We start from the raw sequence: 144,179 nt of genomic DNA on the forward strand, positions 1-144,179 counted from the left end.
TATCTATCAGATCACTCACACAGGCTCTAGTGAGCGGGTTGAGTTTACTCCAAATATAGTGGTCATTAGTGAGATGAATAATGGGTCTACAATTCTAGTAGAAAAGGTGGATCATCAGTGTGGACTGCATCACTTCTCTCACTTTGTTCCTAATTCTCCTTCACTTGTATTACTCACTCACTCAAATGAAGTGACTCTTTTGTAGCATCAATGGTTTGGCAAGTTGAGCTATCGCTATTTACAACAGCTCAGTCAACATGTTAGGGAGGATACAACCATGAAAGAATCTCAGAGTTTTGATGTTAGTGAGGTTGGTATGGAAGTTAATCTTGATACCATTGGTGATAAGAACGAGGAAGAGCATCACCTGGATATTGATCTTTGCATCAATAATGGCATGGATATCTTCAAATAGGTTCTCCTTAGGATGCATAAGGAAATTGCAGGCATTAAAACCAAGCAAGCTGAAGAAGTAGGGAAAATCAAAACCTTACAAGATTTAGGCTTGAGAAAGTTCAATTCCCTCCTTGATTTTCTCAACAAGCTCACAAAAGATATTGGTAATGCAAAGGAGATTATCAATGCTAATCACAACAACTTTCTTATCTTGGAAAGCAGAGCAGATGCCACTAAAAAGAGACTTGATGGAGTTGATTACACACTCCAAAAAATAGGTGAGCAAAGCCACAAGATTCTTAAGGTTGCCTCAGCTAGCATGAAAGCCCTCATCAGTAAGATGGAGAACTACCAAGGGGATAAGGTAGCAATGAACATTATTAATGTTAAGGATGACACCCCAAATGATAAGCATATAGGGCTCCAGAGAAGAATGAGAGAGAGCACTAAAAAGATGCAAAGATGCAGAAAGGAAATTGAGGATATAAAATGGGAAACAAACAATATGGAATAACTGGAGCTGGAAGCAGTGGAAATGCTTCAGGATTAACCAAAGCTTGGGATTCTGATAGTCTTTTTTGGTCTTTGATCTGTTGTATCTTGTTGGCTGGCATTTTTTTCATCAGCTGTCTTTCCTTAGTTTTCTATCTTTTTGTTTTGTTGTGCTTTAATGTATATCTTTTGATCTTCTAGCTATAATGGGTTTCAAGGGCCCATCAAAACTTGTTTTCCCATATTCAAAAATAGCTCAGTCAACATGACATGGTTACAAGATTCCCTTCTATTCAATTTTCTAATGGATTTTTTCAAGGATGCATTCTTGGCAAGCATCTTGAGGAAAAAATTGATAAAGGCAAAGCATGGAGAGCCACACAACTTTTGGAGCTAGTACATAGTGATTTAGTAGGACCATTTCCACATACTTCTTTCAATAAAGCCAAATATTTCTTAGCATTCATTGATGATCTTGCCCAATATACTTTTATATATTTTCTCAAACAAAAGTTTGAAGTCTTTGAGTATTTTCAAGAATTCAAATCTTTTGTAGAGAAACAAACAAGGAAACGCATCAATGTTTTGCACAGTGATAATGGATGAGAATATGTCAACCAAAGGTTTGAGCAATTTTGCATCTTAGAAGGCATTTATCTTCAACATACAATTCACTACACTCCACAAAAAAATGGAGCGGCAAAATGTAAGAATCATTCCTTAAAGGAAATGGCCAACTATATGATCCACTCCAAATCATTGGCACCTCAGTATTGGGCAAAGGCCATCAATTGTGCATGTTATATCTAAAATCGGGTTCCTCATTTAGTTGTGAAGGGCGTAACTCCTTTCCAAGCTTGGACCAGTCATAAACCCATAGTCAAACACTTTCGAGTGTTTGGGTCTCCTACATGGGGCCATATTCCAGCAGAGAAATACAAGGCTATGGGTATGCATAATAGGGCTTTTATATTTGTTGGGTATCCAAATGGTGTCAAAGGTTACAAGATTCTCCATCCTACAGCACATGAGATTTTCATCAAGAGGAGTATTCATTTGGAGGAGGATACCTCTAGTTCCTCTTCCGTCACTTCTCCATCATTTATTTCTATGGAGATATTGTGATTGCATGATGATAGTTCTTCTAATGATTTTAATCCTCCTGATACAGATCAGGATTCTTCTTCTTGTACTTCAAATGATGATGATGAGGATCCATGTTCTTGCTCTCTTAGCCATCGTTCAGAGGAGGATGATTCTCATCCAGATTCTCCACATGCTCCAACTACTAGACCTCTTTGGGCTTGTTAGACATTGGAGTTAGTGGGTGATTGAATTGGTGATCCTTCATATGAGAAAAGAACAAGGTAATAGTTTGAGCAAGCTCCACATCTCTTCATTGCTACAACTTTTGATCCACAATCCTTTTGGGAAGCTTTTGGTATTCCTGAGTGGGATGCTGCTATGCAAGAGGAGTTTAGTTCCTTAGAGAGGAACCATACTTGGGATTTAGTCCCTCGTCCTAAGGGAAGGAATCTTGTTCAGTGCAAGTGTATATATTAAACAATTTTTTTGCAGATGGGTCGATTGATAAGCATATGGCTCACCTAGTTGCAAAAGGATTCTCCTAGGTTCCTAGAATTGACTACTCTGAGACATTTGGGCCAATTGCCAAGATGAATTCCATCCGACCTATCCTTGCCATGAAAGTAACTCATAGATGGGAAGTTCATCAGATGGATGTAAAGAGTGCTTTTCTTCATGGTTCTCTTCAGGAGGAGATATATATGGAGCAACCACAAGGGTTCATTCAAGATCCTTTACTTATTTGTCACCTTTGAAAGACCCTCTATGACCTTAAATAGGCTCCTCAAGCTTGGTATGCCAAGATGGAAGCCTTCCTTTAATTGGTTGGGTTCACTCGATGCCATTCTAATCCAAACATCTACATTTTGTTGTAGGATGATTCTCTCACTTTCTTTGTCCTCTGTGTTGATGACTTGTTGATCACAAGGAGTCACTCATCCCACATCATGATAGTCAAAACTACCCTTCATGATCGATTCTGGATGTCTGACTTAGGTCTTCTCCACTTCTTCTTAGGGATTGAGATCTTTTAGTCACCTTCTAGTATATTCATAGCACAACCTAAGTATGCTCGTGATATGCTCTCCAAATTTTGTATGGCTGACTGCAAGTCTGCAATGACTACATTTTTGTCTAGGGTCAAGCTTGAGGCTTCTTGTTCTTCACCCTTGGTTGATGCCACCTTGTATCATCAATTGGTTGGAAACCTCATATATTTGACTCACACGAGGCTTGATATTTTATATGTTGTGGGCATGGTCTCTTAGTTTATGCAGAAGCCACATGAATCACATTGGAAAGCAACTAAGTGGATACTTTGTTATATCCAGGGTGCTCATAGTTAAGGGATTTATTATGCTCCAGATATGGATATTGATTTGGTAGGATATACAAATTTAGAATAGGTAGGCATCTCTCAAGATCGAAAGTCTACTTACGAGTATTGCTTCTCTCCTAGTTCAAGTCTCATTTCTTGTTCGAGCAACAAGGAGTCAACTATTGTTCTTTAATCCACTAAGGCTGAGTATCAAGGAGCAATTAATGTAGCTACTGAGGCTATTTGGATCCAAAATATCCTCATTGAGTTCGAAATTCCTTTCCAAAAGTCAAAAATCCTATTTTGCGATAATCAGAGTGCCATTCAGATTTCTAGTAATACGGTCCATCACCATTGGACCAAGCACATTTAAATATACATGCACTACATTCATGAGTTAATTCATGAGTAGTTCCTTGACCTTCAATACTATTAGACATCCGATCAGACTGCAGAGATCTTCACCAAACACTTCACTGTGAGCAAGATCATTCATTTATGTTCTTTTCTTGGGGTGCAAGAGGTGTCTTATTGTACTAGAGTTTTTTAGCTTCTTATTTACTCTCTTTTGGAGAGGAGTTTTGTCCCACTGGGTTTTCTCCTTTTTCTCCACCTTGTGAGAGGTTGCATTTTAGATGTACATGGGTACCTCACATGGCTTTTGTTGCCAAGACCCATAAGCTATTTATTGCATTATTGTACTCCCTAAGTTGCACTTAAGGGAGGGTATTAGAGTAAATGGTTCTTTTCCATTCCACTCTTGACTTAAGTTTACCTAGGTGAAGTTATTTATTAGGAGGATATTATTTATTTAGATATTATTTTTGGAGGATATTGTTGAGTCCTACTTTCACTCTAACTCCTCCTAGGATATAGTTGAGTCCTACTTGAACTCTAACTCCTCATATAATATGGTTGAGTCCAATTCAGACTCTCACTCTTCTAGAGGATTTTGTTAAGTTCTATAAAGACTCTACTTCCTTCAGGTTGAGACACTTGTCTCAACCTTGTCCATGCTTCCTATCAACTCTTGCCTATATAAATAGGCTAGATTGCATGTATTTTGTATATTGTAAATATTGGATAGTGCATATTGACATTTTCCATAATGCTATTATGCCTCTAAGCATTTACATCAAGTTTTTCTAATATTGTTATTTTCTCAATTTTATTTCCAATTGTTTGATCTAACTCTTTCATTAGATTCTGGTTTTATATTTGCTTTTCAGATCATAATAATATCATGTATATCATTGTATTTGTCTGGTGGTCGATCTTTGTATCATGTGATGTAATTTTGGAATTGTGAGTTGAGGGTTTGACCAACCTTGTTGTCAAGGTTGATGAATTGTATAAATAGGTGATATAGTCATGAAATTTAGGTATCAATGTTTTTTCTCCATTATTAGAGAGTTGTATATGTGGTGCTTAAGAAAATTTATGCTTTAGTGTGGTGTATTGAGTTGAGGTGTTCTAGGGAAAACAAATGTGCTTAACCAAAGCTATCATCAGGCACTAGCAGATGTTATTATTGTAGTTCATTCCTTTCAGCTTGTAGCCCAAATCTTGTTGTAATTCACTGAGACTTCCTTGAGGGTTGTAGCCTTTTGGGTTATTATATCTTGAGTTGTGAGCTCTAGGTAGTGTGCCTGAATACTGGTGCATTCCCCAATGTAATTATTTTCACATACTACTATAGAGTATCATCTTATTGTAGGTAGGTTACCACTGTTGTTTTCTCTTAATTAGATTTTCTATGTCAAAATCTTGGTGTTGTGTGTCATGCTATCAATTTTCTTATCTTTGTTGTTGCTACAGTTTATCAGATTTATAATTGTGTTTGAGTTTGTAGATCCAGTGAAAACTGATTCACCCCGCTTTTTAGTTTTCTTTCATTGTTGTTGCCAACAATTGGTGGCAGAGCTAGATCCTCTGAAAGAAGCTTAACTGCTTGAGGAGATCCAGGATGGTAACTAGAGGTGTTATCTTTAAGAAGGAGAGTCCAGGATTTGATGGGAGTAATTATGGTATATGGAAGAACCAGATGGAGGTGCATTTGAGATATCTTTTAGAAGATTACTGGAAGATTACAAGGGATGCCTAGTCTATTCCTCATAATGGATCGATTACTATTAATTCTTGTTCATTTCATTCACAATGAGATATCATGGTAAATGCTTTGCATGATTTATCTATGTGGTCTAATATTCAAATAAATTCAATATGAAAATAGTATCTCAATTCAATCATTAAAAGTTTATTTACATTCATGAAATAATCTATATAAATATTTCAATTTGAAGAAATGAAATAGAACATAGATTTGCATTTACATGCTTGTACATTTAAATGAGTAAACAGACTTGTATTCAATTATTTCCTTTATCATAAAGTTGTCCATTAAACTAAGGGATTTAAGCTAGGAGGATAAAACCATTATAATTTAGGAATCTTCCTTGATGTATTTCTGAAGTACTAATAGTACTTAATAGTCAATGTAGAGTACAAATTTGTTCTTTGGAGATTGGATTCGATCTCGTATGTCTTCAAACATATAAAGGATAATTTATAGGGGATGAGCATTCATTGCTTTGGCGATGCTAAATAATGGTGTGGAGCGGGTTTTCCGTAGGCGTAAATCTCATAATGATCTATCTTTGCTATTTCTTCTCAAGAAAGTCCCCAAAGTAGGGTCTAGAGGGAACCATACATGTAAAGGGCATCACATTGGATGACAAGACGCGTGAAGATTAAGAGATGATCAAACAGATTTCTTGGTTTATTGTTAAATCTCTCTTTCCATTGCTTATGCCCTTAGGCTTGGAACGTTTTAGCTGTCTTGATCAAATTTTGGGTTCTTGGGATCATTCTAGTTGGGATAGCCAGATTTTTTGTTATCTTTTCCAGCTATGCTAGGGCGAGTAGTCCTATTTTAGCTCTGTCTACTTGGGGTTTATTTTCATTTTATCTTTATTTTGTTACTCACCTTGGACTTTGTCAAAACAAATTATTTTTATTCTAATACAAAGGGTGTTGGCCCTTCTAACTATTTGATTCTTAAAAAAGAAAAGTAAAGAATTTGGTAATTTAAAATTTAGAATTGTGCAATTGTCCAAATTATAGTTATGGGTAATAGGATAATTTTTCATATGTTGGCATGACTTAGATCTACAATATTGACACACAAAAGTATTGACAAATTATCTAATTCCAAGATAAATTATTGATGGAGATTTTGTTTTAGTAATAATAAAAGAGGATTTTAGTGTGATTTCAAATTTATTTTTTATAGCTATTTCTATTGAAATGTATATTTTTTATTTGACTAGCCTAGATAAAGCTTATTGAATGGTTTATATATTGTGATTGTTAAGGATATTACACCAAATATTTCTAAACATTCTTTGTTATAAATTGCAATTTGCTAATGCATTATATTACTAGCTATAATGACATTCTTCCTATATACAATGAGTAATATATTAGGTCTAATAAATTTGTTCAGTTTACCCTACCCTATGCAAAAATTCTATTTGACATTTAATGTGCTTTTAAAATTGCATAGAAGTTCATATTAAAAGACGATTTTAGTGTGATATCAAATTTATTTTTTATAGCTATTTCTATTGAAATGTATATTTTTTATTTGACTAGCCTAGATAAAGCTTATTGAATGGTGTATATACTACGATTGTTAAGGATATTACACCAAATATTTCTAAACATTCTTTGTTAAAAATTGCAATTTGCTAAGGCATTATATTACTAGCTATAATGATATTCTTCTTATATACGATGAGTAATATATGAGGTCTTATAAAATTGTTTAGTTTTACCCTACCCTAAGCAAAAATTATATTTGACATTTGATGTGCTTTTAAAATTACATAGAAGTTCATATTAAAAGAGGTCTTCACACGAAACATTTTAAGGTTTCAAATACTATTCTCAAATCCATGAGTACACCAACCTAAGATTTGTATCTTAGTAGCAATTTCACCAAACAAATGTTTTAACTAATGCATTACATGGGTCACCTCATATTTTATCTAACATTACTTCCAATGAATTAATTTAAATATTTGAGCTTATTCTTAGAAGAAAAAAGTTATATCTCCCATATTTTTATGTATTAATAGCTTGACACACAATTATGGTATATGTATCGCTATACATTCTACTTGCATAATTTTGACAACAAAGAGTGTTTTTAAAAAAAAATTAAATCAGGTTAAAACTTGTATCTAAGGTTTTAGAAAATAATCCAAAGTAAATTATTTTTTTATTTATTTTAATAATATTTTCTAAATATTGAAATCATTTTTTAATAATCAAACATGATACAAATTAGAAATTTAAAAAATCAAAACATATTTAAAATTTTGAAAAGTATTTGTTACACTAGAGTATAGAATCCTCTTCAATAGACATAATATTTTTTTTAGAATATTAAAAATTAGATAAACTTTGATATTATATGAAAACTATGATATTACTTTACCTATCAATCAACTCTCATTTCAATTACAATTTTTTTAATTTGATTCCTTCAATTTTAATATGTAACATTGTCTTATAGAATCTATGGATTATAGAATTGGTTATGCTCCATTAGTACAATTTATCACAGCACACAAATAACAAGAAGATGTATACTGCAATTAGCGACAATCAAGGTACAAAATTTTCCAAATAACTAGAAAGAATAGCACTTAAATATTTGTAACTTTATTTAAAAATATAATAATTAAGCATTCAATAACCTCTCTTGGTCTACCTATAACACTAATCAAGAGGACGATTGGGTTTTGGTAAATTTTGAGTCATCTTTTCATTGTGAATAGAAAGAAAAATGTGAATGTGAAACCTCTCCACGATTCAGCATAGTTTATGGTATATGTACATGATGAACCACCTATAAACTTTCAAATGAATTGTCATACTAGTGGTGGTATTGCTCCTTATGATTGTAAGACCAACTTTACTTCTAAATATTGCTTACATGCATAAAAATTGCGAAAAAAGATATAGTTTTCTAAAATTGTTGGTTATAATTGTAGTTTATTAAGTTTAAAATAATAAGACATAATGAGAGCTATTAAAATAATTCAAATGAATTATATTAATAATATTATATTCTTATTTTAGTAATGATCATGAATGTTTGCCATTAGTTTATGGTTAAAAGTAGTTTTAACCATTTTATATATATAGAAATACTAATATTCTAGTCTTAAGAGATAATATAATTAAAATATTATGTTTCTAATCTTGAATTGTCATTAACTTTAAAATTTAATTTATATTGAAATAAAATTATTTATTATGTTTGTTTATGTAGTTACCATTTAAAAAGCAACAATCACTCAAAACTTATCATATAGATGATAGTTTAGATTAATTATACTTAAATACACACTATTGAACTAGTTCCAAATCAATCATTCATACTCTTAAACAAAATATTCATTTAAACCTTTTTTCATTATTTAAGTTGAATATATATTTATATAAATAGATTATATAATAGTAAATAAATATTTAAAATTATAATGAAAGTTTTCATAATACAATTTAATTATATTTTTCAAATGTAATGCTAACGAAAGTTCTACAAAATTAATGGCCTTCCACTCTAATTGCTAATTTGTTTAGGTCCATGAACTACATTTCCATTGAATAATACCAGCTTGACCATCCAAGTTCAACAAACTTAGATTAAATGTGAGCCTGTTTTTCTCCCACAATTGCTTTAGAACAGTTGGTAACCTATGAATGAAGAGCTAGTTTACAATCTTAAAATTACAGGAAAAGCAAATTTACCAAATATACATCAGATGTAATCACAGCATCTTTGAAGGCCATAATTCCGATAAATGACTCTTAATTAAATGTAATCGCATACTTGTCATCTCAACAACATTTCAACTCGTTACATGTAATTTTTTGTACAGAGATATTTTAAAGCGAAAATTAATGTATTGCTTATGTTCATAATTCCTATCCATTTTCTAAACAAAACTGTACTTTCAAATGTACTGACAGACTAAGCTCCGCGTGGTCCAAGAGATGACATCTTCTGCATCCTAAAAGTTGAAGAGATCAACCAAATCTCACCTAAAATAATCTCTTCAGGGGAAGCCATCATGCAGATCTCCTATCATGCAAAATATCCACAGTTGGTCAGTGTTATTCTGTTATCATGTATTTTTCCTAATGCAGCGCAAATTATCTGCTCCAGCAATAATACTAGCGCTGAATTCGAGAATAATTTCAACATAGTTCTTAAAAATCTTGTAAACAATACATCATCATCCAATGGTTTCAATACCTCATCCTATGGCAAAACTCCAGACAAAGTTTATGGCTTCCTGCAATGTAGAGGAGACACTACTGTGAAGGAATGCTTCAGTTGTTCACAAGATGCAAGTACCACCATTCGCGATGTTTGTAAAAAATCCTCTGGGAAGGGTTGATTGATCTGTTGACTAGTGACTAGGTTTCATGTTCTTTTGTGTTTAATAAATGGGATAGTTTTTTATTCTTTCTGTTGTTAACAGCGAGTGCAGTCTCTCTGGTTTTGAGTTTGCTGGTAATTAGAAATCTGATGCGTTGGTGGCGTACAGCCTAATTTTGTTTCAGATGGGAATCTCCTGTCTCAATTCTCTGTTGTGAGTTTCCGCTTGTGGGATTATTTACTTAGCAGCTTGTCCTGTTTCTGTTTCAGTGTTTATTGCTAACTAGAAATTTACATACGTATATTTCTACCCTGTTTGTTAGAGCCTTCCCATTGAAAATCATATTTCCTAAACTAATTAGGAGGAGAATTTTTCCCATAATTCATTCGACAGTGGAGAGCTCAGCGTTTTACAAAATATATTTTCATTAATTTCCAAATTATCTTCCTCAAGTCTCAGAAAAAGAGCAATGTCATTAGCAAATTGAAAATATTTATCGCCTTTAGAAGTCTCACCCCTCAAACACTAGGGAACATGATTGATTTTTTTGAGAATGTCAAATGTGGCATTGGATTTTATCACAAAGAGTGCAGAGCAAAAATACAACACTGCCTAATAGATCATTCAAATGCACTTGAACTACAGCTTCATTAAACAATCTTTTTATCATCTTGCAATACATTTGAGGGATCCCACAAGCCTTTATGACCATTAGAATAAATGGCCATTCAACCCTATCATAAGGTTTTTCAAAATGGAGAAAAAGCATCCCAATTCTCCGATTTGACAATCTAGCCAACTCCATTGCTTTTCAACTTGTAAGAAAATTTCCTTACATGTATCTACCATGCATGAATTCTGTCTAAATACCGCTAATAAAGGTAGGAAGAATCTCCACTAGTCTCAAGACAAGAATTTTTGCTCAAATCTTATATGAAACATCCCCCTATTTGTAACTTAAGGTTTTATCGTTAGGCAGTAATTTGATGATGCCCTTGCTAATATTACTTCGCAATGAACCCTTGGAGATAGCTTCAAAGTATATTTGCAAACTATCATCGCTGATCCAATCAATGTTTTCTTGTAGAATTCAGCAGGCAACCCATCAATTCTAGGTAAGTCGTAAGAGCTTGAATAGTAGAAATTATTGCATCCTTAGAAACTTCTTTTGCTAACCAATCAAAGTTTTCACTGGTAATTTTTCTTGGGATGGTTATTTTTACGGAAGTTCCTAGCAGTATCACATTCTTGACTATCTCCCTCAGTAGAAAACATATTCTATGTTTTCGAGTTTTCTCGTTACTTGAATTCTGGTGCCTTGGTGGCCTACACCACCTTTCTGTTTCAGATGAGAGTCTCCACGTTCGATTCTCTGTAGTTATTCTATGCTTCTACCTGTCATAATTGGCCTTTGTAGTTATTCTATGCGTTCCTGCTATGCTTCCAATCATGCTGCTTTTTGGCGGTCGGTATACATGGATAAAATCTTGACCCAAATAGAAAATGTGAACAAATTACAGGTATCCCATTGTGTTCTCTTACCTACAGATGATGATGTGTTTGTACATATGTTTATAATGTCACATGTATATATACTATGTGCATGCAAATAGGACAGATGTGCATGCATTGTGGTGGACAGCCATTATGTGTGTATGCTTCTGATGATCTATACATCCTATGCATTTATGTACATAAGTTTATTAATGCTAATAGCTGGAGAGATTAATATCCATAATGTATGTACACATAGATTTGTAAATGGCTTAAAGGGCATTTATGCATCACTTTGTCGATACAAAGATGGTTGTATATGCTTCTATATATATCTAGCTCAATTGTGTTGTTCTCGTAGGCAACAAAACCACAATTAGAACTGACTTCACATACCATCCAATCTATCAATGGTGGTGATGATGTTCCAAGTCCAGTGCTTCATCTTTTGCCATTTCAGAAACTAAAAGAAGAAGAAAATGAAACGGACCGGTATAGAATCATCTTGTCTGATGGAACGCACATGCAATTGGCCATGCAGTCACCTAAGTGCAATGATCTCTTGCATATAGAGACAATGAAGATAGAAGTTATCATCTTGTTGAGAAGTTACGTATGTAGAAATGTTTCGAACTCAAGGTAGAGTATACAGTATATTCTACTAGTTGTTGTTTAAGTTATTTTTTGGTTGCTCCTTTAAACCAAATGTAAATTATTGAATAGCTTATGTTGTTCCTGTTAGAGGACTATAATTATATTCAGCTTCGATGTCAAAATTACAGATTGTGTTTTGATTAGAAAACATAGGTACCTCTTTAGAGAGCAGGATAAACAAATGTTGGGGCGAGAACCACCAGCCCATCGAAACGTGCCCTTAACTTTGGGTTGCATTTGCCGTCTGTTGAGAAAAACACATGCCACTATTAGCCCTATTAAAGGGTTGAACTCATATCAGAGTAAATGGACAATACAAGGGCGAGTTACAAGAAAGAGGAAAATGCATCTGTACAGTTCAGCAAAATCTTGAGGACAAGTTTTTAGTTTTGACATTATATATGATGAAGGAACTAAAATTAGAATCACTTGTTTGAATGATATAGAAGAGTTGCATTATGGTAGGGTTCAAGTTGGAGCATATGACTATGTGTCGAAAGGTTCTGTTAGGGAAGGTGATACATAATATAACAAGTTGAACAATCAGCTTGAGATTATTTTTGATGGAGCTTCAATATAGAAGTGTGGTGACCCTGATGGTCTTGCAGCAGACAATGCTTCTTGGTTCACCCCCATTGATGAAATAAACATTATAGTAACAATACTTTGATTAATGTTATTAGTGTTGTGATCAAAGTTGGAGAAATGTTAAAAATTCGTAGAAAAGATGCAAGTCAGGTGAAAAAGAGAATAGTGAAAAATAAATGATATGTCATCTATGAGTATTGGTGTTAACTTGTTGGGTGTAACATGGGAGGGGCTAGGCGAGGATTTGAAAAATTTCCAACCCTCATGGTTCTTGCTATTATAGGTGGTCATGTTGGTTATTTCAATGGAAAGATGATTAACAAAATGACTATGACAACCCTAAATATCAATCCTACTATCCAAGAGACAACTATTAATAACAAGAGGACAAATGATAGTGGAGGACACTGGCATACCAATGGAGGGTATCAAGTTTTATAGAGATGGAAAAATCTCCGATGTTGCTGTGAAGAAGTTCCCGAAGAATGAGAAGGAAAGGGCTAGGCTGGTGAAGGGCAGCCACACCTACTTCTCGCCTAAGGTAATCAAACTAATTTGGCGAAGGGTTTTGCTAGCTATTATGGAGTTTATTATGCTTGATGGTAGATATACTAGGGTGTATAGCTACCACTTTGTAATGTCAAATCATTTTAGGCACAAAGATAAGATTTATCTTCTCTACTATCATTTTTGCTCCCTTAATGCGGGGATTAAGGATGCCATTTCCAATCCCCACATTAACCCTGATATGCATGAAGGCTTGATGGTGATTCTATATAATCACATCAAGAACATAACCGTCTAGATGAATATTGCAGAGATTTCTGACTTGGATGAAGATTTTGATGAATCGAAAGAGGAAAACAATGATGGTTATGATACAGAAGGAGATATTGAAGATGACCCCCAAATGGCTGAACAAAGTATACGAAAGAAAAAAATAGAACAAGGGAGACAAAATAGACGGTGTGCTAAAAATAAACAGAGAGGAGAGGATGATGGCTACAATGAGGAGGAGGAAGGGATTGACAATGATACAGACATGGGAAGCAAGGAGGCTCAAACCTAGGAGAGCTTGATCAGAAAAAGAAGAATTCAAAAGGCAGGGAGGTGGAAGAAAGGTTGCCTCTTAAGTTTGATTAGAAGCAAAAGGGTGTCATAGGATAGGAAATGACAATGAAAGAGGATCAAAATGCTGAGCACAGAGAGGTTGCTCTAGGGGTTAATCTTAATACCATGGATGTCAAGAGCCAGGAAGAGAATCAATTGGACATAGGCCTTTACATCAATAATGGGATGGAGAACTTCAAACAAGCGCTCAACTAGATGCAAAAGGAAATCGAGGGCATAAAAGTCAAGCAGGCCCATGAAGCAGGGAAAATCAAAACTTTATAGGCCCTAAGTTTGGGAAAATTCAATTCCCTTCTTGACTATCTTAGTGAGCTAACCAAGGCAATTGGTAATGCAAAGGAGATTATAAATACCAACCGCAATAGTTTTACTTGCCTCAAAAATAGAGAAGATGTTACTAATCATAGACTAGATGGTATTGAGAACACACTAAAAAAAATTAGGGAGAAAAGCCAAAAGATTTTGAAGGCCTCCTTGGCGAACATGAAAACCCTTATCCGTAATTTGGAGGAAAAGGCTGTGGAGGGTATTATTGAGATAAAAAATGACACTCTCGAGGATAAGGAAACTAGAATTGGGAGAAGAACTAGAGCTAGTACTAAAAGGATGCAGAGCCATAGAAAAGAAATAGTGGACATCAAGCAGGCTATGGATACTATGGATTAGTTGGAGCTGGAAGCTACGGAAATGCTTCAAAATTTGACCTAAGTTGGGCTTCTATCGGTCCTTTTTTGTTTTTAGTTTGTTCTACTCTTTTGCTTGCTAGCGTGTTGTTTGCCTATTGTCTTGCCTTTTATTGTTGTCTTTTGTTTAGCTATGCATTATTGCTTATCTTTTGAACTTCCTTTTTTATTGGGTTTCAGGGATCCATCAAAACATGTTTTCCCTTAATCAAAAACAAGAGGACAAATATCATTAGAACTCCCCCCCTTCTTGGCTTCTTACTAAGTTACTTTTTAGTAGAGTAGAATTACAACTAAATCTATTCTTGAACATGCCAGTGTTCACTAAGAAAATTGTCTAGAGCACAATAAGAGCTTTTGTGAGATTTATTAAGCCTAATCACTTTTTATCCATCCTATCCTTTGCAAATCAATGGAAAAGTGTAAAAATAAATGTGTGCAATAGAAGGAAGGTGGTTGGTACTATCCTAGATGCCAAGCACATGTTGCAGATTGTAACTATAAATACTTATTTTAGATAAAGTTGTCAGACCATATAGGTGAGCTTTGGGCAATTGCCTTCGATCGGGTCAGGACACAATTGTTAGGGATGAGTGCTAAGGACTTGTACATGCTATAGTATGATATGACCATACAAAGAAATCCTCATACTATTGTTGATAATGTTACATGTGTGTACAATGTCTTTACTATCAAGGTCGACATTGATATTTACAATTCTAAATCAAGAATGAAAGGAACTATCATTGAGGCTACGAAAATAGATTACAAAATCCAGTGTAATGTCCTTCTTGTAGAGATTGGTCGCATGAGTGCAACTGTACAATCCAATAGAAAATAGATCATTTTATTTTCCCATAGAGTGGTTATTTTTCCTATCATAGATCTATAGTAGGTGCTGGTGATAAACCTATGTTTGAGAAAATAGCCTTTTGAAACAAACTTAAATTATCATAGTTATGAGTTTTTGTCTATACCACTACTCAAACTCAATTTCCTATTGTAGGCTTTCTGAGGAGGTTTTCTATGTTTATCTTTTTTTATACACATGTTTAAACAATACCCAGTTATGTTCCATCTTTATCATTATATTTTACCATTGCTATTATTTTGGTTGTCTATGGAGGCAAAAACATCAAAATAGGGGTCTGACTAAGGCAAAATCCAAAACATAGCCCCCAACATTTTCCTTCTTTCTTGTGTGTAAGTTTATAGTGCATGAAAAGTAGTCATCTTGCGGGAGGCTTTAATCACGGACTAGTTGTGAGTTTCCCTCACTCTTATTTCTCACTTCTTTCTAGTATTTTCGTATTTTGTGTTGTTAGTTTAGTTTATCATTTTTTCAGTGTTTATTTAGTAATATAGTCACATTTTTTATTTTCATACAACCTCTATACCTCATTCATATAGGATGATAGTGTTTCGCCCTGGTGTCTAAGTTTTGCACGATTGTCCTTGGGATAGAGGCTTAGTAGGGTCATTCGAGAACTCTGTTTATTAGTCACTTATCTTATTCTTTACTTTGTTGGCTCACCCTTAGTGCCAGTTTAAGTAAGGTAGAGTGAAGGTAGATTTGTTCCTCGAGGTCCATCACCATGAGGGTAATAAATCCCATCCTCTACAAATATAATATAATATAATATAATTATCTACTAACTATCATGATTATTTTAATAATATATTATCTTAATTATACTATTATCATGAGAAAAGGAACTCACATTCTCTTGAAATATAAGAACAGTTTTGGATAAAGATAAATGGGTTTAACATGGACCCAAAACCAAGAGTTTTACAAAACCTGGCCATTAGCCAACCAAATAGAAACCAACAATAAAACATGGGAGCACCCCAGACTAAACACAAAACAAAAAAGAAACAACAAGCAACAAAACAAAAAAACTCAATTAAGTGAGTGCACCAGCTCCTTGTTCTTTTGAATGGTAATCTTGTTGATTTCCTCCAATTCCTCCATAATGAACCTGGAGGTACCCTTATTGCTGCTGCAACTTCTAGTCTTGGAACTAGGGCCTGTAGTTTTATTTCTGCCTACAACAGAGTCATTACCACCAAGGTATTTCTTTATGTTACTATCATCAGGGTCACTATCAATGGGATTGGATCTCTACTCCGCCACCATGACACTGATCTTTTTCAGCCCTTCCATACTATTATTCATGGCCTCCTTTCTTATGTCAACTAGATTCTTAAGGTTTTTCTTGATCTCCTCCATACACTGCTCAACCTTCTTAATTATTTGTTCATGTTTACATTTCATAACCTCGACATCATGGGAAAGCTTTTGGGTCATGATCATGAACTTGTCTATTTTTCTAGGCTCAGGGAAATCAGTGAAGATATCAATTATCTCCTTCATCCCCTCTTTGTGGGTATCAATCTCCTTCCCCACCCACTTCCAATAGTTCTCTTGGCTTCTAGTCGCTTCATCAAATAAATTTCCTTCTATAAAGCACTATCCACATCCTAAGGCAAAGTCCCCTTCTTCTCCTTTAGGACATTAAGAGGAACATCCAATTTTATTTGTTGGTCAAAGGTCTTGGGACCATAGTCTTTAGCAACAAACTTCTTTTTAGAATAAGGCTCAGTTTTAGAAATCATCTTGCTAGCCGATTTATATTTACTTGCATCTCATCTGGGGGGTTCTTACTGCTATGGGTTCCATGGGTGACTAAAATCTCACCCTCTTTAATCAACTTATAATCAAGGTCAATAAGAGGTTTGGCTCTCCCACTATCCTCCATCTCCATATCTGAATTAGAGACATCTTGAATATTAGTATTAGGGATTTGGCCTTTCTCAGAGAGAGATGGCACAACTTCATGAGCTTTGGTGTACTCCATAATGAGCACAATAAGCCCTTCATGGAGGAAAAAATTATTCATATTTTCAACATGTTTTTCAAGACTATTCTCCAAAGAAGAAACCAAATAGAAAGGAATCAAAATAACTTTGCCATGCCTAAAGTGATTCAAGATGGTAAAATGATAAGAAAAGATACTAGCATATCTGCCATCAACTGCAATGTATCTCATGATGAATTTGGCCATATCCACCCAGGGAGCCATTAGATCCTTTCTATTGTAGCCACCATCAGCCATTTTATTAACTCTTGAAAGCTCCTTATCTTTATTAAAAAAAATCACCATCTCTTCCTCTCCTATTTTTCTGTTTCTATGAAACCTTCTTCCATTCATAGCCAAGCACGTAACCATAGCCACCAGGGTTTGATCCAATTGAAATTCAACACCATAAGCCCTCAAAACCCCTTTCTTCCACCAATTGACAAATGTTTCCGTGAGCCAAGGAGAAGGGCCATGGATTCTTTCCAATAAGGGAATCATTCCCTCATCAACAATTTCCTGCCACACCTCCTTATTTTTCTTCCATTTATCAAAAGTGGGTGGTTCTTGCCAATTCTTGTCCCCAGTCATAATTGTTCGGGTCACCAAACAGAAGTAGGAAATGGAACACACTAGACAAGTCTCCAAACCGAAGCAGGATAGGGGCTACACAACAAGATTGAAAATACAGGCACAAGAGAAGTTTCTAGATCTTAAAATAGGGAAATCGAAAGGCAACCATTTCCCAACAACTTAATCAAATCATGATTGTTCTTCATTTATTACCGCAAGTGGATGGTATCATCATATGTCAGTTTGCACAAGTTTTTTTGGAAAGAGTCCTGATTGCTCCACCATTTTGCCGCCACGTAGCCCACTCCCATATTGGCCAATAAATCTTCCGCTTTATTACGTTCCTCAAATACGTGAGAAATTTTGGATTCATCCAACTCTTTAATGATATCAAAACAATCTTTGATCAAGTTGGCAATAGTCCACCTAGGATTTGTACGCCCATTCAAACAACTGATAATATTGAGTGAGTCAAATTCCAGCCAAACCTTTCTAAATCCTTCCCTTTTAGTCATGTGTAATCCAAAATGGGCAGCGTTGGCCTCCGCAAAATTGATAAGAATAATTTTTTTTTTTGGAGAGAAAAATTTAATAAATAAATTAATATACGTGTCATTAGAAATAGACATATTATGCCTCTACATTTTGTAAAATTTTAAATATGACAAATCCTAATAAAAATAAAAAATATTAGCTTTATTATTTAAAAAAAATTAATTTCAATCCACAAATATTTAAGAACTTTGAGAAAATAAAAAAATCTCAACATAAATTTTTAAAATTTTTCATTAATTGCAATCACCATTTTTATTCAATGGTTAATACAATAGCCTCACCTATAATTCCAAGAGGCACTAATAAGTTTTTAATGATACAATTTAATTACAAGATTTAAATGTTACTATACACCTAACGAATTCCAATATCCCGTGGAAGACAGGGCCCCAAATAGAGTAAAGAGTTTCTTCCATACTAAAGGGCTTCTTTCAGACATGCTAACCCATAATGAAAGTCTTCCACTGTAACTATATTCCATTCAATAATGCTGTCAGGTTTGAGTGTTCCACAAGCTCAGATTACCGTGTTCCATAGGGTTGAATTAAATCTAAACCCGTTTTTCTCCTGTAGTTCCTGTTGAACCAAAGGCCTTCTCTGTTTAAAAAGTGGTGATTGTTTTAGTTTCTTGCTGCTGCTCTATATCAGAGCATTCTTTGTGGTTTCGTGTTTATTGGTAACTTGAAATCTGCTCCCTTGCTGGCCTACACTCTCCACTCTCATCTTAAGTTCTGGCTATTTTTAATTTCTATCATTTGATTTTTTGTTCTCTAGTTGTCTCTACCTAATTTATCAAAAGCAAGTTTGAAGCAACTTATTTTCCTCAATTAAAAGTCCTAGACTTTGTTATATTTTTATAGTGTGACAATTAGATCAATATTTATGTGTTTTCTTTTATGTTAAGGCACCAGCCAAATGGAGTACAAATAGCAGTAATGAGTCTTTCTGTAGAGTCGTCGGGAGGGATAAAGCAGTTTCTAAACGACGTTAAGCTTGAAAGAAGAGATAAAAACAAAAATAACAGAATCTGAGGCAGATAAGCGTATGCTACAGCATACAAAACTAATTCTTTTTTAATTAAAAAATGCATTACAACTCCTCTCTTACGAAGTTCTGCATGAATAAATATGCAAACTACTTCTAAACAACTTGTCTCAATTTATAACTAAAGATGATTTTTTTGCACAACAATGCATGGTCTGTGCATGTTAGTTGGTGGTTTCCGGAACATTCTTTACATGCATGCAGGTAAACAGTGGCACTGGAAGTGACGGTGGAGACTGAAGTTTTGCGGGAGAAATTACTTTCCAACAAATCTGGTGGCCAAAATTCAACATCATAATCTGCTTGGGTATTGTGCAGAGGGATCAGAATGTTTGCCTGTTTATGAATTCTCGCCTAAGAAGAACCTTGACAAAATACTATTTCGTATGTTTAGAATCTAAATTTTAAGTAAGGGTCATATAGTGTTCTTTTTTTACAGTTATTTATTTGGGATTATGGATATAGGTCCACAGTGGAGCACAGAACTTGACTGGTCAAAGCGTTTGAACATCATTCTTGGAGTAGTCCATGGGTCACCACGATTCACAGTTGCGGATCATTCATCGTGGTATGAAAGCAAACAATATTTTGCTTGATGAAAAAATGCAACCAAAAATATCAGATTTTGGTTTAGCTAGGGTGTTTCAGCTAGAAGAGACTCGTGTCAATAAAATGATTACAGGGACACTCTAGGAATTTAATAAATTTTTACACAATTATTTTTCCTTTCCAAATTATTTATAATTTTTAATTATCTTCTACTCTCTAAGTTTGTTTTCTTAGGATTACTAGTTAAGTTGCATTCTACTCTAATTATTCTTACCAATTATGCAGTGGGTATGTGGCACTGGAGTATTTTCAAGGTGGTCAACTATCTGTTAAATCTGATGTTTATACTTTTGGTGGTGTCATTTTAGAAATTATGTGTCGAACAACAAACGACAATAGTAGATTGCTAATTGATTTTCAAAGCCTCTTGGAATGGGTAAGACAAAAGAAAGATACCCTGATATACTTTGTCTTTCAAAGTTGGATATCTTATGAAAACAATTATGTATCATTATTATGCAGGCATGGAGCATCTTTTGTGTACACAAAAAAATCCATCACTTCGACCACCAATGGTAAACGTATATGTAATGATTTCCAATACTTCTACGACCAACTTGCCAATGATACATCAATAACAAACTTTGGTTCTAGATAATCTTGCTTCCTGTCTAAACTAGTTTAGTAATCAAATTTCCATATTGAATTATATATGAATTGTTTTTATTAATATAATAAACTGTAATAATTTATTTTTAGTCTAAAAAATATTTAATATTAAAGTAAGAATTATTTTATACATGTTGATGAATATATCTTTTTTATTTCATAATAATAAACAAAATTTATCTTATTATTATGTTGATTGTGATGAGATTAAATTTACTTCCATTTAATTATTATGTGTAAGATGTTTTAGAAGAAAAAGATAATTTCTATCTTTACATTTGTACAATTTAATAGAAGAATGAATAATATTATCTTTTTAGGAGAGAAAGAATGAGAAATATTGACATAAATTTTATATCCATTTAAATGTGTGTTATAATCAATAAATAATTTTAATTTTTTAGTTGAGAAGATTATATAGTAAAATAAAATCTAAGGATTCCTATTTACATATTGATTTTAAAAAATTATATGTTGTCAAAATTTTTCATAAAGTGTTGTTTAATTTATTATATAACGAGGATGTGAGTTCTTGCATAATGTAAGTAAAAAAATTTCACACATTAATAGTACTATTTGTTTATTCAAAGACTATTTGAACATGCCAATTTTCATTTAGTTTTGAAATCATTTTAATTGAATAGTTTATTATAATTAAATATTAATAAATAATTTAGTTATTTTTTGATAAAATAAAAGAGTGTCTATATATATTACTATAATAGAATATAGGATTACAATAGATATAGAAACCAAAAACATAAATTACTCCCACTCTTAGACTCCACCCCTAGAATATATGCATTTACAAGTAGAAGAGAACAATAAGACATCCAATGCAAAACCCCTGAATGACAAAATAGTAGACAAAATTATAATTTACAGCTATAGGGAATTTACACACTAGAAATATAATAAAATCATATAATTATCACCCAAAAGTTTTAACAAAAAGCTTGGGAAGAGGTCCCATAAGCCTCAATTATTCATGATGCCTTTAGTTTTCTTTGCATGTGTTTCAATATTCACAAAATCCTCGACCTGAACCTTATTGAAGTCTTCATTTTTTTGTGAACCCAACTGACAATTATACTAAAGGATCCTCGGATGAGGAAATACGAACCAAGAATGACCATTTCCCATTCATTTCAGCCAAAATTAAACCCCACATACTATGCAACATATTAAAGTTTAGAAATGCTAGTCAATTTTGAATATTTAACATTTTTAAATCTACAAGTGTAAGCTTAATATGTGCGATTTAAGCCATTCATTTCTCTTATAAAACTGAGAATTTTGATTACCTTCATGATTAATGAGAGGTAATGCCCTATACCTATTCTAAATAGCTTCAATCCTCAATGGATCAATGCAATCTACAAAGGAAAACAACATCTTACCTAGAGTTTCATCATAATTAGCTTCGATTGCAATATTGAAATAATCATATACAAATACAATTTTAGGCTTCTTTTAAAGGTTTTCTCTTTGAAATAGTCTGCCAATATCTGTCTGACCTTCAAAAAATTTGTATCCCTCACAACAACCTCAAAAGCATGGTTAGCAATGAATTTATCACAAACAAATTCATATGCAATACGACATACAATAGTGTAATCTTGGCATAGGTCATAGTTGTTTGAAAGAAAAATGGAGATGAGTTGACATGCAAACAAGCCATGAGGAGATGCAACCATGGCATGAGGAGATTGAGGAGAAGGGATGTGGTCTCCTATCAATTCCCTTATGGCATCTTCTACATGAATGAGGACTTGAAATAAAAAACACTTGAAAGATGTAAGGAAGAGAATGAACTTCAAACTAGGGACTCCCAGCATCTCATAGGGAATTTGATCTTGTAAGTGTATTTTTCATACATTCTATTTGCCTTATTTACTAAAGTTTCCATGTCACAAGTAGAAGACAAAAAAACTTGAGCTTCCGCTGCAAACATGAAATGAAGTTGAAATTAGGAAAATAACCAAAAAAAAACTTAAAGATGGAGTCACATGAGCCAGAGTATCTAATCTATTTGAGGATCCCACAGAATATGAAATTTCTTCTTTATATTGCAAAGAAGAAAATCAAAGAAGAATCTGAGATGAGTAATCATACGCCTTGAAGCCTGCAAATCTTATCAGTAATGCCTATCCTTATCATTTGTTCTAATTTATTTTACCTCTGAAGAATAAACCATTTTAATTTTTATAAATGAACGAATAGTTCACTTTTTAGTGTAGAAAATACCTAGCTCAAAATAGATATGAGCATTCAAATCTAGCTATTAAAGAAAATTCAAAAAGTATTAAAAATATTCACTTACGTTATGATTAAACATGGTAAATATCCAATTTAAGAAAGGCAACTTGCTATGACTATGAATTATCAGAAAAATAATTTTGACTAGACATATATTTAAAAATAAATAATTTGATATATCATTGCATAAGTAGCCTAGTCTAATTGGGTCTCACGATAATATTCTTTCAGGCTGGACAATGTTATGTTCTCTCCTCTTCATGCCTGAATGTTTGCCAGAACCCTATTGAAAGATATCTAAATAATGGTTTGCCAAGGTTATAACAACAATAATAATGTAGAACAAAGTCATTACAAGATAAGAAATGCACAAATACAGTCATGTGATCACAGTCCTATACAGTCATAGAAATCTCCAAATCAATATCAAAAGAACCAAAATAGAATAATACAACCCATATCTATAGGTGAGATCATTTACAATGATAAAATTTCAAGACACAAAGCACTATCATCAAGACAATGCAACCAATAAAGACACTGACCTTAAGGACACAAATATAATAACAAACTATACCTTGCAGTCTTCACAACATACAACAAAGGGACGATAAAAAAATATTGGTAAATGAGTGTATCACTGTCAAGAAAGATAGACCTAAACATAAAGCACACAACACATAGCACAATGACAATTTTTGCTTGAAGATCGACCAACAACAAATAATAGAGACAAAGAACAATCTAATAGAAAGGTTGAAGGATTATATCTACAGAAGGAACATTACAACAAAGAGAGTCTTTAAGGACATGCAAAGACAATAAAGTAAAAGACCTATATGAGATGGTGCATAGGAGCCTCAAAACACAAAAAACTTTCATTGCAATAATAACATGCATTCCAAAGGCTAGAAGCAGTCTCATAAAGGTTTTCATATAGCATTAAGTTATGACCTAATGAAGATACCCTTGTTAAGTATAAACCCTTGTTCGTAAGTTGCTAAAATGATGAATGTCAATTTTATTTATAGTCTAAGGTTGTAATAGTGAAGGCATAAAGGGAGCTACAACTAGGTATGTAATTCAAGTGACAAGCATATAATGTAAGAGAAAACATAGTCATAAAGAAAATAAGAATCAATCATTATCATGAGAAGGAAAACATTCACATTTATTTGCCATCTGTAAAAATTAAGGAACAATGATAGCACAAAAGTCAAAATTAGAGAAAGTGTATTCCAAGGCTTCAAGACAATGACATAAATCTATGTCAAGACAACCATTCTCAGTCATAAAGATGCTATATAATCCCTTAAAGAAAACAATCTTTCAGAAGATAATCATCACAAAGGATTAAAGTTTGTGTTCTTCAATATCGAGTGGTTTCAATCTAATGACCAAAAAAATAATTAAAATTACATTAATCATCAAGATTACCTAAAACCATGCATGAACAATGTCTAGATAAACTTCCTATAATCCCTAATATGAGGGTTCTATAATTTGTAAGAATTAAAACCCTTGAAAAACTTTTCTTTCTTAAACAATCAAAAAATGAGCTAAGAGAAAATGCATGCCTGCTTGCTTGGTTCACAACATAGTTATCAAATTTATAAAAAAACATGTCATTGCATTCCATATAAAAATACTTCCCAACAGTTTTGAACTGCCAGCCTTTAAATGAGTTTGTAAAAAACCTTTGAGGTTCGATTGGCATAAATAGTTACAATGGAGTTTTCATTCAAATCATTTTACAATTTAAACATAAAACTGAAATATTGCCCTATTTTCAAGATTTAAAAATAAGCAAAGAGAGACTTCAAATGTATACCTCTTGACCTAGTATATGATGAAGATCTTACTCAAAATTAATTTAATTGTTGGGTTTCTAGGTGAGCAAACCCTTGAATGAGTTGGGCATCAAGGTAAAAAGAGTGGTTTGTTCAAATAGATCTTGTAGAGAAGAAATGGGTTTTTTTGTTTTTGTTAAGACAATGTAGCTACTTTGTTGTAAATCTTCTAGCAGCATCTAAAAGATATTTTTATTTTTTACTCCTTTGCTAATTGAAACATTTTACAACAAAATTATCAAAAGGAGTTGGAAAAGTTGAAGTAAAAATGTGTGAAAGGATAATTTTGTGAATGTGCTCAATTATTTTTTAGGCAGGAACCTCATTGAAAATAACAAATTTTTATTTTGATTATCCAAGAGATCTCGTTATATGACCTTTTTACTAAAGTTACCAAGTAGAGTGACTATCTAATGTCAATTTAAGGGCATTTTTTTAATTGGAGGATTGATTTATTGCCATCCTCAGTTCACTGCATTGTTGTATTGTGCAAAGGATTTATCAGTATTTCTCTCATGGACATTAAAAAAAAAATTCTTTCCTTATTTCCAAGTAAGATAAGAAGCAATTGTTTGTAATAAGATTTGGTTTTTATAGATATTTTTATGAGACATTTTGTTGGCAGCAACAATGAAGGAAAACTGAGATAGGGGGGGGGGGGGGTGAATTAATTTTCACCAGATTCAATAAATTAAGCACAATATTTTATTCCAATTAATTGTAGCAATAATAAAGATAAAAACAATAACAACAACACACATAACACAAAGAATTTGATGAGGAAAACCTGGTTAAGGGAAAAAGCACGGTGGGAACATACCCACAATAAAATAATACTTTATAGTAGTATGTGTAAATATTACAATGAGGAATGCACATGTATTCAAACACACTAGGTAGAGATGACCCAAAAGGCTCCAACCCTTAAGAAAGGTTCACTACCTTACAATTAGATTCAAACTACAATACGGACTACCTGAAATACAAATATAGCATCTACTAATGCCTGATGATAGTTCTGATTAAGCACATTTGTCTGCCCTTCACCAAACTCTGTTCAATACACCACATAAAAGGATTAATTTATTTATGCACACATACACAACTCTCTGATAACATAGATACAACATCAACACCCAAATTACATGACTATACCACCTATTTATACAATTCATCAACCTTGACTACAAGCTCCGCCAAACCCTCAAACCTCAATTATAAAATTACATCATATGATACATAAATAAACCACCAGACCAATATAAGGTCATAGATGATATATAATAGACCTAAATCAAATCTCCAAACATGCATCACCATCAAAAATCTCACCAAGATCAACCGCAACATGTTACACTACCAAGATATTGGCATTGTGTTGTTAGTGATGTCAACCAGTATGGGATGACTACTGGTAAAAGAGATGTGTGTGCAATACTGCTATGGAAGAATATAGGATGTGATATCTTGGATATCACCTTTTGTTGAAAAACAACGGTAAGGTAAGGAAGAGGAAGTCAAGAGTGACAAGTACATGAGCTAGTGCCTGACTTGTGTGATGAGATAGCAAGGTGTTTGTGTGGTTGTTTGTGATGAAGAGGCAAAATGTTACCTAAATCACATCAAAACTAGATGAAAAGAATGAGAAGATCACGGGTATACTGTGAATATGTAGAACAACAGGACTTCCACCTGATGAAGATGCAGTTATCATGAGAAGCAATGACTGACAGTGAAATTGACATCACCGAATCATATGTGACTATTCAAAGAAATTTTGCACAAATAGGAAAGTCACATGAGTACACTACAAGATGTAGAAGACAAGATGCCACTCCACCGGTAAGAGGAAATTATCTCCAAGTATACATGGTGTGAATCAAGACTCTTTGAGATAAGAGAGAAGAGGAAAAGGCGTGTTGAGATATCAGTACAGATGAAGTGTGATGTGTTTGTCACTTTGACAAACCAGTAGAGATATGATCAAAGCTGATCAAGGAAAAGGTATAACTGGGTAGATGCAGAAACAAGAAGAATGGCCTAATTGAAGAAGGAGTCTAGTGAAGTTTGATGACTTGTGTCATCAAAAGTGCTTACCGGTATGTATGTTTATTGGTAGACAAGGTGCGGATGCAAAATTCTTCCCACTTGATGGGAATGTGCATGCTTGGGTTAGTCATGCCTGAAGACCAGTTTAGGTGTTCTACTGACGGTTTACGAAAGGGAAGATGTGAGGAGGTAACTGGTAGAATGTGAGAGACCAACAGGGTTAGTAATTGGCAAGAAAGAGGAATTGGTAGAGTGGTTGGTGAGTGATCCTATCTGGACTAACTCGAAGGGCCAAGTTAATAGTTGGTTGATTTGGATGTCACATGGAGTCAAGGTGGCAAGCTCATAAAGGTTGGTGAAGTATCATGTAGAGTTAGCTATCTCTACTTGTGTGCATTTAATATGAATCCCATGATTTGTGGATCAGGTCAGAAGTGTGTGGCTCAAGGAAGAATGAACAATAGAGAAGAATCAGGGAGTTTTTGGCAACTAGATCAAAGAAAGAAGATCAAATTCTTAGAAGACCTTGAGAAAGAAACAATAGAGGTATTAATGATGCTTTGACAGATGCAGGTCGAGGTAAAGGTTTGTGTTTCCTATATTGGGAAAACATGTATTGGAAGGCATGACAAGGGCGTAAATGATCAATTGGCTACAAGGGAGATCAGATCAAAAAAGATCTATTTGGATTTAGTTTGTGTCAAGGATGGTGTGGAAACCCTAACTGCCTAGATTTTGAATTGGGCTTTAGCTGGAAAACCTGGCAATAAATATGAAGGCCAAAGACATAGTTAGTTTGATGTTGAAGAGAAGAAAGATATTGTGCTATTACAAAGTGATTAAGTGTTGCTTCTAAATGTGAGAACAAATCAGCCAGGTACTTAGAGAGTATCTAAGACAAGAGGGAGAGTGAAGAGAAGAACAGATAGTGGTTATACCGATAGAGTAAGAGGGAAGAGAGTTGCAAAGAAGGCAGATAGTGGACTGATAGAGTTTAGCATTGGTACAGTGCAGAGTAGTGAGGAGGATGTCCTACAAAGAAGAAGAGTTGAAGAGGTGTACTAGTAGAGTTTACTGGCAGTTATACAGCACAAGAGAGCAGCAGAAGAGTGAGTAGGTCTAGTAGAGAAGGGATCTCACCGATAGAGTGAGATACATGAAATGGTTGTAAGATTCACTTGTAACAAGATAACTACTTTTGTATGATTATTTTATGAACATTGAGTTGTAGCTCAGTGCAGGGGTTGATGCTACTTGGGTAGGTTCCCTAAATTTAGGGGTTGTAGCTCCTTTGGGTTGTATCCTATAAAGTTAGAGGTTGGTGCCCTAAATTAGGGGTTGGTGCTCCTAGGGTTGGCTCCCTAAATATTGTAGCAGTTTTTATTATGAGGCTGGATTGGAGCAGTAGACTCTAGCAGCATTGCTCATCGAGGTTTTTCCCGTATTATGTTTTCCTCATACATGCTAGTGTTATGTGATGCCTCTCGTGTGTGATTGCATCTGTGTTGATCTCCCCAATAACCAGTGTCTATATTGAGTTAGAACCACAAATCGATATGCTCACATAGGATAGCTAAAGGGAAAAATTTCAAAACCACTGATTCACCCCCTCCCCCTCTTAGTGGTGCATTGTGTCTAACAATTGGTATTAGAGTGTAGGTTCCTAGTTAGAAGAGTGTTCGCCAACATGGGTAGATTTAGGCCTAAGGACACAATTCTTTGTCTAGTGTCAATCTATACTCATGTATTTCATTGTTCAAACTTTCCTATTTGGAATTTCAGAATGGAAGTCTTCCTATCCTCTTTACGGTTTGATTTATGGATTTTAGTAGTTTATGGTCTCCCTAGAAAGGTTAGTCTTCCTATCGGATCTGTAGAAGAAAGAAGAAACCAATGCAATAAAGAAGCCATGAAGGTTATATTTAGCAGACTCACCAGTGATGTCTCCTCACAGGTGGATAGATGCACAATAGAAAAGAGCATATCAAATAGATTGAAGAGTCTATGGAAATGAGTCCACTACTACAGAATCAACATGTGAAGAAAATGTGAGAAATACATCTCATGTTTGTGAGGATAATGAAGATAGAACTATTTGGAGCAGCAATAGTGATGAAGAAGGAACCCACCTCTTCATGGCTCAAGAATCTAAAGAAGAGGAGCACACATCTGAAAGTGTCAGGGCAAATAGATCCCACCGGCAAGATGTTTTTGGAAGTGATTAGGAAAGCAAAGAAGAGGATGAAGTAGAAGTTGATCTTGACAGAGAGCTTGTGAATGCACTTGACAAACTCAATAGACTTAGAAGGGAATACAAGCTATTCAAGAATGTTTCTATTCTAGAGAAGATCCAGCTAACAAAATGCCTTGAAGATACTGAGAAATGCTTCTTAGAGTTGAAGTCTTAGGTATAAAACACAAAGATGTGCTGTGGTGAAGATCTTGCCTCTTAGATAGAGATAAAAGACAAAGAACACCAGAAGCTGCTCAGAGAAATGAAAGTTCTCCAAAATGACCTTGAGAAATGTAAGGAGGAGCTCAAGGTGAGAATTTGGGTTGATGGTAGCAATGATGTCTTGGAAAAAATGTTGAAGAAGATAAGGTATGCCAAGGACACTGAAGAATTGGGAAGTGGTGTTGGTAGATGCTCCACTAGCAAGAATGTCCCCCTCAATGACATTTTGTTTATCTCCTCAAATAGAGAAAATAAAGGCAAGACCTTCCTAGTTAGAAATGGTCCTCAAAGGAAGGTTGACCTAACTAGAACTGGTGAGGACTTGCAGTCTAGAGTGAGGACCAGTGCTACAATAAGGAAGAATCATGCAAATCCCAAAGGTAAGGGGAAGATGGGAGAAGATAGCTTCATCGGAAGCAGGAAGATGAGGAAGCAGCAAAGAAGACCCTCCACCGGTAGATGACAAAGAAATGCTACCACCCATAGGGAAAAGAAAGTGTGGGAGAAGAAGAGATCAGATGGGAGAGATGCATAGAATAAACAACAAAGGATCCCTTCTTAAGAAGAAGAAATGGAGATGAAAAACTGGTAAGTTCTCCCCATGCATGGGAAAATAAATTTTTAAGTCATATGCCATCTTTTACTGGTTACTGCTTTGTGTTTAATGCTTATGGCCATAGGGAAGGGGAATGTAGGAAGAGATCTAGAAAGGATAATGTAGGATCTCATAGAAATCATGCATATGAGAAAAATGTATGTGGGAGTAGACACATGCATGTCCCCTCTCCCGGTTATGCAAATGTTGTTTGTCATAACTACAATGTTTTTGGCCATAGAAAGTTTGAGTGTAGGAAAAGGAATCTGCAGTCACATGAAGGTTGATATAACAACTATGCTCTACAGAAAAGTGGATATAGAGCATTTGGAAGTTAGGGACCTACACAAAACCAAAGGAAAATTGTCCCTACATGAGAAAGAGGCCCACCGGTTTTGGTTGCCAGTCACAACAATATGACTGGAAGAAGATGGTCAAACCGGTATGTCAAGAGTTTCCCCAAACATGAAGTTGGGATGGATGTTGTGTGCTACTACAACACTACTTCTGGCTATAATGGAGAATCAGAAAATAGAAGGACCCATCAGTTGAAGAAGGAAAGACCTACTCCCAAGCTTGAAAATAGGAAGATGAATGAGATCAAGCAAGTATGGAGTAAGAAGACCATGGAACAATACTATGCACCCATTACACAAGTGATATCTCCTAAGGCCTAAAGGAGATGTAGGATCTTATGGGGAGTACCACATTAAATTTATCATTCATCCTCTTGGTGAAGAAGGCAACATGGAAGAACATGTTGTTGCCAGTATGAAGGATGGAAATGTGATGATATGTGTGTGTAGAGGCTGCCTCAACTACACATCTATAGATTATTGTTGAATCACTACTCCTTATGTCAATGTATGAAAGTTAACAATTAGTATTAGATGTTAGTCGGTATGTTCAAAATGTTACCATCATGAATGGTAAATAGGTACTTGGAAGTTATGTAAGACAATGAAGTTGGAAATCATTGCAATAGCCCTAGTATCATGGATTATTGAGTTATGTCTCAAATGGTGTTGATGAAGACCTGAATGACATATGTTGGCCTAGTAGCTAATCATACAAGCATGCATGGTTATGGGCTAACTAGTTAGAAGTATGACTTGATGATGACATTGTATGGCATTGTGTTCATCCAGGATCATATCATAAGCCATGGTGAAATAATAAAAGTAAAAGGTCATTAGATTATCACATAGATATATCTCAACTAGTACATGGAGATGATTGGAACCCCTGGTATTAGACCTCCTTAGAGTTGAGGACCTGAGATGTATGACTCATGGGAAGTTCAAGTGCTCATAATAAAAAGCCTCATAATGATGAGTTGGCATTCTTTAACTTGTAAGGATACTGATTGCCCAAGCTGCAGGAGATGGAGATTCTAATAAGCATACCCAAGATGGTTATGGGTATCTACCTATCTTCTAGTTGACTATATTCATGGTATAATTACAATTGATTAACTTGGAATCAAATAGGAGATGTTGCATGTTGACCAATAGGTAAGTAGTATTTGCTAACACATTAACAATTGGTATCAGTCCTTTTGAAACTAAGTTCTTTGTCAAATAGGACTAGACCTGCATACTCAATTGGTGTCAGTTAATGGTTAAGACCCTCATCTCAAGTGCTATGACTTGAGAGGATGTAAAATTTGGTAACTAGATAACAAGTGGTATCAAAGGAGGAGCTGTATAAAAAAAAGACAAAGGGGGAGAAGATATTTTGTCACTAATCGATACATACAAAGAGAAATAATATCCTAATAGTGCCCTTTGCCATTGTTGTCAAAGGGGGAGAAGGATTCTTTAGTATACTGCATATTACATGTGTATGAATCCATGGATCACAGTAAGGGGGAGAAAGACTATGTAGTATGTCGAATACTACATCTATTCACATCAATACCAAAGGGGGAGATTGTTGGCATTATGTTGTCATTGATGTCAACCGGTATGGGATGACTACTAGCAGAAGAGATGTATGCACAACAATGCTATGGAGGAATATAGGATGTGATATCTTGGATATCACATTATGTTGTAGAACATTGGTAAGGTAAAGAAGATGACTTCAGGAGTCACCAATACATGAGTTAGTGTCTAACTTGTGTGATGAGATAGAAAGGTGTTTGTGCAGTTGTTTGTGATGAAAAGGCAGAGTGTTACCTGAATAACATCAACAATAGATGAGAAGAATGAGAAGATCACAGGTATATCATGAGCATGCAGAACAACACGACTTCCACCTGATGAAGATGTAGTCATCATCAGAAGAAATGACTGACAATGAAAGTGCCATCACCGGATCACATGTGCATGTTTGAAGAAATGTTTTACAAATAGGAAAGTCACATGAGTACACTATAGGATGCAGAAGGAAAGATGCCACTCCACCGGTAAGGGGAACTTATCTCTACATATGCATGGTGTGAATTAGATACCAGTATAGATGAAGTGTGATATGTTTATCACTTTGACAAACCAAGGAAGATATCATCAGAGCTGATCAAGGAAAAGGCATAACTGAGCAGATGCAAAAAGAGGAAGAATGGCCTGACTGATGAAGGAGTCTAGTGAAGGTTGATGACTTGTGTCATCAAAAGTTCTTACCGTTATGTATGTTTACTAGTATTTTAGACAAGGTGTGGATGCAGAAGTCTTCCCACTTGAAGGGAATGTGCATGCTTAGGTTAGTCATGTCTGAAGACCAATTTAGGTTTTCCACCGGTAGTATAGAAAAGGATAGACGTGAGGAGGTAACTAGTAGAGTTTGATAGACCGACAAGGTTAGTAAACTGGCAGGAAAGAGGAACCGATAGAATTATTGGTCAGTGATCCTATCCATACCAACTCAAAGGGCCAAGTTAATAGTTGGTTGATGTGGATGCCACATGGAGGAAATGTGGCAAGCTTGCAGAGGTTGGTGAAGTGTCGTTTAGAGTTAGGTATCTCTATATGTGTGCATTGAATAGAGATCCTATGATTTGTGGATCGGGTCAGAAGTGTGTGGCTCAAGGAAGAAGGAACAACAGAGAAGCATTAGGTTATTGTTGGCACCTAGATCAAAGAAAGAAGATTAGATTGTTAGAAGACCTTGAGAAGGAAACTGTTAGGATTCCCAAAGATACTGAGAGGGAGGGTGAATTAGTATCTAACTGGTTAATAAATTTACTTGATTTAAAACATGAAAAGCATGTTAAAACTGCATACCGGTAAATAAGAAATAATGCAGTAAAGAAGAATAACAATAACCACATGAGAAGCACACCATAACATCGTATTTTAACAAGGAAACCTGGTGTGGGAAAAACCTCAGTGAGATTTGTGACCCACAATATTCTCTTACTGGCCAATAAGGGAATATTACTCTTACAATAGGGACTTGCACATGCAAGAAGGCCAAGTGCCTAGAGCTCACTGCCCAATTATAGTAGAAGTCACACTGACTTACAAAAATGGATTATATTAATCCAATATCTTCTACTACTTCAAATTAGCATCTGCTATGCCAGATCCAGTACTGGTTTAAGCTCTAATACATACATAAACCCTTAACCTATAATTTGCATATTAGGTATGCATATCTCGCATCCTATCACACACCTTTCCTATTAAAAAATGATCTCATACATATATGAGTCATATCACAACTTGCCATGTCGGCTTACAATGATTTTACAATTAATTATAAAATACTTTATAAATAAAATTCTTGTCAGCCAGGATGCCGATATCTTTCCTTTCACTGCCAGTGTTTTGTGTGCCAGTGTAGAGTTTGTCCTTGCCAGTGCCGGTATTCTATTTTGCCAGTATCATATGATTGCAAGGTTGCCATCAATGACAAAACCTTTAATCACCTACAATTTCTCATTGGAGTGTGCATTTGCCAACATAAACAATAGAGGCATTAATGATGGTTTGACAAATGCAGGTTGAGGTAAAGGATGATAAATCCTATATTTAGAAAATGTGTATTGGAAGGCACAAAAAGGGCGGAAATGATCAATTGGCTACCAAGGAGATCAGATCAAGCAAGATCTGATTGGATTTAGTTAATCTCAAGGATGGTGAGGAAACCCTAACCACCTAGATTTTGAATTGGGGTTTGGTGGGAAAACCTGGCAATAAATATGAAGGCCAAAGACATAGTTAGTTTGCTGCTGAAGAGAAGAAAGAGTTTTTTCTATTACGAAGTGATTAAGTGTTACTTATGCATGTGAGAGAAAATCAGCTAAGTACTCAAAGAGTATCTGAGACAAGAGGGAGAGTGAAGAGAAGAACTGGTAGTAGTTATATTGCCAAAGCAAGAGGGAAGAGAGCTACAGAGAAGGAAGATAGTGTATCGGTAGAGTTTAGCATTGGTAAAGTGCAGAGTAGTGAGGAGGAGATCCTGTAGAGAAGGAGATCAAATTAGGTGTGCTAGTAGAGTTTACCAGCAGGTCTGCAGTAGAGAAGGGTTCTCACCAGTAGAGTAAGATACATGAACTCATTGCAAGATTCACTTCTAACAAGATAACTACTTTTGTATTTGATGATTATTTTGTGAACACTAAGTTATAGCTGAGTGCAGGGGTTGGTTGTTCTTGGGCTATGTGCCCTAAAGTTAAGGGTTGTAGCTCCTTTGGGTTGTAGCTTATAAAGTCAGGGGTTGGTGCTCCTTGGCTTGGTGCCCTAAATCAGGGGTTGGTACTCCCTGGGTTGGTGCCCTAAAAATTGTAATAGGTTTTATTGTGAGGCTAGATTGGAGAAGTAGACTCTAGCAGCATTGCTCACCGAGGTTTTTCCCATATTGGGTTTTCCTTGTACATGCTAGTGTGATGTGATGCCTCTTGTGTGTGATTGCATCTCTGTTGATCTCTCCACTAACCTATAAGTCTTCATTGAGATAGAACCATAAACTAGTATGCTCACATAGGATAGCTAAACGGAAAAGTTTGAGAACCACTAATTCACCCTTCCCCTTGTTAGTGGTGCATTGTATCTAACACAAGAATGCATAAAAGGGTCAATCTAGATAACCAAAAAAAAAATGATACAATCAAGAAACACCAACAAGCACATTAGAACCATCCGCAATAGCTGCACCAACACCACTTATTCAAATCTTCATCAATAAACACAATAACTCTTAAAATCACTTAATAGCAGCAATTCAGACTAGAAATATAACTTGTGGAGCACCAAATCATGAACCATGTAAAATAATGATATACATGAACATCCGAAACATTCTCCCAAATCTAAAACCAAAGATATGTTCATATCAGAGCACAATGGATCAAACACCAAAATATGCTAACCATGCAATTACCAGAACACCAAACAACTCTCTACAACACCAAAACATGGGAATATATTGACATCAATTACAACAACATATCCTACTAGCAAGAATATATAACAACCTCCCCCTTTGACATTGATGACAACATATGAATGAGAAAAATAATCATTACAAAGCAATAGATCAACATCAACAAACTCCCCCTAAAATCATGCAAAAAATCTCCAAAGATAAAGCATCTTTTCACAGGCCTCTCTCTCCCTTTGATAGTAATACAAAAGACTAAATACAGATTATACTTCTCTCCCCAAAGATGATCCTCTAAGAAGGCCAAACTCCCCCTTAGGATAAACTCACAACTCAATCCACTAATCATCTAAACAACACATCGACTACTCTGACTGAGTAGCAGAACAAACTCATCAAACTAGATAAGAGGATAAGGCTCTAAAATCCACCATATTGATGCACCTCCATGCATCTAGTTCTCATAAGGAGGGGCACAGACCCTCAACTTGTCTCTCAAATAGAAAAATGTATCTTCAAGCAAAGTCTTAGTGAAAATATCTACAATATGATCCTTTGTACATACATATTCCATTCTGACTTCTTCATCACTGACTTTCTACCTCAAGAAATAATACTTTATAGACACATGCTTTGTTTAAGAATGTAGCAACAGGTTCTTTGAAATATTTATAGCACTTGAATTATAACAATAAATAACAGTAGGCTCATCATAGACAACTCTAATATCCTTCAATGTCTACTTCATCCAAACTACTTGAGTATAATTACTAGCAATAGAAATGTATTAAGCTTCAGTAGTAGATAAAGATACAACATTTTTCTTCTTACTAGACCATGAAATAAACTTATTTCCCAAAAATAATTCCTTGCAAGTAGTTCTCTTTCAGTCATCAACATCACCAGCCTAATCAACATCAGTATAGGCACATAGCAGGAAATTAACATTCTTCGAATACCACAAACCATAGTCAATAGTCCCTTTGAATTATCTGAAAAATGCTCTTCATAGTAGTAACATGAGTCTCTTTAGGATCTATTGGAAATATAGCACAATGAAAAACAACATGCATAATATCCGGTCTACTCTAAGTTAAGTACAACAATCTACCAACCATAGATCTATACAAAGTTTGATTAACTTTCTGTGATTCATCATTCTGAGAAAACTTGCATCCAATCACCATAGGAGTTCCAACAGGTTTAGAATCAGCTAATCCAACCTTCCTAAACAATTCCTTCACATACTTAGATTGAGAAATAAAAACACCTTTACTGGTTTGAGTAATCTATAATCGTAAGAAGAATTTATCTCTCCTATCATTGATATCTCAAATTCCTTTTTGAATATCATCATCAAACTTCATATTCAAATCATCATCTCCTCCAAAAACAATGTCATCAACAAAGAGTTCAACAATCAAAATGTTATCATTCTCAACTTTAAAGTATAAATAACTATCAATAATATCTTTATGGAATCTCATCTTTAATAAATACTTATCCAATCTAGCGTACTAGACTCTAGAGGCTTGCTTAAGTCCATGCAGATCTTTCTTCAATTTTCATACCATATCTGCTTCATCTAATAAAGAAAATCCATCTGGTTGCTCAATGTAGGCTTCCTTTTCAAGAACACCATTCAAAAAGGCTGACTTGATATCCATCTAATATACCTTGAAATTCTTATAGGCAACATATGCAAGTATTAATCTAATAGCTTCAACTCTAGATACAGGAGCCAAAATCTCCTGATAATCAATACCTTCCATTTGAGAACACCCTTTACATACTAATCTTGATTTGTTTTAGACAACTTGACTGGCTTCATTTAGGTTATTTCGGAACACCCATTTAGTACCAGTTACATTATTGTCTTTAGGTGTTGGAAAAAGCTCCCAAATATTATTTTTTTCAATGTGATTCAACTCTTTTTCCATTGCCTTTATCCAATTCTCATCCTTACATGCTTCTGCTACATTTTGAGTCTCAATGTTTGAAATTAAATATATCTCTTCAGCAACAATCCTTCTCCTAGTCATCACACCTTTATTCTTGTCACCAATAATCTGATTTTCTAAATGATTCAATCTTACATACCTCAAACTCTTCTGATTATTTTGATTCTCAAGATCTTGTACTTCTTCACTGACAGAAACAATATGTATATTAACTGTCTCCACAGGATCATGTTGCTTCAAGATCTCAGTCTGCACAGGCTTAGGAAGAACATATTCATCATAAAAATCATAAGTGCATGCTCTGATCCAATTATCAAGACATTCATCCACCTTCACATTTGTGTTGGAAACAAAATTGAAGGAAAACTAAGAGCAAGGGGATCAATCAGTATTCACCAAATTATCAAACTTAACCTCACATACAAATTTGATTAACTGCAGCAACAACAAAGATAGGCAAATTCATACCACAACACACAATACCAATATTTTGATGAGGAAAACCTTGTTAAGGGAAAAACCATAGTGGGAACCTACCCACAATAAGATGACACTCTACATTAGTATGTAAAAATAATTACAATGAGGAATGCGCATGCATTCAATCTCATTGCCTAGATCTTACTACTCAAAATACAATAACTCGGAAGGCTACAACCCTCGGGGAAGGTTCACTACCTTACAAGGAAGTCTCACTGAGTTAAAAAATATTTGGACAACAATCCAAAATCAATTGAACTAAGAATAACATCTGCAAATGCCAGATGAGAGTTCCAGGTAAGAAAATATGTCTTCTCTGCAACACTGCAATCTCTACTCAATCACAATGCCGAAGGATGTATTCATTTTTTTGCACCTTTACCATTCTTTGATAATATAGAAACAATACCTATCACCAATTTACATGACTATATCACCTATTTGTACAATTCACCAACCTTCACTATAAGGTCAACCAAACCCTCAACTCACAACCACAAAATTACATGACATAATACAAAGATCGACCACCAGACCAATATTATTATATATATGACATAACATGGACCTAAACCTAATGCCCAAACATGCAACACCACTATAAATCACTACAAAATCAACTACAATATGATACACCAGCAAAATATTGCATAACACGAAGAACATCACTGGATCATGAAAAGCACTAAAAAATTGCACAATAATCAATGTAGATCATAAAAAAATAGAAAATAATTAGGAAACATCAACAAGAACATTCAAATGATCTGTAATAGATACACCAACACCACTTATCAAATCTTCATCTATCAACATCTGAAACTCAAGAATGCTCAAACAATAGAAATAATGATACTAGAAATACATGATATATAGAACCATGATATAATGATACTAGAAATACATGATATATAGAACCATGATCACAATAAACTAATCTGCAACCATCGAAACAATAAATCAAAGGAATATGTTGACATCAATGATAACAACATATCCCAGAAGCAGAAATGTCCAACAATTTCCCCCTTTGGCATTGATGGTAATATATGGATGTGAAAAATAATCAATGCAAAGAAAAAAAACATCTCCAACAAACTCACCCTAAGATCAAGCAGATAAAACATTTTTTCACATGCTTTCTCTTCCCCTTTGACATCAATGACAAAGATTCTCAAAATACAAAACCAAACTTACTCTCCCCTTTAGAATTAACAAATCATGATTATAACTAACTCGACTAGACCACAAACAGGCTACTCCATCAATAGAGCAACATAGGCTCATGAATCTAAACAAGAATATAAGATTGTGAAGTCCACCCCCAAGGAAATACTAAACTCTACAAATTACTTATCAAAAGAACCAAACTGCAAATCAGATCATATGATATGATCAATTAAGCTCCTGAATCATTGGAACCAATACATAAAGATATAATGATACTATAAATACATGATATATAGAACCATGATCCCAATAAACTAATTTGCAACCATTGAAACAATAAATCAAAAGGATATGTTGACATCAATGACAACAACATATCCTAGAAGTAGAAATATCCAATAATTTCCCTCTTTGGCATTGATGGTAATATATGGATGTGAAAAAAAATCAATGCAATGAAAAAAAACATCTTCAACAAACTCACCCTAAGATCAAGCAGATAAATTTTTTTTCACATGCTTTCTCTCCCCCTTTGACATCAATGACAAATATTCTAAAAATAGAAAACCAAACTTACTGTCCCCTTTAGAATTAAAAAATCATGATTATAACTAGCTCAACTAGACCACAAATAGACTACTCCATCAACAGAGCAGCATAATCTCATCAATTTGAACAAGAATATAAGACTATGAAGTCCACTGGATTGATACAACTCAATGCATCTAGTCCCCATTAGGAGGAGTAGATACCCCTAACTCTAACTTCACTTCCTCTTGAAAATATAAAAAATTTGATCTTTTGTAGACACATACTCTAACTTCAATTCCTATTCACTAAAGTTTTCTCTCAGGAAATAATACTTGATTGAAACATGTTTAGTCTTTGAATGTTGCACTGGGTTCTTTGGCATATTAATAGCACTATAATTATCACAATATATGATTGTAGGCTTATCATAGATACCTCTAATATCCTTCAACGTTTGTTTTATCCAAACTACCTTAGTGAAGTTATTAGCAGCAACAATGTATTCATCTTTAGCTATAGATAGGGAAACTGAATCTTGTTTCTTACTAGCCCATCAAACCAATTTCTTACCCAAAATGAATGCATTATCAGACGTACTCTTCCAATCATCAATATCACCAACCCAATCAACATCGGTGTAAGAACATAATATAAAATCATCATTCCTCAAATACCATAAACTATAATCCATAGTTCCTTATAGATATTTGAATATCCTCTTTAAAGCAGTGACATGACTATCTTTCAGATCAGTTCGATATCTAGTAACCATGCACATAACATAAATAATGTCAGGTCTAGTTTGAGTTAGGTATAGTAGTCCACCAACCATAGATATGTATAAGGTTTGGTTAGCTTTTAGAGATTCATTATTCTTAGATAATTTGCAGCCAGTCATCATAGGAGTTTTGACTGGTTTATAATCTTCTAATCCAAAATTCTTCAAAAATTCTTTCACATATTTAGTTTGAGATATAAAAATAACTTTTCCAGTCTATGAAATCTTTAAACCTAAGAAAAGTTTCATTTCTCCTATCATAGACATCTCAATTTTTTTTTCATATTACCAAGAAACTTCATACTCAAGTCATTGTCTCCACCAAAAATAATGTCATAAAAAAAAATGCAACAATCAAGAAGTTATTATTCTCAATCTTGAAATATAGATTACTATTAGTAGTACATTTATTAAATCCTAATTGTATCAAATACATATATATTCTATCATACTAGGCTCTAGGGGCTTTTTTCAATCCATAAAGAGTTTTCTTCAATTTGTGTACTATGTCTCCATCATCTCATAATGAGAATCCATCAGATTGCTCAATGTAGACTTCTTCCTCAAGATCACCATTAAAAAAGGTTGACTTGACATCCATCTAATATACCTTCAAATGTTTATAAGCAACATATGCAGCCAATAGTCGAATAGCTTCAAGTCTAGCTACCAGAGAAAAAGTCTTCTCATAATCAATTTCTTCCTTTTGTGAATATCCTTTGCATACCAATCTTGCTTTATATCTAACAACTTCATCGACTTCAATCAATTTATTCTTGAACATCCATTTAGTACCAATCACATTATTGTCTTTAGGTCTAGGCACAAGTTCCCATGTGTTATTCTTTCCAATCTAATTTAATTCTTCTTCCATATCCTTTATCCAATTTTCATCTTTGATAGCCTCAACAACATCCTTAGGTTCAATTTGAGAAATCAAACATACCTCTTCAACAACTAGACTTCTTCTAGTTATTACACCTTTATTTTTATCACCAATGATCTGATTTTCAGAATGATTCAATCTTACATACCTCCGAGTCTTTTGATTATTCTGATTTTTAGGTTCTTGCACCTCTTCACCAGCAACAACAATATCTAGATTAACTGTCTCTACCAAATCATTTTTCTTCAGTTCTTCCATCTGAATTTGTGTTAAAACAACATTTTGATCATCATCATATCTGCATGCTCTAATTTCTTTTACACAATTCATATTAACCTTCACATTTGCACTTTCCACTATGCTTCTCAGTCTCTTATTGTAGCACCAATAGAATTTTCTCTTTGTTGAATATCCCAAGAAAATTCCTTCATCACTTCTGATGAATACTAAGAGGGGGGGTGAATTAGTATTCCCAAACACTTTGAAAAACTCTTCAATAGTTTAGCAGTTAACCAGTATAGTAGATTCAACAATAAACCTGTTAAGATATATATAAACCAAATAACAAATAAATAATTTAACCACAAAAGAACAATCACCATAACACAAGATGTTTGACATGGAAACTCAAATGGGAAAAACCACAGTGAGCAGAAACTCAACAAGTTAACTATCTGTAGAATAGTAACTAGACTGGTTAAGGTCAGACTGGCTAGAGTCTTATAATGTTCTTCATCAAAATAGATCCTATTAGGAATCTACATCTTTGTTAGGAGATAAGTCCTATTAAAGACTACCTATTACAGGATTTCAGATCCACAATTGTGAACCACCTTGTTAGAGGATTTTACAAAGGCTTTGCTGAGCCTACCTAGTTAAGGGCTTCAGAATTGTCGAAGATATGAGTAATCAACAAGTGAAAGATCTATACAATAGCACAATATGCCTAATTAAATCCTTGAAAGCTTCTTGTTAATTCATTTCAGCATTACTTCAATCTTCTATAACTGCACTCTCTATTTCTTTATGTCGCACATGTATCTCACTTCTCTTTCATATACATCTCACACATTTCACACTTCTAAAACTTTAGACATGATGTCCTTATAAAGGAATCTGATTTCATGTCGGCGTAAGGAAATTAGATTACAATTTCCTAGGTGTAGTGCATCTGGACACATTTGGTAACATGACACAAAAACACCACCAAAGTGTTGGTTGATGATAACTCATCACGGATATATACCATTTGGTAACACATCACATACCAGTTGATAACTCATCATATACTGGTTAGTACAATATATTGTTTACCGGTTGGCAAATGAAGACTGGTAAATTTGGAACATAGTGTTCCAGTTAAAAGTAACTTCCACTTGTGATCCTTGTTCCACTTGATGTCCTTGTTTCACTTGATGTCACTATACTGCTTGGGTCTTTAGTCATACTGTTTGGTAAAACATTATCTGCAAGACATCGATAGTCTAAAGACTACATATTTAATAACATACAATACCGGTTTGAACAACTACCAGTTTGAGCATAAATCATACATCAAATAAGTGTATGTCCATCAATGACAATCACAAGTAAACATCATCAAAATACCAACAATCTCCCCCTTTCGCATTGATGGCAACACTTAGGAAAAATTTTGACATCTAAGTGCTCTACAAAAAGAATGTCATAATCAAAATTACTCCCCCTAAGTATATATACTACTCCATTTGCAAAATTTACAAGTAAGTGCAGAAAATGAGAACATTCATCATCATATATCAAAATTTTATATACACTACTCCTTTTTTGCCAACAATGACAAAATAATGCAAAGTATCCCTTTTTACATAAAATAAAATAGAGTAACTGTTCATGACAATAAGGAGTAAAATTTCTCAAAAAAATAATTAAAGTTTTGAGTAGACATGTTCATGTCTATTAACCAAGTCTCAATTAGTAAGGCAGCAATCTTACTTTCAGTCTTCATCTGGAATACAAGTTATTCCATTGCATCAATAGTACTCATCTCTTGAGTCTCTATGATGGATTCTACTTTGAGAAAACATCTTTGAAGTACCTACAGATCTTCAGTTCAGTTGCTGAGCTCTAAGTCCAACCTAGCAGTCTAATGCTAGAGATTATGAACAGTTTGTCCATATGCAGTGAATAGATCATAGGGTAGTTTGAAGCTAGTGATATACCACTATAACTCGGATTGGAGTTCAGCCTTCTATTTAAGCACATCTTAATAAAACAAATGGGGTTGACAGATTTCCCCCAAAAGTAGATTACCCTCTCCCATAGAAACACTAATATCATCTGTCTGCCTCAGTAGCTTGGCCCTGACTTCATCTAATTGCCTGACTAAGGCAATGTTCAACTCCTATTCATGGTTCTTCCTAGCATATACTTGACCCACATCCTCCAAGCATTGTACATGTTCCTCTACTTTGGTACAAAGGATTTTGAGCTTAGACAAAGAGGAGTCGGTACTAGGGAGGTTAGTACCGGGGACTAGACCAGTATGGGTGTCAATAGAAAATTGTATGACATCGTGTTCTTTCTTCTTTTGGATCTCTTCTAGTCTCACTTGGGCAAGTTGTATACTCTAGAGCAGCTTAGTTTCATCATTTGATTGGGTCATCCAAGCAAGAGATAGATCAAGGGATTTAGTTCATTGGTTGCCTTTGGTGTCTATCCTCCTTTCTTGGCTTTGATCTCTACTTTCTTTCTCTTCTCTGCTTCCTTCTCCTCTTCTACTTTTTTATTTTCCTCTTCTTTTAATTTCTCCTCTTCCTTCTTCTTCTTCTCCTCTTCCTTCTTCCTATTTTCCTCTTCCTGCTTCTTCTTCTCCTCTTCCTTCTTCCTATTTTCCTCTTCCTTTTTCTTCTTCTCCTCTTCCTTCTTCCTATTCTCTTCTTCCTTCTCCCTCTTTTCATCTTCCTTGTCCACTTTCTCTTTCTCTTATTTAATGTCCAAGGCATCAACATCAATCAGGTCAATTTTTTCTACTAGTCTTTCACCTTAGCTGTTGAATACCTCATCTGATTTGGCTTTGGATAGGTCAAGTTGTGCTTCGGCTTGCTCAGTGGCTTCAGATATTTGTTGCATCTTGACAACATTTTTGACTTGTATGTGAGTATCCTTTTCCACTTCTAAGGTGTTACCTTCTAGTAACACGAGTCACCTTCTCCTCATAAATAAAATGCCCTTATGTTTATCAATGTTTTCAAATAACTCAGAATTGGAGGCATCGGGAAAGTATTGGGCAAATACTTTCTCCCTTATCTCTTGTTCTCTCTCAATGGAAATGCACCATTTATTGTTTAAAGAATCATACAAAGAATTTTGTGTAACAGATTTAATCTCTGAAGTTGACCTGTCATTAACACATAGATATTTAATGACCTCTTGTTCTACATCCTCTTTTTCACTATCATTAAAATCATCAAAATATTCTTTCAAATCACCAAGAACTTTTCTCCTAATATTCTTTATTGTTCTCTAATAATGTGACATTGGTTTAGAAGAGGTAAAAACAATATTTACCAGTGTAGAGGTTGTTGGTACATTACCGGTGGACTTTGTCTTTTTGCTTTGTGGCTTGGTCTTCTTTGTTTCTACCTCTGGTTTAGTGTCTTCTGAATTTGGTGAGCGAGTCCTGGACTTCCACTTTCACTCAAATAGTTTTATCGGTATGATTTCTGGTTTCTTCTTAGCTGGTGACCGCTTGGTCACTTTAGGACCAGCAGATGTGACTAGTGTCGATACCGATGGTACTACCTTAGGCTTCTTCCGACTAGGTTCCACAACCAGTGTAATCCTCTCCAAATAGGTTTTGGTCCTTTTCTTCTTAGCATCAAGTGGTGAGCTGAATAGAGTAGAAGCATATCCGGTCAATATGTCATTCACCACCTCATATCCCATCAGATCAACTACATCTTTTCTTGGCTCCACTACTTCCATTATGCAGTAATCTATTCTTAATGTAAAACAAATTTCTTCTTCATACTTCTTCACTAAGTCTCCAGATATCCTGACTCTCTAGTTCATCTCCAATATAAATTCATCAAAATACTTATTCAAAATTTTAGGATAAGCGGTTCCAACTATCTGTAGGCTCTCCTTAATCTATCTAGATACCTGTAGGTCATTAGACCATTCTACATCACCGACACTAGGGAAATAACCTTGAAAGTAAAAGAATAAACCGAATTAAATTTGGCCAAACTTAAATATCAGGGACTTGTCCTATTTGATGGATTTCATGTTCTCCATCAATTGCTTTTGTAAACAGGTGCAAAGGTCATATTCTACATTCTCCTTTATCATCCGGTAAGAGGCATGAACCACAACAGTAGGATCAAAATTCATTCTAATGACATTGAATATCCGGTAGTCAATTACCATTCAATCATACTTAACTAGGTCATCTTTTGTGGTATTGACAGTCATTGCCCGCTTGTCACTCTCAGAACTGATGAGTTCTGTCACTTGGGTTTTGGTTATTTTACGCAGAACTAGTACCTCACCAATATTGCTGAATCCAGTTATGGCATGGATTGCCTCCGGTGTGATATCATGTGTCCTTCTTTAAGACAATTAAAGAAAATAGGTTTAAAATTTTGTTTACCTTTACCCTTAGATGTCGATTGCTTATTGGTGCATCACTTTTAGTTTCATAGGTCTCACCTTCCTCATATCCAGAGAAACCAAGTCTGGTAGTATCCTTTGAAGGCTTCACCGATTCCAGCTTTTGCTCTAGCTTAGTAGTACTCTGGTTGAATTTAGCAAGTATCTCCTTTTTCTTAGCAAGTTCCTTGGAAATAACAACATTGGTCTCGATCAAGGTTTCATTCTAAGAAATGGCCATGTTTAGTTCAGCTTGTATCTCTTCTTTTTCCACTTTACCTTCCTTGAGATGAGCAGTAATGGTGTTGATTTCTTGTTTCAACTTGGAGATCTCATGATCCTTGTCTTTTACCAGATATTTAGCTTTTCTCCTATTCTCTAGCTCCTAACTCATTCTGATAGTCAGTCCTTCCAACTCCCTCGTTAGGTTGGTTTTGGATTCATTCAATTTTTTAACTTCTTCAACTAGGGCTTCCATGCCTTCTTTATCGGAAGAACTATTTTCAGTGAGTTCCATCAATTTCTCAACATGCTCTCTTCTCTTGGCTAAAGAGGCTTTATACTTGATTTTTAGTTCAACATAGGCTCTCTCAGCCTGAGCAAGGCGATGACTGAGTTCCTTCACATTGTATTCCCCCATATCTCTTTCCAAGTAGTTAGACTTATAAAAAGGTTTTCTCTGATACCAATTGATGAATACTAAGAGGGGGGCCAAATTAGTATGCCCAAACACTTTGACAAACTCTTCAACAATTTAGCAGTTAATCAGTATAGTAGATTCAACAATAAACTAGTTAAGATATATATAAACCAAATAGAAAATAAAGAATTCACGCACAAAAGCACAATCACCATAACAAAAGATGTTTGACATGGAAACCCACTTGGGAAACACCACGGTGAGAAGAAAATCACAAGTTAACAATCTACAGAATAGTAACTAAACTGGTTAAGGTCAGATTGATTAGAGTCTTATAGTGTTCTTCACCAGAACAGATCTTGTTAGGAATCTAGATCTTTATTAGGAGATAAGTCTTGTTAAAGACTACCCATTATAGGATTTCAGATCCATAGTTGTGAACCACCTTGTTAGAGGATTTAATAAAGGCTTTGTTGAGCCTACCCGGTTAAGGGATTCAGACTTGTCAAAGATATGACTAATCAACAAGTGAAAGATCTATACAGCAATACAGTATGCCTAATTAGATCCTTGAAAGCTTCTTGTTAATGCATTTCAACATTACTTCAGTCTTCTATAAATGCACTCTCTATTTCTTCATGTCGCACATATATCTCACTTCTCTTTCATATACATCTCACACATTTTACACTTCTAAAACTCTAGACATGATGTCCTTATAAAGGAGTTTGATTTCATGTCGGCCTAAAGATATTAGATTACGATTTCCTAGGTGTAGTGGATCTGGACACATTTGGTAACAAGGCACAAAAACACCTCCAAAGCGTTAGTTGATGATAACTCATCATAGATATATACCATTTGGCAACACATCACATACTTGTTGGTAACTCATTGCATACCAGTTAGTGCAATATCTTGTTTACCAGTTGACAAATGAAGACTGGTAAATTTGGAACATAGTGTTCTAGTTAAAAGTAAGTTCTTCTTGCGATCGTCATTCCACTTTATTTCCTTGATCCCCTTGATGTCTCCATACCGCTTGGGTCTTCATTCATGCTATGATCGATAAAACATTATCTACAAGACACTGATAGTCTAAACACTACATATTTAATAACATACAATACTAGTTGGAACAACTACCAGTTTGAGCATAACTCTGCTGGCATATGCACACTCCAATGAGACATTGAAGGTGATTGAAGGTTTTGTCATTGATGGAAACCTTAAAATCCTATGACATTGGAAAGGAATTACACCAGCATCAATAGATCACACTCTACACCGACACTCAGACCACTGGCACCGAGAAAGAAAGGAAGCATATCGGCACAGAGGCCGATAGGATTTTTGATATATTATATTTTCTTTATTATTGTAAAAACTGTGTAAGCTGACTTGGCAAGTTGTAAAATGACTCTTATATATAAGGGAGATCATTGTAGACATTTGGTAATGACATAGGAAAAATTATTAGGCAGACCTATTATGTGAAATATAGGTTAAGGGGATATGTAAAGAATAGAGCAGAAACCAGTACTGAATTTGGCATTGAAGATGCTATTGTAAAGTAGTACAAGTTATTGGATTTGTATAATCCACATTATAACTCAGCGAGACTTCCCATTTGAGTAGTGAGCTCTAGGCACTTGGCCTTCCTGCATATGCAGGCCTCCTATTGTAAGTAATATTCTCTTATTGGCTAGTAAGTGAATATTGTGGGTCACAAATCCCATCGAGGTTTTTCCCACATCAGGTCTCCTCGTTAAATCATTATGTTATGGTGTGATTTTCTTGTGGTTTCTTTCATTTCTATTTATTACTTTATTTCTTGCATACCAGTACACTGTTATAATATGTTTTGCATGTTTTAAGTTGAGAAATTCTAATTACTGGTTAGATATTGATTCACCCCCCCCTCTTAGTATTTGTGGGAATTCTAACAATTGGTATCAAATCTTGGTCCTCTATTTTCAGAAGCCTAATAGCTTGAGGAAGATCTTGACACTAGTAGACATGGAAAATCTGATGAAGCAACTAGAAGCAGCTCTCACAGACTATGATGCAGAAAAATTGAAAAACATCAAACTTGAAGATGATCTAAAGGCAGCTCAGGATATCATTTAGGCACTTCAAGAGAATTTTACCATTACAAGAAACAAGAGAAGAGAATTATGTGAAAAGTTGAAAGATGAGAATGATGAAAAGAAATTACTTAATGATGAGATAGGCAAGTTGAAACTGGAGAACATAACAATGAACAATGAGATGCAAGATATGACCATGAGATTCTGCAAAGTAACTGAACATAGGAAAAAGACTGAAGAAGAATTGACCAAAAGACTAAGTGATGTAGCAAATGAGAACACAAGACTTAGCTATGAAAATGACCTATTGAAGACAGATCTGATGCATACATAGAATGACTCCAATGAACTGATGAGATAGAAACAGATCTTACAAAGAGAATTGGATATTACAAATCAACACAAAGACAAACTCAAGAAAAGCTTAGAATAACTTGGTGACTTATTGAAGATTCAGAAACCTAATGGCGATACTTGCGAAATTGGCTTTGAAGCAAGAGAAAGCTCTGGTACTACAAACACTTAGGATCACAACAAACCGGTAAGACAACCTAATGCTTATAAATTCAATGGAAAATGCTTTAGCTGTAATAAGTATGGGCATAGAGAAAATCAATGTAGATCTAGAAATTATCAGAACATCAACACACCCACCGGTCAATGCTCAAAATGTAACAAAGTTGGTCACAACTCTGAAAATTATAGAATGAATGTAAGATGTTATGTTTGTGGAAGATTTGGACACTTATCTAATCAATGTAGAACACAAATCGGCATAGGTTATGGAAAATCTATTCAGAAAAACAATGTGACTTTTTATGCATGTAACAAGATTGGGCATATTGCAAAATTCTATAGGAGTAAAGGATCACTAGCAGACAACAAAAGTTCTAGCTTGAAAGGGAAAGAAAAAGTTGAAGAGGTTAAGCAAGAATTCTCAAAACAATGGATTAGAAAAGCTGATCTAAATGTTGGGAATACTCCTCCACCAATAGGACCAATCAATGCTTCACTGGTAGGATAGAGTAATGCTTCATCGACAGGATAGAGTAGTGCTTCACCAATAGAAAAAAGTAGTACTCCATCAGCAAGAAGCTCTTCATCAAACTGAAGGAAATCTTCTTTGAGGGTTTGGCAATAAATGAGACATATGCTACTATTCCCTTAGTTAGAGATGAGAAGTTGGAAAATACTTCATTACTAGCAGACAATGTTAAGTGACTACTTAACTGGCATGCATTAAATGTGGTAGATGGCAAATAAACATTATAAAATTGTGGTTTTGGCTCCATTTCACTTCACCAAGATTTCAAACATTCGAAGAGAGCGATATTTGCAAAGCTAAGGGATTTCAAGAAAAGAGGTGAAGCACTTCAAGCAATCAATCCATCCAAAGTTAGAAAAAGGTATTTATCAACATAGCATCCACCTCTGCACTTGAACATATAGAAAACCCTACTATAGTCGAGGTTATAAAATGCCCTAGGCCCGTGTTTCAATTAGTTCTTCAAGTAGCAAAGAAATATGATACTGTAGGTGCTTTTTCTCAAATTCCAAAAGGAGTTGTCTATGTTGAAGACCCCAGACTTTACATCCACTGCAACATAGAGGAACTAAGAAATGAAGAAATCAAAATAATGTATAAATCTATCATATGTGATGAATCTAGAAATGTAAAACTGGAACACAAAGTCATTAAAACCCTAGGATTTACTAAAATCCTCTGCATTCCTCCCAAGGATGTGATTAGGATAGTCTTAAGCAAGGTACATGGTGAATTTTTCTGGTTAGATGCAATTCACAAAATTACCAAGGAAGTTGTCAAAGCAGTGACAGGGTTACCCTCAACCAATAAAAGGCCCAACAAGACTAAAAAGGTCTCAAATGAGCTAGTAACTAATCTAATTGGTGCAACATCTAACAAAAGGTCCTTGACAGTCAATGATGTAACCAACACAAATGTGAGATTTATTAGAATGATATTAGGGTATAAGGCAACTCATGCAAATAGACTCAATTTAGTTTCAAGTTTATGCATTAAGAGTGCTTATGACATGATCACAGATAATGTAAAGATTGATATATGTGAGTCATTGAAGGATGAGTTAATTGACAACCTAGGCAAGAATAAGAAGGATAAGAAGGATAAGAATGAAACTTTTAGGTTTGGAAATCTACTTGTATGCTTGATGCTACACATAACCAAATAGGTTCCTGGTATAGGCTATAAAGAAATTGGATTTGATATACCGGTAGGTAAACAACTAACAGAACTATTCAACAATATGGGAGAAGATAAGGAAAACAATATCCATGAACACTTTCAAGCATTAAAGGCCAAAATGAAGAAGAGAATTACATTGTCATAGAAAATTGTTGACAAGTATAAGGATAACATATGCTTTATAATAGAAAAGGATGAGATATGGATAGAAGTAGTCATCCTAAGGATAATTTGGGTAACAGAAATGGGTTATGAGAGTAATGACCTTATCATTGAAACTTATGCTAAAGCACTTCTGAAAGCACCAAATGAACCAAAGGAAGAAGTATTTGGTAGTACTAAGACCATAGAAAAACAAATTCAATCTAAGAAAAGAGTGAAAAAGGTTGAAGCAGTTGTGAGAAGAGGTTCTAGACAGGCAAAGGCCATTAAAGAAGATGTGATGAAACAAACCGGTATCACTGAGGATGAGTTAGCAGCCCCATAGCCTGAAACTCACCTATCACCAGTAGGTACTTCTTTAGAAAATGACATGCCTGCAAATTTCAAGAGAGTTGTAAGGAAAAGAAATCCCTCACTGGAAACCACACCCTCATCTAGGAGGACAAGACAAAAACAACAAGCAGTAAGATCTCTGGTTAGGAAGACTACGCCAAAGAAGAAATTGACACCTAAGAAGAAGAAGAGGAAAAATCAGGACATGGCCCCTCTTGACATACTGTTGAATGAAATTACAGAGGAAGGGAAACTAAAGAATATAGAAAAATTGTATGACACTCTGACAGCAGATGAAAAAGAACAAGTAGAAAATAGTGTTATTTTGCACATGGACATGTATAAAATTTTTTTTATGGAAGTGGCAGATGAAGTACCAAATGAATTATTTCAAAGATTGGAAGCAAGAAAACAAGTTGTTGTAGAGCTTGACAAGAAAATCAAGATAGAAAAGCTACTTGTTGTGTACCCAGTGAACTCACCTAAAGAAATTAATGATTTAATTACTGAAGCCAACTGATCAGTATTCTCTACTACACACTGGCACATTGAATTAATGGTTGGAAGAGTTAATGAGGTGACTAAAGAAATAGAAAATGGATGGGATATATTCCTAGTTGAAAAAAAAGAATAGGAAGAATACATGAGCCACAAACCTATAAAGGTATATCAAAAGGATAAGGACAAAGGTAAAGGAAAAGTTGGTGGACCTCCTAGTATCAAAGTAAAAGACAACTTACCCCCACCTCCTTTGATCACTCCATTGGTAACAACAACAACTACAGAAGATCAATTGACAGTTGAAAGTATGAATGAATAGGATATAAATCCTAATCCTGAAGTCTATACACAGTGGATGTTGATACACAAAAGATCAACATTGTGGTAGATAAAGATACAACTGGTAAGATAAACATGGATAGTAAGCCACCGGTAGCTAAGCAAATTGATAACACACAAGAGAAACCGACAGATGACAAAGAGCAACAGGTAGAAACTCATACTCAAGTTGAGACAGAGCAACAAACAGAGAGACAAGTAGAGCAACAAGCTCCGAAACAGGGATAGGTTCATATGGAAACAACTCCACCGTCAATAGGAGAAGATCAAAAACCATTTCTTAAAGAAATGGAAACATAGACTGACCTACCAGAGGTCACAAAAAGCTTGGTTACTTCCACCACCGGCGGTATTCAGAATGTAGGTTCCTCATCAACAGGCTATAAATCAACCAATGTAATAGAAGTACTCTTAGATTCAATTAAGAGGATAACAGATTTCAACTCACAAGCTTATAAGGCTATAGATGACACCATACCAATTTTGAAGAGGCTAGCTCCTAACTGTAACATAGACAATAAGGATTCATTAAATCAAACGGAAATTTTATCAAAATACATCAATGAAAACACAGTGACAATTGAACAAGTAAAGGAAGAGGCATTGAAGGATAAAATGGAAATTGAAAAACAAAGATTCTTTGAAGATCACATAAAGAAGTGTACAAGAGAATTTGACACACTTTTACCGAAACTATGTAATTTACTAAAAGAGTTCAAGACTTTGTACAAAGACATATGCAGGACAAACCTACTAACAATTGAAATAGATAAGCAAATAAGCAAGGTACAAGATGAAATAAATAAACTTGAAGATAATTTTTTTAACTCACCAGATACACTATCATTTTTTGAACAACAAATAACAAATTTTGAGGATGAATTACTAAAGCTGGGAAGAGAAAAGGAGAAAATAGAGAATAAGACAAAAAGTTTAAGGTTAAGACTGAGTCAAAGATTGGAATATCTAGCATTCGTGCAGAAAGAGATATCTGAGGCACTTGTATAGGGAAAGAGGACACCGGCAGAGCACATGCAGCATCTCACCAGTATAGTTCAAAGGATAGAGATAGCTATCAGAGACAGTAAAAACTTTATGTAGAGTATAAACTTAATTTTGGCAGATCTATTTCAAATTGTAACTACCCAGTTACAAGGTTGAAACTACAAACTCTACTAACATCTTGACAACCTTTGTCATTGATGCTAAAGGGGGAGTAGTGGTATGAGAAAATCCAATATCACAGGAATCATATGCTTAGGAGGAGCAACCATTTTTTGCTAACACATTTTTGGATTACAATTTTGGATACACTTTTAAATTTTCTCATGAGTGTTGCCATCAATGCCAAAGGGCGAGATTGTTGGCATATGCACACTCCAATGAGACATTGAAGGTGATTGAAGGTTTTTTCATTGATGGAAACCTTACAATCCTATGGCACTGGCAAGGCATTACACCGACATCAACAGATCACACTCTACACCGACACTCAGACCACTAGCACCAGCAGAGAAAGGAAGCATACTGGCACAGAGGCCGACGGGATTTTTGATATATTATATGTTGTTTATTATTGTAAAAACTTTGTAAGCCGACTTGGTAGGTTGTAAAATGACTTATATATAAGGGAGATCATTGTAGACAATTGGTAATGACATAGGAAAAATTGTTAGGCAGACCTATTATGCGAAATATAGGTTAAGGGGTATATGTAAAGAATAGAGTAGAAACTGGTACTGAATCTGGCATTGAAGATGCTATTGTAAAGTAGTACAAGTTATTGGATTTGTTTAATCCACATTGTAAGTCAGTGAGACTTCCCATTTGAGCAGTGAGCTCTAGGCACTTGGCCTTCCTGCATGTACAGGCCCCCTATTGTAAGTAATATTCTCTTATTGGCCAGTAAGTGAATATTGTGGGTCACAAATCCCATCGAGGTTTTTCCCACACCAGGTTTCTTCGTTAAATCATTGTGTTATGGTGTGATTTTCATGTGGTTTTTTTCATTTCTATTTATTGCATTATGTCTTGCATATCGATACATTATTATAATATGTTCTACATGTTTTAAGTTGAGAAATTCTAATTACCGGTTAGATACTGATTCACCCGCCCGCCTCTTAGTATCTATGGGAATCCTAACAAACTCATACATCAAATAAGTGTGTGTCCATCAATGACACTCACAACTAAACATCATAAAAAAACCAACAACTTCTTGCATCAAACTTTCCTATATTCTCATCTCAATTGATATAACACTAGCTTCCAAAAACTCAAAAATATCTTGCAGTAGGAACATGACCATACCATAGCTCATAAAGGAGTCTTTCCTGTATCATCTTTTACATTTACTTGGTTGAATGCATAAACAATAGTGCTAACAAATTCTCTCCAATATATCTTTGGAAAATTCCCTTAAATCTGCATAGTCCTTGCAGCATTCAATTGTTATGTTCTTCGTTTCAACAACTCCATTCTGCTATGGGGTTTTAGGAGCAGATAATTGTCTTCTAATTCATCCTTCTCACAAAATGAGTCAAACTCACTAAAAATAAATTCTCCTCCTCTATTAGATGTCAAACATTTCACCTTCAATCATGTCTCAATCACAACTTTCTCTTTGAATATCTTGAATTTGTCCAATGGTTTTGATTTTTCCCTAAAAAAGGTAACCCACATCATCCTCGAGTAATCATCAATCAATAACATGAAATATCTATCACCCTGCACACTTCTTATACTTGTAGGTCAGCATACGTCAGTATGAATAAGATCTAGCAATCCATTAGATATATACTTCTTACTCTTGAAAGAAATTCTTGTTTTCTTTTCCATTTGACTTTCCTTACATATCAGATTAACAAGCTTCACAATTTTAGGCAAATCTCTAACAAATTGTATAGAATAGATCTTAATCATTGACTCAAAACTAACATGAACCATTCTCATATGTCACAACCAACTTTCATCAATCTAAACAATCAAGCAACTTTTCTCAACAATATTCAGATGAAAGATATTACCTCCAGTCTTAGTTCCTAATGCAATCTCTACTCTGGAGGCATTTAGGATCTTGCATTTTCCACTTTTGAATTGCAATTCATAACCTTTGTCAATCATCTATCCAACACTCAAAAGATTATGCTTCAAACCTTCAGCATACAGGACATCATCAATGCTATTCTTATCATCACCATCAAAGGGAATATAACCTCTACCATGGTTGACACAGGCTTTGTCATCTCCAACTCTTACTATTCCACCATCATACCTCTCCATATTCACAAATTTTCTTTTATCATCATTCATACGATATGTACAATCGTTGTCAATCACCCATTTATCTTTCTCAACAAGTTTAGAAGAAAAATATTTCTCCCTAATGGTGCAACTTGTAGAATCAACAGGAACCGATCCATCTTATTTAATAGCAATAAACATAATTTCATCTCCTTCTTATTCTTCATCTGTAACACCTTCATAAGAGGCATAGTGATATTTTTTCTGATGTTTATACTTATGATTAGAATTTTAAGATTTATCATACTTCTCATGCTTCTCATATCTATCATTTCTATCATGCTTATCAAATTTATCATGCCTATCATACCTAGAAAGTATTTCCAAGCACCTAGAAGCAAAATGTCCTATCTTACTGCAAGAGAAACATTTCAAAGGCAAATTTCCATCATACTTACCATCTCCTTTAGGCAATCTTCGAGAAATCAATGCTTCAAGCTCATCTAGTTCTCTTTCTTGCTCTTCCATATCGCTTCTCCCTCTTTCATATTTGAATATTTTTCACTCTTCATTATCATACTTCGATTTTTCGAATACAGATGCTCTAAATATTGTTTCAAACTTTCCATGTGATTCACCAAATTTTCTTAGTTCAAATACAACAATCATTCCAACCAACATATCTCTTGTCACAATAGTCACACTCTAGATCTCACCAATAGCAGCTACCTTATGTTTGTAAGCAAGAGACAATGATCTCAGCACCTTAGCAACAATTTCATCTTCTTCAATGGTTCTACCAATACATTTGATACCTAGGGGGTAAAAGTACAAAGCTATGTCACACTTTTATAAAGGAAATGGCCAATGCTGATTCAACTTTTTAAATTGAATCAATAGAAAGTGAAAAATATGTTTTGAATTTTCAAGTGATGTAAACTAATAAAATGTAATTTTTTTGTGTATTTTATGTTTGTAATTTTTTTAAAAATTTAAAAAATTATTATAATATGTTTTGGTTATAAAGTAAAAACTATAATTTAGTTGCAAGTAAAATACTAAAATTGAAGTTACATGAGGTGTCACAACATATATAGTAAATTTTACCTTTTTCTCTTCAATATTTTTGTGTGTATTGATAACTTGAAACTTTAGTGCAAAAATATATTTTTAACTATTTTTTATGTATATATATTTCTCAATAAATATTAAAATTTGTGTGTACTAAAATATAACTATTTCCATTTGGTGTTACCTTTTTTCTTAATTATTTATCCAAATTAGAAAAGAATTATGCCATCTTGACATAAACTCTTTTCTCTAGTGCATTTATTTATTTTATAATTTTTAAATAAATTTTAATATTTTTCCTTTACAAGATAATCAACATTATATTTTAGTGTTCATGTCCTACTTTCAATAAAAATAAAATATTAAATATTAAAAATTAACTAAAATATTAAAAGATATATAGTTTTGAAAATTCACTTATAAATATATAAAAGGGTATTTCTACATTTCAAAAAAATATTATTTAAAAGACTAGAAGTTGTTGAAACATCAATTTCAAAAAATAAATAAATAAATTTGGTAATTAGACCTAAAGTGGTATAAAATATACACTTAGTATACAATTCCAATTGGAAAAGTTGTGGCCCATATATAAGATAGCTATAATGCATCTCTATGGACCATATGTTTGACTAAAATTATTTTTTAGTTAGAATTACTCAAATTCACTTGTGTTGATAAGTTCGCTTGAAACATGACACAATTTTATGCTTTTACCCTAGGACAAGTTCATTCACCTTAGCCATGAAGGAGTTTATGCTCTCATCTTCTCCCTTCTTTAGGATCTCATACTTCCCTTTCAACCTCTCCAACTTAAAAACTTTGACTTGTTTATCTCCTTCATACAAGGTCTCAAGCTTCTCCCCAATCTCATGTGTAGTCTGAAGTTCTATTTTATTGGTTATCTTTGAATTAGTCAGGGAACTCAATAATGCTTCCTTTTGTATAATATTATTTTTGGCATCCTTGATCTCAGTAGTAGTAACCAGTCCATTATGAGGAGCAAAGTAGGAATCCTTTTTGTTCTTCCAATAATCCTCTCAAAGAAATCTCAAGTGCACCTCCATCCGATTCTTCCATATAGAATAGTTATTTCCATCAAATCTTAGAATCTCCTTAAAAATAATACCTCCAATTTCCATCTTGGATCACCTCAAGTGGTCAAGCTTATTTCAGAGGATCTAGCTTTGATACCAATTGTTGGCAACAATAATTAAGGAAAACTGAGAAGGGGGAGTGAATCAATTTTCACCAGAGTATAAACATAACCTCAAATACAAATCTGATTAACTGCAACAACAACAACAACAACAACAAAGATAGGAAAATTGATACCACAACACACAACACCAATATTTTTAGGTGGAAAACCTTGTTAAGAGAAAAACTACGGTGAGAACCTACCCACAATAAGATAATACGCTGTAGTAGTATGTGAAAATAATTACAATGATGAAGGAATGTGCATTCAGGATCACTGCCTAGAGCTCATTGCTCAAAATATAATAACCCATAAGGCTACAACCCTTAGGGAAGTTTCAGTGCCTTACAAGGAAGTCGCATGACTTACAAAATATTCGAACAACAATCCAAAATCAAATGAACTAAAAGAATAGCATCTGCAAATGCCTAATGATAGTTCCAGTTAAGCACATATCTTTTCTCTAAAACACTCCAATCTCTTCTCAATCACAATATCAAAGGATGTATTCATTTGTCTATACCTTTACTATTCTCTAATAATGCAGAAACAATACTTATCACCAATTTACATAATTATATCACCTATTTATACAATTCATTAACCTTGACTATAAGGTTGGCCAAACCCTCAACTCACAATCAAAAAATTATATCACACAATACAAAGATTGACCACCAGACTAATATTATGATATACATGACATAACATGGACCTAAACCAAATGCCCAAACTTGCAGCGCCAGTCGAAATCATGCCAAGATCAACCACAACACGCTACACCATGAAAATACAACATAACACAAAGAACATCACTAAATCATGAAAATCACCAAAAACTCACACAATAATCAATGTAGATCATAAAAAAAAGGAAATAATTAAGACACGCCAGCAAACACATTAGAATCATTTGTAATACTACATCGACACCACTTATCAAATCTTCATCGATCAACATTTGAAACTCAAGAATACTCAAATAATAGCAACTGCCATGAGGAAAGATAACTTTAGGAGCACCAAATCATGGACCATCTCAAATGAAGATACACAAGAACATCCCAAACAATCTCCCAAAACTACAACTTTATATAATCACATCAGAATATATTGAAGGAAATATCGAACTCTAAAAAGCACCGATTAGAAAAACTAAACTTTAAACCAGATCATATGATATGATAAATTAAGCTCCAGGATCACTGAAACCAATACAAAAAGATATAATGATACTCCATATATCGAACCATGATCCGAATAAACCAATCTACAACCATCGAAATAATAAATAACAGGAATAGGTTGACATCAATGACAACAACATATCCCGAGAACAATAATGTCCAACAATTTGCACTCTCCACTATTTTTCTAAGTCTCTTGTCACAACACTGATAAGCCTTGCTCTTGGTAGAATATCCCAAGAAGATTATTTCATCACATCTTGCATCAAACATTCCTATATCCTCATCTCTCTTGATATAATATTTACTTCCAAAAACTCTAAAATATCTAACTATAGGAACATGACCAAATCATAACTCATAAGGTCTCTTACTGAAATCACCTTTAATATAAACCCAATTGAATATGCAAACAGAAATGATAACAACTTCTCTCCAAATGTTTTGTGCAACATTTCTTTCAATCAACATATTCCTTTTAGCATCCAAGATAGTTTTGTTCTTCTTTCCAACAAATCCATTTTGCAAAGGGGTTCTAGGAGCATAGAACTATCTTCTAATTTCCTTTCTCTCATAGAATGTATCAAAGTCTCCAGATATAAATTCTCCTCCTCTATGAGACCTTAGGCACTTGAATTTCAATCTTGTCTCAGTCTCCGCTCTAGCTTTGAATGTCTTGAATTTATCCAATGCTTCTGATTTCTTCCTTAGAAAGGTAAACCATATCATCCTTGAATAATAATCAATTGACAACATGAAATATATGTCACCCTGCATACTTCTCACTCTAGTAGGACCACATAATTCAGTATGCACTAGATCTAACAATCTACTAGAAAAATATAACTTACTCTTAAATGAATTTCTTGTTTTCTTTCCCATCTAACATTCTTTACATACCAGATTAGTAGGCTTCACCATCCTAGGAAAATCTCTAACATCTTGAGTAGAACTTATCCTTATTATGCAGTCAATATTAACATGACACATTCTCCTATGCCATAACCAACTTTCATCAATCTAAGAAATCAAACAATTTTTCTTACTAGCATTCAAGGGAAAGATATTACCTTTAGTTTTAGTTCCTGATGCAATCTCTATACTAGAGGCATTTAGGATCTTGCATTTACCATTTTTGAATTGCAAATCATATCCCTTGTGAACCATCTATCAAACACTCAAAATATTATGCTTCAAACCTTTAATATATAAGAAATCATCAATATTATGCTTAGCATTGAAAGATATAGAACCTCTACCATGAATCACACAAGTTTCTCCAAATATCACTATTCCATCATCATACATTTTTATATTAACAAATTTTCTTTTATCACCTGTCATATGATGTCAACAATCACTATCAATCACCCATTCATCTTTTCCTAAATCTTAGGAGCTAAGGCTTTCTACTCAGCAATGCATCTTGTAAGATTCCCTAGTACCAGATCATCTTCCTTCATAGCAATAAATACAAGGTCATCTTCTAAATTTCCATTCTCAGTCCAAGGGGTTGAGCTTAGTTGGTTAAAGCATTGAGTTCTCAATGTGGAGACCCAAGTTTAACTCCCATGAGGGACACCTTTGTGTAGAATTCTAAGTTGTGACTCTTGGTCTTCCATTGGTTGTTTAAAGTGGATTTCTAAGTTATGACCCTTGGTCTTCCAATTGTTGTTTCTAGTTTGGTGCTCAAAAGGAGCTGGTATTTGTAATAAGTTTATAACGTGGATGCTTGAATGAGCAAAAAAAGAACTTTGTGATTTTATGATACTTAATATAAAAAATTTCCATTCTCTTATTCTTCATCTATCACACTTTCATTAGTAGCATAGAAACACCTCTTCTAATTTTTGAACTTCTGGTAAGTATTATAGGGTTTATCATTGTTATCATGCTTTTCATATCTATCATACTTATCAGATCTATCATGCTTTTAAAATTTATCATGCTAATCATATCTAGATACTCTCTTAACACACCTAGAAGAAAAATTTCCTATCTTATTACAAGAGAAACATTTCAAAGGTAACTTTCCATGATACTTAGCGTCTCCTTTAGGTAATATTCTAGCAATAAGGGCTTCAATCTCATCAAATTATCTTTCTTTCTCTTCCATCTCTCTCTTTTCCCTTTCAAATTTAGATATCCAGCATGAACTTTCTCTTAAATCATACTTCTTCTTGCCAAATACAAAGGCTTTGAATGCACTCTTAGGTTTTCTATGTGAATCTCCAAATTTTCTTAACTTGAATGCAACAAGATTTCCAACCAACATGTCTCTAGTCACAGTAGTCACACTTTTGATTTCATCAATAGTAGCTACTTTATGTTTGTAAGCAGGAGGCAATGATGTCATCACCTTAGCAACAATCTCATAATCTTTAAGGGGTCCACAAGAACATCTGATGTTCATGAAAATCTCATTCACCTTAGCCATAAAGGATGTCATTTTTTCATCTTCTTCCATCCTCAATGCTTCATATTTCCCTTTCAAAATTTGCAACTTAGCAACTTTAATTTGTGCATCTCCTTCAAACAAGGTCTCTAGCTTCTTCCAGATATCATGTGCAATCTTCAAACCCATCACATTAGTCATCTCTAAATTAGTCAAGTCACTTAGCAATACTTCCTTAGCTCTTGTGTTATATTCAACATCCTTGATCTCAACAGTAGTAATCAGTCCATTCAAAGGAGCATTATAGAGATTCTTTGTAATCTTCCAATACTTATCTCCAAGAGAGTTCAAATGAACTTTTATCTGGTCCTTCCAAATAATATAATTTCTTTCATCAAATATAAGAATCTCCTTCTTGAACACATAGGCTACCATCTAGGATCTCCTCAATCGGTCAAGCTTCTTTTAGAGGATATAGCTCTGATACGAATTATTGGTAGCAACAATGAAGGAAAACTGAGAGGGGTGAGAGTGAATCATTTTTCACTAAATTTAACAAATTAAACACAATCTCATATTCTAATTAACTACAACAAGAATAAAGATAAATACAATAACAACAACACACATAACACCAAGATTTTGACGTGAAAAACCTAGTTATGGGAGAAGCCATGGTCGGAACTTACCCACAATAAGATGATACTTTGCAGTAGTATGTATAAATATTACAAAGGGTTATAAAAATGCATTTAGGAACACTGCCTAGAGATCATTGCTCAAAAGAAAATTACCCAGAAGACTCCAACCCTCAAGGAAGGTTCACTACCTTACAATAAGATTTAGACTACAATTTCATTTGAGAAATTTTTTCTTCCTTTCACCAAAATATGCTCAATACACTACACCAAAGGATGAATTCATTTATGAAAACATACACAACTCTCGGATAATGAAAACACAACATCAACCCCCAAATTACATGACTATACCACTTATTTATACAATTCATCAACCTTGACTACAATATTAGCAAAACCCTCAAATCTCAATTACAAAATTAAATTATACAATATATAAATAAACCACCAAACCAATAAAAGGTCATATATGACATATCATGAACCTAAATCAAATATCCAAACATGCATCACCATCATAAATATCACCAAGACCAATTGCAACATGTTACACCACCAAGAATACGACATAACATGAAGAATATCACGAGATCAACAAAATCACCAAGAATGTGTACAAGGATCAAATGGATCACCAAAAAAAATGGACACAATCAAGAAACACCAAAAATCACATTAGAACCATCCATAATAGCTCAACCAAGACCACTTATTCAAATCTTCATCGATCAACACTCTAAATCTCAAGAACACTTAATAGAAACAATTTAGACTAGAAATATAACTTGCAGAGAACCAAATCATGAACCATTTGAAATTAACATACACATGAACATCCAAAATATTCTCCCAAATCTGCAAACAAAGATATGATCATACTAGAGCATATTGTACCAAATACCAAAATCTGCCAACCATGAAATCACCGAAGCACCAAACAACTCTTTGCAACACCATAACATAGGACTGTGTTGACATAAATGATAATAACATATCCTAGTAGCAACCATATCCAACATTGTTTAACTTAATTTAGGATCATATTTTTTTTAAAAAGCATGTTTTTAGTGTTTATCAATAAATATTTAATAATTTGAAAATGAATGAAATGTAAATAAATTAGAAAGCAAGTATTCTATTTATAATTTTTTATTAATTTGGATAAATAAATAATTGATTAAATCTAGTATAAACAATATATATGACAAGTAAACTATTATTGTAATGAGAATATTAGGGTGCTTAGTTCGTATAAGGGGTGAATGTATGATATAATTATGATTTGTGAATAGTTGTACTTTGTAGCTAGAATCTACTCAAGTAGTAGTCTACTCAAGTAGCAATCTACTCAAGTAGTATTCAAATCTTATCAATTGATATGTTATTGAACTTTAACAAAATTAGGATTTTGGTTTTGTCTTTAAAAATTTTGATTGTGTCCCATTTCTACAATTTGTTTATGTCAATCTTTTACCTCAAATTCAAGTCCTATGTCTTGAAATTTTATCAATATGGTATTAATGATCACCTTCAATGAACATATTGTGCTACGACATGAAATTTCACTTTCTCCTTCCACCTCAATCAAATCTCACATTTTTATTTATTTTCACATTGTGTAATTATTGTTGGCATTTGGCACTTCATTTGGTTTAGATGTTGTCATTGATGGAAACTTGTGGAAACTTGTGTTAGATATCCTAGTTAAAAATCATGACTTATCTTTACCAGAAGTCTGGAAGAGAATCGAAGGTCCGGTAGTAAAATAGAGCATCCAACAAAATTCACAGCTGTTTAGTTTGTGGATTAGATGGGACAAGCATGCCGTATTGTGGATCATGGAGAGGTATTGTAGACATGTAATTTATCATAATAATAGGCTTGTAGCATCTAGTGATCAAATTTGAGAAATTCAGAAGGTTTGGTTTAGTAGAGTTTAGTAGAAAATCATTCATCAAGCACTAGGGGAAACTCATAAGAAATGAGCCCACTAGAACCACAAAATTCCAAAAAGGGATATGTCCTTTTTTGAATAGATGATTTTGAACAGAGCCTCAACCTAGTGAGAACAAAGTTCCTATCACACCAAAAATATCAAACCCAAATAAAGGTGTTTACGAAAAAGTCGTGAACCATCAAAAAAAATCTCCTTGAACTAAAATCTAAGTAGCCAAGGGAGAAAAAAAAAACAAATTTGAAAGGAATTCCATAACATTATCCTAATAATAGAACACCAAACTGATTCCTCAAAAAGAACCACTAGAGAACAAGTAATAGTGGTGAAAAAAATACCAACACAAATAGAAGATGGAAGTCCCAGAAGAAATCAACATTCACCACTAAGACAAGTAAAAAGGGATTAGAACCCTCTCTAGTTAAGCGCCCACAAGGTAACCTACCCTCAACACACCACCACTTCCAACTTGCCACACTAAAGCAAACACAAACACCACCAAGTAAATCATCTTCCCTCAAGAAATAAATTGAAACTACATCCCCAAAGGCATCTACTAGCATCCAATCAAGCATACTCCATGTCAAAAGAAATCTCCACTTTGAGGAGTACCTGCAACAAGGGAACCACCAAAGGCACCATATATTCAGAAAAAAAACTATATCCTTTCACATAAGAAGAGCAAACAACAACTCTAATCCTTTCATAGAGAGGCGAGGCCAAACACCCACATCCTCTTTCCAAAAAAAATGCTCCAAAATACACAAAGGAGAACCATAACTCGATAAAGATAGGACAACATGAGCATCATAAGATTAACAAGCACTATCAAAGAAAAGCCAACTCTAAGCCACAACCCATAGGAAAAGGAACCATGGAGAGGAAAAGTTGCCCAATAGAAATAGTAAAAACAATAAATAAAATTAAAACCTTAAGATTCCATGAGATTCCTTTGTCGGGAAGAAAGACTACAGGTAGAGTGGTAGTAGAGGTAGAAACAAAAATCCAAATAGAAAAAAGTATTTCATAGGAGCAGATGAACACCACCATATGAGTAGATAAGAAGGGTGCAATACACTCACTAATTAGGTGCATGTAGTATAGCAATGCTAGCTTTAGGATCAGAAATGACGTAAGAAAAATACAAGTCATAGAGCAAGGAGCACAATAGATACCCTTGGAAAACCCTCCTTCTCAAGCCAAAAAAACCCAACAAAACTATCTGTTATATATTTGAAAAACAAGAGTAGAAATCTACTTAAAAATTAGGCCCTAGACAAGGCCGAATATCATACACTATATATGCATTTGGAGATAGTGCGGTGCAATCTCCTTGGATACATACAATAATGACACCTTTCCTTGAACCAAATCTATTGCTCTTAGAAGTTGAAGCTGCTGCTAAAGTGTGAATCCTCCGCTGAAAATATGAATTAGAGAATGAATTAATCAGTTGATGAAATAATCATCACCTTCTATATATACAGAGTAAGGTGCCTTTTCTCAAGCAAGCCGACTATTCACAAGGGTCAACCTCATTCAAGAACCAAGGAAACTTTTCATCTTGGGTTGGCCTTATAAATATAAAATAATAAAATTAGATATCAAGTTCAACTTTCCTTTGAATTATTTAACTAACTTATTATTTCAAATTTTGAGGGAAGGATATATCTCAAAGCTATAACATCAATAATCCCTCTTAGCTAGGGAGCTATCCTTCCAGATATCCATGTTATTGAGTCTCTCAACATGACACCCATAATGGCTAAACCCATTTGTCGAAAGCTCAAAGGTTCATCACAAAGTCCCTCAATATGATGTTATCATGGAGTTTCTCAACATGACATCCACCATAGCTACTCCTATGCATGGAAAGAAATACACATACAAGTGCCCATCATGGAGTCTCTCAACATGACATCCACCTACTCCCATATGTGGAAAAACACAAGTACAAAGAGTTCATCATGAATTCTCTCAACATGATATTCTCATGGAGTCTCTCAACATGACATCCACAATGGCTACTCCTACAAGGTGGAAAGGACCACATCTCCATCTTAGAGATGGACAAGGGATTTCACCTCAAATTTCTTCCTCAGAGAAAAATGCATTAACACAATTTCTCATGATGATTTGACTCCCTCTGAAGCTCCAAGTACTTGCATAAACCTCCTCATCCAATATTTCCTACAATGCTTTCCCTAGAGGAATGATATACAATGCATGCCTCTAGCAATACTAACTTGCGAGAGTTCAAGAATGCCCTTCTCAACCTTTTCCTAGATCATGTTGTTCTAAATAGGTTTGCAGGGTTACCAATGTCAAATTTAGAGTGATTGTCTTATGCAATTTTCTTCTTTGTACCTGAAAAAGTCTTTCAAGGACTTAGCACCTAGCCTCACAACAATGAAACCCACTCAGAAGTTGACCTCAGCTTGGTGCCATGACTGTACGAAAATACTCCTTAGATCCAGCTTAGTGTGCAACCACTTCTTGGTTTTGGCTTTTGTGTCGTTCAAAACCATTCCTTTGTTTCAGCTTGGTGTGAAACTTCTCCTCAATTCCAGTTTAGGATCCCTCCTAGCCAGTTTATGACTAGGCATCCCCCTCAGGGTCCAGCTTAGTGTGCCCCATTTTTTATGCGACTTCGTGCACTCCTTTTTAGGGGATCGACTTGCAAACCATTCCTAAGTCCTTTCTGAGATGTCTAGCTCTAAGAATGAGACAACTGAGTAAGATTCTCGTGAAGAGAAAATCAACATACTTGTCATTTCTTTCGATTCCAACTCTTTACATAGCACAAAGTAGTACTGATACTTAGGATTAAACATACATCTCTCCTAGACTTGAGTGCATTAACTAGATGGCTAGCTCTTAAATGATACTCTGGTATTATTTTATTAACTCATCCCTTTCCTTTTATTAACATTGACCCCCTTGCACAATGAATATGATTTAGTTGGCTGCGTGAAAGACTTGGAAACCACTGTAGATGCTTGGTTATTAACTAAGTTGCACCCGACATGAATTTGAGTTCCCGTGAAACTTGAAAACCAATAATCAGCGTATGAGTCAGACTTTGTATTTTCTGACCACACACCTCATTCTAGCCACATCACCTACAAGGATCGAGCTTTGCTGACACATGGTGGTTTTAGACAAACCGACTTCTCCAAATATCACATGACAATATGGGAATATATTATAGCTTGCATCTAAGACTCCGCACAACTTCCCATCTTTGTCACCTTCAGTCCCATAACCATTCCAAATTATTGATTAGTAGTCTTGACCAATGGTGATAGAAGAGATAGGTGATGACTAATATTCTATACTTTGTATATCATGTAACGTCAATAACAACAGGTCTCTCTTTATCCTCTATTCCTTCGGGAATCATTTCTGCTCATTCATCGACCGGTACTCTGTCTCTAATATCAAATGCTTTTATGGGTTGTGGAATATATAGTTGTTATCACGAAGGATTGCACCCATTATGCTAAGTGCAAAACCAAGCAATCCTGTGAAACATAGAAACACCTTCAAGCCTGTGGGTTGCTCAAAGTGAAGGGAAATCTCCAGAGATTAGGCCAACTTCCTTTCTGGTGAATATATCTTATAGGACAACCCCTTGTATGAACAAAGCTTTGGCTCTCCTTGCTCATTTTCACTCTGTCATCTAAATCTTGAACCATAACTGTTTCTTCCACCTAAATATGCTAATCAAATTTTTTTCTTTCCAAAGGTATCAAGTTATCAGCAAGATTAGAACAAAAAATATTCAATGATACTTAAGAAAATACTCACCTCTTGGTCAATTTTACTATGCTAAATATCATTTAGTGAACTTTCCTGATACTTTTCAGCACTCATACCCTCGAAATTTGAGTTATGCTTACTTTATTTCTCTATTTGATACAAGCTTGCATCCATACCAACCTTTTGAACTTGCTTAACAATGTTGCTTTCTATTCATTTCTCATGGATCAACACTTTGTTAATATTATCTCCATTATCTTGCTGTTGAACCATTATTTCTTCAACAATAACCTATTGTTCAGATTGTGTAGCTTCAAATAATGATTGATTTGTGTCCAAATCTGAAACAAATACCTCTAAATAATCCTAGAAAGCATCCTCTTCATCAATCTTTTCAATTTTCTCAAGAAGAGGACTATCTGCTACCTTGTTGTAGGTCTCTTGTGTGATCAAAACAAAAATGTTCTTCTTGTTGTGGTGAAGCTGATATGACTAAAATCTGAAGTTCATTTTCCTCATCTTCCACAAAAAGTGGCAGCTCATCAAATAAATCAATTAGAATCAGACAACTATCAAATTTTTTTATGGATCTTGAACATGGTGTTCATCATCTATAACATCTTCCATATCTAACTTATCATTCAAAACATTATTGGATTCATAGGTGGATGGGTTGATAGTATTAGGACAAGAAGGTTGTTCTGAGATGTGTTGTTAAGGTTCTTGAGATGGAAGAGATTTCTTAAAACTTGGGAAATGAAGTATCCTAGGTTCTTCTTTTTTGGGTTGATTCATGATGGGATCCTATTGGATCATCTCTTTATAAGGATGTAATTTCTCAAGGATGGGTTCTTGAAATAATTGAGGATTCCTGAAACTAGGAATTTAAAAATTAGGAGATTTTGAACACTCTGTTTGTTTGAAACTTGGTATTTTGATCTTGGAAGTCTCTCGATTGGTAGATAATAACCTCATCTACATCTCATTTGTAGCGATTTGTTGTTGAATCTCTTCTTCAAGAATTCTTTTTTGCATTTCATATTGAACATTATCTGCACTTGTTACCTTTTCTTTGATAGGAGAAGCTACTATTACTGGAGGTGCTTAGCCGAAACCAGGCATTGGAAGAATATGATCTTTCTGAAATTGAACTGATAAAGCCTTCATTTGCTCAGTTTTTGGTGCCATCACCTTTGCAAGCTTCTCTTCATGCTATCCTTTTTGGTCCTCGATCTCTTGGTCAAGGATAAATTCGATAAACCAATTCATCCTCTTCGATACTATCATCTTGTTTCTTTAATGTGTCCTGCCTATCATAACAATACTCTTGAGATTCAACATGATTAATTAGATAAAAATTTTAAGTTTCTTAACAAGGTTGCTCTTGAGCAATTGTAGGCTAGATTTTCTCATATGTGGGCTCATTAAGCATGAAAGACATGGTGTTAAACAAAGGGATTTCCTTAGCAAAGAAAGGGTATAAAAAATACCAACTCGGCCTTCTTCTTGTTTAAGCACAAAATCTTGCAATAAAAGAGGAGGTATTGATTGTACCTCTAACTTAGTGAGCTTCTCTTCATATTGCCTTTTTTGGGCTGCTAACTGATTTGGAAACTGCTTACCTTGTTGGTTCAATTTCTGCTAATAAAATTGAGCTTGCAAATCTAACTCTTCTTGCTCATGAAGATAGGCTTGGTGAGCCCACTCATCTTATTGCTGATCTAAATTCTTGTTAGTCTCATTGATATGCGCAACATAGCCTTGTGATATACTATTTATGGATTGTAGGTCTTTGAAATAATTTTTTTCCATATCCTTGATCTATCTAAGCTCTAAAGCATACTGATTTACATCAATAAAACCTCCCTGAGGCTAATTATAGGTTGGGTTAGGTTGCCATGCAAACTAAGTTTTGGTGGGTGGGTGGTCAAAAGGATAGACTTGTTGCTTATTAGCTGCAATATGGCTATTTAGGTTAAAACCAATATTATGGCTATTTGGGTATTACTGATAAGAAGCATTTTGGACAGAATTCTCATAGTATGGAGGTCATTAATTATATTGTGCCTGGAAATTAGACATCTTTATTCATATAAAGAGCTAGAAACTAAAATTTTTGAACTGTTTTGAAGAATACCAGCACTTAGACTTTAGAGATGAGTAGATTTATAACTCGGAGTTGCCAGGTGTGGGTATATCTTCCCTCCAAAGGCTGAATTTTTTTATTTTCACACCAAAAATTAGAAGTGTGTGGAAAATATTTGGAATAAAACAATCCAAAGAGGTCCCAACGGGCATGCCAAAAATTGTTGTCACGAAGGATTGCACTCGTGATGCGAAGTGTGAAACTAAGCAATTCTGTGAAACACGGAAACATCTTTGACCCCATTGGTTGCTCAAAGTGAAGGTGAATCTCTAGATATCAGGTCGACTTCATGTTTGGTGAATCTTCTGCAAATTATTTTTGATATGAAAAGGGATAGACTAATTGCATGAAACTAAAAAAATCTATCCCAATGGGGTGATGCACCAAGTAATTTTTTATCTGAAATCTGTAACCACCAAACTCACAAAAACCTTCCAACAAATAACCCTGAATCTCACAACTCAATTGAACATTGAGATGCATAAACATTTCCTAGAAAGGGATGAATTTGCACAACTTCAAGCAATTAAAATCAGCTAACACAATCTAGAACCTAGAACTAGCATGTATCTCCTTGCACCAAAAATTGACTAAATGAGACAAATTAGAGGATAAAAATCACAAGAAATCATCAAATCATTCATTCACTAGATAATACAAGTACCAATAAGGAAATCTGGTGCTATATTACTAAAAAATAAGGAATCTGTTGTTATAAAACTCAAATACTAAATCAGGTACCTTCATGGTGTTTACTGCTCTCCTCATCATTAGAGCCTCTCCTCTTTCAAGATAGCCATAGCTATCAGGAGCATTAACACTTTGATAAGTGTTTGCACTTGCCACACTTTGATAATTATATTCCTGCACCAAATTGCTTCTCCTTTCTCCCATGGAGCTTCAAGCCTTCTTTGGACACCTATTGTCCATGTTTCCTTCTTGGTTGTAGTTATAGCACTTAGGAGGTCCTCTTCCTTGGGATCTTCCTCTATAGGGTGGTCTTCTACCCCTAAAGTTCCCTCTTGGATTGTAGCCCCCTCCTTGGTTGTAATTACTCTCTCCTCTATTGCCTTCTTGGTTAGAGTCACCCTGGTATCCAAAACCATTTCCTCTACCTCTGAAAGGGCCTCTTCTCCCTCTTTGTTGTCTCCCTTTACCTCTACCATTTTGTTTGTACCTTCTCTTCAACTTCTCCTCCACCTTGAAGGCTGATTGAAAGCACTTTTGGACTATCTCTGGGGTGTGGAGATTCAAATATTCTTGGATTGTAAGTCTCAACCCATTGAGATATCTTGCCACCTTCTCATCTTCGCTCTCTTTCACCTTGGTCCTCACACACAACTTCATGAACTCCTTTGTATAGGAGCTCGTGTCCATCTCCTTCTGCTTCAAATTTTGTCTTCTTCTGTGCAATTGGACATTGTAGTCCATTGGTACATAGGCTTATTTCACAAAAGCCATCATCTTCTTCCTTGTAGCCACTCTTCTCTTTCCCTCTTTAACCCTCTCGTCTTGGATGAAAGTCCACCAAGTTAGTGCAGCCCCTTTCATTTTTTATTGGGCCATCTTCACCCTCTAGTGCTCTGGTATGTCTTCACTTTCAAAAAAATTATCTAAGGAGTCTATCAACTCTATCACTGTATCTGGCTCCATCTTGCCTGCAATCACTGGTAGATCAATCTTCACATCCATTGTTCTTTTCTCCATGGACTTGAGGACACTCATCATGGGTGTCAGGTCTACAGGAACCTCTAACTCTTCTTTTCTAGGGATCTCCTCTTCATCCCCTTCTTCTCCAAAGTCTCTCTCTCCCCTCTCCATTTTGTCCTTCAATTAGTCCATTTCACCTCTCAAGGCCTAATTCTTAGCCCTAACTAGTTTTCTCTTTGCCATGTGCTTCTTTACCAAGATAGACAACTCAGCATTGGTCATCCTTGATGGGATTTCTTGGGATCCCTCTTTCTCTAACATCTTGTCTTCTCCTTCTATCTAAAGAATACTCCTATTTTTTGATACCACTTGATGTAGAGCCCTACCCACACACCTAAGCACAAGCCCAAATAAGGTTAGACTTATGACCCCCAAATGATTACAAGGCTCTTGCAAGGAAGGACTCCACACCTTAGATGAGACTACTCACAAGTTCACTAGGCTTGGGTCTACGCAAGATGAGTAAATCCCTCAATACCTACCCTACACCATCTGATGACACCCTTCTCCTAAGGGCTTAGGATTTGGTTCATTTATGACCATTGGAAACTGATCCAAGCATTGGTTTTGGGATTAGGTACCAGTTCCTTAGACCTCCTTTAGAAACCTACCCCTAGGCTTGTAGCCCTATTTGGCAATAAAATGGATCTTAACTCCAAAATGTTCCACACACCATACAAAAAAATTACCATTTCGGACACCCTTTTGTAAGTTTTACTTATCCCCAAAATGGTTTGATCAGGTTTGTAATCACAAGGTGTGAACCCTTCTGAGGCCAAGAGACCTAATAGGGGCAATTAGGCCTATTTTTGAAAGCATTTACCAATCAATGGATTCAAAATAGAAAACCAACTCTATGGCCATGTGGGGTATGCTAAGTAACCTCAAATTCTAGGGTTGCACACCTCGAATCCACTGCTATGATGTTTTAGGAGGACTGTCCTAAATATTGTCTTAGGTAGTGACATAGAGATGCCTACCTAATTTTGCTCCTTTCTCCACACAACCCAAGTTTCCCCTACAACAACCCATGAAAACTCTAAATTAAAAAGGCTTATCCTACATCCCTCCAAAAGAAGAGTCTTCTAGTGGACTAGAATGCAAGATAAGGCCATGTTTATCCAAAACCCTCTCCAAACCCTCAATTTTTGGGTTGAAGTAAAAAGAATGGAGGGTTATCACTACTTTGAAATAGTTAGGACCTCAAACCACCAACAAAACAAATATATTTCACCTCTCTATCTACTCCAAGAATGGTGTGATTCAAATCAATCTGTACAGGTACGTGCAACTCCTGCAAACTCATAATTTTTGGGAAAATTGAAGTATTTTCGTGTTTTATTGCTTCACAAACTCCAATTACAATAGCACCAACCCAGGGAATAATTTCCATATGGATTATACAAATTTCCAATGGTCTACAACCAAATTTGGATTAGACTAGAGACATTGAAAGGCTTCCCCCAACCGTATTTCCAAACGTTACACTTTTGCACTCAAAAGTTGCATTTTACAAAAGTTGCAATTTTTTAATTTTGCACAAAATGTTGTCATTCTTGCCAAGGTTGGAATCCACACACTTGGATACACCAAACACTCCTAAAACATGTCAAAATCCTATCAAACACAAAACTAAACCATCTACTACCCCTATTGACCACATTGTCCCAATTAGCTTATCAAATTACCTAATTTGTGACATGGGCTTACATGGTGGGGTTTATTGAATACATGAATTACGAGACACACTAAGACACTATCATGTTCCTAGTGTTCATCCTTAGAGTCATGATTGGAGTGTTGATGAGGTACCCCTACACCACCCATCATAAGACTTATCTGTCGATATCTACTACTAAAAATTATCCTATTAGTAGTATCTATACATCTTTTCATCTCTTCATTATTTATGGTATCACATTGTTCCAAAAGTGCAACCTCCTTGATTTACTTATCCCTCTTGATAGCATATAGTCTCCTAGCATCAAGTTTATTAAATAGAGATAAAGGTATATCTTTCAAACTTTCAACTAATTCCTTCTTATAGATATCTATATACAATAAAATAGCTTCCTCCAACTCATTTTTCTCACTCTCTTCAAAAAATTCATTATATTTTGACAAATTATTTAATATCCCATCTTTTGTTACTTCATCAATAATTTCAGCATAGGTCATTGTTGTCTTACCAGATCCAGTATCATCACCCTTCTGCTTTTTGCTTGTTGTCGATGTGATTGGTTTCCTCTTCTGCATAAGTTTCCTTACCAGTGGTGGAGGTGTAGTAGGCTAAGCTACCTTTCTAACAATTCTCCTCCTTGGTTCTACCTTCTATTTCTATACCGGTGATTTTACCACACTCTTCCTTTGTACCCTTCTGAAAGCCAGAGGCTCATTATCCTCAAGGTTAGAGTCAAGAGTGATTGGGGAAATGTGAACTTGTGGCTTCTTGACTTCTCCAGTAGTAACCTCTACTAGTTTGACTTCTTGTTTAGATTTAGAGCCCAGCTGACTGTCTATCTTATGCACCACATCTTGTATATATGCATACATCTTTTCTATTTTCTTTTCTCTTCTTTTGCTATTGAAACATGTTTTCACTTCAAGAGCCTTTTCTCCTGATGTACCGAAGTGCTTTGTTTTGTCATTCAATGGGGCATCTAACAACATCTTTGCATAAAGCTCAAAAATTCTATCATCGACCTCATATCCTAGCTCAGTGACCCATATTTTCCTAGGTTCAACTACTTCCATGAGTGTTTCATCAGTTTTCACCATGAAACATATGTCCATGGAACACTTCTCCACAATGTTCTTAGAGATTCTTTCCCTTTGCCTCATGATCTCTTGAAATTTGTTGAAGTAACCCCAGATCTTCTCATCCTCATCGATACAAAGACTAGTGATAGTCATTTTGATTCGCATACCTACCAGTATGTCATGAGCCCATTGCTTCTTTCCTAAATAGGGTATCTCATTCAAGAAATAAAGCATCAAAAGAACAGTTAAGTTTCCATATGTGAATCTTCCTTTCTTGGGTCCTTTGATATTTTTAAGGTTTAACATTACTCACTCCTCATCCATTCACATAAGTCATACTTCACATTATTTCTTAACATTTGATATCCAGTATGAATGCATAAACTTACAACATAATTCAATCGGTTTGATTGATTTACCTTATATCCTATGATCATGCTTGCAAAATTTATGTGTGAGTCGGTGATTATGCTTATCCTCATTGATCTGTTATCCAATGTGCAGCCAATGAGTTTTTGAACCTCTGTGTTTGAAATTTTTTTGCTAGGTTCTTGTCCTACCTTAGGTAACCAAGTGACAGCTTGCATAGCTTTCCTTATGATCATGTATGGTCTATCTAACCCAATGAATTCATTGTGAACCCTGCTCAGTATGTATCCGATAACTTCATCCTTGAATTCTGGTATATACATAATGCCAGTTAAACCTAGATCCTCAACTGCCTTGAATTATGGCTTAATGTTTCTGATGTGTCCTAGTATAACTAATTGATACATGTTCTTGATGTCTTCAGTGCCCAGATTGTTAAAAGTGTAGTGAATGTATGCCCTCACATCTTCAACATACATTACTCCATCAAGAACCCTAGAAAATGTTCCCGCAGAGTCTTCCTTCTTCACAATTTTAGGAACCTCCTTAAATTTGACAATGGTGTGATTTGTACTAAAAGTAGGTGTAGAAGATCCATATGCCAGTTTAGAAAATACCTGAGTAAATGTCAGTGAAAGAGTGCTTCAAAAGATTTCTTGAAATCCTCTCTCAATTCTTTTCTCACTCTTAGTTCTCCTTTACTTTGCTTTGATTTCTTGAATTCTCGGTGAGTGAAAATGAATTCACTTACCCTCTTTTATCCACGAATAAAACCCTAATTTTTTGCCATTAATGCTTCACCAACAACCTTATAAATGTTAGTTTCTTAGTTAAGTGTCAGAGTAACCTTCATCGATGATGAACACAGTTGTCCAAATTTCTTTCTAGATCTCCTCAGATCTCTTCCGGGGTAATATGCAAAATTTAGCAATGACTTTTCCAACCCCTAAGGCTTATGTCTCAGTTATTTGCCTTTCAAGTTCTTGTTCATTATTTTGGTAGTGTGCCAAATCAATTCTCAATAAATTATTTTCATGAGTTAATATTCCACATTCATCAAACTTGTTGTTCAGAGATAAAACAAGATTATCTTCCTTCTTCGTTTTGTCCTCAATATCTTTTGATAACCTCATGGTCAGATCTTGCATTTCATTCTTCATGAGCATATTTGCTTGACTTAGTTTCTGACATTGTTCCTTAAGAGCATTTTTCTTCTCATCATCCGGTTGTTGCAAAAGTTCTTTTCTTTTGGCTTGAGCAGATGACAACCTTTCTTGCAGAATAGAAATGAATTCATTTGCAAAATTCAGTTCTTTTTGCAATTTCAAGTTCTTCATCCTTTCAGCGTCATAATCCTTAAGAGCCATCTCAAGTTTCTTCTCCATAGCCATGTTCAAAGATTTTGGTTTTAGGATCTTCCTCAAGCTATTAAAATTCTTTCAAGGAACCAAGCTCTGATACCAATTGTTGGGATTTGGGAACACTGAGATGGGGGATGAATCAGTGTTCTACCGGAATCAACAATTTTTAACTTTCTAAACCATGCATGTATGTACTGGTAAAAAAATAAGCATATAACAAGAAGCAAATAAATCATCCACATAAATGAACACCATAACATAGAATTTATACGCAAAAAACCTCAATGAGGAAAAACCATGGTGGGATTTGTGACCCACAATATCAGTTCACTAGCCATATGAAACTATATTATATAAATAGGGTTCTGCACTTGCAGGAAGAGACACTTCCTAGAGCATACTGCTCATCACTAAATAGCCTCATTGACTACAAGCTTTCTTCTAAAGTAAATTACTGATTATAAACTCAAGAGTGCATCTGCTATGCTAGATAGAGTTCCAATTCTAGTTATGCTCTATACCGGTTCACAATCTTAAACTATTACTAGTATTACTTCTCCTCCAAGAGTTCTTTCCTAGCTCTTTATAGATCATTGCATGATACAATGTTTGCATATAAAAATGATCTCCATACATATATTTTTCATCTCACATTTCTACTATATTTCTATATCTATACTATCATAATAATCTATACTTAAATTGCCCTACCAGACTTACTTATATACGTATTACATATGATATGTCTTATGTCAGCTTACAATGCATTTACAAAATATATTCAATGTCGGCCTTGATAATAATTATAAAATAATTTACAAAATAAATCTTCCTTGATCTAAGCTTCCTCAAAGTATCGATGTCGGGGCCAGTGCTAGTGTTGGTGCTGATGTAGCTCTAAATGCTTCCAATGTCGATATTTGTTGGTATATGCCTCCTAGTGTCATTTTGTGACTTCCATAAAGTCTTGTTTCCTTCTATCTGATCTTGTTGGCATGAATGAAAACAAAATGAATCCAATGAGTGTCAATTGCCAATAGACGTGTCAACATTTTATATTAATATTTCTCGTCTCTATCCTTCCCAAGGTCTCAATATTGAAATGCCCAGCACCCAAACCAAACTGTTCTTTCTGTCTTCCACATTCTTCTTCTGATATTAATGGTACACACCTCTAGAAATGCATGATCTCAACAAGCCTCCAGTTTTTCCTACACCATATCATTTGTGTCTAGCAATAATACTTAACTTCATCCCAAAGCTAATGTAGTGAAAATTACAACTTAAGTGAAGGCTAGACAATGCAAATACTACTCTTGTGTCAGTTCATGTAGCCCATTTCTTTGACTCGAAGAAATTTTCCTCATCATGAAGCACTTAATCAAAAGATTCTCAACTATTATTCTTCAAGACATCATCAAATTTGATTAGTTCTTGATTCTTGACACTTCCCTGAGTTACACGGTAACTCCAGAATTAAAAAAATATTCTATTCTTTAATTTATGCTTATTTCCTATAATTGACTAACTTTAGACATGTGTCATATTCCACAATAACCTTCGAGACAAACTCTTTAGTCTGTTCTCTTTGAATATTTGTGAATATCTCCAAGGATGATGACTTTTATTGCTTACAAAAATCTAATCAGATCTTGTCTTAAACCCACTCTAATACCATATTAGTTTTAGGATCAAAAATGAAGTAAGTAGAAATACAAAAACACATAGAGCAAGGAAAATAACAGATACCCTGGGAAAACCCTCCTTCTCAAGGGAGAAAAACCCAACAAAAATATTTCTTATATATTTGAAGAACAGGAGCAAAAATCTGCTTACAGATGAGGCCCTACACAAGGCCGAATATCATACACTATGTATGCATTTGGAGATAGTGAGATCTCCTTGGATACACACAATAATGACACCTTTCCTTCAAGTGAATTTTTTTCTCTTAGAAGTCAAACCTACTGTTGAAGTGTGAATCCTTTGCTGAAAATATGAATTGGATATTGAATGAATCGATTGATAAAATGATCATCACCTTCTATATATACAAAGTAAGGTATCTTGTCTCAAGCAAGGTGACTCTCCACAAGGGTTGTCCACATTCAAGAATGAAGGTGAATTTTTATCTTGGGTTGGCCTTATAAATATAAAATAATAATTATTAGATAGCGAGTTCGACTTGCCTTGTAATTACCTAGCTAACATTTATTATTTTGAATTTGAGAGAAGGATATCTCCTAAAGCTATAACATTAACAAACTAGCCCTCTGTCCATAATAACAAAACATCTCCCCTCAAAACTCTCCTTCCTATCAACAAATACTTGAGTTCCAACACCCCTCCAAACTTAGTCAAGCCACAAACAATAAAACCCCTCCTATGATAAAATCTATCATAAAAATCATTGACTAACACAAGGAGTTCCAATAGAAAGGAGGACACCAAAATTCACCAACACAAAAAAACAAAGAAGAAACAAAAGAGGGGGACCATATGATAAGGGCCTGGGCAAGAGATAGCCCAAGCTACCATAAATCTCAACCAAATATAGTTAATGCTTGAGGTGTCGGTGTTATGAAACCTGTTGAACAAAAGCAACCACACTCAACCAAGGGTAAAATAATAACCCATAGAAATTGGTGGAGAGGAAGACCCTAGTAGTCCCTTTGATTAAAAAACTAATCCAAGCAAGGAATGACAACCTTAGATAGTAACCTACAAAAGTAGTCAACTCAAACAACCACCAAACCAGCCTCAATACTCTATGGAAAAGTAGAGAAACAAAATGAGATAGACCGGAACCAAGAAGCCTAGATCAATAATAAAAACAAAGGATTACTTAAACCAAAGTAGGATGGAAATGACTATCATAAAGAGAAAGGACATAATAAAAATAGGCACAAAACAACCATCATCTTGTGCTAGACACCACACCACATACCCCACAGGAACTAGCCAAAACAAGGCATGGGGAAAGAATAAATATCCCCAACTAAAACCATTGAGAGACAAATGGCATGGAGAAAATAGCCACACTTGCCAAGGCATGAGAATATATGGCCATTACCTAAAAAATTATAATTTTCCAAACAAACAAACAAACTGCTTACACCCAAAATTGACCCAAAAGAGGGCATGAAACCTTCAAGAGGCCTCAAAGACTCCACTAAGAATAGAAATAATAGCCAAAACCTTAAAAAAACAAGGTTGAATCAAGCAACCTGGGGATGGTTCCTTTCCTCACTTCATCTCCATTATTGTCTTCCTCATCGGCTACCTTTGTATCATCTCCTCCATTTTCTTCTCTTAAGACCCTAGTAGCACTCCTTCTCAGGCTCTTCGTATTTCTAGTTGCTATTGAAGGGAAGCTTTCACTTCAAAAATATTTTTAATATATTTTTAATTCTAACAAACTTTCTGATATTTGATATACCCCATCTTGTTACACAATTGGAACAATCTTGATCTTATGAAGAAAGGAGAATTGTCCCACCAAGATTTTAAAGGAGGTAAGAAGCATAGATCTATAAACCACATATACTCAAATTTGAAGTGTGACTTGGGCTTAGGTCTAGATAAAGTAGTTACAACTATCATTTGGACTAGGTAACGGTCTGAAACAAATTGGGAGATAATTTTTGAATCTCCTACACCAAAATAAAGAATCCAAATAGGGTTTACAAATAATTTTTCATCTTTCTACAATTTGTATTAAGTCTCTTCTTTTATTAGTTCAAGTAATGCTTCCATTTGAAGGAACATAATCATAAAGACTATTAATGCTCACAAAAATAATAAAATTGTTCATAAACTTGGCTGGCGATATGATTCCTCCTTGGTTATCATGTACTTATAATAAAGCATTAAATTTACTTCCTAAGATAACCTTTTCATTTTGGATATTATCTAGCATAATAGATAAAGAGTCTCATAAGAGATTTCTACCTACATTGCAAGTTGGATGGTAAACATTGATAATAAATAATGAATGCTAGATATGGTGTACCTTGACAACTAATAAATTAGCTTTTAAAAAGATGAGCTCCACCTATAATTTGTAAGGATTCTATAACACCACCAAGCCTCCAGATTCTCCTCACGAAGGGACTGATAACACTTACCAAGACTTACACCCTTTAAAACTTAAAGAGCCTTGAGAATCTAATAGATTTTTTTCCTACAATAAAACCAAATCTGCATCACTCAAATCAAGTTTTGCCTTAATAAGGCACCTCTTGGTAGGGACCTTTATGCCACTAACATTCTATGTTCATGGGAAGCATCATTGGGATCGCTTTTGACTTTCCTATCCTTAGCAAGCAGGTAGGTTGACCTTCTCTCCCTAGAGGTACCCTCGTTCTTCTCCTTATCATATGGGTCATCCTCTTCTTTCTTAGAATCTTTTAAATCAAGGTCAATGGTGATGTTCCTCTTACTATGGGCTTTATTGAGCTTTCTAGCCTTTGCATGGCTTTTTTTGTGATTTCCAACTTTGTTTATATAGGGTTAGTTTTAAGAAGAGCCACTTCCAGGGTTTCCGACTCCAACTTGATATAGGGCTTCTTACCTTTAGACTTTACAGTAGGGGTATTTTCATTTGAAGGCAGGTGGTTGGTCTCAATAAGATTGATTTTAATAGAAGGCCATTGGGGCTCATTTTTATTCCTAGAATTCCGAGGGACGGTAAGAAAATGAGTGTGATGGGAGGAATGATTAAATGCATATTTAAATGTGATATAGATAAGCTCTTGATAGAGCGGTGGGTTAACAACATTAGCAATACTTGTAGAAATCAAAGTAAATAGAAAATAGGGCGGATTAATTCTATGATAATGCCTAATGTGATTCAAGATAGGAAAATGATGGCCATTCATAGTGGTATAGTGACCTTCTCAGGTAAAGTATTTCATAACAAAATAAGTGACAATAACAAAATGTTTAGGAAGGATAGAGCGACCTTATCCATTTTGCACCACCACCCACTTCTCTCCTTTTTCAAAGAATTTCTTAATGAAGTACTTGCAATCGCCTAAGCTTTTCTTCATATAGCATCCTTAAATTTCACCCTTTTCAATTTTAATCCTATTTGGGTCCCTTGCCTTAGTGTTCCCATCCTCATGCTTGATTTGGACCTATTTATATCTCTACCATACAACATTGTTCATACTATATCATTTTACCTTGCATAGCACCTTAACCCTTACCCAAATATGGGGTAGGATAAGGGCATGATGCCTTGGTCCTCACTGGGACCATGGCACCACAACATCATCCTCCTTAGTTTGGCCCTAATTTAAACCCCTTTTCCCCATCCAAATTTGGGGTGAGAATCCCCTCCCCGTTTCGGCCTATGTCATACAATTAATATGTTTGATGACGGGAAAGTATATAAGGAGGTCTCTCCCTCTCATTTGGGCATAAGGTGAATATAAGGAAAGTAGATAGGTGAACATAAGGTGAACTACACTCAAGAAATCAAGCATTCAAGCATTCAAGCATTCTTTATCAAGCATTTATAGATGGCTTCAAAGTTGCATATTATTCATCTATCCATTATGGAACATTACATCATTGATTTACATGAATTTGTGTGTGATTAGGGTTTTTGTCATGTCCATTCCATTTCATACAATATATTTGATTACTTTCAAGAAGCAAAGCATCATTATCAGTCATTGTAGATCTGAGATATATCCTTGCATCATTTTATTTTAGTATTTACAATATTGTATTCAAGATTGATTCCAAATTGGGCTTTGACTTAGGCTAATCCTCATTCCCAACCTATTTCCCCTTCTTTATATGTCCACGAAATGGGTACAGAGTTGTACCCTTCAGAATAAGCTTCATTCATAAAGATAAATCAACCATTTTGAGCATGTGAAAAGTTTGGAGGACCGTGGTTCCATGCCATGGTCCTAGAATTTTAGGATCTTTTATGAGGATCAAATCTGACTCATCTTATACCACTCAGATCCAGGTGCACGCAAAAATATGACATCTATAGGTCACTATTTTATTAGTTTTACCTTCATTTTTCAGCACTCTAGCTATATCAGCATTTCAACTTACAAAAAAGGAACCCCAAATCAATCCAATCCATTTATTATTCAATCCTTATATGATTTGTGACTCAATCTAGTAGATTCTAAACCTCTCTTGAATGTAAAGGTCCTAAGTAAAATTGATATAGTGATTTCTCCCCTCTACATTGAAAATTGCAAAATCAAAGTTTCCCCTTTACACTTCTCAACTTTCTTTCCCTCATTCTTCAACTTGGTCACCTCTTCTATAAGCTCTAGAAAAACAATAAAGGAAATATAGCCAATTGAATTTTTTCCATTCTTCCAAGAGTTGCAAAATCTTGCCAGAAGGGCTCTTTTATAAACTTGGATGGCTAATAATAAGCGAGTTATACCCATTCTATGAAAAATATCCCACACCTCTTCATTTTTGTGAGCCTCCTTATAGATTTTAGGCTTTCTCCTCTTCATAGGGCCCCCCATTTCAAAAATATTAGGCATAGTGTTATGGTAGAGAGTTTGAAAGTGACATAGAGGAAAATGGTAACTCATAATTCCAACTCCACCAGATTAAAAAAATTACCAAAAAGTATAACTTTAGATTGATCTTTAGCGGTCTCCACATATGAAAGGACATCTCACATCATAGGTAATCTTGAGCTACTATAAGATTTAGAACCACTACCTTTCCATGGAATTATTTCCTCATCCTTAATAAATAAGGCGAAGTGGAGGAAAAAAAGCTTTGTAATTGCGACATCACAAAAGAAATTATTAACATTCGTGTCACCACTTATCCTAATAAACATCCAACAAAACTCCCATATTAGCCACCTTGTCAACATCCTATTCATTCTCCAGGCCATCTTCCATATTTGAATTTGAATTTGAAAAGGTTTGGTACTTGTGAAAATTTTAGTGGCTAATATTTGCCAATTGGCTAGTTTTTTTAAATTTGGGTATCAAAATTTGGTTAATATGTTCAACTTTTAAGGTGACTCGAATCGCCATATTTTTTATAAATTTTTATTTTAGTGTCATTTAAATCATCTAACAATTTATTTTATTAATTTTTTTAACTCAAATATTCGCCACAATATCCGATACATGATTGGACCAGATTCGCCAACATTTTATAATTTATTATATAAATCTAAACTAATTTGCCAATAATATCATATTTATTAGTTACTTTAGGGTTATATCAACAATATTTAGTTGCCAACATTGATTTAAAATATAATCTAGTAACCTTCATTGTATTCCATGAGGTAAATTGTACCTACAAGTTGTAATGCTCATGGGAGTTGAAATTTATTTTGAATTGTTGACCTGAATGAAAATCAATGATCTAAAAGCAATTTTTGGCCCCATGAGTGTTACAAATTGTTGGTACATTTTATCTCACAAGATAAAATGAGAGCTATTAGATTATTTCAAATTAATGGTACAAATTAAATAAAGTAGAGTCTACCCCTTAAAGTCATTAATGATTTCCAACTTTAGGCCTCTACTTTTCTATAAAAAACACTTTTCTTTAAATGAAAGGATTTCGAATAGTAATTAATACATACTCTTATTATTTTCCAATATTTGCCAATATTTTCTACCAAGAAAATTTGATATAAAAAAATTTGCCAATAAAATTAATATTTTTTATTAGAAAAAGGAAATATTCGCCAATTAAAGTTATTATTTTCTTTTCAAAAAATTAAATATTCGCCAAGATTTTATATAATTTTTTGAGAGGGTGTTTCTTAAAGTTTTCATTGTTTGGTACCCATATTAAATATTAAAAGAGAGGTAAAAGGAAAACACAATTAACATTTAACTACCCATATAATAAATGGAGTCATTCAAGTATGACTTAGTCTATTCCTATGCGAGGATATTTTTTAGACTGATAAGGCTCTACATATAATTAAAAAAAACTATCCTTGTGAGTTAATCCTTGGTTAGCCACTTCATCTGTCGCCATGTTCCCTCTTTGAAAATATGTTGGACTTGAATTCTATGAAAGAGGTCCATCCACCTTTTGCAATCTTCAACAATATTTTTTTATTTCTCAGTGGATGTTTATTTACCATTCAGTCAATTCACAATTAGTTTAGAATCACCTTTTAGGATCAAATTTTGGGAATTTTGATTATGGACGCATTTAATCCCTTTCCATGTAGCCATAGCCTCTCCCCTATTATTAGATCCTTTTCCCAAATTCACACAGAAATCCTTCTAACATAAAACCCCTACAATTTCTTATGATGCCACTGACTCTAGATAAGATATGGTTCCCTTTAGAGAAGCCATCAAATTACATTTTAACCAACCTTCATCCAGAGGAGACTAAATACAATTATTCCTTAAGATTAGTTTATTTCAATTTATATTAAGACTATGGGTGATTCTCCATCATTGTTTTATCCTCAAGTCCATCAAGCTCGACATAACCTTACAAGTCCTAAATGAAGTAACAAATTTATTCTCCTCAACTTTTTGTTTTATGATGTGGAATAGAAATTTACTGATATGAGCTTCCGCTATAAATACCTTGTTGTTACGCTCCTTCCATATGTTCCAATTTATTAAAGAAGGAATTTGGAGCCACCTGTTTCTTATAATTAGGTGTATAAAAGGACTAAGAGTCTAGTGCTCTATGAAGTCTTTCAATTTCCTTGGGAAGGGCCATATAACCATAAGATCAACAAGCATAATAGAAATACCAACTTAACAATACCAACTTAGCAATATTTGATGTCTTTCCCGCACCAAGTTCAAATCATATTATTTTAAGGATGTTCAAAGAGAATCAAATTTTGAAGACAACAAGTCCATTTTGAGGAACGGAGTAGGCATCCCTTGTAATCTTCTAGTAGTCTTCTCCAAGACATCTCAAATGCACCTCCATATGGTTCTTCCATATACCATAATTACTCCCATCAAATCCTGGACTCTCCTTCTTAAAGATAACACCTTCGGTTACCATCTTGGATCTCCTCAAGCAATTAAGCTTCTTTTAGAGGATCTAGCTCTGTCACCAATTGTTGGCAATAATGAAAGAAAACTGACAGGGGGCATGAATCAATTTTCACTGGATGTACAAACTCAAACACAATTATAAATCTGATAAATGGTAGAAATAACAAAGATAATAAAATTGATAGCATGACACACAACACCAAGATTTTGACATGGAAAACCCAATTAAGGGTAAACCATGGTGGTAACCTACCCACAATAAGATGATACTCTATAGTAATATGTGAAAATAATTACAATGGGGAATGCACCAGTATTCAGGCACACTCTCTAGAGCTCATAGCTCAAGATATAATAACCTAGAAGGCTACAACCCTCAAGGAAGTCTCACTAACTTACAACAAGATTTGGACTACAATTCGAAAGGAATGAACTACAATAATAGCATCTGCTAATGCCTAATAACAGTTTCGGTTAAGCACATTTGTTTGCCCTACAACACCTCAACTCAATACACCACACTAAAGGATAAATTTTCTTAAGCACCACATATACTACTCTTTGATAATGCAGACAAAACCTTGATACCTAAATTACATGACTATATCACCTACTTATACAATTCATCAACCTTGACAACAAGGTTGGTGAAACCCTCAACTCATAATTTCAAAATTACATCACATGATACAAAGATTGACCACCGCATCAATACAATGACATACATGATATTGTTATGATCTGAAAAGTAGATATAAAACCATAATCTAATGAAAGAGTTAGATAAAACAATTGGAAATAAAATTGAAAAAATAACAATAATAGAAAAACTTGATGTAAATGCTCAAAGGCATAATAGCATCAAGGGAAATGTCAATATGCACTATCCAATATTTCCAATATATAAAATACATGTAATCTAACCTATTTATATAAGCAAGAGCTGATAGGAAACACGGACAAGGTTGAGACAAGTGTCTCAACCTGAATGAAGTAGATTCCTGATTGAAATCAACAAAATCCTCTAGAAGAGTGAGAGTCCAAATTAGACTCAACCATATTATAGGAGGAGTTAGAGTTGAAGTAGGAATCAACTATATCCTATGAGGAGTTAGAGTCAAAGTAGGACTCAACAATATCCTCCAAAAATAATATCTAAGTAAATAATATCCTCCTAATAAATACGTTCACCTAAACAAACTTAAGTCAAGAGTAGAATGGAAAAGAACCATTTACTCTAATACCCCCCCTTAAGTGCAACTTAGGGAGTACAATAATACAATACATAGCTTATGGGTCCCAGCAACAAAAGCCTTTTTAGGTACCCATGTACAACTTAAATGCAACCTCTCACAAGGTGGAGAAAAGGAAGAAAACCCAATGGGACAAAACTCCTCTAAAAAAGAGAGTAAATAAGAAGCTCAAAACCTCTAGTATAATGAGACACCTCTTGCACCCCAAGCAAAGAACATAAATGAATAAAATTGCTCGTAGTGAAGTGTTTGGTGAAGACATCTATAGTCTGATCAGATGTCTGATAGTACTGAAGGTCAAGGACCTACTCATGAATTAACTCATGAATGTAGTGCATGTGTATCTCAATGTGCTTAGTCCACTGGTGATGGACCGGATTACAAAAGAATCTAAAAGTTTTTGGCTTTTGGAAAGGAATTTTAAAATCAATGAGGATATTTTGAAGCCAAATAGCCTAAGTAGCTACATTAACTGCTCCTCGATACTCAGCCTTAGTGGATTAAAGAGCAATATCCGACTTCTTCTTGCTCAACCAAGAAATGAGACCTAAACTAGGAGAGAAGCAATACTCGGAAGTAGACTTGCGATCCTAAGAGACACGTGTCTAATATAAATCTGTATATCCTACCAATTCAATATCCATATTCGTTACATAATGAATCCCTTAACTATGATTACCCTAGATATAATGAAGTATTGGCTCAGTTGCTTTCCAATGTGACTCATGTGGCGTCTACATAAACTAAGAGACCATGCCCACAACATATGAAATATTAGGCCTCATGTGAGTCAAATATATGAGGTTGCCAATCAATTGATGATACAAGGTGGCATCCACCAAGGGTGAAGAACAAGAAGCCTCAAGTTTGACCCCGAACAAAAATGGAGTCGTTGCACACTTACAGTCAGCCATACAAAATCTGGAGAGCATATCAAGAGCATACTTAGGTTGTCCAATGAATATACTAGAAGGTGACTAAGAGATCTCAATCCCTAAGAAGTAGTGAATAAGACCTAAGTTAGACATCAAGAATCGATCATGAAGGGCAGTTTTGACTATCATGATGTGGGATGAGTGACTTCTTATGATCAACAAGTCATTAACATAGAGGACAAGGAAAGTGAGAGAATGATCCTAGAACAAAATGTAGACATTTGGATTAGAATTACACCGAGTGAACCCAACCAATAGAAGGAAGCAGTCCATCTTTGCATACCAAGCTAGAGGAGCCTATTTAAGGCCATAGAGGGACTTTCGAAGGTGACAAACAAGTAAAGGATCTTGAATGAACCCTTGTGTGTGTTCCATATATATCTCCTCCTAAAGATCACCATGAACAAAAGCACACTTTACATCCATCTGATGAAATTTCCATCTATGAGTTGCTCTAATGGCACAGATAGGCTGGATGGAATTCATCTTGGTAATTGGCACAAATGTCTTAGAGTAGTCAATTCCAAGAACCTGGGAGAATCCTTTTGCATCTAGGTGAGTCATATGCTTATCAATCGATAGATACACTCGTACCGAACAAGTTTTCTTCCCTTATGAAGGGGACTAAATCCCAAGTATGGTTCCTCTCTAAGGAACTAAACTCCTCTTGCATAGCATCATTCCACTCAGGAACACAAAAAGCTTCTCGAAAGGATTGTGGATCGAAAGTTGTACTAATGAAGAGATGTGAAGCTTGCTCAAACTATTACCTTGTTCTTTTCTCATCTAAAGGATCACCAATTTAATCACCCGCTAACTACAATATCTAACAAGCCCAAAGAGGTCTAGTAGTTGGAGCATGTGGAGAATCTGGAGGAGAATCATCCTCCTCTAAATGATAACTAAGAGAGGAGGAACATGGATACTCATCATCATCATCATCATTTGAAGTAGAAGAATAAGACTCCTAATCTAGATCAGGAGGATCAAAATCATAAGAAGAACTATCATCATGCAATCACAATATCACCATAGAAATGAATTATGGAGAAATGACAGAAGAGGATTAGGAGGTATCCTCCTCAAAACAAATACTCCTCTCGATGAAAATCTCATGTGCGGTAGAATTGAGAAGCTTGTAACCTTTGACACTATTTGGATACCCAACAAATATACAAAGCCTGTTATGCATATCTATAGCCTTGTATTTCTTTGCTGGAATATGGCCCCATGCAGTAGACCCAAACACTTGAAAGTGTTTGACTATGGGTTTTTAACCGGTCCAAGCTTGAGAAGGAGTTACCCCCTTCACAACTTGATGAGGAACCTAATTCTAGATATAACAAGCACAATTGATGTCCTCTGCCTAATGCTAAGGTGCCAATGATTTGGAGTGGATCATACAGTTGGCCATTTCCTTTAAGGACCGATTCTTACATTTTGCCACTCCACTTTGTTGTGGAGTGTAGTGAATTATCTGTTGAAGATAAATGCCTTCTGAGATACAAAATTGCTCAAACCTTTGGTTGACATATTCTCACCCATTATCGGTGTGCAAAAATTTGATGGGTTTTCCTGTTTGTTTCTCTACAAAAGATTTGAATTCTTGAAAATACTCAAAGACTTTAGACTTTTGTTTGAGAAAATATACAAAAGTATACTGGGCAAGATCATCAATGAATGTTAAGACATATTTGGCTTTATTGAAAGAAGTATGTAGAAATGGTCCTTCCAAATCACTATGTACTAGCTCCAAAAGTTGTGTGGCTCTCCATGCTTTGCCTTTATAAAAATTTCCTCAGGATGCTTGCCAAGAATGCATACTTGACAAAATCCATTAGAAAATCAAATAGAAGGCAATCCTGTAACTATGTCATGTTGACTGCGCTATTTTTGAATATGGGAAAAGAGGTTTTGATGGTCCCTTGAAACCCATTATAGCTAGAAGATCAAAAGATATACATTAAAGCGCAACAAAACAAAAATATAGCAAACTAAGGAAAGACAACTGATGAACAAAACTCCAGCCAACAAGATATAGAAAATCAAAGACCAAAAAAGACCATCAAAATCCCAGGCTTAGGTTAATTTCAAAATCATTTCCACCGCTTTCAGCTCCAGCTGTTCCATATTGTCTGTTGCCCATTTTATATCCTTGATTTCCTTGCTGTGACTTTGTATCATTTTAGTTCTCACTCTCATTCTTCTCCCAAGCCCTGTATCCTTATCATCTGGGGTGTCATCCTTAACATCAATAATATTTCTTGATGCCTTATCCCCTTGGTAATTCTCCAGCTTGATAATGAGGGCTTTCATGCTGGCCGAGGTAGCCTTAAGAATCTTGTGGCTATGCTCGCCTCTTTTTTTAAGTGCATTCTCAACTCCATTAGGTCTCTTTTTAGTGGCACCTGCTCTATTTTCTAGGCTAAGAAATTTTTTCTGATTAGCATTGATAATCTCCTCTACATTACCAAAAGCTTTGGTGAGCTCGCTGAGACAATCAGGGAAGGAATTGAACTTTCTCGAGCCTAAAGCTTGTAAGGTCTCAATTTTCCCCACTTCCTGGGCCTGCTTGGTTTTAATGCCTGCAATTTCCTTATGCATCTAGAGGAGCACCTGTTTGAAGATATCCATGACATTATTAATGCAAAGATCAATATCTAGGTGATGCTCTTCCTATTTCTTATCACCAGTGGTATCAAGATTAACTTCTATATCAACCTCCCTAACATCAGAGCTCTAAGTTTCTTTCATGGTTGTATCCTACCCAACATATTGAATGAGTTGTTATAAGTAGCGATAGTTCAAGTTTCCAAATTTTTGATGCCAAAAATGACTCACTTCATCTAAGTGAGTGATTAATACAAGTGAAGGAGAATTAGGAATAAAGTGAGAGAAGTGATGTAGTCCACACTAATCATTTTCCTTTTCCACTATAATTGTAGATCCATTATTCATCTCACTAATGACCACTATGTCTTGAGTAAACTCGACCCACTTGCTAGAGCCCATGTGAGTGATCTAAAAGACAGATAGGAGATTAGTTGACAAAGATGGAACATAAAGGACATCATGAAATTTTCCTTCATTCACTTCAATAGACCCTCTCCCATGCAATTGAGAAGGAGTGTCATCGCCCAAAAGAATGGATGGTATAGACCATGACTCCAAGGAGGAAAAACTTTCTTTTGACGAATCCATGTGGTTTGAAGCACCCGAATCAATAATATAGGAATCTGGTTGTGAGGTAAAAACAACTACGGCCTTACCCTTTCCTTTCCCTTTACTTATGTCCTTTGAAGATTCTTGAGATGAACTTCGCTTGATAGAATCAGGCACCTTGATGTTATTCTTTTCAATAAGATGGGACAAGTGACCAACTTTCTTCTTTAGACATTTGTGTTCATCATGACCAAGTTTCTTACAATAGGAGCACATAGTTTTCTCCTTATTGGACTTATCACCTTTTGAATAAGATGCATCATTTGCTGCTCTTGGCACAAGCAATTTACTTTCTTTCTTCTTTTCTCCTTGCTACCATTTTTTTTTTCTCTTGTTTAGTAGGCCCTCTTTGTTCTCTCGTGCCCTAATTTGTAGCCAAGGCATGAGACTTAAAGAGCTTAATTGGGCCCATATGAATCAACTTGTCTTGTTATTTCATGAGTTCATTTACAAACTAATCAAGAGTAGGCATTGTATAGTTGGTTTTGAGGGCACTTTTTGTGGCATAGAATGAACAAACACTTAATACGTTGGACCAGGTTTGGAAAGAATGCTGAGAATTAGTTTTGAATCTTTCTTCTCAATCCCACACAATTTTAATTACAATCTTAAAGACTTCAGTTTTGTGAAGAAGTCTTGAATTGTATCAAAGTTACATGGGTTTAACCCTATCAATTAATTCTCCAATTGGTGCCCCCTTAATTCATCTTGTTTACCGAACAACCCTTCTAATATTGTTCATATAGAATTTGGAGTTGTAGGAGATTCAAAATAAAAAAGAAGATCAGGAGATATAGCCATGCATAGAGTACCATATGATTCATCGCATTTGTTAAACCATTTTATCTTTTCTACAAGCAGTGATGGTTAAGTTTCAACACCCATTGTTAATATATATAACCCTAACTTATTAATATATATTATCAATCTAGACTTCCACTAATAGTACTTATAGGGTGTGAGTAATGGTGTGGTTGATTGATCCAGATTAAATACAAAAAATAAGATTTTTGTGCAAGAAAGAAGAGAGACCAATCAAAGATAGAGAGAGTACACAAGACCAGCCCCCATTTTTAGTAGATCAAAAATCACTCCCCCAGATATTACAAGTTGGCACTTTATAATTTAGTGCATTTACAGAGATTATTTTCAAGTTACAATCCACATCAAGATCATAATGGATAAAATTGCAATTTTTGATACAAAATAAACTAGAGATAAATTCTGGAAAAATGACCTTTGTATTTGTGTATTTCTCTTCACCAGCTTTCCAACACCTATTTGTTTCTGAAATATGGAGCACCAAGGTGAAAGTTATGCACTTTTGAAAGTCCCAAAATGGGCACTACACAGAGTCACTTGTGAGAATCTATGACTTTTGGAAAATCCGTGCACTAAAATAAAAAAAACATATACACCAGGTTGTAGAGAAAAAAACAATAGCCAAGATCAAAAAAATAAGTTTGTAAATAAAAGGTTAGAAGCCCAAGTTATAGCCTTCAGAAGTTGAACTACAATTTCCAAAACTCCAACAAAGAGGGGTTGTGTTGTAGCTTTATGACTCGATTTTCTCATGATCTATTAACTGAATGAAAAAATTGGAAATGACCCAGATATTGTTTTTAGTGGTGAAATAAACTCAGAAAGAGTTTTTAATTATCACTTGTGGATGATGGGGCCACAATAAAAAATATATATTTTAGCACCACAAAATGACCCCAGCAACCAAAACACAACATGCACAAACTGAATCAGCTACCTAATATATGAAAAGTCATGCTGCAACCTAAAAGATTGATCAGAATACATAAAATGCAAGCCAAATGTTAGATTTGAGCTTAGAGAGTCTCTGAGAAGCTCCAAAAGAACTTGCAACTAACAAGTCAAAATAAGAACCCCCCCGAGAAACTAGATTTTTCTCCACACTTTTCTGATTCTCTGAGTCATCTGAAGATGCAAGAAAAGAGCATACTCATGTGCTTAAAAAATAGCTCTACTCTCTAAGATTTTAAGAAAAACCAATCTTCCAAAATAGGCTCTAATACCATGTTATGAAATGAAAAGAAGATATAAAACTAGAATCTAATGAAAGAGTTAGATCAAATAGTTGGAAATAAATTTGATAGAATAACAATATTAGACAAACATGATGTAATTGCTCAGATCCATAATAGCATCAAATGAAATCTCAATATGCAATATCCCAATATTTCCAATATATAAAATACATGCAACCTAGCTTGTTTATATAGGCAAGAGTTGATAGGAAGCATAGATAAGGTTGAGACAAGTGTCTCAACTTGGAGGAAGTAGAGTCCTGATAGAACTCAACAACATCCTCTAGAAGACTGAGAGTCCAAATTGGACTCAACCATATCACAGGAGTTAGAGTTCAAGTAGGAATCAACTGTATCCTAGGAGGAGTTAGAGTAAAAGTAGGACTCAACAATATCCTCCTAAAATAATATCTAAATAAATAATATCCTCCTAATAAATAATTTCACCTAAGTAAACTTAAGTCAAGGCTGGAATGGAAAAGAACCATATACTCTAACAGATATAACATGGACCTAAGTCAAATGCTCAAACATGCAACACCATAAAAAATCATGCCAAGGTCAAGGTCAACCACAACACGCTACTCCACTAAGTAAACCACATAACATGAAGAACATCATGTGTTCAACAAAATCACCAAAAATCGCACAATGATCAATGCAGATCATCAAAAAAAATATAAAACAATTAGGAAATAATAGCAAGCACGTTAGAATCATCAGTAACAACTTCAACAACACCACTTATTAAATCTTCATCGATCATCATCTGAAACTCAAGAACACTCAACCAGCAGAAACTCTCACAAAGAAAGATAACTTGCGAAGCACCAAATTATGAACCATCTAAAATGAAGATACACAAGACCATTCCAAACAATCTCCCAAAATATCAGCTCAAGATCTAATCACACCAGAATATAGTAGAGGAAATACCAAACTCTCCAAAGCACTAATTAAAAAAACAAAAAACAAAATGGATCATATGATATGATCAATTAAGCTACCGAATCACTAAAACCAATACAAAATGATATAATGAAATTAAGAATAATCCATATATCAAAACATGATCTCAATAAATAAATTTCCAACCAATAAAACAATAAATCATAGGAATATGTTGACATCAATGACAAAAACATATCCTAGTAGCAACAAAGTCCAACAATCATCAATAAAACAAAAACACAATAGATGAGACAACAATACAAACTAGGAAGCATATAAAAGACTAAATAAATGCAAATGAAGGATTCCTTTAAGATATCCCATCGTCCTCTATTTTTAAGAACCTTGAAGGTGATATGTATGTGGCTCTCAGCAAGAAATGACTTGCAAAGTGGCAACTCAAAAGTGGAGTAGCTATGTGATCATGATTATGCAAATGTTCAAGACTAGGATGATTTGATGCAAGATTAAAATTAAGATAATTATGCTAAAAATGCTCAAGGAGATGGTAGATTATCATGATTATGAACTATGCTAAACATGCTAAAATTTCTCTAATTATGAACTTTAGCACAATGCAAAAAACTAGAATGCAAGGGATCTTATCACTTCGAAATGAGGGATATTTATAGAAATTCTTAGGCCAAGGCTTAGGTGGCAGGAATCGATGGTCAAGATTCAATCTAGAGATATCAAGGGTTGAGATTAGGGAAGTTGGAGAAGAGGTTGGAGGGAGAGACACATATCATCTTTGTGGTCACCAGTGTCAAGGAAATCTGCTCATGAGAGGGCAAGTGTCCAAGTGGAGAGGACATGTTGCCAAAGTGTCATGTGTCATCATGAGCGTGCTAACACTCCAAATGGGAGAAAGATTTTAGGGTTAATACGTTAGGAAAGGATAGGGTTAGTTAGACCTAAGGTTGAATGGATGGGTTAGGTTAGGGGTTAGTTGGGCTAGGTGGTTAAAGTTAGGACACATGTACCCAATTTGAATTTAGAAATTTAAATAAAATGAAATATGATAATTGAACTCAATAAATCATGAATTTATTAATTTAGCAATGGGATTTGAAGAATTGAATTTAATGGGGGGAGTAATTAATTAATTTGGATTAATTAATCAAAAGGGGGGATATGAATTGAACTATACAAATAGATCATTTAGATTTATTTACAAGTAAATGAAATTAGGAGAATTAATTTAATCGATGCAAATTTAATTAATTGGAAAGGGTTATTAATTAAATAAGTAAGTATTTAATCAATTATCTCCATACCATTTTTAGGTATATATATATATATATATATATATATATATATATATATATATATATATATATATATATATATATATAAGTTTACCTAGCAATCAATTCTCATTTCCTAAATGACTATAATTTTTTTAAATGTGATTCCTTCAATTTTAATATGCAACATTATTGTATAGAACCTATTCATTATAGAATTAGTTGTCTTCCATTAGTACAAGTTTCCATTGCACAAAAATAAGAACAAGAAGTCTAGTGGAAATTATGGACAATCTAGGTACAGAGTTTTACAAATAGATAGAAAGATTAGAACTTCAATATATTTAACTCTATTAGGTATACCCATTAGACATTCAATGACCTTTCATGCTCCACCTATAACACTAATCAAGAATATTTTTGGGTTTTCTTGAATTTTGAGTCATCTTTTCATTTTGAATAGAAAGAAAAATATGAGTATGAAACCTCTCCATGATTCACCATACGTTATCATATATGTAGATGATAAAACACCTTTAAATGTTCAAATGAATTGTCATATTAGTGATGGTATTGACCTTCATGAATATAAGACTAGTATTACTTATGAATATTGCTTACATGCATAAAAATTCAACAATCAATATGGAAAAATATACTTTTTAAAGTTGGTTACAATAGTAGTTAGTTAGGTTTAAAATAATAATAAGACATAGTGAAAGATATTAAAATAATTAAAATGATTTACATCAAAGGAATATTATATTCTTATTTTGTAATGATCATCAAGGTTTGTCATTGATTTGTGTCAAATTAATCTAGAAAAGTAGTTTTAACAATCTTGTATATACTACAACTAATATTCTAGTCTTGAGGAAAATAATATACTTAAATATTACATTTCTAATCTTGAGGTGTCATTAATTTTGAATTTCAATTAATATTTAACTATCATTATTCATTATGTTTCATTATGTATTCTTAATTATTACAATTTTAAAAACAACCATCACTCACAACTTATCATATAGATAATAATTTAGATTACATTTAACTTGTATAACTAAACTATATAATAATTAATAAATAATAAAAATTACAAACAAATTTCTCATTATACAATTTAATTATAATTTCTAAATATTTTATGGTCCATTACAGATATTGTGACCCACAAGGAAAGTTTACAAAATTAATGACCTTCCACTCTAATTGTTAATTTGTTTAGGTCCATGAATTACATTTCCATTCAATAATGCGAGCTTGACCACCCAAGTTCAACAAACTTGGATTAAATGTTAGCCGTTTTTTCTCTCGCAATTGCTTTCGAACAATTGCTGACCTATGAATGAGGAACTAGTTAATACTAAATGAATTATCGATATTTTTAAATTAAATATTAATCTAAACTTGTTTTCATTATATAAGTTAAATGTATATTTATATAACTAAACTATATAACAATTAATAAATAATTAAATTTATAAACAATTTTCTCATTATACAATTTAATTATATTTTCTAAATATAATGTTATGGTCAATTATAGATATGGTAATCCACAAGAAAAGTCTACAAAATTAATGGTCTTCCATTCTAATTGCTAATTTGTTTAGGTTCATGAATTATATTTCCATTCAACAATGTCTGCTTGACCATCCAAGTTAAACAAACTTGGATATATCCAACACCCAAAAATTATCATTGACTGTATTCAATAATTAGTGTGGAAAATAAAAACTCCTTCTGTTTTAATTTTTAATTATGTCTTAAATGTGAGCCTGTTTTTCTCCTACAATTGCTTTCGAACAGTTGTTAACCTATGAATGAAGAACTAGTGTCCAAAAACTTTGATTAAATGTGAGCATGTTTTTCTCCCACAATTGCTGTCAAACTAGTGTCCAAAAAAATTGATTAAATGAATGAAAAAGTACTTTAGCAAACATGCATCAGATGTGATGACAACATCTTTGAAGACCATAATTCCGATACATGCTCTTAAATTAAATGCGTTGGCATACTTCTCACCTGAACAACATTTCAAGGTGTTACATGTAACCACAACTTGCCTACTTTGTTTCACCTAGATGAGACTCTTTTCAATATAATCATTGTAGGAACAATATAACAATTTAATAAATTTTAACATATTTTTCAATTATTTTTCAATTTTTCATTATCTTATACTTTGTAAGTTTATTTGGCTTTTGTGGGATTCCTACTTAAGCTGTATTCCAATTTAATTATTCTTCTTAATTATGTAATGGTTATATGGCAACGCAGTATGCTCTAGGTGGTCAACCATTTGTTGAAGCTTGGAAATGAAAACTCTAAGAAAGTGAAGTGCTCACGTGTTCCCCATGCTTTCCCATTCCAAACTCTACCATGCCTCATTTAATATTAAATATTAGCTATTTAATAATCTTTAAAATATTATTAAAATTAATCAAGAATTCTTATTTAAACAAAATAAAATATAAAACTAATAAATTAATATTCTACAAGTAATCATGCCGACAAATTAAAAGTAGAGGGATAAAGCCTATTACTTATTCCAGTCTACCAAGGTCACTTCCAACTCGCGTTCCTGACGGGACGCAGATTCTACAAGATTTCCGATGGATTAAAGTTTGTCGTGTATTCAGAGCTCTCTCGTAAGTTTCCATGGAGAAAAGAATTCTGTGGACTTTCGCCAGAAAAATAAAGTTTGAAATGAAAAGTCATTTGTCGTAAAGTCATTGGTCTTTGTTTAAACTTATGAAGTGCCCACGCGATTTCGTATAAACGCCTTCCCCGTTGTTTCCGCGCCTCAGCTCTTCCACACATTTTCATTATTCGATCATTATTGACCGACTCTGTCTCATCACTAGTTTTATCAGCTCTTCCAGGCATTTTCATTATTCGATCATTGTTGACCGATTCTGTGTCACATGGACTTTTCTGCATCGGGTCACGGTTATTCTAATTTTAAAGTAGATATTTCGTATAGTGTGTTAGTGACAGGTTAGTTAATCACAGTCATTAATTATAAAATTGAGAATGTAAAATGCGTGACTAACACACGTGTTAGTCAATTCGTACTGTCTTTTTGGAACCAGAATAAATGCGTCCTCTGCAACGCTGGTTCTCATTTGTCACCTGTCACTTACACACAGCTGTAAAGTTTGCAGTCAAGACACGTAGAGAGAAGTTCATTGGTCTTGTTTGCTCTTGTGCCTCTGATAACGTGACATGTTTTCGTACAAACGTGTTCCTTCGCACCTTCTCTTTATTCACGCACCTACCACTTGTTTTCTCATTTCTGTGTGTCTAGCTTCTTAAGATATTTCTGGCTTGGCCGTTCTGATTAGTTGTCTAGCAAAACCCAAGGTCGCTTGCGTTCATTAGCCTTGTTGGTTATAATTGTAATTAATTAAGTTTAAAATAATAAAATATAGTGAGAGTTATTAAAATAATTCAAATGAATTATATTGAGAATATTATATTTTTATTTTAGTAATGATCATGAATATTTGTCATTGGTCTATGGCTAAAAGTAGTTGTAACAATTTTATCTATATAGACAAACTAATATTCTAGTCTTGAGAGATAGTATAATTAAAATATTATATTTCTAATCTTGAATTGTCATTAACTTTAAAATTTAATTTATATTTAAATACCATTATTCATTATGTTTGTTTATGTAATTACTATTTTAAAAGCAACAATCACTCATACTTAGATACACATTATTGAATTAGTTCAAAATCAATCAATCATACTCTTAAATAAAGCTTTTTTCACTCTGGGTCAGAGTCTAAGAGGTGTTCCACTCTTAAATAAAGGTTTTTTCACTTTGGGTGAGAACCCAGTGTTTTAACCAGTTAAGCTCAACCTATTGGACCATAATTTAGATAAATTGTTATTTTATACACATTATTGAATTAATACTAAATCAGTCATTCATACTCTTAAATAAAATATTCATTTAAACCTTTTTTCATTATTTAAGTTGAATATATATTTATATAAATAAATTATATAATAATAAATAAATATTTTAAAGTATAATGAAATTTTTCAGAATAAAATTTAATTATATTTTCCAAATGTAACGTTAGGATCAATTAAAAACATGGTAACCCACAAGGAAAGTCTACAAAATTAATGGCCTTCCACTCTAATTGCTAATTTGTTTAGGTCTAGGTCCATGAACTACATTTCCATTCAATAATGTTGGCTTGACCATCCATGTTCAACAAACTTAGACTAGCAATTGCACCTTAGTGTGCAATGGGCATGCCGAAGATGTGTGGAAGGTAAATCACACGAAAAAAAAGGTCTATTTTTAGCATCCATTTGTGCAATACATGAAGTCAATTGAAAAATGTTTTTTGTTTTTTTTGATAGGTAATGGGTCAAAGTTAATAAAGTGTACATACCCTACCCCCTTTTGGGATTTGAAATTGTGACCTCTTTTTCAAGATCACAAGTTCTCCACCACTAGGCCAACTTAGTTTATACAATTGAAAAATGATGTTGTTTGTGCAACAAAGGTTACAATGGATAAGAGATAGCTTCATGTGAATTATGCATCCACTTACAAAGATCTGGACAACTAAAAGAAAACCTTTGAAATAATAAAATAATCAAGATCTATTACCAATATGACCTTTGAAATAATAACATAATCAAGATCTATTACCAATAGGCTTATATTATTTTTTCAATATAGAGAGTGGGAGAGAGAGAGATACATAGGGACAAAATGAGGGAGAGATAAAGGGGGGAAGAGCGAGAGAGAAATGGGGTAAGGATATGGGGGAGAGAGAGAGAGAGAGAGAGAGAGAGAGAGAGAGAGAGAGAGAGAGAGAGAGAGAGAGAGAGAGAGAGAGAGAGAGGTGGAGGCCATGTAGAAAGACAAAGAGATACAAATATAAAGGTCTAGAAAGAGGGAGATCTATACAGAATGATTGAGAAAAATATGTCAAGATAAATGGGGATAGAGGAAGATAGAGGTAGATATATCTATGAAGAGAAAGAGAAATAGAGATATATGGGAAGATAAATGAAAGAAGACATGAAGGTAGAGAAATAGATAGGGGCATAGAGAGGGAATGAGGGAAGGAGATATGGGTTGAGGAGGGTGGCTAGCCTCCGAGGTGGACTAAAGGATGGAATAGATCTAATTATATTTCAATATTCTCACAATACAAGGATGACCACTCTTGAGATTGCAGTTTGCAAGCATTTCCACTAAATTCCTAATGTGGTTCACTATAAGGAATATGCCTTGAACCAAATATTAATGATATTATGGTGTAGTGATATGGATTTGAATGATGTTTACATGGATTTATATGCTATCATTGATTATTAATACTTTATGATTTTTAATGTCAATTTCTAGTGATTAATATTGTTTGTAGGACCTAAAGCAAGATTATACTATTAAGGGCATTACAATTGACAATTTTGTTATAAAGTTATATTTATAAATATAATGCATTTCTCATCTTAATTTAGATTTAATGTTTCAAGACTAAATTCAACTAAATCCCAAAAATGGACATTATAGAATTCATATTTGCATAGATTAATGGTGCGATATCAATTTGGTATTTTACTAACACAAGTTAAATAGATAATAGACATCTCAAGAATGGTATCACTCAACATATTATATATATTATTATTATTTAATATATGTATGCTAGCTATGTTTTGTTTTTATGCATTCTATCACATAATATAAAAAATTAAATATATCATCCAATATTGTCTAACATACTCATTGTCTTTTTTAACTTTTTTTAATGATAGGTTATGTAATTTGAAAAGATCAAATATTATTAAATTTAAATAAAATAATAATTTAAAAAAATTGCATTTGGAATCTGGATAGTGTTAGCCAATGCCATGGAATCTAGAAAGAAAAATATTGCTAATAAAAAAGAAAAAATTTAAACAATATTTCTGCAACCACTTGTTGGCCTCCGCCATGAAAGAAGGACTAAGAGGAACCATCTTAATGCAAAATTCATGCTCATTTGGGGCTTCGACGCCATCCAAATCTCCTTCCTACACCATTGCTTGTATTTCTGAATCTGTCAAAGATTAGAAACATAATTTCTCTTTAGACTTTCAACGGTGATTAGGGCAAAGGCAGATATAGATGTAGCAAAGTCAGTATACAAGGTAGAAACATAATCATTTGACCCCGAAGTTAGGGTTTTCGATCCCATTTTATCTTTGAATATAGATCTACACCCTCTTGTAGCAAAGATACAGGTTGCTTTGGTAGGCATATTAAGATTGAGACCCAACATAAGTGCGAGTTCTTTAGCAAGGCACTTATATATTAAGATTGATTTTATATTTAATTTATATAATATTATATTATAATTATCTTTACAGTATTATAAATAAGATATTATTTAACATAAATTGATTTATTTTTAATTGCATTAGAAGATTAAATTTATTAGATTTCCACAATCCATGATAGATTTTATGAGAAATTTTCTAGATTCAACTGTGTAAATGATTTTTACATCAACGTTTGTGGTCACTACATGAACCATCATCAGATGTAAGAGAGCAACTACATGAGAAAAATGAAAGTAAGTAAACTTAGTTTGATTAAATAGATGACATGGAAAGATGAGGAGCACAAAGTTCAAAGTCAAAGGAAATAAAAGAAATAAGAAAAAGAAAACCATAAACTAAAAGAAAGAGAAAAAGTTTAGAAGTAATAGTTAAAAGGGGGGAATAATTGAAAGGGAGAAAATAAAAGGGAAATGAATGAAGAAAGGAAATAAAAAGCTAAATGCTAAACAATTTTATAGTTTACATAGTGTGCCCTAAAACATTGATGCAAAAATCTTTTAAACAATTGAATCCAAAACAAATCTCATACAATGCATCAAAATATTTTGTGTTTCTTTTATGAAATATATTTAATGTCTCAAATAGCATATGAAATTTATGTGAAATTTATACAAAAATCATTTTTAAAAAAAGAAATTAGATAATTTTATCTCTTAATATCAAAATAATCTATTACATAACCATATATGTGACTATCTCAATTCTACAATCACACGTACCTTCTTACTTACATATATCTTTCAATCTATTTTTAAGGTGTAATACCTTCTTAGTTATATATTTATACATATTCCCACGTTGTGCAAACACACACATGATATTATTCCTTATCATAACATTTATGTATAATCCTTGCTGTTAAGTAATATAAAATAAGATAGCTTTCAAAAATTATTCAAGTCTTCATATAATAAATGTACGAGCGACGCCTTTTCCAAGATATGTGCAAATAATAAACAAAACTGTAGATATCATCTCCAATGTGGTTAATGCATCTGACATCGATGGAGAAAGAAAAACTTTTCTACTTTGAACGTGCCATTGAATTTTAATTTTTAATTTTCAAAGCCTGACAACTGACGATGACAAAAGAATGTTGAGATTTTGCATAAGTATGCCCGATAGCCGCTATTAGTTCTTGTAAGTTTACGCTTTATTCCTAAATAAATGGTTCTCTTTCGCAGATGAGTAAGACACGTAACCAGAAATGTATTTTTGAAACATATTCCTAAAATCTTGGGTGTCCGCCATTTAGGTTTTCCAAAAGGGTAAAAGCGATGAACGGACGAGATCCGTTTAATGGTCTTGCACGCTTCTCAAGAATTTGAGACCATTGGATTTTAAAGTGAGGGTTTTTTTTGTCATGGGAATGCCTTCGGCATAATTAAATGTCAGCTTGTTTTTCTCCCGCAATTGCTTTGGAACAGTTGATAACCTATGAATGAAGAACAAATTTACAATCTGAAAATTACACGAAGACCAAATTTACCAAATATGCATCAGATGTAATCACAGCATCTTTGAAGGCCATAATTCCGATATATGGCTCTTAAATTAAATATAATGACATACTTGTGAACTCAACAACATTTCAACGCGTTACATGTAATTTTTTTCTACAGAGATATTTTAAAGCGAAAATTAATATATTTCTTAAGTTCATAATTCCTATCTGTTTTCTAAACAAAATTGTGGTCCAACAGCCTAAGCTCCGCGTGGTCCAATAGATGACATCTTCTGCATCCTAAAAATTGGAGATCAACAAAGTCTCACCTTTACATTATTTTAAAAAGCCTGGTTTATGAAAGAATTCTTCAGGGGAAGCCATCATGCAGATCGCCTATCATGCAAAATATCCACAGTTGGTCTGTGTTATTCTGTTATCATTTAATTTTGCTAATGCAGCGCAAATTATCTGCGGTGAAAATAATAGTAGCGCTGAATTCGAGAATAATTTCAACATAATTCTTAAAAATCTTGTAAACAATACATCATCATCCAATCGTTTCAATACCTCATCCTATGGCAAAACTCCAGATAAAGTTTATGGTCTCCTCCAATGTAGAGAAGACACAACTGCGAAGGAATGCTTCAGTTGTTCACAAGATGCAAATACTACCATTCGCGATGTTTGTAAAAATGCCAGAGGCGGTAGATATCTGCTGGGCAACTGTTTCATACGCTACGAGAACTATTCCTTCTTTGGTATACTTGATACCAAACCAAGGGTTACTCCCAATAAGCGGAACGTCACCGAGGAGCCTGATGTGTTTAAGAGGGCAGTTACGGAGCTCTTCAACAATCTCACAGAAATTGCTCTTCAATCCTCTACACGTTATTCGTCTGGATTAACAAGGACCACCACATTGTATCCGATAAACGGCGAGCTTCAATGTTGGAGGGATTTAACTTCTGTTGAGGACTGCAGAACATGCATAGGGCAAGCAATTCGTAATCTGTTGGATGTGACGTTTACGGATCATGGAACTTTACAGGGAGGAGCGCCCGAGTGTGGAAGTTGCTTTGCTCGTTACGATACGTACCCATTCTTTAACCCCGCCCCTCCACCGCCGCCGTCTCCCATCAAACTGCTTTCTCCAACAGCGAGTAATATGTAGATCAATTACCTTAGAAGTTAATTTTAATTGTTCTCGTATTCTGACGAAGTGCATAGACATTCCTACTTGATTTTAATTGTTCCAACCATTTTAGATGTCTAAGTGCTCAAATTAATCTCGTGTGCAGCAAAGTCTTCAAACAAACTAGGTATAGTTCTGGGTATTGTTGCCGGCTCATTGGTGATGTTACTGTTATGCCTATTTGCAATCCGAAGGAAATTCAAGTTTGCTTTATCATGGAAGCAGGCCGTCTTAAGGAAAGGTACTTTGTCAGTGAAATTTTATTGAATTTCTCCTACGTTTTTATCAACAAAATTCTGATTTAGTAAGAGTGTAAGAACAAAATTAATATTTTTTTCTCTTCATTAGCTTCAAATTGTGGTCAAGAATAAATTCTATCCAGTTAGATGCAAAATTGTAATTTTTTTTTTTAAATATCCTAGTGAAATAGGATATATTCATTAAAAAAATTATAATTTTTTTCCCCGGTGCAATACTTATAAAGTGAATCTAGATAGTGAGGTAGACTCAGCGATCGGCCAGGAGCAGGAGATAATCTTTAATTTGGAAAATATCAAGGCTGCAACTAGCAATTTCCATGAAGATAACAAGCTTGGAGAGGGAGGCTTTGGCTCTGTATACAAGGTAACTTGATCCTAACCGACCATGTTTTCTGGTTTTCCACGGAAAGATTAAATATACTATTAAATTTTTTACGCCAGTTTTAGTATTTTATTTAGATATTTTGGGAAATAGATTTATATATTAACTCAAAATAATCTATGAATGAAAAACTGTAACAAATCGCGAAGCCTTACAAATCGGACATTTTACTTTCATTTTTATTTTGTTTTGTTTTGATTTTGAGAGAATTATTTAGATGTTTTCTGGATTTTCGAAAATAATCAGAAATTTTTATCTACCATCTCATTGTTTCAAATAAATTTGTTCAATTATTTAACCAGATATGTTATTTAGTTATGGTTTCTTTTGATGTGAATATAGGACCTACCCATAATTCTGGATTTTAACATATTATTGGAAATTTTTTATCAGCACACTCGTCGTTTTCCATGTATTTGTTCAAATATTTATTAGGATGTGTTATTTAGTGAAACCCACTAAAGGTTAGCTAGTCTGTCATATTATCTACTCAGAATGATAAACCTCTTCTGTGGGAAGGGTTGATTGATCTATTGACTAGTGACAAGTTTTCATGCCGTAGATAATCTCTGCCCTTTTGTGTTTAATAGATAGTTTTTGTTTCTTTCTGCTGTTAATAACGAGTGTTGTCTCTCTGGTTTTGAGTTTGCTGGTAACTAGAAATCTGATGCCTCGGTGGCGTACAACCTACTTTGGATCTCCAGTCTCAATTATTTACTTAGCAGCTTGTACCTATAATAATTGGCACTTGTCCTGTTTCTGTTTCAGTGTTCATTGCTAACTAGAAATTTAGATACGTATATTTCTAACCTTTTTGTTAGAGCCTTCCCATTGAAAATAATATTTCCTAAACCAATTAGGAGGAGAATTTTTCCCATAATTCATTCGACAGTGGAGAGCTCAGCACAAGATGTTTTACAAAATATATTTTCATTAAATTTCCAAATTATCTTCCTCAAGTCTCAGAAAAAGAGCAGTGTCATAAGCAAATTGAAAATATTTATCCCCTTTAGAAGTCTCACCCCTCAAACACTAGGGAACATGTTTGAGGGTTTTAGAATGTAAAATGTGGCATTGCATTCTATCACAAAGAGTGCAGAGAAAAAATATAACACTGCCTAATAGATCGCTAGAGAAGAACCAGGTCAGAAGAAGAACCATTCAAATTCACTTGAACCACAGCATCATTAACAATATTTTTATCATCTTGCAATACATTTGAGGGATCCTAGAAGCCTTTATGATCATTAGAATAAATGACCATTCTCAAAATAGAGAAAAAGCATCCCAATTCTCCGATCTGACAATCTACCCAACTCCATTGCTTTTCAACTTGTAAGAAAATACCGCATCTACCTTGCATGAATTCTGTCTAAATACCGCTAATAAAGGTAAGAAGAATCTCCACCAGTCTCAAGACAAGAATTTTTGCTCGAATCTTAAATGAAACATTGCCCAATGTAATGGGCCCTCTATTTGTAACTAAGGTTTTATCGTTAGGCAGTAATTTGATGAAGCCCTTGCTAATATTGCTTCAAAGTATATCTGTAAACTATCATCGCTGATCCAATCAATGTTTTCTTGTAGAATTCAGCAGGCAACCCATCAATTCTAGGTAAGTCATCATTTTTAACAGATTGAATAGCAGAAATTATTGCATCCTTAGAAATTTCTTTTGCAAACCAATCAGAGTTTTCACTGGTGATTTTTATTGGGATGGTTATTTTTACGGAAGTTCCAAGCAATATCACATTCTTGACTATCTCCCTCAGCAGAAAACATATTCTATGTTTTGGAGTTTGCTCGTTACTTGAAAACATATTCTTTCTGTTTCAGATGAGAGTTTCCACATTCGATTCTCTGTAGTAATTTCCCTGTCCTCTGATTTTCTGTACTCTGATCATTATGTTTATCTTCTGAGAGCCCATTTCCCTTGATTGATTAAGAGTTCTGGACTTCGTTATATGTTTATAGTGTGACAAAAGCTCATTATTTATGTGTTTTCTTTTATGTCAGAAGGTTCAGAAGCTCATCTTTTATGTGTTTTCTTAAGTTTCGGCTATTTTTATTTTCTCTAAGATTTGATTCTCTTCTTAGAGCCATTTTCCCGAGATTAATTTATCATAAGCAAGTTTGAAGCACTATTTCATTCAATTAAGAGTTCTGGACTTTGTTATATTTTCCAGTGTTACATACGCTCAATATTTGCGTGTTTTCTTTCATGTCAGGGCACTATGCCAAATGGATTACAAATAGCGGTAAAGAGGCTTTCCGTGCAATCATCGCAAGGGAAAAAGCAGTTTCTAAATGAGATTAAGTTGGTGGCCAAAATTCAACATCGTAATCTTGTGAATCTGCTTTGATGTTGTGCTGAGGGATTAGAACGCTTGCTTGTTTATGAATTCTTGCGGAACAAGAGCCTTGACAAAATACTATTTCGTAAGCTAATTTCATATAAATTTTAAATGAGTTTCATTTAATATTAATTCTTTATTTAGAGTCACTTATTTGGGGTTATGGATATAGATCCAGAGCGGAGCCAAGAACTTGACTGGCCAAAGCGTTTGAACATCATACCTGGAGTAGCCCGTGGACTTCTATGTTTACACCAAGATTCTCAGTTGCAGATTATTCATCGGGATATCAAAGCAAGCAATATTTTGCTTGATGAGAAAATGCACCCAAAAATATCAGATTTTTGTTTAGCTAGGTTATTTCAGCTAGAGGAGACTCATGTCAATACAATGGTTGCAGGGACACTGTAAGAATTGAATCAATTTTTACACTTATCTATTTTTCCTTTCCAAATTATTTAAGTATTTATTATTTTCAACTTTGTAAGTTTGTTTTGTTTTATTAGGATTCTTCTGAAGTTGTATTCTAATCTACTAATTCTTGTGAATTATACAGTGGTTATATGGCCCCAGAGTATGCTAGGTGGTCAACTATCTATTAAAGCGGATGTTTACAGTTTTGGTGTTCTTATTTTAGAAATTATGTGTGGAAGAAAGAAGTCTGATAGTAGATTGCCTCTTGAATATCAAAGCTTTTTGGAATAGGTAAGATAAAAATTTAAGATATAATAAAATAATTTGTTTTCAAAACCTAGATACCTTATAAAGATAAATATGCATTCTTATGTAGGTATGGAGATCGTACAGGGATGGAAATATCATTGATATGATTGACAAAACTATACTAAATTTTTTTCCTAATGAACAAGTTTCAAGATGCATTCATGTGGGGTCTTTTGTGTACACAAGGAAATCCATCACTTCGCCCACCAATGATCAATGTTTATGCAATGCTTTTGGATAATTTTGTAACCAACTTGCCAAATCCCACAAAGCCTGCTTATCTTAGCATTACACAAGATAATGTTCCATGACATACATCTACATCAATATCCGCAAGAACAACTTCGTCTGGTTTGCCTACCACTCCTTTGGCTTGCCCATCTATCAATGATACAGCAACAATAGATTTGGGTCCTAGATAATCTTGCTTACTTTCTAAATCTAGTTTAATAAGAGAACTTGCATATCAAACTATATATGAAAAATTCTTATGATAGTAAATTGTAATAGCTTTATTTTTATGGTGTTGAATAAAACACCTAACAATAATTTAGGGGTGATCTTGACATTTTCTGTGAAAATATATCTTTTTTTCATTTCATTAATAGTATTGAATTACCCAAGAAGGCCTGGATAATATTTTCATGTTTATTAAATCCCTCACACGGTTCATTTAATCTTGGCTACAAAGTTGGGGAAGTCCTCCTTCTCCAGAATGTTCCCACGTGAAGATGCATGGGAGTTAGGGGGAGGAGGATGTGTGGAAACATTACTCACAGAGTTGTCAAGGGTCCATTTACACCTAGTGGACCAAGAGGTAGTCATTTCCTCAAAGTCTTGATCAACATTTTTTTAGTTTTTAACATAATATTCACTACTGAGGGGGAAAAGTATTTTCAAATTTGGCTCCCCTAGAGGGGTTAATCTAGGTAGGGTTCTTATTGGGGTTCAGGGTGGCTTTTTTACTAATTGAGTTGAACAAAAACTAAACACACTGGGAGAGGATAGAGTGATTAATAACCAAACCACAAGTTGGGGTTAAACCTAGGTGAAAATATTATAGGCATAGAATTATACCTTGGTGCAAGGGAAGGGTGTCTTTAGATTTAGCCACCAGAATAGATTGGGTAATAGGGGGCTACCTAGTTTACCATCAATTAGGTTTCTTTGATAGTTTGCTTCTATCCTTTCCCAGGGTCCAGGTCTACCCCGCTAGACTTCTAAGTGCTTCCCTACTACTATTTTCTCACCACACTCGATACAAGCTCATAAAGAAGCTTGTTCTCCATGTTCCTAGACTTTGTCACTATGTGTTGTAGAGGTGTAGGATTACCCTTGCTTACTCATGGTCTGTAAAGTCATCATCTTATCTGATTTTGCAATCAAACTTCTACACAAGTCCTCCCCTGCACTTACTCCTTTACGATCACTAAAACCTAGTTGGACTTCCTCCAAGCTCGCCTAGGCTTAGTATGTAGAAATGGTGATTGCCATTTCCCAGTTTCCTCCTAATCTACATTTTTTGCTCTTCTTGAATAACTCCATTGGCCATGTGGATCCCAAGGTGGAGGTTCAAGACAGAGCCATATTTGCACTATGAATTCAAAACAAAGAAATGAACAACAAAAAGGAAGCTTTAATTACATAACTATAATCAAAAACTTAACAAAAACAAGATAGTACAACACTCAGTGATAGAAAACCAGAAAATAGAGTTGAATGTATTTCTTTTGTGTAACCTGAGGTATCTAGGCAAATCCAACCTCTTACAATTCACCTTTGTAGTTTTTTATATCTCATCCATCCATCGTGAAACACAGATGGTTACAAATTCAAGAAAATAGTTTTATATCAGGTAATCAGCGTAGCCTCATAACCTAGCTTTCGATGCCCATTGGTGACTTACAAAATTAGCACTTTTCCATTGGATAATTGAGGTAACAAAAAACACACCTTCACCGATGGTCGATAATCGGTTCCTCTGCTGGCTCTTTTCTATTGGGTCATTAGGTAGCATTACATTGAGCTTTTCCGATGACCGATGTCACCAATGTCTACCTCCTCTATTTGTGCCCTGTCATCAGGTCATCAACGTAACACTGAAGTGCTCCTTCTGATGGTCAATGACTATCACCTCAGCTAGCACTTTCCTATCAGATCCATGGGATAGCTACCAAAACATCCCTTCTGCATTTCTATCTCGACATCGGGATAACCCACTCCATCCTTCCCAATGGCTGATGACTTCCTTCGACCCTTCCACTTTTCTATTGAGCACCAGCATAGGTGGAAAAATTATTCGCCGATACTCGATAAGAAGACTTACTCCATACTCTGATGACCTCATCAAGGTAAGACTTGTTGATCGGGGTATGTCTTGCTGATAAGAAAAATTTCAAAAAACTATAATTAAACAACCATAGAAATAGACTAGAGCCATTCCTTATGTATATACATGACCACTGGAAGGTCTCACAAGCCAAAATAGGTTAAGGGCATTGCAACCCTTAGGTGCTCTTGCACCATACTCCCCCAAAAAATAATGAAGTCAAGTGACGATGCTCGATAGAAAGGAAATATCAATTCCTGACTTAACAAAGTTTGATTCAGGGACCTAGGTTGCTTCAGAATCAAGTTTATGCATCCACTTGACCAAATATTCTATGTAGACCTCTTGTCTAGCCTGGGGCATGGAAGAAGAAAGTAATGGAAGGTCGGCAAGTGACTGTTGAACATCTAAAACTCACACATCCTCCTTGGGAAGGCATCCCTTTTAAGAAACCAAATCTACAACATTGAAAATGGGAGACAAAGCAATATCAGATGGCAAATCAATCTTATAGGCATTAGAGCCATACTTGGATAAAAGTTTACATGGGCCTATTCTTCTCATTTGTAGCTTGTTGGGAACTCCTTTCTCAAGTCAATCCATATTCAAATATACCATCACCAAATCTCCAACTGAAAATTGCACATCTCTCTATGTGGCATCAACTCTAGCTTCAACTTTCTGTGAAGAATCTTGGAGAGCTCACCTGACTTGGTCATGAACCTCCTTCATAGATTCATTGACATCATCAGCTTGACCACATATGTGTGATAGATTACCAAGATCTTGTAATTCCATAACACCTCATGGGTGCATACCATACACTATCTCAAAAGGACTCTTCCCAGTAGACCTGTTGACACTATCATTGTAGGAAAACTTTGCCTGGTGAAGAAACTGATCCTAACTTTGTCCATATTCTTTTGTCAACCACCTTAAAAGGTTTCCAAGTGTCCTATTGACCACTTCTATTTGACTATCCATTTGGGCATGATAAGCTAAACCAAAAGACAAGTTAGTTTCCAATCTTTTCCAAAGAGTTTTCCAAAAATTTCCAACGAATTTGACATCTCTATATGAAACAATACTAACTGGCAAACCATGGATTCTTATAACCTCTTTGAAAAACAAGTGTGCAATGTGACTAGCATCATGAATAGTTTTACAAGGAAAAAAATGTGCCATCTTATTGAATCTTTCAACAACAATAAAAATTCCATCACAGCCAAGATTTGTTCTGGGTAAGCCAACCACAAAATCCATACTTACACATTCCCATGGCCTTGTAGAAATAGGTAATGGCTGATAAAGACTAGCATTAGTAATTGTACCTTTAGCTTTCTGACAAACTATACATTGCTCAACATAACTTCTGATATCCCTCTACATTCTAGGCCAATAGTAGAACCTTTGAACAAGTTACAATATCTTATTAAGGCCAAAATGACCACTCAAACATCAATTGTACTTTTCTTGGATCAGATTTTCCCTCATCGATCCTTTGGGAACACAGAATTGTCCACCTCTAAACAACAAACCATTCTTCAAAGTAAAGTCAACATATTCACTATGAAAGTGATTCTAAAATTCTTGACAAACCTTGTAAATGGCTGCAAAATATTCATCATTGGGGTACAAATCCTTGAAGTAATCAACTCCAATACTCTAAAATTGCACTTCTTGCACTGTTAGTATCCTTCTACTCAAAGCATCTGCCACTTTATTACACTGTGATTTCTTATGCTTAATAGAAAAAGTATATGACTGCAAATACTCAACCCATTTAACATGCCTATGATTCAACTTATCTTGTGAATTCTAAAAACTTAAAGCTTGATTATCTATGTAAACAATAAACTCCTTAGGCAACAAGTAGTGCCTTCACTTCCTAAGAGCTCGGACAAGAGCATACAGCTTGAGATCATAGGATGAATACTTCTTCTTGGTATAATTGAGCTTCTCACTAAAGAAAGCTACAAGTCTATTCTCTTAACTCAAAATAACACCGAGTGCTATATTATTTGCATCACATTCAATTGTGAATAACTTATCAAAACTAGGAAGAATGAGTACTGGTTGTGTAGCTACCTTTTGTTTCAAAAGTTTAAACCCTTTGTTAGCTGCATTGGTCCACTGAAACTTAGTCTTAACTCCTCCTTTGATGGTATCCAACATGGGTGCACAAATCTCACTAAACCCTCTGATAAACTTCCTGTAGAACTATGCCAAACCATGAAAACTTCTTACTTCACTTGATGTCTTTGGTGTTGGCCAATTTGTGATGGCTTCCACATTTGATGTGTCCACCCTCAAATCTCCTCCTAAAACTATAAATACAAGATAAACAAGTTCCCACTTCATAAACTCACACTTTTTCAATTTTATTGTTAGTTGCTCATCATATAATTTTTGCAATACAATACTAAGATGTTCTAGATGTTCCTCTTTAGTTCTACTAAAAATCAAGATATCATCTAAGTATGCAATAAAAAATTTACCAATAAAATATTTAATCACTTCATTCATGAGTCTCATGAATGTATTGGGGGCGTTACTAAGACAAAATGGCATAACAAAGCACTCATAAAGTCCTTCATTGGTTTTGAAGGTTGTTTTCCATTCATCACCTTCCTTTATCCTGATCTGGTGGTATCCACTCTTGAGATCAATCTTAGTGAGGTACTTTGCACCTCCGAAACAATCCATCAAGTCTTCAATTATTGGGATAGGAAATCTATACCTGATAGTGATTCTATTAATGGATCATGAATCTGTCATAGCCTCCATGTTCCTCCTTTCTTGGGTGCTAACACTGTAGGTACGACACATGGACTTATTCTCTTCTTTATCAACCCTTGGTCCAACAATTCTTGGATTTGTCTAGCCACTTCCTTGTTCTGTCCTGGAGTCATCTTATAGGATGCTTTGTTGGGTAATGATGCTCCTAGAATGAAATCAATCTAATGGCTTATGGCTCTAATAGGTGGTAGGGTTCCTGGTGCTCCATCACTTATAATCGCTTTGAAGTTTTCTATTATCTGTCGCACTTCATGAGGTATTTGAACCTTATTTTCTTGCTTTGCTTCCTTTGGTTTCACTATGAGAGCAAACCCCACTCCTTTTCCTTCCTTGAGAGTGTTAATGAACTCTTTTTCACTCACCAATAATACATTTGGGCCTTTAGTTTTGTCACTTTCTTTCATCACTTACGGACTGAATATGGTATGTAACTCCATCTTTTGAAAAGAATAAGAGTTCTTCTCTCCATTGTGAATGGCCTTTCTATCAAACTACCATGGTCTACCAAGAAGTAGATGACAAGCATCCATAGGTAGGATGTCACACAAGACTTTATCCTTATAACTACCTATGTTGAACTCAACCCATATTTTCTCATTTACTACCACATGCTACTCCTTGTTGAGCCAAGTGACCCTATATTGATTACTATGTGGGATTATTTCCAACTTTAGTTTATTTACTGCTTCCTCTAACACAATGTTGTCTGCAGACCTTGATTCTATCACCAGGCTACAAACCTTACCAAGGACCTTGCATTTGATTCTAAACAAAGATCTTATTTGAGTTGGTTCTCTTTTGATTGACTCCTTAATCAAGGCTCTTCTCATTATTAAATTTTCTCCATCTTCAGGAGCTAAGCTCACACCTTGTGTCTTGCTTCTTTCTACATCTTCTTGGGCACCTGTCACTCTTCTTTCATTTCCTTGCGACGAAGAGGATTTCTCTGGACATCTATAGGCGGGGTGACCCAACTTTTGGTAATTGTAACAATCATGGTGGAGAAGTAGGACCCTCTTCTTGGTCCACTATATCTACCTCTTCCTGGGTTACTAGATGATCTCCTTCCTCTATACCTTCTCTTTCTATGTGAATCCTCACTTTTCTCTATAAGTTTGGACTCTCCTTGGCACCTTTGATCTACTCCTCTTCCACCAAAATTATCTCTTTGGCCTCTACCATCTTTTCCTCTACCTCTTCCTCTATTGCTTTGTTCTTGTTTCTTCTTGCTCTTTTCCTCCACCTTTAGTGCCAATTGATAGCACTTTATGTATGGTGTTAGGACATAACAAACTCAACTCCTCTTGAATATTCCATCTCAAGCCATTCAAGTATATGGCTATCTTGATGCTCTCGTCCTCTACCACCTTGGATCTCATACACAACTTATAAAATTCCTCTGTGTAGCTGCTCACATCCAAGTCTCTTTGTCTCAGATTTTGTCTCCTTTTGTGTAATTGGATCTAATAGTCTTCAGGGATACAGACTTCCCTCACCATGTCTACCTTTCACTTCCAATTAGCTAGTTGGTTCTTACCCTCTTTTTTCCTTTCTTCTTGGGTAAATTTCCACCAAGTCAAGGATACTCCTCTCAATCTAGACTTAGCTACCTTCACTCTTTGGGCTTTACTAACTCCATCACACTCAAAGTAATTCTCCAATCCTTCAATCCATTCCATGACTACTTCAGGCTCCATTTTCCCATAAAAATGTGGCACTCCTTCCAAGGATTTTCCTCCTAAGACTTTAAATGCTTTCAGGAAAGGTTCTTTAGGTAGAACAAGGTCTGGTGCAGGTATCCTATCCTCTTCCACTGATTCTTTACCATTCCTTTCATTGACCTAGATTGTTACTTTCTCAGTTTTATCCTCAACTACATGTAGTTTTCTCTCCAATTGTAGCAATATTTCTTTCAAGAGTCTATTCTCTTCCTCCTGATCTTCTACCTTCTTGGCTAACTATGCATTCGTCACCATTCTAGAACTATTCTCTCCTACTGATTCAATGCCTAACATCAACTACTTTCTTCCCAAGTCTAAACTTGCTCTGATACCAATATGATAGGGAGGCTACCTAGTTTACCATCAATTAGGTTTCCTTTATGATTTATTTCTATCCCTTCTTGGGTTCCAAGTCTACCTCTCTAGACTTCTAAGTGATTCCCTACTAGTATTTTCTCACCACACTTGATACAAGCTCATAAATAAATTTATTCTCCATGCTCCTAGACTTTGTTACTATGTGTTGCAGAGGTGTAGGAATACCCTTGCTCACTCACAGTCTATAAAGTCATCATCCTGTTTGATTTTGCAATTAGACTTCTACACCAGTCCTCCCATATACTCACTCATTTATGGTCACTGAAACCTAGCTAGACTTCTTCAAAGCTCACCTAGGCTCAGTATGTAGAAATGGCGATTGCCATTTCCTCATTTCCTCCTACTGTTACTCTACTCCTAATTTACATTTTCAGCTCTTCCTAAAGAACTCCAATGGCCGTTTGGATCCCACGGTGGAGGTTCAAGACAGAGCCATATTTATACTGTGAATTCAAAATAAAGAAACAAACAACAAAAAGGAAGCTTTAGTTATAGAACTATAATGAAAAACTTAACAAAAACAAGATAGTACAACACTTAGCAATAAAAAACCAAAAAATAGACTTAAATGTATTTCTTTTGTGTTTCTTGAGATATCCAACCAAATCCAACCTCTTATAGTTCACCTTCGTAGTCTTTTATAGCTCATCCATCGATCATGAAACACAAACGGTTACAAATTGGAGAAAATAGTTTCATATCGGGTCATCAGTGTAGCCTCAAAACCTGGCTTTTGATGCCCATTGGTGACTTGCAAAGTTCACACTTTTCCATCGAATGATTGGGGTAACCAAAAACACACTTTCATCGATGACTGATAACCAACTCCTCTACTGACTCTTTTCTATCGAGTCATCGAGTAGCATTGCATTGCACTTTTCTGATGACCAATGTCACCAATGTCTACCTCCTGCACTTGTGCCTTGTCATCAAGTCATCAGCGTAACACTGAAGCATTCCTTCCTATGGCCAATGACTATCACCTCGGCTAACAATTTCCTATCAGGTCCAAGGGATACTACTAGAACATCCCTTCCGCATTTCTATCAGACATCAAGATAACAACCACTCTGTCTTGCCCGATGGCTGATGACTTACTTTGACCCTTCCACTTTTCTATCATGCATCAGTGTAGGTAGAAAACTCGTAGGCCGATACCCGATAAGAAGACTTACTCCATACTAAGACTTGTTGATTGGGGTAGGTCTTGCTGATAAGAAATTTTTTTAAAAACTGCAATTAAATAACCATACAAATGGACTAGAGCCAGTCCTTATGTATTTACATGACCACTAGAAGGTCTCACAAGCCAAAACTGGTTAGAGGCATTTCAACCCTTAGGTGCTCCTGCGCCATTGAGAAATGGACAACAAAATAAAAAATGAAAAGTTCATTTTATTGCCATACCTTAAATGGTTGAGAATGGGGAACAACTAGGCATGGAAGCATTTGAACCTCCGATCAAGGATTTCATTTTTTTTCAAGAGCAATGCAACCTGTTTTCAGGATTATTGTCAATTTATCTTTTTTAAACCAAATTTAGAGACAAGCAACATTCTCACGTGGGGCCAAACACATTTTGAAGTCATCCTTATAGTCTCCATTAGATTTTTTTTGGAAGCAGATGCCTTCCATCATCAAACTAGTAGCAACCATAATATTTTTGAATGACACTATGAACTTCATAATACCCACTGAGACAACTCCTTCCTCTTAGGATTAGGAAAACTACTTTTATAATGTAGAGTCAAATCCCTTCATTTCCTTCCACATAGTTCACCAAATTTCCCTTAACCACTTTCTCCCCAAGAGCCTCATTTTGTTTCAACTTATCACAACTATTAGACTCTATTTGAATTACATCACCTCTTATGATCACCATTAAAAAAATATAATTAGAGACAAAAGTAGAGTTATATAATCTAGGTTTAGGAATAACACAATTTCGGGATGCATTAGAATTTTTTCTTTCTCTATCTTCAATAACACTAATCCACTTCAAGAAATTATTGACATACACCATGGAAAATATACAAAGAACAAAACCTAATTTTAAAATTTTGAGGAATCATTATTTTTAATATCCTCATTAATCATGGCATGAATATTAGCAAGAAATTTATGTTTATCCTTCCAAATTTTAATCCCGTCAAAAAAGGACCCAAGTTGGCTAACCTATCTACAATCCTGTTGCCTTCCTTTAGAATATGTTGATACCTCACATGGTTGAATATAGTGATCCGACATATTGGCACCTTGAGGTGATTTCTACCACCTGCCAACTTATTTTTGTTTTGCCTTGCAACATCATAATAGAATTCTTTGAGTTTCCTTCAATGATTAATTTTCAACCCCTATCTCTAGCAACAGATTTGTAAAATGTCAATATCACCTCGACCATGTTGGCGGTTTTGATATCTAGATTGGGCATGCAATCTTCCACCACTTTACCCCTAGTTGTCTAATAATGCTAGCCTCTCTTTCCCAACCTAAATCCCCTTTAGAGAACCTATCAAAATTTAATTTCAATCAATCAAGGTCGGCACCATTTAATGATATTTCTAAACCTGATAAGAGGATAATTAAAATTGGACATGGCATACACCAACTCCTTGTTTTTCGGCCACACACTAGTTAAGAGGTGAGGTGAGGAGGGTTGTGAATGCTTGTTCTTACTAAATACATTCATGTTATCCTTAACCTAGCTAACAATCACATTGGTTAAGATTGACCAATGTATCTTTTGATCCCCGAAAAATCATATTGTTATGTACCTTCCATAAGCTACATGCCATAGCTTTATTAAGTGCCCAGCGTAATTATAAAAATAAGGGCCTCCCTCAAAGGCCTTATTTATATCCACCAAGCATGAAATAATTACCATAATATAATTGTTTGTAGCCATCATAAGTTCCATATCCCCTTTAGGGTTCCAAACACATCTTTCCCAAGACTCATAAGCAAGAAGAGAAAGTCTTAAATCAATCAAATTGATTGATCAAGTATGTAATATCTTCTAAAACTATTTTTGGTTGAATAACCAGCATAAGGACGATCCTCGCCTCACTATAGATACCCAATCACTTTGCTAATCTTGGGAGCCCCATTCCCTAATGAGGGTCCAATTTCAGGAAAAAACTTGTTCCAATCCTAAATAGGTTTTGCAAGCACTAAAGGAGTTGGATCGTCAAATTCCACACTTTCAAAAATGGGAGGTTTCATACAAAGCCCAGCCCCCTCCATAACCAAACCCCACCAAACAAGGAAATGACTTAAGAAACCCACCATTGAAATCCTCTATAATTGAACACCCCACAACATGGAGAAAAATTAAACACCACACCAAGGAATGCATTGGGTAAACAACCAAACCCTTAGAAGCCATGCCCTGCCCCCACATAGGAGCACACAACCCAAAATACCCCCCACATGTAGCAACAAACCCTCCCAAAAACTAACACCTACTAGAAAACACCCAATAAAAACTAGACAGAAAGCAAACCACCACACACATCTACAGAATGAGCCAAAATCTATGAAATCGACACTCTATGCATGGCATCAGCATGAGACCCCTTTTTAGACAATCTTATTGAATACTTTTCAAAAATTAAATTGAGTTAGTTTCAAAATTCATATTAAAAAAAGCTATTATAAAAATTCATATTCAAATATTATTTATTTAGAAACAACTATATTCTTCCATATCAAAATATTCTACATAAATTTGTATTTTTATAATAAATTTTTTAAAATAATATATAATCTATAAATTATAATATCATATAATATATATTACCTATTATAATTTTAGATGGTTTATTAGAAATTTGAAATGTCATATATACAATTTGTAAAAAATAACATGTTTTTGATTAAGATAAATAGGTTTTACAAGGACCCAAAACCCAAATCCATATAAAAAAAGATTAAAACAATATCGAACTAGTCCATAACCAATAGTCAAATGACCACAAAAATAGGGGAATCACCCCACAACACCAAACCAAATAGAGACACTTAGATAAAGAGCAAACAACACAAACAACAAAAAACTAAGAGAATGCATTAACTCAAGTTATTTTGTATAATATTCTTATTGATTTCCTCGAGCTCTTCCATTAAGAATCTTGTTGTAGTGTTGTCCTAGTTTAAAATATACAATGGTTTTGATAAAGATAAACGGTTTTTACAAGGACCCGAAGTCTAAAGTTTTATAACAGTTGATCAACAACCAAACTAGCAAGAAACAACAACAAAACAGGGGAGCAACCCCAAGTAGAAGAAAAAAAAGTGGAAATGCAGACAAACAAGCCAAAACAAAAGAAAAAGCTCTGAGTTAAGAGAGAGCACCAGATCCTTTTTCTTTTGGATGGAAATCCTGTTGATTTCCTCTAGCTCCTCCATGATAAATCTGGAGGTACCCTTGTTATTGCTTCTGCTCCTAGTTCTACAACTAGATCCAGTGGTTTTATTGTCTCCAATAGGCATATCATCTCCTCCAAGATTTTTCACCGGTTCACTATGATAGGATCTATAATCAACAACCATGGCATTAATCTTTTCAAGCCCCTCAATGTTGTTGTTCATGGCTTCTTTACTAATGTCAACCAAGTTCTTGATATTTTTCTTAATCTTAGCCATGGATTGCTCCACCTTATCAATCCTTTGTTCATGGTTGAATTTTATCACCTCAACATTCTGGGAGAGTTTTTGAGTCATAATCATGAGTTTCTCCAGTTTGTTGGGCAAATGGGAAGTAGTGAAAATATCAATTATTTCTTTAACCCCCATTTTGAGGGTGTCAATTTTTTGCTCGACCCACTTCCAGCAGCTCTCCTGGGTTCTGGTAGCTTCCATGACTAGATTCATCAGACTACCAACCTTCTGATTTACACAGCTCTCTTCATTGGCCATGGTCCCCTATTTTTCTTTCTGGGCATTAATAGGGATGTCCAGTTTAATCCTGTGGTCCATAATCTTCAGGCTATGATCCTTAGCCACCACCTCTCTTTTTTGGTGAGGGGCTTGACCTTGGAGATTAGTTTGTTGTTGGTTTTGTATTTGATAGCCGCCCTTCTGGGAGGATTCTTGTTGCTAAACATCCCAGGAGTGACCATCATCTCCCCTTCATCTATTGGTTTATATCCAGGGTCATCAATAGGAACCCCACTTTCTTCAAGGTCCATTTTCGAGTCAGAGACATTTGGACATCTATCTACAGGCCAATCCTAGTAGGACGAGGCACAATTTCAAGGGATTTAGTGTGCTCCATGATAAGGACAATAAGTCCCTCATGAAGTAGGGTTGTTAGGGTTCTCTAGATGTTTTTCTAGCTTATTTTCTAGGGAGTAGGCCTGATAGAAGGGAACAAAGATGATTTTACCATGCCAAAAATGATTTAAGATAGTGAAATGGTAGGAAAATATGCTTCCATACCTGCCATCGAGGGTGATATACCTCATTATAAACTAAGCCATGTCAGTCGAGGGAGCCATCAAGTCTTTTCTACTATAGCCGACATTGGCCATTTTGGTGACTCTGGAGCAGTCCTTCTCTTTGTCAAAGAAACTCGACAAGTCCTCCTCCCCAGTTTTCCTATCCCTATAAAATCTTCTTCCATTCGTAGCTAGATCAGTGATCATCACGACCAAATTTTTTTCAATTAGATAATCAACACTATAAGCCCTGAGACTCCCCTTTTTCCATCTGTTAACAAAGGACTTCGTAAGAAGAGGAGAGGGGTCGTGAAGATGGTCCAAGTAGTGGATGAGACCACCATTGATGACTTCCTGCCAGACATCTTTATTCTTCTTCCACTTCTCACAAGTAGAGGGCTCTTGTCTATTCTTATCCCGTCCCATTATGCTCTTGGTCACCAAATAGTAGGAGATGGGGCTCACTAACACCAACCAGTCATAGAAAATGGGCCACACCCAAAAGATAGCCAAACAGTAGTAGAAAAACCACACAATCAAATAGGAAATCTAGTCTCCGAGGAGGTTTCTAGATATTTGATTAGGGAAAACCAAAAAGAGTTGTTTCCCCATCAACTCAATCATGTCATGGTGAGGGGTCATTGATTAATGTAGTAATCATTACGTGCTAGCTCACACAGATTTTCGGGGAAAGAATACCTGCTACTCCACCAGTTGGTTACCACATATTCCACCACCAGATTGGCCAGTAGATTTGATGCCTTATTGCCTTCTTGGTATATGTGCAAGATTTTGAAATTTGTCAAGTCATTAATTATATTTTGGTAGTCCTTGATCAGGTTGGGAATCATCCAGCTAGGATGCATGCATCCACTCAAGAAGTTGACAGTGTTGAGCGAGTCAAACTCCAGCCACACTTTAGTAAAGCCTTCTCTTTTAGCCATGTGTAACCCAATGTGGGCAATACTAGCTTCCATGTAGTGGTTAGTCTGGATGCCCAAGGGGAGTGCCAGTGCAGAAACCAGTAGACCAGAGTGATTCCTAGCCACTCCCTCACACCCGAGCGACCCAAGATTTCCATTAGTCACCCCATCTACATTGACTTAGATTCAACCCATAAGGGGAGGATTCCATATAACATTTTGTCTACATTGCTTGGTTTTGTGGACTGGGTTGGCAATATTCCAATCAATTTTCCACCGATTGACAGTATCCCAATCCTCCTAGAGAGTAGGGATGGGGGATTCATTCTTTCTACTGGAGGAGGAGTGGAGAAAGTTCTCTTTGATAGAATTATGAATTCTAGTAGCCACCACAAAAGCAGGACTATTCATATCCCTCAAGACTCCATTGTTTCTTTCTTTCCAGATACCCAAGGCAATATGCGAAAGAGATAAATTCAAGAGAACACCTAAGGCCTGATTATTAGATGGGCATTTCCATTCAAACCACATTCACTAGGTAGAAATAGGGAAGACCCAAGAAATGTTCAAGATGATAAGGAAGTGATTCTAGATATCCTTGGCATAGGCGTAATGTACCAGCAAATGGCCAACATTTTCCTCCACCTCTTTATAGAGAAAACATCTATTAGAGAGAGGAATACCTCTTCTGCAGAGATTATCAGTGGTAGAGATCTTACCCTACATAAAAAACCAGAAAAAGATGTTAATTTTAAGAATAAGGTGTTTGTTCTAGATACCTGCCCAATAGGGGGGGAGAGAAAGATCTTGAGATGAACTTATAAGCATCAACAACTTTGAACATCCTAGAAGAGGAGGATTTTTAGAACATTTCATCCTCCCCTTGAGAGCGGAGGATGTGGATACAATTCAACCAAGGTTTCATAGGACTTAGATCATTATCAATAGAAGAGAGGTCCAGCCAGTCTCCATTTCTAATGTAATCAGCCACCTAGCTGCCAATTTTTTTGAGGTGTAATTCTTTATATGGTGGATCCCAAACAAATTTTGATAGGGGGCCATCACCAGTCCACCAATTGTACCAAAACCTGATTCTGGTACCATTTCCTAGCATCCATCTGTAACCAAGCAAGATAACTTTGGAGGAGCCAAAGAAATTGCTCTAGAAATCTAAAACCACATTGGGGAGAACATAAGTTTCTAGAGTGTTTTGGATATCAAGAATATGGTACTTAAGTTTGAATATATCAGTCCATTCATTATTCTCCTTAATACATCTCCATAGCTACTTGGTTATCAGGGCTTTATTGAAGTCTCTCAAATTCTGAATATCTAGTCCTCCCATGGATTTGGGAAAGCAAACTTGATTCCAAGCCACAAGGTGTAATATATTTTTGGATTCAGTTCCAGTCCATAAATTATTTTTTTGAATTTTTTCCAATTTATCTGCGATTTGGGATAGGATTTTGAATAGACTCATAGAATTAATAGGGAGGCTCTGAAGTGAGGCTTTGAGTAACTGGAGCTTGCCAGCTTGGCTTAGCAAGGTGCCTTTCCACCCAACCAATTTGTTCTGGAATTTATCTTTAAGATTCACCCCTAAAAGAGTCAGGAGCCAAGCCCTGGCAGAGAGGAAGGCCCAAATAGAAATTAGGAAAAGATCTGATTTTGCAGCTAATAATCGAGGCAATCTTAACTTTCCTATGCTTAGGGGTGTTAAAAATGAAGATGGAGCTTTTAGCTAGGCTAATTTTTTGTCCCGGGCTATATTCATATATATTCAGAGTCATTTTTAAATTCTTATATTCTTTGACTGAAGCTTTCCCCATCAAGAGAGTGTCGTCAATAAATTGTTGGTGAGAGCAAGTGGGGGCCTAAGAGGAGGTCCAAACACCCGTAATATTGCCATTTCTGACCTCTCTCTGAATAATAATGCTAAGAACTTCAATCATTAGAATGGAAAGGAAATGAGATAGAGCATCCCCTTGTCTTATGCCCCGAGACCCAGAGAAAAAATCAAAGGTAGATCCACTAATCAACACAGAGAATTTTGGGGGTGGAAACACATTGTTCAATGATCTGGAGGAAGTTATCTTCAAATCTAAAGGTGCTGAGGATTCTGAGGAGGAAGGACCAATTTACTCTATCAAAAGCTTTTAGCTGGTCAAGTTTTAGGAGAAAACCCAGGTTTTTATTAATTGAAAGGGAGTGGATGTTCTCATGAACCACAATAGAAGAATCCAAGATCTACCTCTCATGAAAAAACCCATTTTTATGATTAGAGAGTAAAGAGGGGATTAAAATATTAAGCCCGAGCACAAGAATTTTGGTGAAGATTTTATAGATAGAGTTACAAAGGCTAATAGGTCTAAAATCTTGAAAAGAGGAGGTGTCAGGTTTCTTGGGGATGAGGACCAAGAAGGTGGCATTAAGTTCCTTTAGGAGAGAGCGAGATCCAAAAAATTCTTGAGCAGCAATGACCACATCAGAGAAGATAATCTGCCAAAAAAATTGTAAGAAAAAAGAGGGAAACCATTAGGTCCGGGGACCTTGTTACCTTCAAAAGAGAAATTAGCATTGCAAACTTCCTCAAGGGAGGGGATTCTAGTAAGATCCAAGTTCATGTCCCTAGAGATGATGGAGGGAATTTCCTGCAAGATTTTAATTTGAGTTGAAGAATCAAGAAAGGAGCTTGGAGAAAAAATTGATGGCTTCCTAACAAATCTCATCATTCTTATCAACCCATGTCAGCCCAATCTGAATTTAAAATATATCATGTTAATGCATACAATCAAATAATTTTGTCCATAGAAAGGAGCTTGGAGAAAAAATTGATGGCTTCCTGAATAATCTCATCATTCTTATCAACCCATGTCTGCCCAATCTGAATTTAAAACATAGCATGTTAATGCATATGATCAAATAATTTTTTAAGTTTTCATATATGGTTCAAAAGTGAAAAAATGACCATTTAGACTGTCAAATTCTAGCCTTGGGCTTATCATACCAACATCTTGGAAACTTGGACTTTTTTATTTTATTAATTGACATGGGAAAATCTTAGGCTATGGTAATCATAACTATTGTTATTAAGAAAAAAATTGGCATGTCAACAAAAAGGTTTTTAAGTACAAAATTATGCCATTTTATATTTGAACAGGTATATGTAGTTGTTTCTGTTATTTAAGAATTTATTGATATTATACTATTAAAATAAATTTAATACGATTGTAAAATTTATAAATTAAAATAGATGAGATGGTAATCTTAATGTTTTTTATTTATTTTATTTTATTATTATATATTATAATAATTAAGTATTCAAATAATATATTTATATTAAGTGTTGGTCATTGAATTTGAGTCTTTATTTTTTATTTATTTGAATGTAGTCTTTAATTTTATTATATTTGTTTTAGTCTTCAAGACTGACTAAGGCAGCGAGAAATCTAGTTTAAGGTTGTAGAATAATCATGACTCCCATATTCAAAAATAAAATTTAACTATATAGGTATGAGCCCACTCGACCATTACTAGTCATTGTAAGTCAAACCAAGCATGAAATATTAAGTTTTAATGATATGATGTTGTATGAAATAACAAAGATCTTGAACACTTTAGAGAATCAAAGGGGAAGCACTATTGTTCATTCATAGAGTGCATCCATATCTAGAGAACTAGGTCAACATTTTGAATTCATAAAGTCACATACTTAATCTTCTTTAACTTTTCTTAAGATCTCTTCAATTTTGTTCAAAACATCATTAGATTTAGCTACAAGGCTTGACCACTATCAAAAAAAGACAGGAATTCCTACTTTTGATAATAAAGACTCAGTGATGATTTTTTAGTACTATTCAATATAGGTACACAAAAGAAAAGATGTTTTTAGAATACCAAAAGTTCATAGTTGAAAACCACATAGAATATTCAAGGCTAATTTTTTTAAAACAAGGTCACACATGTACTTCTAAACCCTCTCAAAGTGCATATTAGTTTCCATTATGTCAAAGCTTCACTATTGAAAATTTAAGAATTGTTTAGTACAAGGTTGATCAAATGTGCATGAGATCACAATTTTATGTCCCTATAATATGCTATTCTAATATATATATTTGTGGGTGAAGATGTTGACATATAACACACATCCCTTAAGTTTGCTCTCTCTCTCTCTCTCTCTCTCTCTCTCTCTCTCTCTCTCTCTCTCTCTCTCTCTCTCTTGCACACACACACACACACACCATGTTTCTCGCTCTTTATATCTCTCTCTTTCACTATATCTCTCTCTATATTTATCTCTCCTTTACTTCTTCCTCTCTATATGTTTATCTGTTTATCTCTATTTCTTTATTTTTATATATAGCTATATGTCTTTCTATTTCTCCATCTATATCTCTCTCTCTTACTCCTCCCTCTATCTTCATCTCAACATTTACCCGAACACACCATTATAAAATTGACACATTGACTCACTTGTTAAAATCAAATCTAATATGAAACTATTAAATTTTAAGATCTAAAAATCTAAGTCATAAATCAATCTCTAATTATATAATTTAATTATAGTATTGAAATATTAATACGTATGTAAGGAATTCCAATGTACCTCAAACATGTAACCCAGAATAAATATAACAAGTGAATCATGTAGGTTCTTCGAATCTGATTTCTAGTTTGTCAAGGTCCATGAATTACAAATTCTTGTTCAATAATGTTGAGTGGAGGGACCATCCATGTTCCATAAGGTTCAATTAAATCTGATCTTGTTTTTCTATAGCAAGTCGAGTTGAACTCTCCATAATTTATTAATGAAAAATTACTTTTCAATCTTAAAGTACCAAAAACCTTTCTCCCAACACACTTCAGGTTGAAGGCTAGAATTCCCATACCTTTTTATTTTTTATTCTAATTAAGATGATAGGCTTCCTGTTTGGGCATTTTAGCCCAATAAATTGTCAGTTTCACCATCGTTTTCCGTCGATGGCGATGATCTGGCGAGTTCAAGGGGAACATGGCAGTTTTTTCATCCATGGAATTTTCTTGCCAATGATTTTTTTTTTCAGCGGTTATCTTTCGGCAAACTTTAAAGAAACGTTGTCGGGCTCACGTAGTTTTATTCAGTTGATGGTCATGGAGTACAGTCTAAGAATGACAGGAAGGTTATTTCATCTCGTGTTAACATTAATCACTATGTGGACGGGAAAATAGGGTTTTTTATGATCGGTATTGATAAAATGGAAGTATTTGGTGGCTTAAGCTCAATGATAAGTGTAGGGTTGTCAACTGAGTTTTGTTTGTTGGGGGCGTTGTGAAGATTTTTAGCTTCTATGCAGTTTGGGACAAAGACGGTATTCAAAGGTTTTCTTTATGGATAACAAAAATGTATTGATAGTTTCATTGATGATTATAGCCTGTTCCTCTACTTTTGTTGGTTAGAGAGTGTAATTGGCTTCGCATTTTGAATGTGTTTATTTAATAGCTGTTGTATTGCTGTTTATGAGTGAAAAATGTTTTCTTTCTTGTAGCGTTAAAGGTTGTTTTCTAGAATTGCACAAGAGGGAAATATTTGTGTTGGGAGATGAAGTGGAGAGATCAAGGATGTTAAACGTTGCAAATTGGGTGCATATGCCTGAATCTTATATCAACAAAAATTGTTGGGGTTTGCAAATAAATAATTTATTCCCCTATAATATGAGTCCTCTAAATTGTATTCAATAGTTTATAATGTTGGGCTATGTTCAAAATTTTCTCAATTGTCTGTAATATATGGCCTACAAATAGGAAATTTGTAACTCTTAGGTTTTTCTCGGAGAAGGATTATTTCTGGGGTTTTCATTTAATTTTTTGAGTGGTAATAAAATTGGCAGGGTTGCATCCCATGTAGAAAAGTATATTGATATTTTTGCGGATAATTACAGTCCGGTCTTCAACTTCTGTGGGTGAGAGGGTGTAATGGGTTTCCCATTTGGAATGTGTTCATTTAATAATTGATGTTTTGGTGTTTATGGGTGATGAATGTTTGCTTTCTTGTAGGATTAAAGGTTGTTTTTAGAATTGCATAGAAGGGAAATCTTTGTGCTGGAAAAATAAGAGGAGAGAGAAAGGATATCAAATGTTGCAAATTAGGTGTGTATGCATGAATGTTATGTCAGGAAAATTCTTTGGGGTTGATGAATAATTAACTTCTTCCTCTGTCATATAAGTCCTTGAAATTCTATTTAGTGGTTTAAATGATTTATAATGCTGGGCTATGTTCAAAATTTTATCAACTGTCTCTTGCATGTGGCCTATAAATAAGAAATTTGTGGCTCTTAGGTTTTACCCAAAGAAGGATTATTTATTGGGTTTACATTTTACTTTTTGAGAGGACATAAATTTGGTGGATTTTCATCTCATGTGTTGCTTTGTACTATGTGTCATGGAAAGGATATTCAGTAGGTGAAAGGGACAATGGCATGGAAATTGTAGTCAGTGGCTTAAAGGTTTATATTGTTGGGCTGCGTTGAGAACTATAATTCTGAGTTAGATTTGCAGAACATATATATATGTATATGTATGTATATATACATATACATATACATATATATATATATATATATATATATATATATATATATATATATACATATATATACATATACATATATATGTATATGTATATATACATACATATACATATATATGTATATATATATATATATATATATACATGTATATACATGTATGTATATATACATATATATATATATATATACATGTATATATATATATATATATGTATATATACATACATGTATATACATGTATATATATATATATATATATACATATATACATGTATATACATGTATATATATATACATGTATATATATATATATATACGTATATACATATATATACACATATATACATATATACATCTATATCTATATCTATATATGTATATATGTATATATATATGCATATATATACATATATATACATGTATATACATGTATATAGCTGTATATACATGTACATATATATGTATATATGTATATAGTTGTATATACATGTACATATATATGTATATACATATATACATATATATGTACATGTATATACAGCTATATACATGTATATATATACATATATATATACATATATACATATTTATATATACATATATACACATATATGTATATATATATATGATATATATATACATATATATATGTATGTATATATATATGTGTGTGTGTATATGTGTATATGTATATATGTGTATATGTATACATATGTACATATATATATATACATATACATATAGATATAGATATATATATATATATATATATATATATATATATATATATATATATATATATATATTATATATATATAAAATATAATGTATAGTGTAGACAGAGACATACATATAAATATATACTCGTGTTGTAAATGAATGCGAGCATAGACATAAGTATATAAGAATACATGGATAAAACCTTGAGCTATATAGAGAATACAAACAAATTACATGCATCCCATTATGTTTTCTTACCTATAGAGACCAACAAAGTGGAAATTGTATTCACTGACTTAAAGGGTCTATATTGTTGGGCTACGTTGAGAGCTATAATTCTAAGTGGGATTTTCATAATCGAATACATGCATACAATCTTGAGTCTACCTATATCTGCATACATTTACAATATGTATGTATATCTAATTGTGCTCTCTTACCTACAAAGGCCAACAAAGACAATGAAAAGAAATCTAACCATCCACTCTTGTAAATTTGTGTGTATAACTGTATAATATATATGCTTTGAAATCCATATGCAATAGTTATGAAATCTATAATGTGTGTAAATGTGTTTAGATTTTGCACTGTTGTCTATCTTTGTGGTTTTTTTAGGTGTGTTGTTTGGAGAGTACGTAGCTTTTAAATTTAATTATTGGCATTTTTTATTGTTGTATAGACCTTATTTTCTATTAGGAAAAACCTCAGCCTTCAACTATAAAGACGAGGTTGCACTATGTCATCTGCAACATCCTCCACTAAAGCCTCACAAGAGCCTCATGCAAAGTCATTGGTAGGTTCATGGATTATTTGTTTCCCCTTGATTTACATATATTTTCTAATGAGTTCATGGATTCCTGAAAGTACATGGAAGTTTTCATATTGGTGATATATATAAAGATCCCCCTGTGAGTAGTTGATCATGTATTTATGCATATGTTTATAGCATGAAAATAGAACATATTGGTGGACAACCACTATGTATGTATGATTGTGATGACCTATACATCCTATGCATACATAAAGCTATGTACATAAGTTTATAAATGTTAATAGATGGAGAGATTAATATCAATAATGTATGTACACATAGATTTGTAAATGGCTTAAAGGGCATTTATGCATCATTTTGTCAATGCAAAGATGGTTGTATATGCTTCTATATATATAGATTTATTGTGTTATTCTCTAGGCGAAAAAAATACAATTAGAGTTGACTTCACATACCATCCAATCTATCAATGGTGGTGATGATTTTCCATGTCCAATGCTTTATCTTTTTTCTTTCTAGAAACTAAAAGAAGAAAAAAATGAAATAGACCGATATAGAATCATCCTATCTAATGGAAAATACATGAAATTGGCCATGCTACTTCCTAAGTACAATGATCTCTTTCATATAGAGATATTGAAGATAGGGTCTATCCTCTTGTTGAGAATTTACACATGTAGAAATGTTTTGAACTCAAGGTCCAGTATACAATATATTCTACTAGTTGTTGTTTAATTTATTTTTTGGTTGCTCCTTTAACCAACATGTACATTATTGAATAGCTTATGTTGTTCTTATTATAGGACAATGATTTTATAGTCAGCTTAGATGTCAAAATTATAGATTATATTTTTATTAGACAACCTAGGTACCTCTTTAGAGAGTAGGAGAAACAACTGTTGGAGTGAGAAACACCAGCCCCATCTAAATGCACCCTTAACTTTGGGTTGTATTTGCCACCTGTTGAGAAAAACACATGTCGGTATTAGCCCTATTAAAGGGTTAAACCTATATCAGAGTAAATGGAAGATACAAGGGTGAGCTACAAGAAAGAGGAAAGTGCATATGTACAGTTCAAAAAAATCTTCTCAACAAGTTTTTAGTTTTGACATTATATATGATGAAGGAACAAATTAGAATCACTTGCTTGAATGATATAGTAGAGTTACATTATGGTAGGGTTGAGGTTGGAGCTTATGACTATGTGTCGAAAGGTTCTGTTAGGGAACCTGATTTACAACATAAAAAGATGAACAATCATATTGAGATTATTTTGGATGGAGCTTCAATATAGAAGCATGGTGACCCTCTTGGTCTTGTAGTAGAAAATGCTTCCTAGTTCATTCCCATTGATGAAAAAAAAATTATAGTAACAAGACTCTAATTAGTGTTAATAGTGTTGTGATCAGAGTTGGAGAGAGATTGACAATTTGTTAAAAAATGTAAGTGAGGTGGAAAAGAGAATAGTGAAAATAAATGATATGTCATCTATGAGTATTGGTGTTAACATGTGGGGTCTAACATGGGAGGGGCTAGGAAAGGATTCAAAAAATTTGCAAGCCTCGTGGTCCTTTCTATTATTGGTGGTTGTGTTGGTTATTTGAATGAAACGGTGATTAAGAAAATGACTATGACCACCTTTAATATCAATCTTGCTATCCCTCAGACAACTACTAATAACAAGAGGATAGATACCATTATAATTCTTCCCCCCTTATTTGGCTCCTTCCTAAGTTAGTTTTTAGTACAATAGAATGACAACTGAATATATTCTTGAACATGCCAGTGTTCACTCAGAAATTTTCCATAACACTACAAGAGCTTTTGTGAGATTTATTAAATCTAATCATTTTTTATCCAGCCCGTCCTTTGCAAATCAATGGAAAAGAATGTAAAAATAAATGTGTGCAACATAAGGAAGGTGGTTGGTACTTACCTAGATGCTAAGCATATGTTGCACATTGTGATTATAAATACTTTTTTTAGATAAAGTTGCAAAACCATATAGGCGAGCTTTGGGCTATTTCCTTTGATCAGGTTGGGACACAATTGTTGGGGATGAGTGCTAAGGACTTGTAAATGTTGCAGTATGATATGACCACAGAAAGGAATCCTCATGCTATTATTGAAAATTCTATATGTGTGTACTATGTCTTTAATATCATGGTCAACATAGATATTTACAATTCTGAATCAAGACTAAAAACAACTATCATTGAAGTTGCAAAAATAGATTACAAAGATGAGTGTAATGTCCTTCTTGTAGAGTTTGGTTGTATGAGTGCAACTCCAAAATCCAATAGAAAATAGATCATTCTATTTTACCATAGAGTGGTTACTGTCCCTATCATATATCTATAGTAGGTGTTGGTGGTTAACCTATGTTTGAGAAAATACCCTTTTGAAACAAACTTGAATTATCATAGTTATGAGTTTTTTGTCTATACCAATACTCAAACTCAATTTCCTATTGTAGGCTTTCTGAGGAGGTTTTATATATTAAATTTTTTTTCCACACATGTTTAAATAGTACCCAATTATGTTGCATCAGATCCTATTTCATCAACTGCTCCTATCTCTACATCATCTTTGGTTTTACTTCCAATTGCTTCAGGGTCCATTGATGAACCTTCCTCTAAATGGGTGCAAGTTTTGATTGCTCCTACTTTGCAACCACCCCTCATTATCTCCTTGCTAGACATACCTCTGTTGTCTCAACCCATTGATATATGTTTCATATGCAGGCGACATCCAACACATCTTTGTATTATCCCCTTGTTTTGCAATCATTCCTGCATCAGATTTTTCCTTAGGTCTTTTAGTCTACTATGATTGAAAGGAGACCTTTTACTCCTATCTAGCACAAACACAAGGTTGAGAAGGACCCCATCCCAGAATTTCAATAACGAAAATCCTCATAGGAATGTTCTTCATCCCTTTCTCTACCTGTTTTAGAGCATGTTGCTTTCCTTGTTTCTATGTTTGTGTTGAGAAGAGTCCACATTCTCCTGAGTTTTTCAATTCCCTTCTTCCAAAAGTCAACAATCCTATTCTTGTTTCATTCTCTCTGACTAACTCACCTACTTCCTCAATGGAGGCTTGCCTGCTCGACTCCTTGGAGGACATCCCGACCTTGTCTATGATCTTTTCCTGATCATTGACCCTTTCCTCCTCTAAACTTGTGGATGCAAATTTTGTTATTTCTTCATCCCTCGCCCTTGCTACTAGTGAGCTTCTCGATGATTCTCTAGTAGTGGTCCCTCTCTAAGCTCATCCTCCTCCCTATAATCTATATTGGGAGGATGATGATCTCCTAAGGGATAACCACTAGGATATTTGTATTTTGTTTCCATCTTTTGCATGTGATCTTGATTGTGTTCTTTCATGCTTGCTTTATAAGTTCGTTCCCTCCTAAAGGACCTACGTTACTCTGTAGGTACTTGGATATGGGAGGTTGACTTTATTTTTGTGTTTTCCTCTCCTAGAGGACCTGAGTTACTTTGTAGGTACTCTGATACGATAATTTTTTTTGTTGTACACCTTCTTCTATTTATCTCTCTATTTCTTTAATTTTTCGTATCTTGGTTTATGATATTCGAGGATGATGCAAAGAGTTCAAGGCATCTTTGGCCTCTTTCCATGTTGACCCATATTTTTTATTTTTTATTTATCTTTGTCTTCTTAGATCTGAGAACTTTGGCACTTTTATGATATACCCATCTTGTAGCTGAATTATATATTTTTCCCATTGCTATGGGTTGTGATGCCCAATTATTGAATCCCTTTGTCCTCTTCCATTAATCATTGATCTTGTGGACATTTATTTGTCACCCCATAATGGTGGCATTCCACAGAAATATCTTTCTATGTTAATATGCGACAACTACTCTTTATTCTAAGGGGGGGGCATCATATCTGCATTTTTGTATGATCTTCATTTGTTATTTAGTCTCTTGCATTTATTTTTCTTTTCGATCATTTTTTCAGGCTTTCCTAGGTTGGGGAAAAACCACTTTGATCTTGTTTTCTTCTTTATTATGTTTGCCTAGGTTGCGGCCAAACCACAAAAAATATATTTTCCATCAAGATGGGGGAGAAACCATTTCATCTCTCTTCTATTCACCTTTGTAGGGAGCGAATCTACTGCATCTTTGATTTCCCAATCACATGGCCACCTAGTGTATCACTACCCATGCCAATAAAATATTGCCCTATCGTATGGTTATCCATACCAACATGATCTCACAAACATAATCACCCCATCGTATGTCTATCTACTATAACACACTCTACTATCCATATTGACACATCTCATATCTCATCTCATATCACAGTGACCTCTTATCTTATATCTTTTCATAATAAGGGGATTTCCTCCAAGAGAAGTTCATTTATGTTAAGCTATCTTATCTATCATCCATCTTAGCCTATCCTTTATCTTATCATCTTAAATGTTAGTCTATATCTAACATGTTTGTTATGTATCGGTTAGCAATATCTGCTCCAAATTCCAACTTCATCTCGTTGGGGGCAATCTCATCTAATCAATGAAATTATGCCTCCTCATTGTGACTTTTTTCTTTATCTTCCTCTACTTTAGCTTTGCAGCTCTAAGTAAAGACATTGATAAAGTGAGGAAAAAATGTAATATCAAAAATAACACCATGTACAGTTTAGCATATCAAATAGTGCCTTCCTCCACATCATTGGAGGTTGTGTATCACCACTTTTATCTTGTTGTCCACCTAGATCACTTCATCAGCTCCAGACTGGAATTTTACCAACTCTAATTAATTGTCATCCTCTAGACACTAGCATGGCGTGGAGATATCCATGCAACATTCTTTCCTCTCATGAGTCTAACAGCCTATAGGTGGTCATTTGAGCATTAGGCCTACACCCAAAAGGAATTGTGATGTCTTTGCATGCACTCACCGACATTGAAATTTGTCCAGGAAGCTATATCTTTCATGGTTTTAGCCTTTCTTAGGACTTCCAGATAATTGAGAGATACTTTGAGCTGTCAACATCCTTTTTCTCTTATGTTATACAAGTTTTCCAGTATTTTCAAGACCACCATTGTTGCAGTCTCTCAAACAACCTAGAGTGATGTCTTCACAAGTGTTGGAAGGGGAGTTCTCTTTCTTTCCATTAGTTTATTTGCATATTTGTAATCTTTAATTTCAATATATCTATTAGTTTAATCATTTTCCTCTCATCTTTATCATTCTATTTTACCATTGCTATTATTTGGGTTGTTTGTGGAGGAGGAAACATCAAAACAAATGTCTGACTGAGGCAAACTCCAAAACACAACCCCCAACATTTTCCTTATTTCTTATGTGTAGGTTTATAGTGAAGGAAAAGTAGCCATCTTGCAAGAGGCTTCAACCATGGACCGGTTGTGAGTTTCCCTTACTCTTCTTTCTTAGTTCATTCTAGTATTTTCATATTCTATGTTGTTAGTTTAGTTTATCATTTTTTTCCATGTTTATTTAGTAATATGGTCGCATCTTTTGTTTCCATACAACCTCTATACCTCGTTCATACAGGATGACAGTGTGTCGCGGTGGTGTCTCAGTTGTGTACGATTGTCCTTGGGAAAGAGGCTTAGCAAGGTCGTTTGGGAACTCTGTTTATTAGTCATTTATTTTATTTTGTACTTCATTTTGCATTTTTATCCCTTGGCTCACCCTTAGTGCTAGTTTAAGGAAGGTAGACTGAAGGTAGATTTGCTCCTTGAGGGTAACAAATCCCATCCTCTAGAAATACAATTTAATATAATATAATATAATTATCTATTAACTATCATGATTATTTTAATAATATATTATCTTAGTTATATTATTGTCATGAGAAAAGGCACTTACATTCTCTTGAAATATAAAAAGTTTTTATTATTAGAAAGAAAAATTAATAAATAAGTTAATATACGTATCAGTACAAATAGACATATTATGCCTCTACATTTTGTAAAATTTTAAATATAACAAATCCTAATAAAACCCAAAAATATTATTTTATTATCTAAAATAATTTAATTTCAATCCACAAAAGTTTAAGAAGTTTGGAAAAATAAAAAAATCCACAAATAAATTTTTAATTTTCATTAATTGCAATTACCAATTTTATTCAATGGTTAATACGATAGCCTCACCTATAATTTCAAGGAGGAACTAATAAGTTTCTAATAATACAATTTAATCACAATTTTAAAATGTTACTATACACCTAACGAATTCCAATGTCCTGTGGAAGACGAGGCCCAAAATAGAGTACAGAGTTTCTTCCATACTAAAGGGCTTCTTTCAGACATGCTATAACCCATAATGAAAGTCTTCCACTGTAACTATATTCCATTCGATAATGCTGACTGGTTTCAATATTCCACAAGGTTAGATTACCGTGTTCCACAAGCTCAGATTACCGTGTTCCACAAGCTCAGATTACCGCCTTCCACAGGGTTAAATTAAATCTCAACCTGTTTTTCTCCTGCAGTTCCTGTTGAACGGTCGCTAACCTATGAGCGAAGACCTACTTTTCAATGGTTAATACGATAGCCTCATCTATAATTCCGAGGGACTAATAAGTTTCTAATAATACAATTTAATTACAAGATTTAAATGTTCCTATAGTTTCTTCCATACTTAAGGAATGCTTTCAGACATCCTAACCCATAATGAAAGTCTTCCACTCTAGCTACATTCAATTCAATAATGCTGACTGGTTTCAGTGTTCCGCAAGCTCAGATTACCGTGTTCCGCAAGCTCAGATTACCGTGTTCCAAAGGGTTGAATTAAATCTGAACGTGTTTTTCTCCTGTAGTTCCTGTTGAACGATCGCTAACCTATGAGAGAAGACCTAGTTTTCAATCTAAATCTACCCAAAGGCCTACTTTTCCTAATACGCATCAGCCGTGATTACAACCGCTTTGAAGGCCAGAATTTGGATACATGAATTATATTTCGCTGAGAGTCAAGATTCCCTTGTGACTTCTTATAATGTGAGACTCGTACTATTTATGCCATAATGACTCTGAAATAGTTAAAAACAAGAAAAAATCAAAGAGACGTTATCACATTAAGAAGTCAAGCTTCATCAAGGATATGTTAAAAACTAGCAATTGCACCTGGGTGTGCAATAGGTATGCCGAAAAGGTTTAGAAGGTCAACATTTTTATGGTACATGGGATGAAGTGGTAGGTCAATTAGCAAATGATGTTTGTTCAACAAATGTACCATTGGAAAAGTGACAACTTGAAATAAAGTATGCATCCTTCCCAACATGACCAAAAAAAACCTTTAAATCAGGTAGCTAATTAGACTCTGTTAGAATAGATGGAGAGAAAGATCTAGATATAGATAGAAAGAGGGAAAGATAGAGGGAGGGGGTGGGGAGATAGAGATATCAGATATTGGTAGAAAGAAAGATAAAGATGGAGTTGGAGTTGGAGTTGGAGATGAAGATAAAGGAGATGGAGACAAAGAGATGAAGATGGGGAAATATAAAGATAGAGGAGGGATAGATAGAGAGAACTAAAAGAGAAATACATGAAACTAAGAGGAAGAGATAGAGGGGAAGAGAGATGTATAGAGGTAAATGGATAGAGAAAGATAGATAGAGATGTAGATAATGGGATGGAGTGATAGAAAAATAGAGAGATAAAGAGATCAAGAGATAAACATATATAGAGATAGGGAGGGAGGGATATATAGAAAGAGAGATAGATATCATAATAAATAGAAATGGATATGATAGGGGGAAGGATAAATAATGGAGATAGAGAATGGGAGAGAGAAAGAGGGAGAGACAAAATTATACGGGAAGAGAAAGGGAGAGAGAAGTAGAGGCAGAGAGATAGATAGGGGGTATGGAGGGAGTGAGGAAAGTAGTGATGGGGAGAGATAGGGAGAGATAGTTTGAGATAAAGGTGAAGAAGAGAGATACAAAGAGGGGGTGATAGGGAGGTAGAAGGAGAGATATGGATAGAAAGAGGGAGAGATAGGGATAGAAAGAAGAAAATATAAAGAGATATAAATATAACTTGGGATAGGTAGAGTGGGTGTGTATGAGAGAGGGAGAGAGAGAGAGATAAAAAGTGGTATATAGAGAGATGCAAAGAGATAGAATAAATAAGAGAAATAGGGATATAGATAATGAGTTAGGGTGAACAAGAGAGATAAATATATAAAGAGGGAGAGATGGAAGGTGGGATGAAGAGAGAGGGAGAAATGTAGATAGAAAGAGAGAGACAATGAGAAAGGTGTAGATAGAGATATAGTAAGATAAAGATATAAGAAGACATATATAGAGAGAGAGGTAGAGATACATATATAGAGAGGGAGGATAAGAGTGAGATATAAAGGAGGTGATAGAAACAAGTAATGGATAGACTGAGAGAGAGGGGCAATAGAGATTTAGATAGAGATAGAGATAGGGAGGGATAAATAGGGAGTGTGTGTAACTGAAAGAGGAATATATATAGAGATAAAGATAGGAAGATAAAAACAAGGAGAGTGTATGTGAAATACAAAGATAGAGAGGGGGAGGAAGAGATGGGGATAAAAAAGAGGGAGAGATAGAGAGGTAAATATGGTGGGAAATATAGAGAATATAGAGACAAGGATGAGGGAAAAGGTAAGGAGATAAAGATAAGGGAGAGAGATATATAGACAAAGATAGATAGAGATGAATATGGAGATGGAGATGGTTGCTCTTTATTGTTGACATTTTTAACAAATGACAAAATGATTTTTTTACCTTGACTACTCTATTCATCTTCATCCATCAAAATGGATAGACTACATGAATGACATTGATGAAAGAATAATAGAAATATAATAAATAAAATAATTTATAATATCACTTTAAAAAAAAATTATATTATAAAATATGACTAATTATGAAATATAGATATAATCTACTATATATTCAATATTATCTATATTTTGAACAAATAAAATACAAGAAATATGTCACATAATTTTTTTTGGAAATCAAGGATGCCCAAATGTTTTGTCCACTGCATAAAGTAAGAGTAGAGAAATATTATAGTTTAATGTGACTTTTTACCCAGTTGCATTATGTTTTCCTAAAGAAATATGAATTATAATTTACATGTCACATTTCCCCAAGCTATGGTTTGTGGATGGAAAGAATTCGCCGAACAAATGCAAAGTTGGCCGTTCAAATGAATGTGACATGGAGGGGGCACAAACATAGATGAAAAAGAATATTGGTTCATGGGTGGACCCCACAAAAAGTAAGCAGACACTAGCAGTACATTCCAAGGAGAACGCAAATGACACTGCATGAAAAATATAAAAATGCAATGTATGCACACGATTCTCCCAATCGTTTTGCATCTCGTTTAGAGAAAGTTCAACCATTGATGCAATAAATTAGCTTGTTTATTTTCTAATAGGGGACACCTTCAAGTGAGTTATAAATAGAAATATAGAGATATAGAGTAGGAGAGATGTAATGAGTGAGAGGGGGAAATAGATAAAAATAAATGTAGATAGATAGATATGGAGAAAGAGTTGAGTTAAAGGAATGTAATGAAACAAAGAGAGAGATGAAGTTGAAGAGAGAGAAATATAAAAATATATAAAGAGTTCGAGATAAAGATGAAGGTAGAAAGAGAAAGAGGGCGAGAGGGAGAGAGAGGAAGATGTTTGAAAGAGGAAAAATAAAGAATGGAGAAAGGTAAATATATATAAAGAGAAGAATATAAATGAGAGAGATAGAGTAAAAGAGAAAAAAAGAGAGGGAGAAAGTGTTAGTTAGAGGAATATGGATAGAGAGATGGGAATATTGAAAGAGGGATTTAAAGAAGGAGAGATATAAGGGTAGATAGAGATGGAGAGATAATGAGATAAATATAGACGAAGAGATAGAAGAAGAAATATGGAGAGATAGAGACAAAGAAGCAAATAGATATAGATGGGAAGAGAAATGGAGAGAGAAGTAGAGATAAAGAGACAAATAGGGGAGAGAGAGAGAGAGAGAGAGAGAGAGAGAGAGAGAGAGAGAGAGAGAGAGAGAGAGAGAGAGAGAGAGAGAGAGAGAGAGAGAGAGAGAGAGAGAGAGAGAGAGAGAGAGAGGGGTAAAAATATAATTACCTAACATGAATTAAAAATTATTTAATTAAAATATTTGAAATAATTGTAGAATTTAAAATAATTATAAAAAAGGATTACAATTGTTATATAATTTATTAAGATATTAATAGATATTTCTTCACACATTTCTATATTTGATATAATTATTTTGAATTTTGAAATAGCAATTGATAAGTTAGAATAATAGTTTACATATATTGAAACCTTAGAATCAAATAATTATATAATTTAAATAATCTATAAAATTTTAATTTTAATTCTAATTGGAATGTAATTTTATCTCTAATTTACAAAATAAAATGTTACTTAAATTATTAGTGTATAATTATAATTAAATTAAAAATTCTACACTTATAATTATAACTTAATCTACATAATTTAAATTTTAATATTAAAATATATTAATAAACTTACTCTTAGTTATAATTTGAATATATTATTATTTTAATCATATTTATATAATATTAATTATTTTTAACTTTAGTATTAAAATTAATTTTAAATCTAATTCTTATAATATTATTTTAAAATTATTATTTAATTAAAATTAAAATTACAAATAATTCATTAATTTTAAATGTAATTCTTATAATTTAATTTCAAAATTATTATTAAAATCATTATTTAATTAAAAATTATTATTTAACTAGAAATACAAATAATTATAACTTATTTTAATTTTTTTTAAACATATAATTAATTATTAAAATTATAATTATATAATTAAATTCAAAATGATTTTGTTATTAAATCTAAATTCTAATATAAAACATAAAATAAATAACTTAAAAACTATGGTAAGTAACTTAAAGATCCCCACCTTTAAGCGCAAGGTTATTTTATTTAAAATCGATTATTAAACTTAGAAAGCATGCAATAAGTTGTCTCAAAGAAAGCGTGGTGTAAGCATTAGTTGAGAGTTATCCATGCAAACATCTGTTGGGAGATGATTAGAATATCCAAAAACTGGCGAATCACATGCTTCCAAAGCAATGAGTTAAGATAGACCCCAATAAATACAATCACTTGGAATAACATCATGCGTTGCAACTGGACGCGAAAACACTTTATTAAGGAGTAAGAAGTCAAGCTTCATCAAGGATATGTTAAAAACAAGAAAAAATCAAAGAGACGTTATCAAATTCCCTTGTGTCACATGCAAACCTAAAACATATTTTAAAGCTAAATTAATATATTGCTGAAGGTCATAATTCCAATATGTTTTTCAGACTTTTGAAATGTGTGGACATCCTTTAAGAATTGAAGAAAACAACGATACAAAATTTAAATTATTTTTAAATGCCTAGTATCTAAAATAATACTTAAGGAGAAAATTACGATGCACAATGTCTACAGTTGGTCTGTGTTCTGCTCTCATTATTTATTGTTCGCAACGCAGCAAAAATATGCGACACTAATAACCAAACAAGCGCTCCTTTCACATCGTCATCCACATCGTCATCCATCGTCGTCCACTTATTTCAATAATTCTGTGTACGGCCAAAGTCTCCTCCAATGTTATGGAGGAATGCTTCAGCTGTTCGCCAGAATAGTGAAATTGCCAGAAGCAGTGTCAACTAGAAATCCATGCACTCATTTTTTACAATACGTGTAAGGTCTGATGTGTTTCGTAGTGCAGTTAGCCAGCTTTTCAGAAATCTGTCATATAGCACCCTGGAATCCCCAATACTATATTCATATAGTATCTCACAATAATTTATAGAATAGTTTTATATAGTATCTCACAATAATTTATGAATGAATGAATGGAATAAATCCTGAGCTATACAAATTGGATATTCTTTTTACTTTTTATTTTGATTTGGTTTGATTTTGAGCACAGATCTGTTACTCACCAAAGATTACAAAATAAGTATATACTAGATTATTATTATGTCTACTAGATTATGTACTCCGATAATCCTCTTCTGTAGGAAAGGTTGATTGATCTGTTGTCTGATGATTCCTATTTATATATTGATTTTAAAAAATTATATGTTGTCAAATTTTTTCATAAAGTGTCATTTTATTTATTGTATAATAAGGATGTGAGTTCTTGCATAATATAAGTACAAAATTTTCACTCTTTAATAGTATTATTTGTTTATGCAAAGAGTATTTGAAGATGCGAATTTTCATTTAGTTTTGAAATCATTTTAATTGAATAGTTTATTATAACTAAATATTAATAAATATATATATTTTTTTAAAAAAATAAAAGAGTGTGTATATATATTTATATTACTATAATAGAGTATAACATTACAATAGATATAGAAATAAAAAACAGAACTTACTTCCATTCTTAGATTCTACCCCTAGAATATATGCATTTACAAGTAGAAGAGATCAAGAAAACGTCCAATGCAAAACCCCAAGAATGACAAAATAAGACAAAATTACAATTTACAGCTATAGGACATTTACTAAGCATTTACACACTACAAATATAATTGAATCATATAAATATCACCCAAAAGTTTTAACAAAAATCTTGGGAAGAGGTCCCATAAGCCTCAATTATTCATGATGCCTTTAGTTTTCTTTCCAAGTGTTTCAACATTCACAAAATCCTTGACTTGAACCTTATTCAAGTCTTCATTTTTTGTGCACCCAAGTGACAATTACACTAAAGGGTCCTTAGACGAGCAAAGACAGAAAAGAATGACCATTTCCCATTTGTTTAGGTCAACGTTAAACCCTACACATTAAGGAACATATTAAAGTTAAAGAATGTCAATCAATTTTAAATATTTAACACTTTTAAAACTACAAGTGTAAGCTTCGTGTGTCAGATTTAAGACATTCATTTCTCTTGTAAAACTGAGAATTTTGATTACGTAGAGTTTCATCATAATCAGCTTCAATTGCAATATTGAAAGCATCGTATAAACGTACAATTTTAGTCTTCTTTTAAAGGTTTTCTCTTTGAAATAGTCTGCCAATATCTATCTAACCTTCAAAAAAATTGTATCCCTCACAAAAACCTCAAAAGCATGGTTAGCAATGAATTAATCACAAACAAACTTATATGCAATACAAGATACAATAGTGTAGTCTTGACATAGCTCGTAGGAGTTTGAAATAAAAATGGAGATGAGTTGAGATGAAAACAAGGCATGAGGAGATTGAGGAGAAAGGATGTCTCCTATCAATTCCCTAATGGCATCTTCCATGAATGAGGAATTGAAATAAAAAACATTTGAAAGATGCAAGGAAGAGAACAGACTTCAAACTAGGGACTCCTAGCATCTCATAGGGAATTTTATCTTGTAAATATTTTTTTCATATATTCTATTTGCCTATTTACTAAACTTTCCATATCACAAGTAGTAGACAAAACAAATTGAGCTTCCCCTACAAATCTGAAATAAGTTGAAATTAGGAAAATGACCAAAACAAAACTTAAAGATGAAGTCACATGTGATAGAGTATGTGATTTGTTTGAGGATCCCACAAATTATGGAATTTCTCTTCAGATTGCAAAGAAGGAAAGGTTTTACTTACTGATAAATTTTGTAGCTGGAATTGCAAGACAATCAAAGAAGAATCCGAGATGAGAAATCATGCCCCTTGAAGCCTACAAATCTTATCAATAATGCCTATCCTTATCATTTTTTCTAGTATGTTTAACCTCTGAAGTATAAACCATTTTAATTTTTCTAAATGAACGAATAGCTCACTCTTGAGGTTAAAAATAGCTAGCTCAAAATAAATGTGAGCATTCAAATCTAGATATTAAATAAAATTCAAAAAGTATTAAAAATGCTCACTTATGTTATGATCAAACATCTAAATAGGGGTTTTCCAAGGTTATAATAGCAATAACAATGTAGAAAAACTTCATTATAATAAAATAAATGCATAAATACAGTCACATGATCATAGTCCTATACAGTCATGGATATCTCCAAATCAGTATCAAAAGAACCAAGATAGAACAATATAGCCCATATCTAGAGGTGGGATCAATTACAATGATAAAATTTTAAGACACAAAACACTATCATCAAGATAGCACTACCAATAAAGATAGTGACCATAAGGGCACAAATACAATAACAAACTATACCTTTTAGTCTTCACAAAATACAACAAAGAGACAATAAAAAAAGACTGGTAAATGAGTGTATCATTGTCAAGAAAGATATACTTAAACATAAAGCACATAACACAAAGTACAATGATAGATTTTTCTTAAAGATCGACCAACAAAAAATAATAGAGACAAAGATCTATCTAAGAGAAAGGTAGAAGGATTATATCTACAGAAGGAACAATACAACAAAGAGAGTATTTAAGGATAGGTAAAGAAAATAAAGTTGAAGACCTATATGAGATGGGGCATAGGAGCCTCAAAACACAAAAACCTTCAACATTGCAATAACAATATGCATTCCAAAGGCTAGAATCAATCTCATAAGGGTTTCCATGTAGCATTAAGCCATAACCTAATGAAGATACCATTGTTAATTGTAAACCCTCGTTCATAACTTTCTAAAATCATGAATGTTAGTCTTATTTATAGTCTAAGGTTGTAATAGTGAAGGCATAAAGCGAGCTATAGCCAAGTATGTAATTCAAGTTACAAGTCTATGATGTAAGAGAAAACATAGTCATAAAGAAAAGAGGATTCAGTCATTATCATGAAAAGGACAACATTCACATTTTTTTTCATTTGTGGAAATTAAGGAATAGTGATAGCACAAAAGTCAAAAATAGAGAAAGTGTAGTCCAAGGCTTCAAGACAATGACAAAAATCTCTATCAAGATAACCATTATCAGTCATAAAGAGGCTATAGAATCCCTCAGAGAAAATAATCTCTTAGAAGACAATAATCACAAAGGATAAAATATTATATTCTTCAATATCAAGTGGTTTCAATCTAATGACCAGAAAAGTACTTAAATTTACATTAATCATAAAGATTACCTAAAACCATGCATGAACAATGTCCAGATAAACTTCCTATTATCCCTAATATGAGGATTCTATAAGTTGTAAGAATTAAAACCATTGAATATATTTTTCTTCTTAAACAATCAAAAATTGAGCTCAGAGAGATTCAAAATACATGCCTTCTTGCTTGGTTTTTGAATAACAGAAAATAGGTTTTGATGGGCCCCTGAAACCCATTACAACCAAAAGAACAAAAGGTTTACATTAGAGCGGAGCACAAAAAAAAGATAGCAAACTAAGGAAAGACAACTGACAAACTAAATGCCAGCAAATAAGAGACAGCAGGTCACAGACCAAAACCCAAAGACCAAAAATGACTGACAAAAACCCAGGATTAGATTAATTTCTGAAGCATTTCCACCACTTCCAACTCCAGGTGATCCATATTATCAACTATCCGCTTAATATCCTTGATATCCTTGTTGTGGATTTGCA

General features: G+C 34.3%; 3 protein-coding genes across 3 annotated transcripts; all 3 read left to right on the plus strand.

The window, feature by feature from the left end:
• The first annotated feature begins 19,479 nt into the window (after nt 1–19,479).
• Nucleotides 19,480–68,518, plus strand: LOC131034510 (putative cysteine-rich receptor-like protein kinase 33). Its single transcript, XM_057966012.1, has 5 exons — nt 19,480–19,537; nt 19,652–19,717; nt 19,799–19,901; nt 20,168–20,318; nt 68,348–68,518. The coding sequence occupies exons 1-5, from the start codon at nt 19,480–19,482 to the stop codon at nt 68,516–68,518; spliced, it is 549 nt and encodes a 182-aa protein (XP_057821995.1).
• Nucleotides 68,519–102,485: 33,967 nt separating this feature from the next.
• Nucleotides 102,486–106,666, plus strand: LOC131034511 (cysteine-rich repeat secretory protein 55-like). Its single transcript, XM_057966013.2, has 5 exons — nt 102,486–103,263; nt 103,402–103,536; nt 103,780–103,919; nt 106,166–106,376; nt 106,464–106,666. The coding sequence occupies exons 1-4, from the start codon at nt 102,486–102,488 to the stop codon at nt 106,298–106,300; spliced, it is 1,188 nt and encodes a 395-aa protein (XP_057821996.2). The 3' UTR covers nt 106,301–106,376; nt 106,464–106,666.
• Nucleotides 106,454–106,996, plus strand: LOC131034512 (cold-responsive protein kinase 1-like). Its single transcript, XM_057966014.1, has 2 exons — nt 106,454–106,698; nt 106,798–106,996. The coding sequence occupies exons 1-2, from the start codon at nt 106,454–106,456 to the stop codon at nt 106,994–106,996; spliced, it is 444 nt and encodes a 147-aa protein (XP_057821997.1).
• Nucleotides 106,997–144,179: the final 37,183 nt, after the last annotated feature.

The sequence above is a fragment of the Cryptomeria japonica genome, chromosome 11 (assembly GCF_030272615.1).
Source record: "Cryptomeria japonica chromosome 11, Sugi_1.0, whole genome shotgun sequence".
In the NCBI taxonomy this organism is placed as follows: domain Eukaryota; kingdom Viridiplantae; phylum Streptophyta; class Pinopsida; order Cupressales; family Cupressaceae; genus Cryptomeria; species Cryptomeria japonica.

What these genes read in the sequence shown, in the direction of transcription:
- LOC131034510 (XM_057966012.1), top strand. Translation starts at nt 19,480, where the DNA reads ATGCATGGTCTGTGCATGTTAGTTGGTGGTTTCCGGAACATTCTTTAC. An exon ending in CCTTGACAAAATACTATTTC is followed by an intron (nt 19,718 to 19,798) that starts GTATGTTTAGAA and finishes TTATGGATATAG; the next exon opens with GTCCACAGTGGAGCACAGAA. An exon ending in TTCAAAGCCTCTTGGAATGG is followed by an intron (nt 20,319 to 68,347) that starts GTAAGACAAAAG and finishes TTTCTTTGATAG; the next exon opens with GAGAAGCTACTATTACTGGA.
- LOC131034511 (XM_057966013.2), top strand. Translation starts at nt 102,486, where the DNA reads ATGCAGATCGCCTATCATGCAAAATATCCACAGTTGGTCTGTGTTATT. An exon ending in GCAGGCCGTCTTAAGGAAAG is followed by an intron (nt 103,537 to 103,779) that starts GTACTTTGTCAG and finishes ATACTTATAAAG; the next exon opens with TGAATCTAGATAGTGAGGTA. An exon ending in GCTTTGGCTCTGTATACAAG is followed by an intron (nt 103,920 to 106,165) that starts GTAACTTGATCC and finishes CTTTCATGTCAG; the next exon opens with GGCACTATGCCAAATGGATT.
- LOC131034512 (XM_057966014.1), top strand. Translation starts at nt 106,454, where the DNA reads ATGGATATAGATCCAGAGCGGAGCCAAGAACTTGACTGGCCAAAGCGT. An exon ending in ACAATGGTTGCAGGGACACT is followed by an intron (nt 106,699 to 106,797) that starts GTAAGAATTGAA and finishes TTGTTTTATTAG; the next exon opens with GATTCTTCTGAAGTTGTATT.